The following is a 121,896-nucleotide window of genomic DNA, read 5'->3' on the forward strand; positions in this document are numbered from 1 at the left end:
TCACCTCTGGGCAGGGAATGATAGAGGGTGGGGTTGGGAAAATGAAAGAAAACATTAGCCTTGTGTATTTTGTTTGAATTTTTCATAATCGGAATTAACCCAGTATTTGAATAACTGAAATTTATTTGTAATATTTTCATTGAAAAGGTGTCTTTACCTTTGGGGAATACTCACTCTTTAAGCCTACTGCCCAATTGCTGAGTTTCTTTGTAATAACTTTTGTTTTAATTACCATAACAGTAGTGCTCACATCGGCAGCACATATACTAATTACTGTAACAGTAAAGTGCATTCAGAAAAGTGAAATATAGATAATACTTGGGGGGACCTTGCTATGCACGAGCTAAACCTTATGCATACACTATCTTGTCTGACTCTCACAACTACACTGCGAGGTAAGAACTATACCCATTTTGCAGATCAGTTCTCAACCAGGGGCAATTTTGCCCCTGAGGGACATGTGGCAAAGCCTGGAGGTGTTTCTGGTTTTCACATTGCAGGGAGGGGGGCAGTTGCTACTGGCATCTAACGGATAGAGGCCAGGGATGCTGTTGAACAACGCACAATGTACAAGATGGCCCCCACCACAAAGAATTATCCATCCCAAAATGTGAATAGTGCTAAAGTTAAGAAACCCTGTTATAGAAGAAACTGAGATTCAAGAAAATCACTTGCCCAAGGTCATGTAGCTGGTGTGGTAGGCAGAAGTATGCCACCCAGACCTGTGAATATGTTACCACTCATGGCAAGGAGGAATTCAAGCTGGAGTTGGAAATAAGGTTGCTGATCAGCTGATCTTAAAATAGGGAACATATCCTGGATTATCCAGGTGGGCCCAGTATAATCACAAGGGTTCTTAAAAGTGGAGTGGGGGGCAGGAGAGTCCGTGTCAGAGAGATACGATGTGATAAAGACTCGACCGGCCATTGCTGGCTTTGAAGATGGAAGCTCTATTTGACTCCAAAGCATAGCTCTTGACACTTTATTAGAAGGGTGGGGAAGGGCATCTTCCATAATCCCGCAGCCCAGGGAGAACCACTGTTAATATTCTAGAATTATACTATGGTTACAAATTTACATCATGGGCATTCTATGTCATTAATAATTAACAGAAGCTCAATTCATTGACTTTATAATAGTTTATCATATAAATGCACCATCATTTAACTGCTCCCTTTTATCTGGTCACTGACTTGTTTTTAATTCTGTACTGTTACAAACAACCCTGCAATAAACATTTCTGCTTGAATTTCTGACTGCCTCTTGGGTTATTTCCTTAGAACAGATTCCTAGAAGTCAAATCATCGATCCAATGGATATGAACACCTTGAGGCTCTTAACAGATACTGCCAAATGGCTCTCCAAAATGGTAAGTACAGGAAGGGATCCATCTCAAGTTCTTGAAAATCTGACGGATTTTTAAAAATCATTTGATAGGTAAAAATAGTCTCTTAATTTGCCTTTCCTTGGTTACTAGTGGAATTGAACTTTTTTCTCACATATTTACAAATTATTTTTATGTCATCTATGGATCATTTGTTCATATTCTTTTTTCCGATATTTCTATTGATGTGTTAATAATTTCCCAGTTCGTTTTATATACATATCAATATGAATATTAAAAATAGTGACCCAGTGTTCTCATATATATCCCAAATATATTTTGGAAAATATATATTGGAAAATATTTATCATACACATATGTTTGGGGGAAATATTTGCCATAAATATTTCTTTTGAGGAAACACTTGCCTTCTAGCATTTGTTGTTATTAGTGTTTTATACATTTTTTTCATGTTGTCAGATCTATTGCTTTTCCTTTGGGATCTCATCCTTCATCTAAATGCTGAGAAAAACCCTCCCAGTTCAGAGATGGGGTAAATGTTTATATGCATTTCCTTCTGTGTTGTAGTGCATGTAGTTTAATTTCTTAAATGTAACTCCTTAACTTATAACTTCATTATGACCATGAGATGCTGGCAATAACGGCAAAGTTCCCTGCAAGTTTTTAAAAGTCGTATACAGAATCAGAGGGAGGGTGTAGCTCAAGTGGTAGAGAGCACGCCTAGCATGCACAAGGTTCTGGGTTCAATTCCCAGTACCTCCGTTAGAAAAAAAAAATTAGGTAAATGAACCTAATTACCTCCCCCCAACCAAAAATAAAAAGTTGTACACAGAGTCAAATACAATCCCAGGAGATACTTCAAGTTTAGCCAAAAGCAAGCCTGAAGTGACACACACTGAATTATAAGCATCCTTGCCGTGGTCCAGCAGGGCCTCGAGAAGCGTCCCCTCTCCACGAACCCACCCACGTTCAATTCTTTTCCTCTCACTCTGAGGTTCCCCCGTGCTTGCCATCGAGGTAGATGCAGATGGTTTTCCCAGACTTCTTCATCCTTGCACACCACATCCACCCTCACGAAGAAACAAGAGTCCTAGCCTGGGATCCCTGTGCTCCACTACCCCATCCACGCCCTGTCCCCACCAGGAGGAAGGATGGGGAGTTACTCAGTTTTCCTCATATCTTCCATGTATACAAGAGGTGCACATGTCATTAAACTTCTGTTTTTCTGCCTCCCCCTACCCCTGCAGAAGAAGAAAAGGAAGGATGGGAACTCCTTGAACCCACCCTACGTGGTGGTTGGTGTCTGCCTGTGTGAAAATGTCCAATCATCAAAGAGGCGATGGATCAGAGTCTGGAGCAGTAATTCTCAACTGCGGTGTCTGGTTGGCTCTGAAGGGTGTCATCAGCAATGTTTACTAATAATAGTTAAAGGACCAGATGGTTAACATTTTGCAAAAAATTTTTTGTTCTTATTGTGTATTGAGTAGATTCAAAAGACTATCTCAAAACATGAAAACGAATGTATGTATGTATATGCATGACTGGGACATTGTGCAGTACGCCAGAGATTGACACACTGTAATTGACAATACTTCAATAAAAAAAGAAAGACTACCTCAAAAACAAAGATAAGATGTAAAGAATAACAGTAAGAATCAACTATGCATAAACTGCATACTTTGCCATCACCTTAGATTTCCCTCCCCAGTCCCATGCCATTCCCAGACCCCTCACAGAAAGACTGTCCCAAATTCTGTGGTCACTTCCTTGTTCTTTTTGATGGTTGGACCATATATGTTTGCACCTTTAAACAACATTTTGTTCAGTTTTGCCTGGCTTTCAGCTTTATCTAAATTGGAACAGTATATGTATTATTTTGCCACCATGTTTTTACTTTTCACATTATGTTCCTGATACCATGTTTTTTTCACGTAGCTATAATTGACTCATCAGTACTGCTCAGTGGGTTCCACTGAATGGACATACCACAATTTATCCATTCCACCATTAATGAACATTTGGATGTGTTTCCAGTTTGGGGCAATTAGGAATGCTTCACTGAACATTTTTTTAACAATTTTATTGGGGTATAATTTATATCACTATAAAATTTACCCACTTGTAGGTGGACTATAAATGTATACAGTTGTGCAACCATCATCACAATCCAGGTTTAGAACACTGCCACCACCTCAGAAGTTTCCTCCTGCCCATCTGCAGTCAGTCCCACCCACTCACCCCTGCATACCCCTAAGCAATCACTAATTTGCTTTCTCTCTATAGGGCTGCCTTTTCTAGAAGTTTCACACACATGGAATCATACATTATATATATAGTCTTTTGTGTGTTCTTTTGTTTAGCGTAATGTTTCTGAGGCTCATTCCTCCTGTTGTGTGTGTCAGTAGTTTGATCCTTTTACTGCTGAGTAATATTCCATTCTATGGACACACCCTACTTGTTTATCCATTTACCAGTTGGTGAATACTTGGACTATTTTCACATTTTGGCTAATATGAATAATGCTGCTAAGAGTACTTGTGTACAAGTCTTTGTGTGGACCTATGTTTTCATTTCTCTTGGGTAGATAACCTAAGAGTAGAATGGCTGGGTCATATGGCAAATGTATGTTTAACATTTTTTAAAAAACAAAGGAACTGTTTTCCAAAGTGGCTGTGTCATTTTGCATTCCTACCAGAGTATACAAGAGTTCCAGCTTCTCCACATCCAAGTAGCAAAACCACTTGGTTTTGTCAGTCTCTTCTATTACACCTACTTTAGTTTGGTAGGAAGTGTGTGAACATTCTTAATCATGCTTCCTGACGTACTTGTGCAAAATTTCTCAAGAGTCTCTATCTGACTGACTGCTCCATCATAGGTTGTGTGGCTTCAACCTTATTAGATATTACCAAATTATTTCCCAAATAGACTGTAGCAATTTCATCCCCTTTGGCAGTATATAAGAATTCCAGGGGGGTTGGGTATATAGCTCAGTGGTATAGAGCATGTTTAGTATACACAAGGTCCTGGGTCTAATCCCCAGTACCTCCACTAAAAAAAAAAAAGTACCACAAAAAAGAAAAAATTGAGTTGCAGTTCCACCACATTTTTGTCAGCATTTGATATTGACAGAATATTTGATTTTGCATGTCTGGTGATGTAAAATGGCATCTCATTTGGTTTTAACTTGCATTTATTTCCTTGATTATAATCTTGTTTATTCTCTTGTTTATTGGTCATTCAGATTTTCTCTGCTATTGGTAAATTTTCACATTTTTCACCAATTTTTCTATTGGATTGTATATCTTCTATCTAATGTTTAGTTCTCTTAGGTATTTTGGGTGCTAAGACCCTCATCTCACACATAGATTGCAAATAGCTCCTCTAGTTTGTGACTTGATTTTTTACTCACTCTGTGGTGTCTTCTGAGGAACAGAAGATCTTAATTTTAATTAACATATGTTAATGCTATTGTTAGTAGAGTTTTTTGTATGTGTGTGTCTTACTTAAGAAATCTTTTCCTGCCCTGAAGTCATAGAATATTTTCCTGTGGGGAAGGTATAGCTCAAGTGGTAGAGCACATGCTTAGCATACACAAGGTCCTGAGTTCAATCCCCAGTACCTCCTCCAAAAATAAATAAATTAGTAAACCTAATTACCTCCCCACCAAAAAAAAAAAAGTTTAAAAAAAAATCTGAAGTTGCAAACAAGGATATTTTCCTATATTGTCTATCAGCTAGAGTGTTGCCTTTCACATTTAGTCTTTAATTCAGCCAAAATTGGTTTTCATCTAAAATGTGATACAGGGGTCTATTTCTTTTTTTCCATATGGATTCTCAGTTATCCAAACACTTTATTGTAAGTCCATCATAGATCAAGTTTCCAACACAGATCAAGTTTCTTTATATGTGTGATTCTGGTTCCAGGTCACTCAATGTATGGCTGTCTCAATAGTACATCATCTGAATTACTGAAGTTTTGTAATAATTTTTATCTGTTGCCAGGCAAGTCCCCACCCCCACCCATCTAGTCCTTTTTCTTCAAGACCGTGTTGGCTTTCTTGAACTTTGTTTTCTCATATAAGTTTTAGAATCAGCTTGTTGAGTTTGATACACATATGCACACACAGACTTAGGATTTTTATTGGAATTACATTGAACCTATAGATGAATTTGGAAGAACTGACAACTTTATAATAGTGAGATTCCTAATACACAATCATAGCATATCTCTCCTATTTAGGTTTTCTTTATTATCTTTCAATAAAAGTTATAGTTGTCTCCATAAAGGTCATGCACATATTGTATTAGACTATTAGAGTTATTTTTTCCTCAAATAGGAGAATTTATCTGTAAAGTCATCTAGATCTGTTTTCTTCATGGGGAGATTTCTTAGTGCCAGTACAAATGATATTTTATCATTTATGTTGCTGGCAATATACCAACAACAAACATTTTCTATTTCTGTTGGTATACTGAAATGCAGTTAATTTTTGCATACTGATTTTGTATCCAGCAATCTTACCAAACTCTTATTTGTTCTAACACATAATTGTAGCTTCTCTTATATTTTCTACATAGAAAAATCATGTGATCTGTAAATAATGACAGTTTTGTTTGTTTCTTCCTGATCCTTATAATGTTAATTCTATTTTTCTTCCAATGCTGCACTGGCTAAGACCTCTGAGATGAGACCTCCAGTACAATACTGAGTAGAAGTGTTAGCTATAATATTTGCTATAGGATTTTGCAGACATGCTTTATCAGTTAGGGAAATGTCCTTTTTCTAGTTCTACAAAGTTTTCATCATAACTCTATGCTGAGTTTTATGAAATGATTTTTCTGCATCTATTGAGATGGACATATTTTTTCTTTCTTTTAATTTGTTAATGTGGTGAATTACATTAACTGACTTCCAATGTTAAACCAACATTCCACTCCAGAGATAAATCTATCTTAGGCCTGATAAATCATCTTTTTTTTCCCTTCATTTCTGAATTTGATTTGCTGATATTTTCAGATTTTTGCACATATGTTTACAACAGAGCTTAGCTTGTTATGTTTCATATCAGGTTACACTAGCCTTATAAAATTAATTAGAAAATGGTTCTTCTTTAGCTAAAGTCTAGAACAATTTGTACAGGATTGAAATTATTTGTTCCTTGAATAACAGAACTTATCTTTAAAGTCATCTGATTCTGATGTTTTCTTTGTGATAGTTTTCAATACTGATTCAATTTATATAATGTTACAGGACTACGAGATTTTTTAAATTCTTCTGGAGTGAGTTTTCATTTTCTAGCAATTTTTCCATTTCACATACATTTCACATTTATGAAGCATCTAGTCGCAGAATTGTTCATTTGTGCCATGTCTTTTATTAAGAAATAAATCCTGCCAAATAAGTTAACTTTATTAGTCTTTTATAAAAACCAGCTTTTGGCTTTGTTGATCATCTATCATATCTTTGTTCTCTATTTCATTAATTCCTTCACTTTTCTGTATATATCCTTTTCTAACTATCTTCTGTCATTGATTTCTAATGAAATGGAATTGTGCCCAGAAAATCTTATGTGACACCAACCCTATCAAATTTAATACTTGGTTGAAGGCAGAATCCAGTCAGCTTTTATAGATGCTCTACAAGTGCTAGAAAAGAAGGTAAATTCTGCCATTATTTAAAGCAGCATTTATACATAATTGTTAGTTGACTCAGATCTTCTATATCCTTATTGATACTCTGTCTGCTGTACCTACAAGAGAGTTGTTACATCTCCCATTGAGATGATGGATTTGCTTGTGTCTCCCTGAAGGTCTATCAGTATTTTACTCATATACTTTTAGGCTAAATTATTAGGTACATAGTAGTTGTTTAATTAATTTATTTTTTTGTGGGGGGGGTAATTAGGTCTACTTATTTTATTTATTTTTAGAGGAGGTACGGGGGGATTGAAACCAGGACCTCATGGATGCTAAGCATGCGCTCTACCACTTGAGCTATACCCCACCCCTAGTAGTTTAGAATGGTTCTATCTTTCTGGTAAGCTGAGCCTTTTACATTACATAGCCACTCTTCAATCTCTTGTAAAGCTTTTTCCATAAAGCCTGTTTTGTCTGCTGCTGGCAAAGCTATGTTAGCTTTCCTTTGTTAGTGTCAACTGGCACATCTTCATCCTTTTACCTTTAATTTTCTGCATCTTTGTGTTTTATATGGTTTTCTGTTTTTCTTATAGAGGATGCATAGCTGTTTTTTCAAAACAAGTCTGAAATTTTGTATTTTAACAGAACCATTTAGTCTATTTACATTTATTATAAGTAATTTTATGTTTGGGTTTATTTCAACCATCTTATTGTGTACTTCTAATTTCTTTTTAAAATTATAGTTATTTTACAATGTCATGTCAATTTCTGGTATACAGCATAATGTTTCAGTTATATATATATATATATATATATATAAATAAATACACACATTCATTTTCATATTCTTTTTCATTATAGGTTACTACAAGATATTGAATATAGTTCCCTGTGCTGTACAGTATGAACTTGTTGTTTATTTTATATATAGTAGTTAGTATCTGCAAATCTAGAACTCCCAGTTTATCCCTTCCCACGCCCTTTTCCCCTGGAAACCATAAGTTTTTCTATGGCTGTGAGTCTGTTTCTGTTCTGTAAATAAGTTCATTTGTGTCTTTTTTTTAGATTCCACATATGATATCAAATGGTATTTTTCTTTCCCTTTCTGGCTTACTTCACTTAGAATGATGATCTCCAGGTCCATCCATGTTGCTGCAAATGACATTATTTGACTCTTTTTTATTGCTGAGTAGTATTCCATTGTATATATACCACAACTTCTTTATTCAATCATCTGTCAATGAACATTTAGGTTGGCTCTTGTAAATAGTGCTGCTGTGAACATTGGGGTGCATGTCTCTCTAATTTCTTCTACTATTTTCATGATTTTTCCCTCCATCATGCTTTCTTCTATAATGATTATTTTTTCTTCATTCCACTTCTTTAGGTCTACTATATTGGAAGTTATACTCTCTATTTTCCTTTTTTTTTTTTAACAAGAGGTGCCCTACATCTTTTAACATACATACTTCACCTATCAAAGTCTAATTTTAATTAATATTCACGACTTCAAAATGATCCACAGTGTGGGAGATGGAGTGAAAAATAAGGTCTACTAGGGACAGATAAAGTAAGAGGCATCATGCATTAAGGGAAAAGTGGGTTAGGATTTTTTGCATTATGACTTTTACTTTAGTAATGCTTGAAATGTTCATTTAGTATCTTTACCCTCCTTCTGAACAACACAAGGATTTTAAAGCACTTTACTCCACTCACTCCCCTTTGATGTACACACTGTTGTTCCTGGTATTTTTGTTGTACTTGGTTGTTTGCTTGTTTTAAACAAAAACTAAATAACATCATCACCATCATTATTGTTTTGTTTTAGAAGAGCCCACACATATACTATTTCCTTTGTTAACCATTCTTCTTGCCACTCAGACCCTCGACCATCACTTTCCATCTGCCTGGGGGACACCCAAACACAATCACACACTGCACAGGGCTTCCTCACCCCACAGAGTCCCCTGTACTGTGTCAGGTCCTGACTAGCAAGGGGAACTAAATGCACCAGCCCAGCTGACTTCTAGATATGCTACGGTCTTAGGACCCATGACACATGGGTCCCCTATGCACTGGCTGGATTCTCCTTGCCAGGGGTCCCAGAATAATAGCCCCAAAAGATGCCCACATCCCCCAAAAAAGATGTTCACACTGTGATTCCCATTTCCTGAGACTATGTTACCTTCCTTGGCAAAGAGGAATTAAGGTTCCAGGTGGAATTAAGATTGCTCATTAAATGGCATTAAAATAGGGAGATTACCCTCCATTATCCAGGTGGGCCCAAGGGTCCTTAAAAGTGGAAGGGGAGGCAGGAGAAAAAAAAAAAACAGAGGGAAAGCAGCATGGGATGGATTTAATCTGTTGTTTCTTGCTTTGAAGAAGGGAGGGGGCACAGCCAAAGGAATGCAGGTGGCTTCTAGAGACTGCAAAAGGCAAGGAAACAGTCTCCCCTAGAGCCTCCGGAAAGGAATGCCGCCCTGCAGACGCACCGATGTGAGCCCCGGGAGGCCCATTTCAGACTTCTGACCGCCAAAACATTAGGAAAGTGAGGCTATGCGGTTCTTAACGTGGGTGGTGATTTGCTACAGCAGCAATGGGAAACCAACATGCTTTCCCGCAAAGCATCATCATCCGTCTGCTTGTCTCTCCTCCCAGAGTGTAAGCCCCACGAGCTCAGAAGCACGCCCATCACATTCACCACTCAGACCCCGGCCTCGGCGGCAAACAAACCAACCTGACAGCTGGAAAGGGCCAAGAAACCACTTAGGCCACCGAATTATTTTAAGTAAGAGAAAACTGAGGCCCAGAGAAGGGAAATGACTTGTTCAAGGCTACTCAATCTGTACCAGCCCAGGCCACCATCCTGCCTTCTGGTCACTAAGCCAGAGAAGCCCCAGGACAGACACAACTGCCAACTCACCAACATGGACAGGAGCACAAGAAATCCCTAGGGAACTCCAGACAGCTGGGGAAATGTTAAGTGTGAGTCAGGTAAGACTGAGAGAAGATGTCGAAAATGACTTAGACAGTCTTAACGGTGTTAATCCCAATGGAGCCTCTGGTCCACCAGTAACAACTAGGGCAGAACTGTGCCCAGCACCCACCTGATCAGTTGAGTTATGAAGACATATTCACCTGAAGCTTTAGAAAGGCCGATCAACACACAGTTAATGGCAAACTGAAGGCCTGCTTTCAAGATTCTTTGCATTTCACACTTCTGGCCAGAGTCAAAGCTTTGGGCAAATTAGAAAAAGCCCTTCCTCCGCAGGACATCTGTCAGAATATTGTGGTAACACACTGATTCCATTAGGAAAAGACACTTTACTCCCGATTTGCCAGAAAATTGTCATGGATTCACTCATATATGCATTACCATGTCTGTGTAGGACCAGCACTCCCTTAGACAGGAAGCCTTTGTGCAGTGCACAACCTGCAGAACCATACACAGCAGCCCTACCAGGCACTCTGGTCTCACCCCTTCATGATCTCATCTTCCCCCATCCCCACCCCAGTCCTTAGGCCCACTGGAGAACAACTTTGACCTCAAAGTTTACCATCTTATGTCTAACTCCTCCATTAAGGGCACGAACTTTTATTCCTCTCTTTTTATAGGCAGCCAGGGTTGAAGAGGAGCAAGAGAAGGCTGATCCCATCCAGAAAGAACATGAGGAGGTGAGGAGACAGGAAGCAGTGGGTTCTAACTGACTGAATGTCCAGGGGCCAGGAGATGGCTGAGGAGGTATGGCAGCTCCCAGCAAAGGCCTTGGAGACACCCCACCCACTACCTACTGGGGAGATGCTGGGTCTACTTTCTGAGGCTCCCAAAGCCTCACTTTCCTTTCTGTGCAGAGGGTATCATTGTAGGACTGCTGGGAGGATTTAAGAAATGATACAAGTTCAGGCTGGTGCCTCATAAGGGCTCTGGACCTGTGAGCTATTGTCAGTCCTATTATCAGCACCACCAGCCCAGGGGCACCTGCTCTTCATGCTGCCAGCTTCCAGGCATACCTTGCTTTAAACAAAACTGGTACAACCCAGATCTCTAAAAGCAAAGCACGTGACAGGAGGGAGGGAGGGAGGCTGTGTTACCAAGAGAAATGATAACTCACTGTACCAAAGTACCCATCACTGGAACAAACAGAAAAATCCACATCTCTTTTGAATGGAATTGGTTTTGTTTGGGAACAATCTCTGACACACTGGATGAGCCTAGTTTGGCCCCAGGAGGCTCCTTGCATTGTCTCATTTTACCCCTGTCACCTGTGCTCTTGGCCAGACGGCCTCCCCCAGGTGAGCCCCAGAAGCCCCATGGCCAGAGGAGGCCCAGGTGCATCCAAGTAAGCACATGCCCAGCTTTGGGGACGCTAAATCTCCAAATCTGAGCCCTGCTGTTTGCAAGCTCGGCAGCATGGGTAACACAAGGGCAATCACACTACTGGCCTCGTGCAGCAGCCGTTCTGAGACAAGGATATAAAGCACCTGGTCTGAGGGCCATGGGGTTATCGTTACTAATATCAGCTGGGAGACCTCTGTGCAAGGCAGGGTGGGTAAGAGAAGAGCCACCACAGAACCCCTGTTCTCACACACACACACACACACACACCCAATTCCCACATGGTTGTCACCTCCATCTATCTGGCCAGAACGTTGTAGCCTGCCTTTTTGACAGACTTGCCAAATGCATTTTTTTCATATTATCACATCTCAGAGTGAATTCAGCTGCAAGTAAAAGAATACCTGACGCGCAGCAGCTCAGACAATCAAGATGTTTAATTATCCTGTGTATCAACTCAAAAGACATCAACACAAATGTCACTGAGGCTTCATTTTTTTATATAACTTTTCCAGGCAGCCATCAGCAGCATGCCAGCTTTTCGTCCTTAAGACTTGCCATCTTAGGGCTGCCTCAGTTCCACAACCTGCTGGTGACCAGAAGAAGGTGAAGTTCCCAGTCTTTTTTTCCCTTTTAAAGAAGGGAGTGAACTCCCTCCCAGAGCGCCCCCAACAGACCTCCCCTTATATTTCAGGGACCGGACATGAGTCACCAGTCGTCTCCTAATCCAATCAGGAGAAATGGGCTGTTTTGTAGGCTTATCCCCATCATAGCTCATCCGCACCCATAGGTCGAAGGGGAGACTCTTCCAGGACAAACGTAAGAAAGCAAGAAGTAGAAGGTGGCTGTCACTTGACACGATGAGCGCCCTCGCTGATCAGAGGAAAGAGCTGGAGCCCAGAGTGGTAAAGTCCCTTATCCAAGGCCACATCCGACTTTCCAGAAGGACCAAGATAAAAAGCCAGCCACTGGCCCAGCAAGCTCCCACCACTTCACCACAGGGCTTCTCAACCCACTACGGCCGACTCTAAGCCCCAAAGGGCTGCAGCCCAGTCCCCAGGACACTGAGCTTGGCCAGAGGCACAACATGGACGAAGCCAATACCATTACATGAGTGAGCCCCTGACGTGCCCAAAGGCGCCCTGCCCGCCTCCACGCCCCACGGCTAGGGAAGCCAAAGGACTTCCTGCCCCTCGCAAGAGCTTGGCAGGCAGGTCAGCGGGAACCCAGAGCCTGACAAACAGCATCTCTGTGGCTGCCTGGATACCCGCCAAGCTGCCTCATTCCCTAGGGCTGACCTCATGTTTCTGAAGAGCCTCAAGACGCCTAAGGTCTGTGCATTGCCTCTCACGGCTCAGTTTTGCTGCCAGCAAAGGAAATGGCCCAAGCTCGGGGCTGGGGGCCACATGGAGAGGTGCGAGCGCAGAGCCCAAGCATTCCTCCCCACCACCCACCCCTGCCTGCCCAAGACCTCTGTCTGTGCCATGCACGCCCCGTTCCAGAAGATAATGAGCAACCCTCTAACCTCTGGGGTGAGGCCCATCCTGATCTGTCTTCCTGCTTCTATCAATCTGAACATATCCCTCAAAGAAACTTTCCCAATCTGGCTATTTCTGTCCATTTCATTCCAGACTTCTGGAAAGGGAACAAAAGGCAGTCAGACTTCATCGGAAGTCCTGAGAATATCTCAGAAGTCAGTTCCACTGCCTCAAAGAGAGCTGGAAAGCTCACTGCCAGGCTGAGGCCTCTGCTTGGTGATAAAAGTAACTGTTGGTTTAACCTAGAGCTGGACCAGGCACCCACTCCAGCCTTTCTGTGGTCACTGACTGCAAAGGCACCCAGAATACTGAGGGCCAGTAAGTGCCCCCCAACAAAAAAAAAACCCTTCATGCATTTGGCCTCCACTTCCAAAACATTCTTTTGGGGTAAAACACCTACCATGGGCAAGGCTGATGGCAAACAAGGTGAGCAGCCTGGGGAAACGGTGTGGAGCCAGGCCCCCAGGACACATGAGCAACCATCCACTTCTCTCCAGGGCATCTGTGTCACAATCACCGCTACCCACCCACCCTGGCTGCAGCTCCCCATGAAGGCATTTGCTCTCATCCATGTTCACTTAAAAGTGTTTATTCCCTTTGCAAAACCACAAGGGCTAAAAACCACGTGGGGAAGGAAAGCCGTTTGCCATCCTCTCTTTAGCCTGACCAAGGCAACTTGCACCCAGCAGCTGGCGGCTTTCACCTTCCCTCACAGAAGTTTTTCTCAGAATGGCAGCTCCCAGTCTTCAGAGCTTGAAAGGCCTGCATACCTTGAAAGTATGCAGGCTGCCGGGCTGCAAGAACAGAGTGGAATTTTCCATTTATAGAATAATACTCCTCATACCACTCTGGGGGCCGGCGTTCTCGTGGTAAGAGCTCAGAGTTCAGTGTCAGCTAACCCGCCACGCTTCTGTAGGAGCCCCACGCCATCCGGGCCCTTTTATTTATTTTTGGTGGGAGAGGGGAGGAAATAAAGGAATAGCTTTTTAACTTGAGTGCCAACATAAACTTGGAAAAGGAACTGGGTTGGCAAGTGCAGAATATCACTGCCTGGTTTGGGGACTGAAATCAACCGTTGGGAGTGGGAGGTGAGGAAGAGACCGAAAAACATATCTTCCACCCCGCATGCAGACAGGTGGCCAGAACAGGCATCGTGTTACTGCCTCTAGGCCTTCCCTACGCCTGCTGCCCGGGCCCTGGATTGCTCCTGAGAGCAGGGGCCCACGCCAAGTGCACCAGGCCCCACCTCATTTCTTTCTCTCCTGCCGGGTTCCCCTGTGTTCTGCACTTGATTTCTGCTGATGCATGCACAGACTCGAAGTCTGAAATACCTTTGAGATCCACGGTATAGTGGGAAGGCCACCAAGCCAGTCATGAAGAGGTCTGAGTCCTAGTTCTGGCTGTGACAAATTCACCATGTGACGTTAAAGAAGCCCTTCTCTTCTCTGGGTCTCATGTTCTTCATCTGTAAAGTAAGATCGGGTTGAATGACCCCAAAGATTCCTCCCACTGCTGACATTCTGATTCACTCCTTCATCCTAATGGTAACTGGTGCCAGCACTAGGTGCTGGGCATCCCCTGTTGGGCACAGCCAGACCCATAAGCATAGCCTCACGCCTAACGACGGCTGCAACACCATCCTCCCAGCCCTTGTTTCAATAGCCATAGCTCCTCCAGAGAGGGGAAGCAACCCTGCCTGCCAGCTCAGCCACCAGAGGAGACATTTTCCTCTCCCACAGAACCCTACAAGAACCCTCCCAGTAACTAAAATCTTTCCTACTTTCCATTAAAAAAAAAATGTGTTGCCTTTTCTGGAAAAGGCATGATCACCTCAAAGCCACCTAATCAAAAATCTTGATTTATTTTCCACTGTTTTCACAAAAATATTTTATTCATTTCATAGTATTTAGTTGTGACACAATATGCTTTGTTCTTCGAATTGCACATACACCTCAGATTTCAATATAGCCCCCCCAAGCCCCACCCCAAGGGTGTTGAGGAGCTACACACACACACACACACACACACACACACACCAATCGCTGTCCTAAGGCTGGAAGATTATATGGCCCAGCCCTCATCCCTACCTAAGTCACCAGCTAATGGCCACCTAGTCTCTGGACACATGTGGGGAGGTGCTGCGTGCTGTGGGAAAGTCATGCGGCCCTCTACTACTTACTCAAGAACCATAACAAATTCAGAGATTTGTGCGAGGATTTCACCCAGTTGAAAGCCCTCCAAAGCGCTGTGCAAACGGAAGTTACTTGATTGTTGGACGGCTCTGACTTGAAAATTGCATCCTTAGATCGCGCCAAGTCCTGCCTCCCCTCAGCTTTTCTTACTGATGCTGGTGAGGAGAGAGAAGAGGGGTTTCTCAGAAGGCCAGCCCAGGGCGCTAAATGCTGGGAGGTGCGTCTCACCACCAGGCCGAGGGAGATCCAGGCCTGGTCACCTGTTCCAAGCCCAGGGCACAGAGCTCAGGCGAAGGCAGCCGCCCCTCCCGTGCTCCTCTCCCCTACTTTTCCCTCCCCTCCCAGCTACGCGGGCAGGGCACGCCCCCTCCCCGGGATTCACCAATCAGCGTCCGGAGCGGCGCCTGTGGCGCAGGGGGCTCTGGTCGGCAGCCAATTAGCACTGGGGCCTCAGGCGGCGCCTCGCCCGCCCCCTCCCGGAGTGAAAGCCGCCCCGCAGCTGGCTAGGCCGGCGCAGCGCGTGGGGCGCGGGAGCCGCGCGGGCGGGTGGGGAGCGCGCGCACTGCCTGCCCGCCCCCCGCGCGCCCGCCTCTGCTCCGCCTCCGTCCGAGGCGCGGGCGAGGTGGCCGGGGCGGGGGAGCGCAGAGGGCAGGGCCGCGGCGGCGAGGCCCGGGGGCGGGGAGGAGCGGGACCCGATAAAAAGCGGCGAGGCGGCCGCACCCCGCGGCAGGCCGGCGGGCAGGCTCGGCGCGTCCCTTCCGTCCGGCCCGTGCCGGCGGCGGGGAGGCGGCGCGCGCGGCCCGCAGCCCGCCCATGGAGGCTTTCCCCTGGGCGCCCCGCTCGCCCCGCCGCGGCCGCGCCCCCCCCGCCCATGGCGCTCGTGCCCAGCGCCCGCTACGTGAGCGCCCAGGGCCCGGCGCACCCGCAGCCCTTCAGCTCGTGGAACGACTACCTGGGGCTCGCGACGCTCATCACCAAGGCGGTGGACGACGAGCAGCGCTTCGGCTGCGCCGGAGGCGAGGACCGCGGTGGCGGCGGCGGCTCCCCGCCCTCCTCTTCCTCCTCGTCGTGCTGCTCCCCCCATGCGGGGGCCGGGCCCGGGGCACTGGGGCCGGCGCTGGGTCCTCCCGACTACGACGAGGACGACGATGACGACGACAGCGACGATCCGGGGTCTAGGGGCCGCTACATGGGGGGCGCCCTGGAGCTGCGCGCGCTGGAACTGTGCGCGGGCCCCACCGAGGCCGGGCTGCTGGAGGAGCGCTTCGCGGAGCTGAGCCCGTTCGCCGGTCGCGCCGCCGCCGTGCTCCTGGGCTGCGCGCCCGCCGCAGCCGCCACCGCCGAGGTGGCGCAGCGCGAGGAGCCAACCCCAGTATGGGCGGCCGAGCCCCGGCTACACGCCGCCTCCGGGGCGGCCGCCGCCCGGCTGCTCAAGCCCGAGCTGCAGGTGTGCGTGTTTTGCCGGAACAACAAGGAGGCAGTGGCGCTCTACACCACCCACATCCTGAAGGGACCCGACGGGCGAGTGCTGTGCCCCGTGCTGCGCCGCTACACGTGTCCCCTGTGCGGCGCCAGCGGCGACAACGCGCACACCATCAAGTACTGCCCGCTCTCCAAAGTGCCGCCGCCGCCCGCCGCCCGTCCGCCGCCACGCAGCGCCAGGGACGGCCTGCCCGGCAAGAAGGTGCGCTGAGGGCCCGGGCTCGGGTCTGCTGCTGCCACTAGGGTCACCGCCTGCCCACTCTCGTTTTTGGTCTGCGCACCATCTCTCCCTTGCTGCTGGGGAGCGTGGAGCTCAGCAGTTGGCGCTACTTGGGAATGTCGTCTTGGTTTGTTTTCAAAGGAAGCCGGCGGTACGGAGTACTTTCTTGTAGAAGAGCGTTGAGACTAGATGCTAAAATCTTGATTTGTTTATCTCTAGTTTGTGCACATCCAGACGGTGACGGATGGGTATTCCAGTAACTGAAATATGGCAATTTAAAGGCGCGCTGTTTATTTACTCTGTACGTGGACCTATTTTAGACGCGCATCAGTGTGAAATGGTCTCAATCTGATCTTGGATGTTTAATTTTATGAATGGAGGCACTTTACTAGGTCTAGAATATTTTTTTAAAAGCCTCTTAACTGAACTTAAAACTGGCGATTTTATGGAATGTCGGCAAAATGACTATTTTATTGTTTGGAACAAGTAATGTTTCTGTTGTCCTTAACCAGTTATTCTAATCCCAGGTGAAACAAGCCCCTGCCTGGTAGCATCATTAAGTGAAGGCTTAGTAAACTTTTCAGTATTCGTTTGGGTGGGTGTTCCCTCCTTGTGGCTTGTTTCTGTCCTAACTGGAGGTGTAAACATGCACAATCTGTAGCAGGTAGAATACAGTTCCTTAGCCTTTTATGTACCAGATCTTTTATTACTGAATGACAACTAGCATTTTCCACCTTTAAAATTTTTGCCAAGTTATAATCATATTGTGTATACACTTGGAAATGGTGCTGTTTAAAAACCGTGTGTGTTTATACAGTAACAGTATATGAATTCATTAATCTCGCCTTTAACTCTGGTACTTTTGTCTATGTATTCCTCCCTCCCCTAATTTCTAGTTCTTCAAAAACATTTGTGATATAAGACCAAAAAGGAGCAGTATTAATTCACTCTGAATTGCTCAATTTCAGCATTCCTAAATAGTGGAAAGCTCATTCCAGCTGTTGCCTCTCCAATTAAATTTAAGATGGGGTACTTTTGAGCTCTGGAAGGTTAATGTAATGCTATGAAGGTTCCACTCTGGGCTATGTCGGCTTTAAACATCACAGGCAGCTCTCAAATCAGTATAAGCACTGATTAAAGGAACTAGTGGGAGTGGGGGTGTTGGGGTGGGGTGTGCAGAGACAAGCCACACAGCCTGTCTCATGTTCCCATTCTCACTGGAAGATGACCCTTTTTCTGGAACACCACCAGTTTTCCACAAATGAGATTATACCCATCCCCAGGATTAAGTTTAGCTCAGTGGTACACGAGGTCCTGGGTTCAATCCCCAGTACTTCTATTTAAATATACAAATAAACCTAATTAACTCCCCTACTAAAAAAAACAAACTGACTCCTACTTCAGCCTCCCACCCTCATTTTCAGACCCACTATGCATAGTGAATAATACCACACTGTGTATCTTACTATCAGGACAGATACGTAAGACAAAACTGGAAATGAGTTAAGATGAAGTCATCTGAAATGTACAAAATCACTATCTGAAAATACCAACAAGAGATTTAGTTTAAGTATATGGAGATGACAGTTCACCTAGGCTATTAAAAATCAGACTGCTTTCATATTAAACCACTTCCTCCACAACAAATGTGCTTGATTTGAACATTCCTCTCAAAATGTAAAAGGCTGCCATAAATAACACTGGGATAGCTATGAGCCTTTTTGGTCAAAGGAAGGTGCACCAGAACAAAGGAAAGGAAGGCAGACAAACCATTTCTCGGCCAGGAAAAAACAATCCACTCCTGCTACTAGCCCCAAAGCAGAGAACTTCAGAATTGCCAAGCCTGAACTCAAGAGATTTAATAAAACCGTGTAATTAACTTACTCTCTTCAGTTTTGCTAGAAACATACCAGTTTAAATTAGTTTTGCTTTTTGAGGTCAACATGAATTCCAGTACCTCTTTCCCACTGCTCTAGTCTACCTTCTCAAGTTACTACTGATGGGTGCATTCTCCTGACCAGCACTAGGCAGGCAGCTTGCTTTGTAGTTTTAAAAGAGCCAAGTGAGGGGGTGGGTGTAGCTCAGTGGTAGAGTGCATGCTTGGCATGCATGAGGTCCTAGGTTCAATCCCCAGTACCGCTGCTAAAAAGAAGTAAACCTACCTACCCCCTTGCAATAATGAAAGAGCCAAATTACAGGTTTCCAGGTCTCAGGCACATGGCTTTATTATTTTCACAAGAATCCCTTGGTGACCCAATGTGCCTAAGGCAAATCTGATACCACTATTTTATCAGAACTGGGACCGTGTTAAACTTAGGTCTGTAAGTCAGGAGAGTAGGGGAAAGGTATCTAGAATACTCTCACAACCAGCGAGGCAACCATTATGTCCATCTACATAAGCAGCACCCCGTACCAGCTCCCCTCCCCCCTCAAGTTTGCTAATTTCAAGAGTTAAAACATGAACAGAGTCTCCATAGTTTTCTAAAGCTTTCTTGTAAGAGGTACACTAACCACATTCTAATAAATGTAAAAGCAACGCTCAATCTGAAACGTATTTTAAATGCTTGCAAAGCTAAATTTAAGGTAAAAGAAACCCAACTTTTTGAAGTTTAAAAAATACACAAAATAGTGTGACAAAACTGTCTTATTTTCATAAGAACATACTACATGTCTGGGGCAAGGGGAGAGAAAAAAAGATGTGTAGAATCTTCAAAAGAGCTTTACCAACTGTGCAGGCAGACTGCCTGTCCTTTTGTTAGACACTTCCACAGGCTTTTCCATTTCCCTATGAAGTCCTTTGGAAAACTGCAAAATTATTTGATTACAACAACTTTTGGCATAGATATAAGCCAAAACCATGTATTTCAAAATTATATCACAAATACATGTGTATTTCAAAGGAAAGTTTCAGTGTTAGTCCTAATTTTCTAGTTTGTTCTTAGCTGCAACATGAACATTCCTTCTGTTAATGTCCTACAGATTTCAGTTAAACTTATGAAATTATAAGTCAGTCTACAGCCAAATCATCCTACATATAGAGATCCCAAGCTCCTCCTAGTAGCCACTATGAACAACTAATAGGATGTGGAGTCTTTTGGGGGCTGCTGTCTCCATCCTCAGATCCATCCATGTTGATAGCAATGACATCCCCATTTGAAACTGCAGAAGCCACTGGGAACATGGAAGACATCACTGAGTAGGTTGGTGGTTCTGATTTCCTTTGACACCTGTGAATAAACACTGGGGGCAGAGTAAGGTTGTGATGCCTTGAAAGTGGAAACCTAAGAGCAGGATCACAAAGTAGAATCAGACTCTTTTGTCCTTATCCTGTGCTCTGATTCCAACACCCAGGACAAAGAACTTGGAGAACAGCGTGTCTGGGAAAGGGGCTGGGCAGGAAGCGTGTTTGCGGACGAGCCTGGAAACCTAACCATCAGACATGCATTTGTAACTCATCCAAACAAATCAGTGAGGACGAATTGCCTGTTGGGGGCCTATCTGTGATGTCACAGGTACAGTCCTCCTCTAGTAACTTATGACTCAGAATGGGACAGCCCCCAAGTTCTTTCACTTGTTGTAAACGAAGTCCTCTTCTCAAAAAAAGATCTTTTAAGACTTTAGCTTGCAGTCCAGATATCAAGAAAAAAATGGTTTAAAAAGTGATTTCCATTATTGTTAACATTCAACAGGAAAGGCTGCATCTGATTATTTAAGTAAAACATCATCCATACTCCCTCTTCTGGCCTTACAGCTGTACCAACAGGAATTCTCACCACTACTCAGTATCAGAAAGAATATTAAGTGCCTACAGCCCCTATAAATTTACAACTAACATTCTCTGAAATTAGTTATGATTTATCTCACTTCAGAGCGAAACCCAAGATGTACACCACACACACGCCACTCACAGAGAGGACAGCAGTACAAGCAAACACCGGGGCTCCTCAACTAACAAAGGACATTTTAGTGGAAACATCCTAGCCACATTTGCTTTCTGTTATATTTAGGCTATTTTCTCTAAGACATTTAATAGCACTGGTAAAAACTCAAGTGAAGTTAACTTCAACTGAATATGCAAACTCAGTATTATAAACAAAACACTTTGACTAACCACAAATCAACACTAAAACAAATTCTGTAAGTATTTTATTTATCGTTGAAGAAAAAACACAGCAGCAAGTTCTGTGTTGGCTTCAATAAGACCGAATAGTTAATCTTTAACATGGCTACTACACTCCAAAATTGAAGTCAACACAGTCATTACTACAAATTACTTGTTGAAAGAACCTATCCTGAAGAGAAAGGAAATCAGGAAAAAGAATTTAAACAATTCTTCCAAACCACCACATTTATAAATATTGTCATATTTAAAATGCTTGAAGGCATGAATTCTCCATAAATGGAAAAGCAGTTTGCTATTGGCAAAAGAAAAACTCAGCAATAGTTTACTAAATGCTTTAAAATTTCAAAGCTGTATCTGTTTTAGATTCACACTTGAGCAGTATTCTTGTCATCACAACAATGACTGCACATTGCTTTCTACTCACCCTCTCGAGTAAAACCTGCAGAAAATCCCACTGTATCCAATGTGTGTAATGTTTACTGCACTTATAGTAAATCTAAAAACTTTCTAAATTTAGTAAATAGTAAATACCTCAAAATACCTAGAGGCATGTCTCAACTGCTAATGGTATGAAAATTGTTTCAGCTTCCTGCTTCAATCTTCAAATATCTTCAAATACATTTTCTATAACAGAACCATACTTCATTCCAAATTAATATCAGATATTTCAAAATCAAAAGAAAAAAGATCAGTTCCATACCAAGATACAGGTGTTACTCAATACCTGAAGAATTCACATTTTAAATTTATTTTTTACTTTTTCTTTTTTGTAAACAAATGATTGATGACATAATGCCAAAACCTTAAATTCCGAAACATTGCATGGTTTTCGAACCTTCCGTGGATACGGTGCATGATCGATCTATTATATAGGATTAATACAAGTTCATGCTTTTTGTGTTATGGTGAGACAACAGTAAAGAATCCAATTTAGATTGGTTGAAGCACAAGTATAATCCTTGAATGTGATCAAACCTATGTAAGACATGAGTTTGAATCCACTGTCTTGAGACTTAACGTCGTACTGTGGTCCACCCGTCTTCATCAGTCTCATTTTTAGTACGACGAAGAGATTCCCTGTCTTTCTCAGCTCTCCATGAGGGCTTCTCTTTTTCACCTTCTCTTTCTCGGTCTCGATCTCTTTCTCGATCTCTTGAAAGAGCTGGAGGAGGAACACGACGAGGGGCATCCCGCTCTTCTGTCCGGTCATCTTTCCTGTCATCAGCACGTCTCCAAGAACTTACTAAAAAGTTTAATTAAAACAAGAGAGAATAAACTTGTACCACATTTTATTAGTTCACACTAAATAGAGCTTAAGTAAAACAAATGCCTCAAATTACTTAAAAATCCTATACTGAAGATAATGATGGAGAATCTCCATTAAGAAATAAAAGCTAGGTGTTAAATAAATAAATAAATAAATAAATAAATAATAAATAATAAATAAATAAATAAATAAATAAATAAATAAATAAAAAGCTAAATACACTTTAATCATTTTGATACAATTTCTGAAAAAACCTTTAAAACATACATCCTTAGAAATGTAAGCTGGCAAGCAGGAAGAAACCACTGGCCTGGGAAATATCCTAATTGCTTAAAAAAATTTAGGCTAAAGTGACAAAATTCTGGCTGAATAAAAAATTTCTAAAGGGTTTTTGGCTCTTTTTGAAGAAAATTTAACAGCAAATAAGTAAAAGAATGTATTTCATTATGGCTATAAAAGAAGAAATACCCTTACAATCCAGTCGTACACATAAAATAGCAAAAGCTTGTGAGACAATGACTTACTTCAGTGCAATGGTCATTTAAAAAAAGTATTTCCTACTAAAGTTTCAAATGTTGCCATTTCAGAGAATGTTTTACACTTTGTGCTTATCCACGAGGACCTTACTTTTAAATAACTGATAAATTGTTTCCTTGTTTACATAAAATAAATGTTTTACCAATATAGATATAGCTTACCATCCAACGTAGTCTACCACTATACTTCGAATTTGAAGATCTAAACTTCACAGAGCAATCGTTAAGTTTGTGAGAACTATGAACTCTAAATGGAATAAACTGATCTACTGCCCATCTTATTTTTGGTGTTTATACAAATTGACAAGATAGTAAAACGTACAACCCCCCGTTATTCTGGCTCCCCAGGGATTTCTGGTCACACAGAAAGAACACCTCTACCTTCCTCACGCTCTGATCTGAGAGGAGGTCCCCTTCGATCTCGGTCATCTCGTCTTTCTCTTAGATCACGGCGATCGTCTCTCTCACGGCGGCGGTCATCCCGATCCCTGTCATCACGACGACTCGCGTCTCTCCAGCTTGAAGATTCCTCAGCTGGTCCTCGTCTCCAGCCACCTTCATCTCTGTAGCCATTCAAAATGACATGGTAGGTTCCGTCGTTAGACTCCATGGGTAATTATAAGTGAAAATATCCTATCCATCTTGGTGCGCAAAGAGTTTGCAAATAATAACAGGAATAAAATTTAAACACGTGACTTGACTGCAAACTGATGCCTCAGGCATGGAAGTCAAATGAGAATATCTGGATCTGCACCGTCCAACACAGTCGTCGTTAAATTAACTAAAATAAAACCCAGACATACCCTTAGCATCGCTAACTCATTCCAAATGCTCACTGGCCAGATGCTGGCTACCAAACTGGACACTACATATATATAGGACATGTTCATCCTTACAGAAAACTGTATTCAAGTGTGCTTGTCTAGATTAGCACAAAGCCACTTTGCTCAGAAGCGCAAGCTAGAACTCTTAACCAATAGAAGTAAAGGGGCTTTTCATAATTTAAAGGCAATAAGCTGGCCTCAACCACAGGGGAAAACCAACAGCCTGGTGAAGACAACTTGAACTGGTTCCAGTGCCAGAGTTACACAGTCTATTGACAGCCACACAGCTCAAGCCTCCATGTCTTCTTCACTTTGTAGAGGAAAATGGTTCAATTAGATGACATCTGAAATTTTTTTTTAATCTGCACTATGATTCTAACTGATAAACTGGGGGGAATGAGGAGCACCACTTTTCAAAAATAGTTGGGAATGCACAGGACAGCACTGAAAGAATCCTAACTGTAACGCGGATGTCAAACCTAGGCCGTCTGAAGCGGTCCTCTCGATCCGCGTCTCTCTCTCTGTCCCTCTCTCTGTCTCTCTCTCTCTCTGGGTCCCTGTCGTTCTCGTCACGATCTTGATGGTCTCGGTCTCTTTCTTTTTCCCTGTCCCATTCACGGTCTTCTGATGGTCTCGATTCTCGAGGTGGACCCCAACTCTCTTCTCTGGCTCTTTCTTTTTCTCTCCATCCACCTATTTTTTTAAAAAAAAAAGAAAAAGAACTTTCAACTTAATAACAGATTGGCAACCATGAACAGAGATCTTAAGGTTGACATTAATCCATCACCATTTTAAATGCTAATTAATAATGCCATACTCCAACCTCATTTTTTAAAAAGCCTAAATCCACTTACGTCATTTCACAGACTCCCCTGCTCCTATTTATGTCTACCTATTATTTATTGCTTTTCTAACATATAACATATAGGAACTTACATGGCCTGGGTTAAGCATTCCTTATGCAGAGATTCCAGGTATAAAAATCAGTTCTGATGGCAACTCATTTAAGCAGAAAACTTAAAAGGGTGAAGGGTAGGATCTAGATCTTCGAGAGACAGAGCCCCAGTTATGAGTTCATTTATTTTCTGCAACATTTTCAAAACCTTTAGAAGCAAAAAGACTCTTTCCTGTTATATCGCTGCCCACCACCATTTACCACCTATGAAATAAGAATAAATCCTTTGGCCTTGCCCAATATCTCACACAGCCATGGGATGTCCAAATTTAGGAACATTATACACACGCGCACGTGCACACGCGCCAAAAAAGGGCAGAGATTTCAATGAAAACGTATTATAGCTGCAAAGCTATAATTATCATTGTCACTAACATTTATATTACTATGTGCCACAGCACTAGTCTAAACCCTCTGCAGGTATTAGCTCATTCATTCAAACCAGTTCTCAGCTGAGGACGAGCAAGGCAATGCTGCCTTCTCGCTGCAGCTCTCCTACTTAAACCTTTTGGTGGTCTTATTTAGTGCCACGTTTTCAGTCTTGTGCTTTTTGTTGGTGATTTCAGTTTTTCAAATGTGCCCCCAGCCCCACCTCCAGCATTGTGCTAAAGTGCTGTCCAGTGTTCCCAAACACAAGAAGGGAATAATAGATATGCCTTAGGGAGAAAATACACGTTGCTAGATAAGCTTCATTCAGGAATGAGTTACACTGCTTTTGGCCATGAGTTCAAAGTTAATGAATCAATAATATTTATTAAATAAGTTATCTCTAAACAGAAAAATAAAACAAGGTTATGTATTGATTGACAAAATCTGTGACCAGAAGGCTTACAGGAACCTAACCTGTAATTTCCCTTAGGAGCAATGGTTTAGTATTCAGTGACTTTATAAAAATTACTATCTTGACTTAATGCAAATGTACGATCATTCCCATTTTGCACAAGGCACAGAAAAGTTAGGTGCCTTGCCCAAAGTCACAGAGCTTCACAGTGGAATGAAGTGAGACTAGAACAAACAGAACCCACTAAGTGTTTTTAAAGGCGAGGAAGCTGCTAAAATTTGCATTTAGAACAAATTACTATGGTTACTGAAGATTCACAAAGAGGATGAACAAGCAGAGGAAACAAGCAGAGCAAAGGAGAGCTCCCAGATTTCTGGCTTATACAATCAGAGGGACAGATGTGCGCCTGAAGAGAAGCAGAGAAGCAGGTGTGTGTGTGTGTGTGTGTGTACAATCCCATGGTTGGCAAGAGTACAGACATGTTCAGTAAGCATATTTTGTTTGTCATTATTTATACAGGAAGGCTCGTCCAGGACGTCACTACTTAAGGGCTGGCGCAGGAAGAAGAGCCCTGAAAGAAGCAGTCAACAAGGCAGAAGGAAAACTAAGTGCACTAAAGCAGAAAAGGGAGTGAAGTTATTTGGTGTGAGCGATCTCACAGGCCAGCTTTTGACATAAAAGTCACTATGGAAAGATAAAAGGTGAGGTAATAAAGGAAAGATAAAAGACCAGTTTATCTAAAACTAAATAATACAGCCCAATCTGTTATACATCCATTAGAATTTCACTTTAATCACCTGAAAAATAACACCATTTACTTAAACAATCAAAATGTAATTAGTCATTTGAGATTTGAGTTCCTCTTCTGAAATAACCTGCTATCCTCTACAGAACAGTGGAGATTAGCTGGTGTAAGATTTCACTCCGTACTTGCAAACCCATCAAGCACTCTAAAGCATCCATCTGCTTTTCTGAAGACCAGAGTTTTACCTGGCTTGACAAACGGTCTCCAGGGACCAGGTCTCGAGTCATCACTTCGTCTGGGAATCCGATCGTCATCAGCCCGTCTCGAGATCCGGTCGTCGTCCACGTTTCTCCAAGGCCCCCTGTCGTCATCTGCACTGCGCCTGGAAATCCTATCATCATCGGTACTCCTCCAAGGTCCTCGATCATCATCCAACCCGCGCCTGGGACCCCGGTCGTCATCCATGCCCCGCCTAGGGCGATCGTCATCAGCGTTCCGCCAGGATGACCGCTCATCGTCCGCACCTCCTCTCCGCGGCCCCCGGTCCTCATCCACCCCTCGTCTGGGTCCTCTGTCCTCATCGGCTGTTCGCCAGCTTCCTCTGTCCTCATCCAGGCCTCGTCTAGGTGGTCTGTCATCATCCGCGTGACGCCAGCTTCCCCTGTCTTCATCGCCAATTCGTCTGAGAGGCCTGTCGTCATCAGCATTACGCCAGGAAGGCCGGTCATCGTCTGCCCCCCGGCGAGAGAACCTATCTTCATCTGGACCACGTCTAGGGCCTCTGTCGTCATCCATGCTGCGCCGGGGACCCCGATCGTCGTCTGGTCTAAGTGAAGATTCTCTCTCTTCGTCATCCCCCAAACGCCTTGGTCGATCTTCATCTCTTCTATGCAGCCTCTCTTCAACCCTACCTTCTCCGCGTCTCCACTCCCTACAGAGCAACAAGCCAAAAATCTTTTAAGATGATCCTTTTGGGAAATATCTCACTCACTCTTAAAAGTCACTTCAGTCTAAACTCATTAACCTAACAGAGTATGTTCCAATTAAAAAAAAAAAAAATCGCACAAAATTCAAACCTTGTATCAACATAAACCAATAAGGAAACAACTGCCTTAAAAAGGTATCTCTGGTCTACAACAAGTACCTTATTTAGCAATTTCCAAATCCATTACTACAAGCTTTCAAAACTTAATTTCTGCATAAGGGGTTATGACCAGCACTCTTACCTAGCACTAGCAGTCCTTTTAAAAGACGGTTTGATCTAACTTAATTCAAAGGACAAGAAAAATACATTATGAAATTGTTCATTTTTACTCTGAACTCAACACTATTAGTTTAATTAAAAAAAAAAAAACTGAAGCCCATTTCTCAAGATGTTTGTAAGTCAGTAATTACAGTAGCACTGAAGTGAACTATGAAAAACATACCAGTAATACACATGCATAAATTCACAGCTCTTTTCCCTACCCCAAAAATAAACTGTTAGAAAAACAGTAAGATATTAACAATATCTCTGATTATTTGGTACTATTTTCCTTAACGCTACTTACTTCTCTGGTGGGCCTCTTCTCCATTCAGAATCTGCTTCAGGTCCTTTTCTCCATGTGCCTTCTGAATCTCTATCTCCCCAACGAGAGTCCTACATTCACAGAAGTTAATAAGAGGCACTACATTGGCAACACTTACTACAACTACCAGTATTACCATTCAAGTGCTTTTGTACTTTACAGTAAACAATCTCAAGTTCTTAAATACAAACAAGCTTTAAAATTCTGTTTCAGAACTTCTAGATCAGACTGATAGTACTGTGAAACTGGTATTCTCATGTATTGCTGATGGCTTTATAAACTGATAAAACACCACTGGAAAGCAATTTGGCAGCATGCCCCTGGACCCATTCAAATTCTACAGATTTCCTTTGACCTAGAAATTCCCTTTCGCAAAAAAAAAGTCCAGTGCCCCAAAATGTACATCACAGTGGCAACTCAACAGAGGTGGAGCCAATGGACTGTCCAGCTGGGGACAATTACATTATTTCCCTCTTCAAAATATTACATTGCCTTTGCAAATTATGGAAAGGTGTGAAGAGATACACACTCACCCTTAAGGTAAAAATGTAACTGGTACCACTTTTGTAATGGACAATGCACACAATCTTAATACAAACACCTTTGACACAGTGCGACTGATCCTACAAATGTAACCTGTGGCCACAATGGGACAAGTAAGAATACTCATGAAGACACAAATAATATCTAGGGGTAGAGTGGGAGAACTAAAATAAAAATCTAATGAAGTTTAGAATAAGTATGACCCCAAGTAGGTGAATAAAAGGATCTTTATTTAAATTTTAAAGCGTCTTGAAAACAAAATCCTCCAGCAGCAGCTGGTGAGAAGCAGGAGAGAAAAACAAGAATGGCCAGATCGTGAGTCATCAGCCATCAGCAGCTGCTGACTCTGAGCTGTCTCTTAAGATGGGAGTTGTTCTAAGAGACTTTCTCAAGTGGACCTTGTGGGAGAAGATATGAACTCAACTGTCAATGGTAACTTATGGTTACTACAATGGAGGGGACATCCACACCTAGAAGACGACAGTTCTCCCATCCTCCACACTCACTCTATAAATTAAACTCCACAAAGAATTCAAGTTAATCAGGTTTCACGGACAAATATTTGAACTTTGAAAAAGATTTTAGGGATGGCTATGACAGACATTAAACAAAAAAGAATTCTAAAAAACTAACATTATCACCAAAATTTTTAAGATAGTTGATAGATCTAACAGCAGAAAAGGCCCTGCTGATGTATAAACAGAACAGGAATCTCAGAGAACCAGTCACAAAAGGACAAAGAGATGAAGACAGTAAGTGAAACATTAAGAGATAAAGAATAGGACATTTTTGAAAGGCCCAAATAAAGAAAAGGAGGGGAAAAAAAATTCCTGAGTTAAGGAAATTCTATCTGCTCTAAGCTAAGGAAATAGAAACCTGACAGGGCACACATGTCAAAAAGGATGAGTAATAAAGACCGTAAGCTTAGGCACCTAAACATGATTTGGTGAAATTTTTAAACCCTTTACCCTAATGACAGAGGAAAATTCTAAAAGCTTTCATGGAATAAAGCAGACCATCTAAAGAAGTAACAAGACCAAGACTATTATCCTCCTGCCCATATGTGACAGTGAGGGTAAGTCTCTAAACTTCTGAAGGAGGACGATTTTGAACTGACTGGACCAATGCACCATTCATTGTTCAACTGTGAGAAACAAAACCTCTTTTGAGACATATCCAAGAATATTTGATAAAATATACAAAACAAAACAAAAATTATCTGTAAGGAGGAAAAGATGATCTACGATGGAAACATTTTAAACTAAATTATGTTTGCCAATACGGTTGTAAAACTTAATTAATTCTAAAGAGAGAGATAACATTGTTTTAATGGACTGGAGGCAATAAAACTTAAAGGCACGCTCAAAATTTTGTTTTGTTCTCAAGAGAGGAAAGAGTTCTCAAAATTTAGACTGTGAAAGTTTAGACTTTGAAAAAAAATAGATGGCAATCACTAAGAGAATACAGAAAAACATGAACAGAGAAAAATTCTTAAGCTTGGCTTAAAGAAATGAAGGGGTGGCAAGGATATGGAAGCAAATAAAAAGCTCCAAACCAAAGGTTAGGAATAAAACCAAATGTAGTATGTTACACCATGTTAAAAGTGAACAGATAAAACTAAAGACTTTCAAACTGAAAGAGAAGAGGGGGTCCACAAAACAGTTAAACAAAAGGTCGAAAACAAACAAAAGGATGAACACAGATTTGCAAAAACTAAAAGAAAAAAATCTGTAACCCAAAACCATGCAGTGATTTACCCCATTGTCTTCAGAAGATGAAGTAAATTAACAGGATGCAGCAAATTAAACACAATAGCTCTGAATTCATACATACACACAGGACAACAGAAAAAGAATACTTATCCTACAGAAATTAGCAACAGTTAACAAAACCAAAAATCTACCCAGACATTATAAAACAGAAACTGAAGACCATACAGATAACTAACAACAGGTCCTCCAACAAAGAGAAGCATCTGATACAGGTGTGGGACAAATAAAGAAGCAGAGCAGGCAAGAAATCGTTACCTCTTACCTTAAAAAATTAGCATTATTTTATTTAAAGGGCAGCACGGGCACATCTCAGGAGAAAACGAAGAGCATGCAGGCAGATGTCACAAACACACGATAAAGTGTTAACAGTAGCTCAGAACAGCTAGAGTACAGGTGACTGAGAAGAAAATGGTGACAGAAGAAGCTGATGAAAAAAGCAGCAAACCTAAAAGGCCTTGAATGCTAAGGCATGTTTTCTGCCTTTGGCTCTAAGCAATGAGCACCAACCACAGGAAGGTCTGAAACTGCAGAGCAGGTGTAACAATCAAATATGCATTATGAGAAACCAAGCAGGCCACAACACAGAGGAATGCCTGAAGCTGGGGGAAGATAACGATCAGGGAAAACAGTAAGACCAGTAAGTAATACAAGCAAAATTAAAATGTGAATTAAGGCAGGAACACAGGGACAGAAAGGAGGGAAGGTGGATTCAAAACAATGTGATTAAGTGGTTAATAATGCCACCACCAACTAGGGAATTAGAGACAAAAGACAAAGGGGGTAACATGGGTCAGTTCTGGACATGAGTGCCTATTAAAAATAAAAATTTGGAGCAGCATTTGAATCACCTGGTAATCTTGTTAAAATGCAGGTTCTGATTCAGAAGGTTTGGCACTGGGCCTGATACTCTGCATTTCCAATAAGCTCCCATGGGATGTTGAATACTGCTGGTCCCCCAGATTAATCGGAGTATCCTCAGATCATCTTCCTAATTCATACCAACTCCTTTCAAGGAACCAAAACAGACCCCCTTCCATACCACTGTTATCTTTTGTCAAATACTTAAGTGTTTCACAGGATTAGTTCCTACCTGACAAATATTCCAAACTGAAGTCCGTAAAATCCCAGCTTTGCTAATAAGACAAGTTTAATTCCACCCCACCCCCTTAGGAACCTCTGTCTTTGGGAAGATGAAACAATACTAGACTCTAGAAGAACAGACACAGACACGCACGAACAGGTGGGTCATGCAAGAGATCTGGCTGATAAACATGCATCACATAAAAACAGCAATGTCTCTGCTTACCTTCCTAGAAAGTGCATCATCACCAAGTCTTCTCTCTTCCTCCCTACGACGTTCCCTTTCTTCTATTTCCAACTCCCTCTGGCGTTTTTTCCTTTCTACTTCTTCCAATTTCTTGACTCGCTCCTGATATTCTCGAAGTTCTTCCTCACGCTTTGCCCGTTCAGCACGCTCTCTCTCTTCTCGCTCTATATAACGTAATAGGTTACGAAGTGTGCCTCGTACCACACCCTTCCCCTAGTGCTAGACCTACTTTTCTGGTATCAAACAGACAGCATAATGTAGAAGGAAATTCCCTTTAAGAATTTTAAAATAATTTACTATCAGCTAAACTTGAATATCAGGAGACATTCAAGAAAACAAGTTTACGCCACTCAACACAACTAAAGTGATAGTAGAATCCCTCCCTGGTTCCTGAGCATCTGGGATGCCAGATAAAGGATCATTGGAGACTTCATCTGGTATGTCTTCCTCAATAAATGTTAATATTATACAGAATACAGGGATAAAAATTAAAAAGCAGTATTAATTTTTCAAAGAACAACAAAACATGGAAATAAGCTGGCAGACAACGTAACATCCTCAGATATCAAACTGCAGAAAACTAAGAGTCAGGTTCTCAGAACCTGAAAACTAGCTAGCTGCAGTTAAGCCAATGATCTTGGTCCCATGTTCCTCTAGCTTCTAAGTAAGACTGTATAAACTGGACCTGACACCATCCTTGCCTTACCCTTCTACCTCGGTCCACACAGCTACCTTTTAGCATCTGTTCTTCTGCCCTCCTCTGCTCCTCCTCCTCTTTCTCCCTGTAGTAGGTTATTCTGCGTTCTTCTTTACGTTGCCTTTTACGTTCTTCCAAGCGATTATGTCTTTCTTCCGCTAACCGCTCTTCAAACTGTTTAAGTTTTTCCTATAATTGAATGGTTACCAAAAAAGAAAGAAAATCAAATTTTTAAGAGCTGCAAACTGGCAGTAGATTTTATGTTTATAAAAGCATTGCAAGTTCTGTGGAACGATGGAAAGCAACCTTCCAGTATAAAAACCAGAATTTCCAAATGACCGAAGTTTTTCTCTCATGTCAAATTTTTGAAAATTTGAGGGGACACTATCTATACCCAGTGGATTTTTATACAGAATAAATCCAATGATTAAATTAGAATCTAAAAGCAGGACACTTTGATCTAATTTTTTCCCTTCTGAATCAGAGTAAACAAACGTTTGTATCAAAAGCAAATTTTATGCAGTCCACTTTCACCTTCGGAAAAATTTGTTCATAGTGATGATTACTTAGCCTATGGAATATTTTCAAGATATCCCTATGAAAATATTATTTGAATGACCATTATGAATGTTATTAGCTCAAGACAGAATGTACCACCATGTTAAAGAATTCTTAAGGCAAAACTAAGAAGCTCATGAATAAACAAACGTTTCCCTCAAACCAGTAAGTTTACCTCATAAACAGATTGTCGTGCTGCCTTGAGTCGCATTACAAATAAATCTCTGTCTTCAAGCATTCGTGACATTCGGTTCTTATGTTCAAGAGCCTTTTCCCGTTCCAGCTGCATCGTAGTAATCTGCAAATAAATGATACGAAGTTAAATTTCAAAGCATTCATTATGTGATTACTAATTTATCCCAAATTCCAAGCTCTTTTGCCCTTTTCAATTTTGAAATGTAAGTATCATGTGAGCCAACATGTCATGTCCCAAGGAAGACAATCAGGGACCGGAGATGGATAAAGATGGCTTAGGGCATCTCTAAGGAAGTAAGAGGAAAAACCAAAATATATATGACAAAACAAAATAATAAATATCTCATGGTATATAATAAGCACTGTTGTTTAATTATTAAAGGCATTTTCTTCCTTGAAAACTGGAGGTGTTTTTAACTGGAGGTTAAGGCAGAATGAAGCAGGATGAACTACTGATGTAAGTAAGAAAGCTTTTCGGGGAGTGGAGGGGAACAGAGTGCATACTAAGCACGCATGAGGTCCTGGGTTCAATCTCCAGACCTCCGTTCAAAATAAAATAAAATAAATCCTAATTACCTCTCCCCTCCAAACTAAACCAAACCAAACAAGGAAAGAGAGAGAAAGCTTTTCCTTTTGGCTCCCAGGGAAACAAAGGCTTCAGGGCACAATGCAGCAGATCTCCAGTATTTTAGCTGGTCTCTAACACTGGTTTCTAATTTTATGTATTAAAAGAATTATCACACAAATACCAACTTCTAAAAAAAAAAAATTGGAAAAACTGGCAACACTAGGCCCAGAAAGACAACAATCCATTGGAGCCATGAAGAGGCTGCATTCTCCACACTGCAACCACCACAGGTATGTGTTATCTCTTGCCTGTGGTTATTTTTTTAACCAGAATGAGGTCACCTGTTTTTACTACAAATCTGTAAGCATTTGCAAACCTTACATTTGTATCATTAGATGAATACATATAATATAGACTAATAAAACTAAGGAAGGAGCTATTTAGTCACAAAAGACCACAGATTGTGTGATTCCATCTGTAAGAAATATTCAAAATAGGATATTTAGAGACAGAAAGGAGATTACTGGTTGCCGTGGCCAAGGGGATGGAGAGAAAATGGAGAATGACTGCTAGTAGGTCCAAAGTTTCTTTTGAGGTATGTTCTAAAATTAGACCATTGCACAGTTCTGTAAATATACTAAAACCACCAACTGCACACTTTATTGGTGAATTATGTGGCATGTGAACTGTATCTCCACAAAACTGTTTTTTAAAAAATGAACTTTTCAACTGTCCTTTTTATTTTACAGGTTTCATTTTTTTAATCTCTATTCTTAAAATATCTATCCACCAATCTGTCAGTATGTAGCCACTGAAGCACCATTTCTGACAAAATACAAAAATCAAATCTGAAACCTTGGTTCCATTACTGGCAGAGGACTTAATTACAGCTTACAGTCTAAAATACTACAATTAAATGTAAAACTTACTCTTTCTTCTTCTTGCTGTTCCCAAAGATCCATGTCTTTAATTCTCTGTTCTTCATAAGCACTCTTAATCAAAGGGATTTCTTCTAAACGTTTAGCTCTTTCAAAATAGTCAATCTGAGTATCATGAAAACAAATGGTGTTAAAAAAACCTTTTAACTTGGCATGTGAAGTTTACCAGCCCTTTCATTTACCTTTTTTTCTTGATTCTTCAGGCGTTCCTGAAGTTCCTTCTTTTCTTTTTCCAGTTGTTCAACCTGCTTGGCCATGATGAAATCTGGATCCAATTCTTCAAGGTCCTGAAAAGTAATATAAATGCACCATAATTAATAACATTAAAGTGCAAACAGTCAATATGGAGCACCATTTCTTTCTAGAAACAAATCCTAAATTGCTTCTTTTTTAACAATGAGCAAATGCTTGCAATGGGTAAACTTACGCAATATAAAAATGTTTCACAATAGCCTTATTTCCACTCGATTGTGGAGAAAAATTATGTAATCTTAATGCCTATTTCTTACTCCTCCATTCTACATATATCCAAAATCCAATTCAACAGTGGTTAAAAACTGTAGTCACTGAAAACAAATGCTTAACTTCAGATTAAAGAACTAGCTGTATCAAAATGAGTGAAGTAACCGAATAACCAAAAATAAACCAATAAATGGTAAAGGGCTTTGCTTCTAAGAGACCTGAATAAAACTTAAACGTTTTTAATGCATAATATACTACATACTTCAATATCAATATCTTTGAATGCTTTGGCACCCAGTTCTGTTTTCTTGATCTGCTCCAAACGCTCACGAACAGTTTTCTTTTTGATTTGTTCATGTTCCTGTAAGATACGCTCCTTCTCTCTCTCCTTTGCTTCCTGTCGCAGCCTCTCTTCTTCAGCCTTCCGTACTTTCTGAAGTTCAGCTTCCCTCTGCTCCAGTTCCTCTTTCTCACGTTGAATATTCAGACTCTCAAGACGCTCTTTCCTTTCCTCAATTGTCTGACGGCGAGCCAAGATTCGCTGATGCTCTTTCCGTGAATTTTTAAGGTACGCAGTAACAGCCAACTGATGCTGTTCTTCTTTCTCTTGCTTCAAAAATAAATGCATCAAAAAAATTTTTAAGTGACACCCCATGGTATCAGACATCAAAACTATTAGTATATAATCCTGATGTATTACCGTTACATGTATTTGCATTTAGTAACAGAATGACATTATTCAAGCTACTGGTTCCCAGTATCAAATACTATGGCACTACTTCTATTCAGAGTCTTTAAGAGCAGTGACATAACTGAAGCACTTTTATCTGTCAGGCTCTTTTCTTTGAACCAAATTTACTTTAAAGTACTCAAGCCAAGGAGGAATACTAACAGATAACAGAGCTCACAAACTATAAACAACTTAAGCGGAGAGGAAAAGCCCAACCCCAGTGCTATCCGGAGAGTCGTCGTACGTGGGGCCTGCTGTTGTCTGTGACAGTGCTCCTGTTCCCACACTACCTGTGCCGTGTATCTTCTACCCCATGGAAGGCAGTGCAATGATCTGTGTATCTCATGAAGGCATTTGATAAAATACCCAAACTATCAAACACAACTGAAAAGGAAATATGTAATCAACCCCTTCTCTCAGACATCATCTCGAACCTTTTTGTGAAAGACATAAGGAACCTCAAAAATTCTGCAGTCCGTTTCTTCCAAAGATGCATACCAGTATATGAGCTGGCTTAATGACTTCAAGTGCTTTTGCAAGTACTGAGGACATGGCTGTCAGCTGATTTCTTATCTGTTCTGAAGGCATGCTTTGCAGATGAGGACCAATTGGAGCATCTTCTCGAGTAGCGTAATTCAAATCAGATCCAAAACTAAGGGTCCGAGAGGTGTGGTCAATACGAACCTTTGAAAATTAAATGGTATTATCAATAGTTAAATCCATAAGTAAATATAGTCATTTGACAAAGGAATAACTTATGATTAAAATTTCAAATGAATGAGAAAAAAATTAAAGAATGTTAAATATCAAAGCTAGAAGATTCTTTCAGTAAAGCCTCAAAATAGTGCCACTGTACCAAAAGATGAGAAACAAAGAACGTGTGTTGTTAGCCCTCAAAGGCCTCCAACCTCCGAGTCCTCCTGAAGCACCTACCTGCAGGTCACAGTGCCTGGCAGCATCTACTATGGCCCGTTCCAGTTGGAAAGCATCAACAAAAGGAACCAGAGAAGTCAAACGAGAAAACTCAATGCTCTGATAAATTTGTGCCACCTGTATAAGAAACACAAGGTTAGTAATAATAGCTATCATGTATTCAGCATTTTTTACGTGGAGTCTCGTGACAACCATGGAAAGCAGAAATTATGCCCATTTTTCAAAGAAGAGAAACTGAAGCTCAGAGTATCTATATTAACAACACATTGCTGGAGCTGGAATTACAACCCAAGGCTGTCAACCCCAAATCCTATGTTTTGAACCATCACATAATCCTTTCAAATCCTAGTTTCATAAAACAAAAAAGCCCTAAATGGTCATGTATTTGTAGACAGAGACCTGCTACTTACCAAATTCATCTGAACATTTAATAAAATTGTCCGAAGGAGACTGGCAGCATTACTATTTAGTTATACTGCTAATTAACCTCCAACTATTTATATCGCACATAAGAAATAACACTGCTCACATACACAAGAGAAAGCAGGTCAATGAAATGTGCACAGATACTTAAGTGAACATGTAACACACACCCCCTCCGCCAAATAAAACAAAGAGATGACAAAACAGGACCATTTAAGCTGTATTATAAACCATAATACTCAAATTTAAGTACGAGGTTGGACTAAAATATGTTAAAAGATTGACATTACTTAGGGAAAAAAGGCTATCTTGTTCACTACTGGTGAAAGTCTATAAATTGAATCTTTGAGGATCTGGTAAAGCTTTAAGTGTGCAGACTATGACTAATTCCACTTCTTAGCTATAGAAAGTCACACAAGTATGCTCACTGCTGCAACTTTTCCTATTAGCAAAAAGACTAAGATTTCCATCAACAAAGTTTGAATAAACCACAGTCCCTTTAGACAATGAAAAACTATGTAGGCATTAAAAGAAACGAGGTAAACATACATGGCTAACAAGGAAAAATATACAAAGATAGTGGTCATCAAAAAAGGAGACAAAAACAGTTATGAATTATGTAAAATAATTGTTTCAAATCAGACTAACAAAACTAATTTTTTGGGGGTGTGGATAGAATTTGAAGAGGCCTTCACTTTCTAAACCATTCCTAAATTTTTAGTTTAGTAATTTTAACAATCAAGGGAGAAATTCCAGTTCTCACATAAAACATTTTTTTTTCTTTACCTGCTGCAGAAGCCGGAGTATGGTGTTGTTTTGCAGCTGTGGGACGTACTGCTGTAATTCTGGTTCCTTTTCAGGTTGTTCTCTAACCCAATTTAGAACCTATGAAATCCATTAAATTGAGAGAGATTATATTTTCTATATAACAGATACTGAAACATTTGCGAAACTTTTCAATTTTCTTAACACAGAAAACCATCACATAAAGAAAAAAAACACAAAATGTAATAATATGAAGCTACTGATTCTTGTCTGAAGGTGACTGACAGCAATGGCTAAATCAGCCATGCTGCTAATTTACCTCCAAAGGTTTATTTAGCACATCAGAAATATCTTTTCTCTTGACATAGAGAAAAAAGACAATGAAATGTGCACTGAATTCAAACACATAGGAAAACACTTCTCTCTTAACAAATAAAGTATAACCTAACTACAACAGGGCTGGCTACATGGTAATATAATCAAAGCTTACCTTTGTGACTCTCTCACAGAGTTTTAGTGGGTTAAATTCAACTTCCAGCCAATTGTAAAGGTCTTTTACTTCTGGGACAACATATTGTAGCACGTTGAATCTAACCTACAGTAAACAGAAGGTTTAACTGCTGAAGGTATTTTTCAACTGGGATTCTGAACTGATCATAGTTAAAGAAAAATACAAGACTGGAAATCTGGGCAATGACTGAAAGATTATCAAGCCTCAACCTCCTTTAAATTTACCAAAGAGGCATCTAGGACCTTTATGTTGAGTCTCTTGCCCCAAATTATGTAGCTCCCTATAGTGAAACCCCACAAGAATTTAAAAAGAAAATAAAAACTCATCAACACAATCAATAAAATATTTACAAAAACAAGTTGTGTGGCCAATACAGACTAACTTATTATTAGTAACAAATAAACTACCAGAGGTAACAAGTAACTGTATCACACACAAGTTATCACAGCACTACTTATAATCGCCCAAACTCAAAACAACTTTGGACACACAGGGATAGGTTTACATAATTATATAGAAATGGTCAGAAAAAGAACAGCTACATTCAACACATGAATAAATTTCACAAACGGTGAGGAAAAGAATTTCACGTATTATTCCATTTATATGAAATCCAAATTTCACATAAATTATACAAGCAGGCAAAATTAATCTGGTGTTATTAAGTCAGGACAGTGGCTATTCTTGGGGGAAATGGGAAAGTGGTGACTGGAAAGGCCTTCGGAGAATTTACCCAATTACATTCTATGATTTTTACTTTTTAAAGAAAGTCATAGTTTGATAACATTTTAAGTTCTTATTTGAATAGACTAAACTTCCTTTCACAATAAAGATGCCGCTTGCATAACCTGCCTCACAAAGGAGACAAGAAAGTGGCATAATTTTATAAACTCCGAAACTGCTCATAAGCAAATCCTCTCTTACCTACAGCTCTAACTGTATGTAACGCATGTGACCTTTATCCTTCACTTGTTGGGATCTGCTAACCCAAAGAGAAAAACTGCAGCGACATATCAAGACTCCAAAGCACAGGGTATGTACCCGCTACAGACCAGGTTCCAAACTAAGGCAACTGCTGGCAGCCTCCATCTCCGAGAGGATGTCCAGACACTTGAGCACCTTAGTCTAACTCCAATCCAAAATGGGTACATGACTGATGCCCTACAACATATGAATACTTTCCTTGTCAGTGCCCTTACATCTTTTTCAAAATAAGATGTGATATAAGCATTCAAATAAAATTCCCCTAGCCCTAATTTCATTCCTATCTAGAAATTATTCTAGATTTTCCACTTAGCCCCCTTTCCAAATAAAGAATATGCTGATAGGCTACCATAATTTATTGAAGCATATTTCTCTCTAAAATTAATAATAAACTGGCTTTCTAATCTAATAATCTTTTATGAACTTGATTAATTTGAGTCTGTTCCTTAGATACTGAAATCATTCTTTTGGTGATTATGAATTCAGTTATATGCATCCAAAGCTCAGGTCTCAACCTTGAACATATGGTGAACTCATTAAAATTTATAAAATGCCTCTTGGCAGTCAACTTATTTATTCACCTGGTACCAACCAGTATCCTCCTTATAAACTTAAACACTTATCTATGGGCACAATGAGGATTCTAATCAGGATGTCCCAGCTACCGACCTTGATTCCACCAGCACTGAGCCCTGAATCAGTATCACAACAGATCAACTTTAACATGAGTGGCATGTACAGACATGGGCTCAAGAGATATGAATTACACTTCCAATTTGTTTTCAGTATTAAAAAAAAAATTAAGACATATTTACTAGGAAGATCTCTTCCTAAACACAATGCTGTTTTTATTACATTTAATCCTATTTCAGTCCCATAAAAACCTGTCTAAACACAAAGTTGATTTTTGCAAGTGGCAGCAGAATAAAACGAGGCATACAAAGAGAGAGAAATACTACTTCAGAGATTAAATCTTTGCAAAAGTTGACCACAGAAGGAATCTGTCTTGCTACTATAACAGAGAACTATGCAACAGGAGAAAACAGTTGCCATTTAGAAAAGTATTCATTTTTACCTAAATTGATTGATTCTGTGAGAAAAGTAAGGCCTATCTGTTATCTCTAGTAACTGTCCCTCTGTTTCTCTTGTCCTAAAGTAATTTGCTGAAAGTGTATCACAACAGCCAGTAAGTCAGACTATCGCGAATCAGAATCCCTAACATCTAAGCTCCTCTAGAGTGCAAATGCCATGTATCACTTGCCCAGCACGAAGAGACTCACATGACAAATTTCCACTGAATTAAAGATTCCAATGCAAAACACTGAAGATACATAAACCTTAGGTTCCATATTTTGAAAATTAGTATATACAGTGGGTAAAACATAGAAAAGTGCATTTTAAAAAGCACTTCACACACAATTTCAGTGCACAGCCCTGATTAAAAACCAATGCCTTAGCAACAGACAATGAAAGTTTAAAAGAGAAAAAAGTTGGAAGTATTCAGCTGTCCAGAATTGGGCTTAATCTACTTTACATTCCTCCCTAGCCGTATCCGAGTAATACCTGTCAGCTTGGTGTTTTCCTACAGCCCCTGAAACAAGCCATGAACCTTCCTGCCCATCGTTACTTCCACTCTCACTACTCCTCTGACCTAGTCCAAGTCTCATCATCAAATTTAACTCCAGCTGAGATGAATCACCTCAACTGAATACGATGCTGACTTACACCAGTGGTTCTCAAACTTGCCCGTGCATCAGAAAGCCCTGGCAGTGCAACGGAATTTCCAGCATGTCATCATAAATTATAAAACCTAACCAGACAGCTTTCTGTTTAAAGCCATCAGAATACTAAACTTATACCAACCATGTCATTAATAAGGCCAATCCGCGTTGGTGGAGCCTGCAGGCCTAGCAGTGTTGCCAGGCGACGCTGTTTTTCAACTATAATGCCGTCCATATCCAAAAGTCGAGCAATGTCAGTACGTTCAGGGGTGATAGGGATGGAAAGAGTGGCCAGAAGAACTCTAGTAGACATTCTGGAGAATAAAGTTACAATCTGTTAAATCTATAAATGTTACTCGATAAGCAGAAAGACATTTCTCTTTAATCACCTAGTAAAATATGCCAATGACAGAACACGCACACCACCACGGGGACCTGGACTCATAAATATTATTCGTCAAAGCACAGGATTAATGAAAAGATTACTTTAATTTCTTTAATTAAATTGTATTCCTTTACTTAATTTAATTTCTGTCTTTCTTTAGAGCTATGCTAAAAGGAATACTTCATCTACCCACTTAGTGTGGTCAATGTTGTCTAGCTACAGAAAAAGACTAGAGGTTAAAAAGGCAGAAGACACATCTGTATACCCTACACTTCCTTACAGAAACAATTAAGGTAGCTTTTAAAACTAAGGAAAATGACAATAAGAAAGGGGGAAAATTACAAAGAACATAAGTGAACACAATTATGGGAGACGCGGGCCAAAAGCTAAATTTTATCTTCCGTAAAACAAAAGAGAAGTCAGGTTGAACTTAGAGCACCAGAGGACACTAAGGATTGTGGGCTCTGGAGCCGAAGAGCCAAGGGAAAGAATCTGAGCTTCACCATTTCCAAGGCTGGGACCTTAGAGGCAAGATACTTAATTTTCTGAGTCACGAGATTGTTGTAAAGATTAAGGAAAACAACACACACAGAGCAATAACGATTATGACGGTACTCTCACAGTAGTAATGGGAGAGCATAAAAACACTTTGAAGAAAATCAAGTTTTTCATATCCTAAACAGACATGGATTACGTAAGAGGTAGTGAATGACCTAATGAGCACTGTCCTCAAGAGTTTCAAAAAATAACTCAGCCATAAAAAATAATGAAATAGTGCCATCTGTAGCAACATGGATGGAGTTGGAGATTGTCATTCTAAGTAAAGTAAGCCAGAAAAAGAAAGAAAAATACCATATGATATCACTTATGTGGAATCTAAAAAAAAAAAAGACAAATGAACTTACTTTACGAAACAGAAACAGATTCACAGACAAAGAAAACAAGCTTATGGTTACGGGGTGGGGGGTGAGAAGGGATAAATCAGGAATCGAGATTTGCAGATACTAATATATATAAAATAGATCGATAGCAAATTCATACTGTATAACACAGGGAACTATATTCAGTATCTTGTGGTAACCTGTGAAGAAGAATGTGAAAACAAATATATGTATGTTCACGTATGACTGAAGCATTATGCTGTATACGAGAGATTCACACAACATTGTGAACTGACTACACTTCAATAAATACATATATATATATACACAAAGTTTCAAAAAATATATACCAGAAAAATTCATTTAGTTGGTTCCATGCATTGCTGTAAAGCTACAATTTGGTGTACATAATTCTACTAGAGGCCAAAATAACATGGTCTACCAATAAGAGATGGTATGTGAGTTACCTAAGTCCAACTGAAATGTGTAATAAAAACCAAACATAACTGAAAGAAAAGTATGCAATGTTAAAAAATAAAATGGTCTTTAGATTATTAGGTTGTAGACTACATGTATATAAAAAATGCACACACCAAATACTCTATAGTTAGGGAAAAGTTACTTGATAGAAGTATTCATTTTTTCGTCTAATTAGCTCTTAGATTCTAAATACCTGTATGTGGATAGAAAGCTCATACCTTAACACTGTCTTTAATATTCCATTTTCTCAACTGGAGAGTTGGTTATCAGATAAAAGACAGCTACTGAAGACGAAGACTACTGCCCAAGAACAATGCCTGGAGACACTTTTGGTAGTTACAACTAGAGAGATTGCTAATGGTATCCAGTGGGTAAACCAGGGATGCTGCTCAAGACCCTAAATGTACAATCCCCCACAACAAAGATTTAACTAGCCCCAAACATCAGTAGTGCAGAGATTGAAAAACCCCAACCTAGAAAACACTACCATGCCACTTATAAGATATTCCTTTCATAATTTCAATACTATTCACCGGTAACATTCTTACCTTTGCATCTCTTCTTGTGTAAGATTCTTTCTCATTTCTCTAGATAGATGGTAAAGACGATGGAGCGTAGATGCATGAAAAAGAGCATTTCCAGATTTCCAAAACACAGTTGAGACTTTGTTATAGTAATTTGCCATCAACTGAGGTTTGGGTGGTTTTTTAGACAAGGAGAATAGCCCATGAATATCTTCCACAGCTTTGAATGCTTCCTAAAATTAGTGGTATAAATTATAGTCAGTGCATACTAAACAACAACAAAAAATATCTAACTCAAATCTCTTTATGAAACTTAAAACACAGAACACTTAAGAACAAACGAGGCAAATAAAATGCCTTCATGTGTGATTATTTTTATTCATCTTTTAATTTATTATCTGATATAGTTCAGAAAAACGTCACAACTACAAAAAAACTAAATCCTGGGTGGGGGGGCGCCCTCAGTGGTAGAGTGCATGCTTAGCATGCACAAGTTCCTGGATTCAATCCCCAGTACCTTCATCAAAAAATAAATGGACCTAATTAGCCCCCCAAACACATCCAAACAAACCAAAACAAGAAAAACAAAACAAAACAAAAAAATCCTTAAACTTCTTAAACTGCACAAACCTAAAACAAGGTGTGTATTATCAGATCACTTGAGGGAATATATTATAAAAATCTGGAACAACATAAAACACAATATAGAGGTTATTTCTGAGTGATAAGATAATGAAGGATTATTTTCTTCCTTTTATTCATCCATTTTTTCCCTATACTAAATGTTTACTTGTCTTCTACAGAACTTTTTTCCTCTTTAGTTAATCAAGTACTATTTTAAGGGTGTCCCTACAGAAAAGGAAAATATTAGGAGGAGAGAGCAGGAAATCACATTTTCACTTGGCTGAAAAAACTACCCATTTTTGGTTTCTTACTTTGCAATTTCAATTAGATTTGGGGAGGGTGGTGTCAAATATATAAAAACAAGTTATGACTACAAGATCATGCGAAAGAAAATGTCTTTGCAGAATTCTTAGAGTAAGAAGGCCACGTTGAGGACAAGATTCCCAACACTATTGAGCTCTCCAATGTAGGATACTCGCCGTGCACGCTGACTAAGCCAAGGCAGCACTGAGAAACCCAGAACCTAGTGCAGCACTTCTCCAACTATCTGCAGTAAGGGGCAAATCTGTCTTTGTAATTTCTAACCTGTCATCACCAATACTTTTATAAAATACAATAAAATTACTACAAAAATAAATCGGACAGACAAACTCAGATTTTTAAAATATGAGTAAACCGACACAAAACTACCATGAAATTGTCACTTCAAAAATTTCATACATGCATAGTCTATACTTATTTCATCACCAGGCACTAAGGCCACACTTTCAGCACCAAAAATGAACCAAGTCCGAACAAGATTACATGACTTGGCTCAGAACTGACACCAGGCATTTAGAACCAAAATACCTGAGATTTCCCATCCAGAACTCTTCCTACTCTATCAGACAACCTTAAATTCATCACCCATCTATTGAAATTAACCAACAGATACCCAGATGCAAATACTTATTAAGAAGGAAAAAAAACAGTAAAATGAGCTGTTACTACTACAAATAAAAGCTAATAGTTCACAACATACCTGCCACAATTCCATGCTGATAGCACTGTCCAACTGAACAAGCCTGGTCTCCAAATGCATGGACTGGCTCTCTGGATTATTAAGATTGATTGCTGTACTTTGGTTATGGTGGCGTTGAATCTGAGACAAGTGCATTCTCAAATTGTCACACAGCTTACGGAATTCAGCCTTACGGGTATATTGGAGGCAGAATTTGAAAGCTGTAAGCATAATTGTAAAATAATTAGGTAATTTAATTTCCACCATCAAATTAAGTATTTGAATAAGTTTTATTTCAACAAGATTTACCAAACTCACCATCAGTCTTTAGAAGTGACCTGTGTCATAACTCACTTCATGTGCCCTACCACCTTTTTAGACATTTTCATCAGTCCTGATCTAGGACTAAAATATGGTTCTGGGAGAGTTTATAAATGGGAAGATATTCAAGTTTAGGTCTAAGAGGGAATCACTTTTCAAACACTTACCACTTCAAATCCTAAAAGAACAAAAAAATTCTGGTCTGAAGTACGATGAACTTTGTTACCTAATTTACATAGAAAGCAAAAAGTTTCTGCACTAATTAAAACTGAATAACACAAATCTGGGATTTATGGTAAACTAATTTCAACTGTGTACACAGATATAAGTGTAAATGAACTACTTGTTCCATCATTAAAATACAAAGTAATTTTCTACTGTCATATATGCAATACTAGAGTAACATTTCTGGATATCCTTTGTCCTTCCCTTAAGAAAGAGTATTTCTACTTCAAAAGGTCTAAAACAAAGGGATGAAGTTTAACTTCAAGTTATGCTTTATCTCAACTGTTACCAAAACCTCCTAGTTTACTTGTGTTAAACGCAAATTCACATATGCTAGCCACGTGAGCAAAACAAAACACAGATCCTAAGACTCCAAGTAAAATATTGTTAGTCACAAAGTCACTTAAAATTTGAATAAGTGAATGCCAATTATCCCCATATTAAAAAGAATGGCAACACAAGTGTGTTCCTAAGGCCAAAATAAGAAAAACCAAGAGCCACTCTCAAGTCACATATAGTTAAAAGGCTGAGGGGAAAAAAGGCTGCATTGACAGCAAGATAAGTGACAGTAAGGGAAAGAGACGAGATTAGGAACAGACTTAACACAGTTCTTCAGATTAAAAGTGCACGCAGTGTTAACTACTAAGTACTTTTTATGATGATCCTGAGTCATCAAGGTTTAGTTCTATATACAGTAATACTATTTAAGAAAGAAAAATGTATTTTTCATAGAATTACGTAAGTTTTCAGGAGCTTAAAAAGACCTTAGAAATTCAGTGTATGGTTAAGAATCTTGCCTAAGAATATGCAGTGGAGTCAAAAGTAGAACTCAAGTTTACCAGAAAGCGATCAAAAAGTTCAAAAAGTTAAGTTTATCCTTTCAGTCACTTGGAAAATTCCAAAATGACTTTAAGTCACTTGGAAAGTTCCAAAATGACTTTAAATGGTCTTTCAGACATCAGGGGAATACAGTCCATATAGAACTAATAAAACAAATTTCTTACAATCAGTTATTTAATATTCAAATGAATGCTAATCATGTTCCAATAAGAATAAAAACTATGTAAAATAAGTACAATGGAGAAAATGTTACCTTTAACAGTTAATCTTTTGCAAAATCTATCCTTTAAGTCAACGTTTCAAGTCAGTTCTTGTTTTACCTTGTTGGGCAATATCATGGTAGAGACGCTCCACTCTAGAATTGTTTCGAAGAAGGTCCAAACACTGTCTGTATGATTCCCACAGGAACTTAACCCATGGAGTTAAAAGTAATCTGTCAGTACGATCCTGAGTGTCTTCACCACTTACAGCACTTAGGAGAACACTACAAAAATATTTTAAAACATTGAAAACAATTTTAGACATGGTTTCCTACTTTGCCACTTGATTATAAAACAAAAACCAACAATGATCATTACAAAATAGTTCAAATTTTTCCTACAACTTTGGACACAACTTTGGACTAAAGCTATCACTTAGTGTCGAAGTATTTGAATTTCCAATCTGTATAAGTTAGCATACACCCTCCTATCTAATAGCTGTAATTTTCCACTTCTATGAATTATGAACAGTGCATGACTTTTGGGGGTTATCATACATTTAAAATTTCAAAGATAAGCACTCTTTCTAATAAACAGCTACTTCAAATGGGGATGATGGAGACATATGTAAAGAAAAACACTGAGAAAAATGTATTTAGCAATTTAACCCACATACCTCTCAGGGGTTTGAATATTATCCAGATCCTCTATATCTAAGACCATCTGCTGGGATTCTTCTTTAGCAGCTTCAGTTTTCTCCTCTGCCAATTTCAAATATGCCCTAACAACATCCTCTAGAGATTTGATGTTCACCTAACCAAAAAAATAAGTAAAATAAAAATAAAACACTTTTCCTAACAAATCATAAAGTATTGTAAAAGCAAATTTTATGACATAAAATACTAACTTTGAGAGGAAAGCTCCTCTGTAAATTAGAAGCACTTATTAATAGACACACATTATAACACGTTTTATATATAAATAATACTATGCATTAACATAATGTAAAGAAAATAGAAAATGCACCCAACAATGATGGATTATATATGATTTTAGTTTTTTGCACCCTTATATGTTTCCCGATTTTCTATAATGATACTATTTCCATAATTTAAAAAGCGAGTTTGAAAAAGAAACTCAACTGTCCATACCTGTTGACAGATGTTCTTATACTGGTATAATCCTTCTTTAGCCAAGTGGCTCTTGCGAAGATCCACACAAAGTTCCAAGTATTTCAACATAATTGGCTCGTGTATCTTCTGCCATGTTCTGTGTTTCTTACTTTTCATAACATCATAAAGAACATCCAAAGCAGGCTGCTTTTTGCCAACCTCAAGAAATTCTGGAAAAGTAATTCAGGAGAATTAAGATCAGTTATTTAGACTATACAAAAGTCTAAATCTTGCTTTCTAATTTGGCGGTTTTAATTTTTGAACCCACCACCATCTCTTTTGAGGTCACATTTATTTTTTACTTCTAAAGCTACTCCAAAATGATCCAATAAAACAATGAAAAACTGTACTATCTTAAATACGGTCTACAGGTAAAACTAGATTTCACTCAATTCCTCTGTACCAATCATATTTAAGTGATTTTAAAGTTCTAGAAATTGAAATCATGAGGGGAAAAAAATCTTGCAAATGCAGAAAAGTATAATTTCAATCACAGTGATATGGTTGATTTTGTTATTTGTTAGTTTATGTTAAGACTTGAAGCAGAAAAAACACTAGATTGAACTTCTTCCTTTAAGATCAGTTGACTATGTGGGTCTATTTCCGGACTCTCTTTTGATCGTTCTTTACTGATCTATGTGTCTAGTTTTTTGCCAAAACCTGTTTTTTTTAATTATTGAAATAAAGTCAGTTTTCAGTGTTGCATCAATTTCTGATGTACAGCATAATGCTTCAGTCATACATGTATATATACATACATTCGTTTTCATATTGTTTTTCATTACAGGTTACTACAAGATAACTGAATATAGGTCCCTGTGCTAACACCTCACTGTCTTGATTACTGTAGCTTTATAGTGAAGTCTTGATATCAGGTAGTGTGAGTGCTCCAACTTTGTTCTTCAGTATTGTGTTGGCTACACAACATCTTTTGCCTTCCCACGTAAACTTTCAAATTAGTTTGTAGATATCTCCAAACAGCTCACTGGGATTTTCATTCGGATTTTATTGAACTTACCTTTCAAGTTTGGAAGAACTGACAATAATATTTAGTCTTCCAATCCACGAGCCAGCCTGTAATATCTCTCCACTTATTTATCCTAGTCTAACCATGAGAAAGACATTAAGATGAATCCCAGTTGAGACATTCTACAAAACACCTAACCAGTAATCCTCAAGACCATCAAGACCATGAACAAGAACCTGTCACAACCAAGAGAAGCCTAAGGAGGCATGACAAGTAAATGTAATGTGGTATTCTGAATGGGATCCTGGTATGCAGAAGGAACATTAGGGAAAGCTGACGAAATATGAACAAAGCATGGACTTCCCTGAAAAAAACAGTGTATCGGTACTGGTTCATTAATTGTGACAAATGTACCAACAGATATAAGATATTCATTAACAGGAGAATCTGCATGTGGTGTACAGGGGACCCTCTGCACTAGCTTTACAGTAACTGTGTAAATCTTAAACTTCTAAAATTAAAAGGTTATATTTCTAATTGGGAAAAAAAATTTAGAATGAAGAGCAAAGAAATGTACACTCTTGAATTCTCTGCCTAAACTTGAAGGCATTCTGTGTGTGGCAACATTTCAAAATCAGTTCCAATCTTAAGAGTTTATATATGTTGCTCCTTTCGAATTCAATCAAAAGTAAAGGCTCCTCTATCACATTATTTCTGACCAAGGTTAAAATTTATCTTGTTTTTTTTCATCTTTTATTTTCTTTTGTACAAACACTTAATAGACCGCGGAGGAGGTGGGTATTTTTCTGGTTATGTTCAATTTAAAATTCAGTAATCACAAAATTACACACACACACACACACACACACACACAAATCTTTCCACTGAACATCTGAAAAATAATTTAACAAAACTAAACTCCAGTTTACACTATAAAAAGTCATAAAACACTTCATCTCCATTTTTAAATCATTGTTTATTTTCCTCCTATGAAATCTTCGACAAAAACATTATCAAACTGCTAGGCAAATAGGCAAAGCTGCCTCAAAGTTAGATAATTTACTAGATCTACAGATTTAGTGCCATTTCTGCTATTTCTTCTTCCAATTATCACATCTTTCAGGAACACTGATTCTGAACATTCCCTCCTCCAGGAAAACTAGAATAGTCCAACTCTAGTATATTAAAAAGCTTGCAACAGGCTACATCACAAAACACAATGAAATATGTATCTTTAACACAATATCCTACATCATTCCATACTGTATCAAATCATATTCCTCACATGCAAATGAATATAAACGCCTTTCCAATATTGTAAGAGTCTCAATATCAATCCTGCCAAATACGAGAAAGGCCATTTTCAGTTGAGTCAATTTTATTACCAAAAAAAAAAAAAACTCTACAAAATGAAACAAAAGTGTAATACAACCAGATACTTTGTTAGAATAAGACTTCACTGTTTTAACAAGAGGACCTACCCATCTTCTTCCCAGAGCATGCATACAGGTCGTTTTAAAATCCAACAGTACTTTTAAATGTTTTCACAACTATTTAACAAAACCAGTCTCTATCAGCCAAAAATTTGGAAGAGAATGTTTTTAAATGTATCCTTTACATTAAGAATATCACAGCAGTACCACCAAAATGATCCTATAATATCCAATTCCCAACCTTCCGTTGAGGATTCACGTCTCACACTACTGTATGTACTACTGGAGGTAAGCACTGTCAACGTGCTTGTAACATGGATTAGGCACATGGAGAGTTAAAGGTGACAACTGGCCCCAGCATGATGTGATGACAAAATACTAAAGTGTCTAAAAATAATTCACTTTCCCAATCTCGTATTTTTAAATGAGTGTGTTATCTTAATGTCATTCTAAAAACTAGTAAGTCTTGTTTAGTGATAGAACTGGAAGTACTTTTCATTTCCTAAACAGCCAATCAAAATTTATGATCACAAATTCCATACTTTAAAACTCTGAAACAGTTTCTAACAAACCAAAGCAAATGGATTAAAAATATTTTTTTAAATAGGACAGACACCCCCATCACCAAGAAAAAAAAAAAGAAAGAAAACATGGATACCAGACAACGATGTTTTTAAAAGGAAAAAAAAAACGTGAATAGGAACAAGTATATGATAATCCATGATGGTGAGTTCCTGTCTTTATCCTAACATATCTAAGGATTTAGTTCCTCTGAATTATCTAATTAGGGAGAAAAAAGTTTGAGGCTAGAAAAAATTATCACACACTAAAAGCTCTATTACAGTGTTTGAAGAAAACTTCATTTCCAGATTGATAGTCGTGATATAAAAATTAAAATTACAAACTACTTCTAGGCATTCTGAGCTTACCTTGAAGACATAATGAAACTATGTATCAGCCTATAAAGAAAAAATTTAGGTCAGCCCTTCAATTTTACTAGCTTATCTGTGCAAAAGACCAAGTAGATGAACTATAATGTTACACAATTTTTGAGTTTAATAACAGCTTTATTTTTAAGGCATTGGTTGTGGAGCGTAAATTAAGAGGCTGTTATACAGTCAGCAGCAACTAATCTGGCAACATTAACAACATAATCTGGAAAAGGGAGCTTTTTCCAAATGATTCCAGGGTATGAATTTCTGGCCTGTAACTCCTAGGCCAAGTTCTCACCTTCTTGGATGATTACTACAATTGTTTCCAAAAATACTGCTCTGATATACAGACTCGGTGACTCTGAAAGACTATTCCATACTGAAATTTATTCATATTTTATTAGGACAATGTAATGGATGAGGTCTAAAGGTGATTAAGATTAAAATAAGTTATAGATAAAACAATATTGCTTCCATTAAATAAAATGTGCTTTGATCATCCTGTTTAAAGTTTTGAAAGCAGTGCCATGTGCCATCCATTATGTTCACTTTGATACTAAGAAGGGATTAAAGGTACAGAAATTACTGCTTAAAGATAAGGCATCTCTACCATAGACGCACCCTTCCTACAGCTTAACAGGGCTGCAGCAAGGAGTCAGTACAGCCTTGTTCAAAAACTGCACCAACAAAATTCAAGTCTCCACCCTCACTCAAGTAACCCTTTCTCATCTTGCCTACTTTAATTTTAGACGTTTTCCCCAAATTGCCTTTGATGAATCAAATCTACTTCAACTTACAAATTGTGAGAAAAGATTTAACATCTGTTACGCATCATACAACCCTTCTAATTTTAAAAAGTTACTGGAAAAGTTCATATAAAGATTCAGGAGAAGTGAAAGAAACAAAGCCTGAACACATCGAATGTGTAATAATTAGGGCATCGAGATTACAGTGCTTCAACCTATTAAAATGAGAAAAAAAAATGCCTGTTGGTAAAGCATTCAAATGACTGTAAAACAGATCTGCAGTAGCGATTAGAACAGTAATTTCACCCAAGTCGCTTGTTACACAATGTAATTCTAAGTTTCAAAACATCAAAAAAAAATTTTCTAACTTTGCTAGTTTATTTTGGAGGGATAAATTTCCATTTCAATCTAGTTTCTTTCCTATAAATTAATCAACATCCTTCAACTTCTTGCCTGTTCTAACCATTAAAGGGTTAGACTGAGTGGTGGTAATTAGATCAAAGTTGTAGTTTGTAGTTGTAGATTGTTTTTTTAAAAGACTTACTCTATTGCACAGAATGTGGTACTATCCGATTCCAGAGACTGCTACTTCTCCCTGAAACTGTTACTTTTAGTTAAAATAACAAGCATATGACAAACGTCTATGGCCCGGACAGAGTATCAGTAGTATCAATTTTATGTACTGACTGAAACTGACCTTTTCGTAAGAGAATTTTCAAACAAGCTAACAAAATAAGTTCCGCAAGCATAAAACTAAAATACATGGCATATCCATCTACAACATGGATAAACATGTTTCAGGTGGAAGGATGAAAATAAGAGCAATGGAAGGACGCCCTAACACATGAACCCTAAATAAGAAAGTTTTTAAAGACCAGAGACAAGTATGACACACTGGCAACCCCATAATGCCAACGTAATAAATGCCTTTTCAACAGACCGGGACACACACAAGTTTTCCCAAAAGCGCCCGTGGCTTAAGTACACATATGGAAATAAAAATTGCAAGCAGCGGCGCTGTGATGAAAAAAAAAAAACGACTGATCTGGAAGTTAACAGACCTTGGCTTTAGTTTCCTAGCTCAACGGCTAACTCCCAGAGTGACCTTGGGCAAACCAGTCTCTCTAGGCCTCACTTTCGGTATGTTTGAGAACTTCAAGTCCCTCTTATAGTATCAACTCTGTCCCAACTTCCTGTGAGTCGGAACAGGCTTTTGAGCAGCCAATAGTCAATGCCAGAAAAAATTAGTAAACATGTTAAATGGATCCGAGTCCCCGAAACGGAGACAGTGGCTGGAGGGGAAGGGTAAGTGGACCCTGACCCCGCGAAGCGCGGCGCTGGATCTGGGGGGCGAAGGTGTCCGCGGGACGGCTGGAGGTAGGACTGTCGAGCTCCCGGCCCCGGCGGGAGGTGGAGTCGAGGTTCTCGCGTGCATTGTCCCCCGGAGGGAGCCATGTTTCCTCCTCCCCGGCACTCCCAGATGGCGGCCGGGGGCGCGGGGCGTAAGCAGAAAGCCCCGTGGTCTGGAGGGCCAAGCGGAGGTGGACGGAGGGGAGGAGCTCGGGCCCGGGTTGGCCTGCCTCCGGAGCTGCGGCCCCCGAGAGGCACCAGGAGGCAGCGGAGGAAGGAAGGGTGCCCAGAGCGACGGTTCCCGGCTCCGCGCCTCCCACTCCCCGGTCGGTTGGAGAGAGAAGGGAAACCATGCCCAACCAGGGACTGGGTAGGCGGAAGGCAGGCCGCATCGGCCTCCTATCTGGCCGCAGTCGGGCGGAGGAGCAACGAGAAGCAGGCCGGGCCCCTCGACCTCCGAGGCCTCCGGCCGCCCCAGCCCCGCGCGCCCTGATCCCCTACTCACCGTTGGCGCGTTTGAGGGCATTTTCCGGCCTCTGAAAATAGGCCGGCATCTTGGCGGCAGGCTCGGCTCACCCGGCGTCAGCGAACTCCTTAGCGGCCCGGGCCGGGACAGGAGACGAAAGGGAAGCAGCGCGAGGCTCCACGCGCCTCGGCAGCAGTCGCCCGCGCCCAGCCGGCCAGAGACGGAAAGGAAGAGGCCACGTGACCCCCGCGCGGCGGCGCCGCCGCCGCCCAGGCCCCGGATGTAGAGGCGGGCCTCCGCACGCGCACCGCCCCTCCCCGCGCGCAGGCGCGTTGGCGTCACGCGTGCCTGCTGATGTGGCTGCGGTGGGCCCCCTGCTCGAGTTCCGGTACCTTCTTGGGACTCCGCGGGGAAACGTTAGGGAGCCGGTTCTCAGGCCCCTCGCACCTGGAGCGAGACTCCGGGTGGAAAAGGTGAGATTTGGGTCAGAGCTTCTGTCTGGCCAGCAAGCAGGCGCCTGCACGGATAAATCTTGAACATGATTTGTGCGGAGTTATGCAAAGTTACAGTCTGGTCCCATCGCCTAGGGAATGGCCTGTCTTCGTTGAGTGAAAATGCCGAATTTATACATTCAGCAGGTATCATTAGGCCAGCGATAGTCATCACTGGGAGATAGTGGTGACCTGTCACATGACGGACTGGCATGGGGAGGGGGGATGCAATAAATAACCAAATAGGCAAGCATATTTCTTATCTAGGCAAAATTTTTAAGTTGGTGACAGATTGCCTGCCCTCAGAGAAGGCGAGTTTTGAGCTGAGACTTGAAGGATGGGGACAGACTGGGGACAACAGTTTGGCTGGGGGAGGGTGGTGCCTGCAGCAGAACAGACCCTAAAAATGTTTGAAAATACATAGGAATGTTGTCGCCTTTATATTCAACACACATCACAAACAAACATAAGGAAAATGAGTGTTAGGAAAAAAATCAATTTATAACAAGCCCTTTGCTACACTCTTTTATTATTGATTAACAATTTTAATGTTCAAACATTAACTATTATATCTAGAACTTGAAAGCCATTTAAACTGAATCTGAGTACTCAAGCCCTTGTATGAAATTAAGATGTGTTCAGAAGAAAAATTCAGAAAGCAGCAGAGGAATAAATTGTTGCACATTTATTACACATTTTGTAATAATGGGTGTGGTATGTGAATTAATGAGAGTACTACATTAATGAATGAGGAAACTACAGTACATACACACAAAAAGCATTTCCCCTTCATTCCTTCTGGCTCAGCAAAGAGGTTTTTCTGTTTTTAAGTTTATCACTTTAAAGAAAGAAAATTTGAAGAATGCAGACATAGACCAAAAAAATCACAAATTCTAAAACAGGTTATTTTAAAATTAATTTCAGAGAGTTCTTCCTCCAAAATGCTTAGGCCACTGTAAATGTCTGAGTTTACTCCTCAAAAAAATACGAGTCAGGCAGGATTGAGCAATAAGTACTAAGAAGCTGCAGGAAATGTTTTATGGGGCAAGATCAAGAGACTTCTTTGTGTATATAATAATTAAGTCAAAATTAAAGAGCTAAACATAAGAGCAAATAGAGCTTTTAGATGCTATAGATAGAAAATTATTGAGTAGGCCATAGAGAGATGTAACAGAATAAAATAAAAGGAAACCTGGCCTAAATACCAGGAAAGCTTTCCAACATTCTCACCTTTCCATTGTCATATGGCAAAGAAAAATGGTAAAATGATTATTGATTATTATTCATTATTTGGTAGACTTAAAAACAATAAAAATACTAGAAAATTGGGAGGTAAAGTCAAATCCAATATTTCTGTATCTTCATCCTTTTCTCTTTGAAGTTATTTAGGAAGTATAGTCAACCCTCCACACCCGTGGTGTTCTGCATCCTCAGATTCAACCAAATGTGGATCAAAATATTCAGGAAAAAAATTCCAGAAAGCAAAACTTGAATTTGTCGTTGGCAACTATTTATGTAGATTTATGTTGCATTAAGTATTATAAGTAATCTAGAGATGATTTAAAGTATACAGGAACCTGTAGTAGAAAAAAAACAGTGTGTGTGTGTGTGTGTGTGTGTGTGTGTATAAAACTGAATCATGCTGTACACTAGAAACTAATACTTCAATTTAAAAAGGAGAAAAAAATAAACTATACAGGAAACAACAGGGTCCTTCTGTATAGCACAAGGAACTATATTCAGTACCTTGTAATAGCCTATAATGAAAAAGAACATGAAAATATACATGTATAACTGAATCTTTATGCTGTACACGAGAAATTAACACAACATTGTAAACAGCTATACTTCAATTTAAAAAATATTTTTTTTTAATTTTTAAAGTATACAGGAGAATATGGTAGGTTACATGCAAATACTATGCCATTTTATATGAGACTTGAGCATCACAGACTTGGTACGTGGTGGGGGCTGGAACCAATCCCCTGCAGATACCAAGGGAAGACTATGAAGCATTTGGTGATATAATAGCCAGTGATCATTTAAGTGCATTGAATAAAATTATTTACAGTTTATTACCATGTTTTTAAGTTAGTAAAGGTATACTGTCAATTTCCAGGATAAATTTATCTATTAAGTCCAACTATCAGGTATTCAGTTCTAGCAAGCAGCCATAAAGTTAGATGCTGGAGATAAAAAGATGCAAGATGCCTACTTTCAAGGAGATGATGATTCTCTGGTGAAGATACATGAGTACACATTGAGGGACAAGATAGGATCTATTCTGGGCCTGGAGAAAAGCATAATTACTTGCTGTTGAGTAGCGTTCAGTTAGTAGAAAACAAGCAACCTGAATATGCTAAAAGCCACTTGAGGAAGTGGCAAAAGGAAGTAATCAGGCTGATGAAGTTTTTTTCCCCTCAAGCCACTTTTGTACTATATATGACTGGATAAGTTATCTAATGCAGTAATTTGGAGGGTTTTTCCAACTTGAGTGAAATAAATAAGATTCTCAAACAGTTATTAAGGGCACAATTGAAGGTACTACATTATACATATTTGCAACATAATATCTTACAGGTTTAAAACAAGTATCTTGTTTTACAGTTTACAAAACACTTTCACATTCATTATTTTGTTTATAAGAATGCTGTAATGAAGGTGAACTGGTGAACATAAATTTTGGAGGTAGACCAACGTTCACAGGTACACGTTCATTCAACAATTTTCAACAAGCCAATACCATGGGCCAGGCTCAGGAGGTAGTACACAGCAGTGAACAAGACAGACTTGGTTCCTGCCTTCTTGGACGTTGCAGTGTAGAGAGCGGAAGGCTTGGAACACTCACCAGAAGCTCAGTGGAGATAGAGATGCCAGTCTAGGCCCTCATCATCTCTTCTAGGTCCATCTCTCACAACACTCAATGTCTTTCAGTGCCTTAAATAGCCCTCTCCCACCTCCAACCCAATGCATGCCATCCGGTCACTTGAAAATTCTTCACCACCACCCATTCCTTGTTCTGGCAACAGCAACCTATTTCTCCTTCAGGTTAAACGTCACTTCCGTCAGAATTCTTCCCTGGCCCCCAGATGAGTTTAGAGGCCAAGGCATTGAGCACCAATAACATCGTCTTAGCACTGACCATACTTCAATGTAACTGCCTGCAGACTATAAGCTCAGAGAGGGAAAGGACCATATTTGTGTTGTTCACCACTGTATGGCCAGTGCCTGAGCATTGGGCAGACAGGATGCTCTCAAAAACTGATGGAGCGAGATATGAACAAATCCTTATGTAAACATTTATATAAAACAATTTCCCACTATCCCCATGGGGAAGTAACAAGTTCAAAGCCCAATGTGTGTCTTGTTTCCTTCATAGAGCTCAGAGTGCTCAGTATACCTAAGCCCCAGCATGCAAATATTAAAGAGGAAACAATCATGTTCCTCACCTAAAGCTCCTAATTGCACCAATTCTAAATCTTTGGCTGTGCTGAAGTTCATTCATGATTTTCTGAGCTCAGTGTTCAAAGATATCATGCTTTCCTACACATATATATCCCTTCCCTCCCCCTTCCCCTCCCCCAACATTACCTGACTTAACTCCTGCTAATACTTCAAGCCTCAGCTCAGAGACGTCCTCTACAAAGCCCTTCCTGCCAGCCAGGCCCGACTTAACGTCCCCAGTGCCTGTGCTTTTTGCTCAGGCCACCTTTAACTCCACCACCCCAGTCAATCCTGAGCACTGCTGCCCCTGCAACCCTGACCCAGGGTGGCTGTGTTCCTCCCTCCAACCACTGGTGCCTGGAGGTGGATCAGTGACTGACTAGCTACTTCCCATTAGCTACTTCCAGTGCTTGCTCGCTCTCTGTCTCTGTCTCTCTCCCCTCCTTAAGATCTGAGTTTTGATGCTTACATCAGTCTAGGCCACATGTGATTCCTCCACATCACAGTCCTCTCTCTACAGGCATCTTCACATCCCGGGTCGCACCCCCTCATTTCTTGACTCAGATCTGGCTCCCTATCACTCTGTCCAACACTACCATCATAATGATCCGTGGCCTCTGTACCCATGTAAATGATCCTGCCAGTATTCTGGCCACCTGCTTCCCGATTGTGTTGTCTACCTGACCTCAGCCACTGACACACATGGTGACACCCTAGAGTCTAGACCAGGACTCAGCACACTTATAAAAGATCATAGAGTAATTATTTTAGGCTTTGCATGCCTCAGTCTGTCTACTCCTCATCTCTCTTAACTCTAAGGTTAAAAACTCCCAGGGGTCATCTCCTGGACCTCTTCCCTCCTCTAACTACATCTCTTGGTTCTAGCTCATGGTTCCAGGTACTTCTGCTGTAAGCATCTTTGCTGTGGGCATGTTTGTTGCAAGCATTTTACCCCAAATATTTTTGCAACATAACTAATTGGCCATAGGCAATTTTGCCATAAAAGGTAAAATAATGAAAAGTAGAAGAGGGTCATTATCTGTCAGCTTGATAAAGCCATCAACGACATCACTAACTGGAAGAAATGCTAATGCATTTGAACCAGTTGAAAGCAAACTTGTCAAACCAAAAACTGTCAACCAGTTATTGTATCCTTCACGGCAAAATTGCTTTATGGCCAATTTATTATGCAACGATGTCTGCAGTAAAGGCGGAAGTACCCAGCACGCTAGCTCATAGCTTTAGAAATCCCATCTGTGCTTATGTTTCACAGTTGTATCACCAACACTTCATCTCTCTCCTGAAAGCCAGCCTCACATCTGGATGTCTAGCTGACACATCTGTAAATGTTCAACACCCAGCGTATGCACAGCCTGCCCCAAACCAGACTCCTGGTCTCTTCTGGCTCCAACCTGCTCGTCCTGTCATCTTCCCCCAGTGAATAATGGCAACCCCATTCTTCTAGTTGCTTATGCCACAAAAATATTGCAGACATCCTTTTCTCCACCTTTTCTGTCATATCCTCACATCCAACCAACCCATCACCAAATCCCACAGCTGCCACCTCCACAGCTACCACTCTGGTCCCGGTCACCATCATGTCTCACCTGGAGTGTATAAAACAATTTCCCACTATACCCGTGGGGAAGTAACAAGTTATCTCACCTGCTAGCTTGTCTGTTTTCACCTAGCTCCCTTCTCTTTTTCCCCCACGTAGCAAGGAAGGGGGTGCTTTTAAAACAAAAGCAAGGCAATCATGTCAGTCCCCTATTCAAGACCCTCTTGTAGCCCCCAGATCATTCTGCAAAAGTCAGTCCTCATAATGGCCTGCAAGGCCCTACTACCCACTCCCTCCCCTTGTCCCTCCCCTGCCACACCAATGTTACCTTTCCAGTGATGTCCTCCCTCACCTCTTTAAAGTAATAATAACGTCCCGTCTTCCCATATTTTCTAGAACCCTCCTCTGTTTTCCTCCATAGCATTTATTTATTTATCACTGTCTGATCTCTGATACGTTTTATGAATTTATTTCTCAATTGTCTATCCTTCTAGAATATAAGTTTGTTGAGGGCAGGGATTTATGTCTGTTTTGTTCAACTGCTACATCTCTAGCACTAATAACAGTGCCTCGTACAGAGTAAGCACTCGATAAACATTTGTTGAATATATGACAACTGGTTAAAGAAAGCCTCCTGATCTGCATTTTAGTCTCCTCTATGACCCTGGAAGTCCCTTGAAGGTAGTGGCTGGGACTGTTCATCTTTGTGTCTGGACAGTGCCTGGCACATGGTCACACCCAGAAAGTGTTTGCTCGGTGTCTGTTTCAGAGCACCTTGGTGGTTCCAGCTGCATGATAACAAACAGGGTCTAAAACCTCATGGCCTTGCATTCTTAACCATGAAAGCATCCGGCTGGGGTTGGAAATCTTTTAAACCAAGGGCAGATGTCAGTGCACTGTGCCTGTGCCAGACAGTTCTCACTGAGTCTTTGGTTTCTGCGAATGTAAAGCAGGAACATTGGAATGCAGATTCAGACAAATTTATTCTCTGGGGGAGAGTGTAGCTCAAATGGTAGAGCACATGCCTAGCATGCATGAGGTCCTGGGTTCAATCCCCAGTACCTCCATTTTAAAAATATATAATAATAATAAATAACTAAATAGACCTAGTGACCTCCCCCCACAAAAAATATTTAAAAAAAAAAAAAGATGAGTTTATTTTCAGCAGAAACACGTCCTGGCAATATTTGTTATTTATTGGGAAAAATGCATCATATACTCAGGAGTCTTCAGTTAATACTCTGCTGGATTCTAGAAGGCTGAGGGGAGAAGGAGGGGCTGGTTTGTGGGAATTGGCACACGTGCTCACACATGCGGTTGTTAGCATGCCAGGAAGCCCAGCTCCTGTTGGGAAGTGGGGAGATTATGCCCAAAGCTACACAAGCCAACTACAGCCAAGGAAGCAGAAAGAGTAAGACTGCACAGTGGTTTTGGGTGTGGTTCGAAAAGAGGCTTCTTCGTGAAATGAGGTTAAACATGATTAGAAGGAACCCTGGAACAGGTCGGCTTTCATCTCGGGTTGGTGAATGTTAGACAATTTTCCCATGGATTTTGTCATTGTGTTACCATCTCAGGGAGCGGCTAAAGCAGTCCCTCCTCGGAGAACCATTTTCTGACCACTCAATCTAATCTGAAGACCAGCCTGGTTTAATTCTCAGCAGAGCATTCAGCACTAACTGGGAATTTTCTTTGTTTCCTTGGTTACCATCCCTCTTCCTGCACTAGACAGCAAGCTTTAAGAGACCAAGTTGTCTTGTCCACCATTGCATCTCCAACTCCTGGAACTACGCCCAGCACAGGGCAAGCATTCCAGAAATATGTGATGTGTGAATAAATAAAGGAATGGAGACCGTGGTGGACAGAATTCTAAGATGTCTTCCAAGACTCCCTCTCCCTGGTATACACATCCTGTTTAATACCTGGGACTGTAAATGTGGTGGTGTGTTACTCCTGCAATTAAGTCATGTTATACATCACAGCTGACTTTAAAAAGGGGAGGTTATCTGGGTGGGTCTAACCAATGACATGAACCCTTTAAATCGGGGTCTAGAGATCAGAGGCAGAGGAGGCAAGAGATTCAAAGCATGAGAAGCTTTATGGAGAAAGCCACATGGCAAAAATCCAGAGGCAAGTGCATGCTTAGCATGCACAAGTTCCTGAATTCAATCCCCAGTACCTCCTCCAAAAAATAAATAAACTTAATTACCTTCCTTCAAAAGAAAAAAAATTTTTTTAACCAAAAAAAAAAAAAAAATTCCAGAGGCAGCCTCCAGGAGCTGAGAACAGCCTCTCCACTCATCCCCACCCCCAGCTAACAGCCAGCCAGTGAACAGAGGCCTCAGTCCTACAACTGCAAGGACCTGAATTCTATCAGCAACTGGATGTGCTTAGAAGCACATTCTTCCCCGAGTCCCCGGAAAGGAATGCAGCCTGGCCATCACCTGGTCTTCAGCCCAGCAAGACCCTGAACAGAGACCCAGTCACACTGATCTACAGAACAGGGAGCTAATAAATGGGTCTTGTTTTAAGCTGTTGTTTGTGGTAACCTGTTACAGAGCAAGAGAAAATGAATACAGAGACCTTAACAGATATCTCCATATTAACTCATAGAGGAGAAAGAATGAAACACTACGGAGTCTTTTCTTGCCTTGCAGGAAGTGAACACTGAGGTACACCTCCATGGAGGAAAGGGCAAGACTGTGTAAGGTCTAAATATACAAATTCAGATGATTTGAGCAAAAGCCTCATGAGAGTTGAGACTCTGAGATTATGAACATGTTATTGTAATCCACATTGGTGTTTTTAGAACTGGGAGTATGTTTTATTTCCTAGGGAACTAGGATTATAAATACATCTCAGTTCTTCCTATAAGCATGCCAGATTGGAGTCAGATGCAGCTTCAGACCCCAGCTTTGCCATTTTACTTGACATTGGGTAAATAATCTCTCTAAGCCTCAGTTTTATCACCTATGGAATGAGCATGATGAGGTTGTTAGGTTTAGATGAGATACTACATATGTGTTCTTAGCACAGTCCCTGACGCAAGCTCTCTAGAAATCATTGCCACACATATGTACAAAAGATGGATAAAATAATCAGTGCTTGAAATATTCACAGTCCCCTTCTGCTCCCTCAAATGCTAAACTATACTGATGTTGACTAATGAGCATTGCCCCTTTGCTCTCCTCCTGTTTTCTGCTTATTCTTTATTCAGTACATGAAGTAGTCAATCAAGAGAACAGCTGGAGAAGTTGGGTAGGAGATTCAAGTAGGCAAGGGCTGAAATGAGAGAGAGGTGACTAGAGGAGTGGGTAGAAGGCTAATGGGTGAGGGTGGGGAGAAGGAAAGAGGAGAGAAGATGAAGGTAACAGGAAGGGTTACTTGTAAGGAGAGTGGAGAGAGATGAAGAACCTGGACCAGATGAATAAGAAAGTTTACAAAAATACGAGGGAGTCCACACTGACATAAATACATGATTGAATAAAAAAGAAATGCAAGTGAATAGGCAAATTCCCCATGGAGAAGAATTCCAAATAATTTGTGTAGATACTTTGCCCTCAAGGAAGTGGAACATAACCCTTCATTCTTTAGGTATGGGCCATGCATAGTGACTTCTGCCCAAAGAGGACAGTGTAGGAGGAGGGTATAGCTCAGTGGTAGAGTGCATGCCTAGCATGCACAAGGTCCTGGGTTCAATCCCCAGTACCTCCATTAAAGGTAAATAAATAAACACCTAATTACCTCTCCACCGGGGTGAGGGTGGGGAAACGAAACACAAAACAGGACAGTAAGGGAGGGAAGAGTCAGAAGGGAAGAAGGGAGTGACTTTACAGAAGAGAAACCCAGCAAGCACTACCGCAGCCAGGTGATCGAGGTTTCATACGATGTGATGAGAACAGCACTTGACCTCTGTGGTCTTCCTCCCCCAACCCATAATCCAATCTAACCATGAGGAAAAACATCAGACAACTCCTTATTGAAGGACAATTTGTAAAATACCTGGCCATCTGCTCCTTAAAACGATCAAGGTCATCAGAAACGAGGAAGGTCTGAGAAACTGTCACAGCCAAGAGGACCCTAAGGAGGCATGCTGACTAAATATAATAGGTTGTCCTAAATAGAATCCTGAAACAGAAAAAGACATTAGGTAAAAATTAAGGAAATCTGCATAAGATATGGACATTAGTTACTAATGTATCAACATCGGTTCACTAGTTGTGACAAACATACTAAACTGACAAAGGTAAGATGTTAATAATAGAAGAAACTGGGTGAGGGGTATATGGTAACCCTCAGTATTACCACTGCAACTTTCCTGAAATTCTAAAACAAAACGTTTATCCCAGGTTTCAGCACCAAGATTTTTTTTTTAATTAAAACATTTAAAAATAATAAACTGAAATATTTTTAAAATATGAAGAGAAAGGTATTTTAAGACATCACTGCAGGTAAGATGATGGATCATCTTTAATTTTCTTTGAAAAGTGCAAATAAGGGTCAGAATTCATTTTAATTGCATTTTTCTTACTGAGATCTTTCTTTCAATGCAACACAGCTCCAAAGATGGGCTGTTTGGGGCCTAGGATCTACTGTTTCCAAAATTAGCGTCCTCAAACTTTGAAGAACACAAGGAGGCTGACTTCCTTTTGGGAATGTTCTGGAAGCCGCGATTAGGCTGGAAGCCAGTTAACCATCAGGACAGAGTGTCAGGGCAATTGACTGAATCCCCTTCCAGAGGTGACTCTCCAGTCCCCAGGCAGGCCTGGAATCCCTTAAAAGAGGTGCCACCCGAAAGAAGGTCTTGGCTGCACAGGCCTAATCTGAGTAAATCCAATTATGGAAACAGATGAAAAGAAGAGCCACGTTTGGCTCACAGAGACCTGGGCATTGGACCATCTGTGGAAAATGTCAGGGTCCCTTATCCACATGCCCAGACTGTTTGGGCATTTTCCAAATCCACATCAGTGCCAACAACTTCTTTTTTCCTGGGGAGCAGGGAGCAAGCAGGCTGTGCAAACGAGATGGAGCAGGCCAGCCGGAGACTGCCACCCTTAGAAAAGCCTGCTGGGAACGTAGGCCCTTGGCTGGTGTCTAAGAACTTGCATTTTGGGAGAGCTCCCACTGTTCCCAGAACCGATACCAGTGATCGACTGTACCTAAACCATTCATATACATAGTGGGGCTTGTGCCGAACACCTGTTTCCTTCTGAGAGTCTGGAATTTTAGTATGTGCGGGGCAGAAGGTGCCTATGTGACTGGCCCTCGATAAAAAACCTTGAGTCTCTAATGAGCTTTGCTGGTCAACAATATTTCATTTGTGCTGTCACAACTTGTCGCTGGAGGAATTAAGTGGATCCTGTGTGACTCCACTAGGAGAGGGCTCTAGGAAGCTTGGACCTACTTTCCTCTTGACATCACCCCCTTTGCTATTTGGCTTTGAATCCTCTGCCTTTATTAACTCAAAGCCATGAGTACAGCTATATGCTGAATCCTGTGAGTCCCTCTAACAAATCATCGAATCTGGGGGTTGTCTTAGGGACCCCCTACACAAGGCTATTCTTTTTGGGAAGAGACAGCATTCGTTTATTATAAAAGAGAGACATGGATATTATTTACATGGTGAAAGATTTCAGAACATTAGAGGAACAGGCAGCTTCACGTGATGCTATCTCAATAGTGACTTATTTCAGTCTACATACTTTCCAAGAATGTCACCATGTCTAAATAAGAAATAATCCTTGTCATGTAGAACAACTTTGGGGCCTCCATACTGTGGGAGAAGAACTTTCATCTGCAACTTCCACGCTGTTGAATCACTCCACCCCTTCCTCTAGAGCCCGATCCAACAGCCACTACCTTTGCTTGCAATACTTTTCCTTGAGGTTTCTCTGGAAGCATGATGCCTCTTTTGGTTACAGTTTCAGCTGTGCTCCTTTCAGCTAATACTCGCCCAAAGAGGGGAAGAAACTTCCTAGATGCCTGGCCAAGGCAGCTCAGTTGTACTCTCCACAAGGCTATTCTTAACTGCAACAGTAGCATGCAGATTTTTCTTGATCCAACTCATTAGGGCAGGCACAGAGGAAAATAAGATTAGCTCCATTTGATCACCGAGAAAAGAAGCGCAGAGAAGACAGGCACCCTCCCTGAGGTTTCACAGCTGGGAGGGCCTGAACTGGGATTAGAACTCAAGTTTGTCTGTTTCCACACCCAGCTCCTTCCGCCGGTAACAGTGCAGCAATCTTACCGCCAAAGGTTGGGATGCCTGCCCTCTCTCCACCTACTGCTTCTCCCCTTAACTCTGGAGAACCTGTCTGGCAGGTACGAAAGCAGGCGGTTATGAAAGGGCTGGGAGGGAGGCTTCAATTCCAGTTATCCTTCCCCCACCTTCCCAAAGATAGCCTCTTCACCCCCGCCCTGCGTCCCACTCCCTGCGGGCCTAGCCACAACCTTCTGTATCCTTTCCTCCCTGCATCCACCATCATCTCCCTCAACTCCTTTCTTTTAGTATCTACATCCTCGTTTATTTTCTGAATGTCTCCAGAATTTGCCAGAGACTAAGGGAGTACGCATGGGCCTGAGCCACAAAGGGCCGTCCCTAACTCATTCTTGAAAGGAAGTACTTTAGAGTGCCTACCCTGGCTCCCCGTCCACAGCGTGAGCGGCCCGCCCAGGAGCGAGGAGGGGCAATGAACTCCGCACGCTCTCGGCCGGTCCACCTCTGGGACTTCTTGCCTTTTTCTCTTTCCGCACGTTTGGATCTCTAGCTCTGAAATCCTAGAAGCAGTAGATCTGGTCTTGCCTTCCCTCTTCCCTTTTCTGTTTACCCACCGGCTGCAAGGTGGTCACAGGCAAGCACTCTGTTGTGGTTAAGTCTGTACCGCCAGCCTTTAGCCTGTGTCACAGTGTGTTTTGCAAATGTTAGCACACTGAGCAAGGGAAATCGAGTTTTACTGATTGTAGAGTCTTGCTGATTTAATGGAAAATGATTACCCAAGCCCAAATGCCACAGAAAATTATTACACATTTTGGGCTAAATGTGTCTCTTTAAGATTCAGCAAGTGACCTTGAAGTGGAAAAGGCAGGATATTTGGGGTCTATGGATTTAACATATTTTCTTGTTTTTTCTGTTTACCATGTTTCATCAAATCTAGAAATGCCATCAATGATTTAGCATGTCATTTTATGTACCATTAAGGGAGTAAAAAACTCTCAATTATAATTGTAGGATGCATCCCAATTTCAGATTTGAAAATTTGAACTCTTGGATGCAATGAAATACAGTACTTTTTAAATTGTGAAATAAAATAATAGGAGGAGGAAAAAATTGTTGAAGTCTTACTCACCTAAAGAAAACCACGGTTGCTAACATTTGAATATTTTTCTATACTTTTACAGCTATGGACCATATATAGTACATTCAATGTATCTATGTACTAAATATTTACATTTATAAATATATACCTTTGTATACTATACTTTTAAATATTTATATTTGTATTTTTATTATACAATTCATAGTGTTCTGGGGGCCCAGAAGGCAGCTGTGCAAGCCAAGGAGAGAGGCCTCGGAAAAACCTAGCATGCGGACACCTTTTTCTTGAACTTCTAAACTCCAAAACTGTGAAAAAATACATTTCTGTTGGTGTGTTTGTTTTGGTTTTTTTGGGGGGGAGTAGTTAGGTTTATTTTTTTATTAATTTTAATGGAGCTACTATCTGCACAGTGGCTGCACCAATTTACATTCCCACCAACAGTGTAAGGAGGTTCCCTTTTCTCCACATCCTTGCCAGAATTTGTTATTTGTTTTCTTTTTTGATGATAGCCTTTCTGACAGGTGTGAAGTGATATCTCATGGTGGTTTTGATTTGCATTTTCCTGATCATTAATGATGTTAAGCATTCTTTCATGTGCTTGTTGGCCATCTGCATTTCTTCTTTAGAAAAATGTCTATTCAGTTCCTCTGCCTATTTATTTTACATTTTTTTATTGAGTTATAGTCATTTTACTATGTTGTATCAAATTCCATTGTAGAGCACAATTTTTCAGTTATACATGAACATACATATATTCATTGGCACATTTTTTTCACTGTGAGCTACCACAAGATCTTGTATATATTTCCCTGTGTTATACAGTAAATTCTTGTTTATCTATTCTGCATGTTATCTCTATGCCTGTCAGTATCTACAAATTTTGAAATCCCAGTCTGTCCCTTCCCACCTCCTGCCCCGTTAGCAACCACAAGTTTGTATTCTATGTCTATGAGTCTGTTTCTGTTTTGTATTTATGGTTTTTTTTTATTAGATTCCACATACGAGTGATCTCATATGGTATTTTTCTTTCTCTTTCTGGCTTACTTCACTTAGAATGACATTCTCCAGGAGTATCCATGTTGCTGCAAATGGCATTATGTTGTTGGTTTTTATGGCTGAGTAGTATTCCATTGTGTAAATATACCACATCTTCTTTATCTAGTCATCTGTTGATGGACATTTAGGGTGCTTCCATGTCTTGGCTATTGTAAATAGTGCTGCTCTGAACATTGGGGTACAGGTGTCATCTTGAAGTAGGGTTCCTTCTGGATATATGCCCAGGAGTGGGATTCCTGGATCATATGGTAAGTCTATTCCTAGTCTTTTGAGGAATCTCCATGCTATTTTCCACAGTGGCTGCACCAAACTGCATTCCCACCAGCAGTGTAGGAGGGTTCCCTTTTCTCCACAGCCTCTCCAGCATTTGTCACTTCTGGACTTTTGAATGATGGCCATTCTGACTGGTGTGAGGTGATACCTCATCATAATTTTGATTTGCATTTCTCTGATAATTAGTGATATTGAGCATTTTTTCATGTGCCTATTGATCATTTGTATTTCTTCCTTGGAGAATTGCTTGTTTAGGTCTTCTGCCCACCCTCTGCCAATTTTTTAATCAGGTTGTTTGTTTCTTGATGTTGAGTTGTATGAGCCACTTATATATGTTGGATATTAATCTCTTATTGATCATATCATTTACAAATATTTTCTCTCATTCAGTAGGTTGTCTTTTTGTTCTGTCAATGGTTCCTTTGCTAGGAAAAAGCTTTTAAGTTTAATTAGGTTGTATTTGTTTATTTTTGCTTTTATTTCCTTTACTTTAGGAGATGGCTCCAAAAAAATATTGCTGCAATTTATGTCAAAGAATGTTTTGCCTATGTTTTCTTCTAGTAGTTTTATAGTACCTGGTCTTACATTTAGGTCGTTAATCCATTTGGAGTTTATTTTTATTTTCCACTCCTGAGTATATATCCAAAAAAAAACCCCCACTAATTTGAAAAGATACATGTACCCCAATGTTCATATAAGCACTATTTGCCCATCACCAAGATATGGAAACAAACTAAGTGTCCATCAACAGAAGAATGGATAAAGAAAATACGGTATACACACACACGCGCGCGCACACACACACACACACACACACACACACACACAATGGAATACTACTCAGCCATAAAAAAGTATGAAATGTTGCCTTTTGCATTAACATGGATGGACTTGGAAGGCATTATGCTAAGTGAAATAAGTCAGATAGGAAAAGACAAGTACTGTATGATATCACTTACATGTGGAATATAAAAAATACAGCAAACTAGTGAACATAACAAAAGAGAAGCAGACTCACAGACACAGAGAACAAACTAGTGGCTACCAATGATAAGGAGGGACAAAATAGGGGTGGGGAGTGGGAAGTACAAACTGTTGGGTGTGAGATAGTTACCGGGATGTATTACACAACATGGGGAACAGAGCTAATGTTTTATAGTAACTGTAAATTGAGTGTAACTTTTACATATTGTATTAAAAATTTATATATATATATATGTTTTTATTGACGTATAGTAAGTTTACAATGTTGTGTCAGTTTCTGGTATATAGCACAATACTTCAGTCAAATATGAACATACATATATTCGTTTTCATATTCTTTTTCACCATAAGTTACTATAAGATATTGAATATTGTTCCCTGCGCTATACAGCATAGATGGATTTTGTGAGAATCCTCCTATATTTCAAAGCGAGAGACACTACCAGTGTTCAGTAGGTGTTCTGTGCAATTCAGTGGGTTTGTAGATGTAGTTCTTGGTGTATTTGTGGGAGTGGATGAGCTATGAGTCTCTCTACTCCGCCATCTTGGCTCCTCTTCTTGCATTAGAATTTGTTTCTAATAAAATTTAAAAAACAATTAAAAGAAAAGAGAATCCACAAGAAGATGTTTTCCTTGTAAATATTTTATCTGTAGAACCCCACTAGAGATTGAAAAGGCCAATGAAACATAAGTGCAAATGTCTGTTTGGCTTTTAAACTGATTCTGAACCTACGTTCCCCTCCTTAACCCCTAATACCTGCGTATCTTCTGTGGGAACTAGAAACATTAACAACTATTTACTACAATAGTAAGCACAAAGAATCCAAAAGTGCACAGTTCAGAGTGCTGCCCTCCAGGAGTTCAGTCTAATGGAAGAAATAGAAGAGCCATATACACACCTAAATATACTCCAATCCTAGCTCTATGGCCAAATGCTATTTGACCTGGGAAGAGAGAGAATGTAGTTTCGCCTGGGTTTAGGGAAGAAATCGTATTTGAGACTTGATGGTATAGAATTTCCCAAGGTAAAGAGCAGGTAGAATAAGGAGACTTGTTCAAAACAGCAGCAATGTAGTGATGTAGTAAAAAACAACAAGCAAACTTAATGTCCATTAACAGACAATGGAAATAATATTTTCATATACAAAATATCTCTCAACAGTTAAAATTACTGAATGAGAGCTATAAATATTAACTTGTATAAATCTTTAAAAAAAACCATAAAGCTGAACAAAAGGGAAAAAAAAGCAATTTACAAAGGAATACAAACAGCAAGCCACAAAATGGGAGGCTGTGTATCACAGAGACTGGTGTGTGTCTGGAAGCCCACGGCTTGGTTCCACATCCTGGCACTGCTACTTGCACGCTGTGTAATCTTGAGTAAATTGCATCACCTTTCAGTTTTCTCCCTTGTAAATTGAGGATCATAATAGGACTTACAGGCAGGAGTACTGTGAGGACTTAAGGAAGTAATACAAGGAAAACAAGTTGAACAGTACCTGCCACTCAATACATGTTAACTACTGTTGCAATGGTATAAAGTTTTATGAGGAGTACAATTTTTTTTGTGTGATACACACACATATACCAAAGTTTACAAACATATAGGAAAATGATAATTATCAAGTTTAGAATAGTGGGTACCCCTGTGGGTTAGGGAAGGTCAGGAGATTAGGGAAGAGAAGGAAGTGCTTCACCTGCATTTGTAATACATTTATTTGTTAGGGTGGTAACCGTACGTTTTTCTTAGATTGGTATGTATATATGAAATATTTCATTTTAAATACTTAAAAAAAAAGATCAATCGAGGTGGGGGTGGGATTGTATTCCTATAGGCACCAGGGATTTTCCCTGATTAGTTTTATGTGATTTGGGTTTGGAGGCACAGAGAATCCTGAAGGAGGGATCTTGGAGCCACCCAAATGGTCTGGCTTTTTCCCATCATTCAGATTGGTTCAAATATCCCTTCCTGAAAGAAGCCTTCCTTGACACTTTAGATCAGCACACTTCCAACCGCTAACAAACGGCAGGCACTGTTTTATTGCAATAGGCTTATCACTCTGGGCTGTTATTTTACTCGGTAACTCCCTTACTGGAATGCTCTGTCTTGGTCAACACTATATTCCCAAAGCTATTTTAAATTCTCATTTTTTTTTGTTCTGTGGATGGCTGGATGAATGAAAGAATGAGTAAATGGAGACCCTTCCTCCATCTTTGGGTCGCCTCTTTTGAGCCAGATTGGAGGGCAGAGGTAGAATGAGGAAGGCCTGAGAAGAGCATAGATTACAGTGACATGAGGAGGAGGCAGATGAAAAATTGAGGGAGGTCTCAAGAGGGTGAGAAACCAAGGGGTGAAGATGAGTGGAGAGGCAGGAAGTCCGGGAGAGAGGGGGCCGGGGTGGAGTCTCCAGGGCGGGGGCGGGGCCCGGTGGAGGAAGGCGGGTCGGGAGCCTGCGGGGCGGGGCCTGAAGAAAGGTGGGGCCAGCTGGCGGGGCGGGGTCTGGAGGAGGGACTGGGCCTGCGAGCTGGGAGCGTGGAGCCGGGAGCAGCGCGCTGCGGGGGCGGCAGTGGAAGATGGCTGCGGCTGAGGCTGCAGACACTCAGCTGATGCTTGGAGTCGGGCTGATCGGTGAGGACGCAGGTGCTCTGCCCTGCAGGCCCACACCTAGTTCTGCCTCCGCCTGGGCCCGGGGTGGCCCCTGCCCCCGCGGCCCCGGGCGCCGCCAGCGTAGAAGGCGCGGCTCCCTCCACAGGCCTGGGATAGGTGCTACGGGGCCCGGCCTTCTCGGCGCAGGGCCCCGGCCTGCCGCCCTGGGCCCGTGCGCCCGCAGCCTTGTGTGGGGCCTGTTTGGTCCAGGCGGCGGGGCAGGGGGACCTCGGAGGCTTCCTCGGTCTGGGAGGGAGCTCCTCCGGGAAGCCCCGGGCTGCAGACGAGCCCAGACATGGAGGGTGAGCGAGCTGCGCAAACGGGCCCCGGGCCAGGCCCAGAGCATCTCGCAGGCCGTTCCTGTGAGGCGGCGGGGCAAGGGTCCCTCGAAGCGAGGAGGGGGCCACGCGAGACTGCCAGCCCGGCGCTTGGCTGGCCCCAATCATGTGATCGAGCGATTTGAGACGCGGTGGCCAACTGTGCCGGCCAGGGGTGCCGTGTGTTGTGCATGGATTATCTCTCGTTTAACTCACCTCGGCTCCAGGGGGTCTGGGTTATGTTTGATGCCCATTTTACGGAGCAGGTGGAGGCCCAGGGTGTCATTTGTGCACGGACGCACGCTGCAAAGTGAGGGACCCAGGGTTGAGATACTTGCAGTCTAGCTTCGGAGCCCCAACTTGTACCACTGGGGAACTAATGCATCATGTGATAGAGGTTGTGCACGGGTGACTACATAATCACATTGGGTGGAATCCCAGTTAGTTTTGAGGAGTTAATGGATATGGAAGTGCGTTGGGATCTTTGGGCAGACCGGAATGTGTGTCAAAGCCGTGTGCAGTGGTTCGGGGTGAATATTTGAAGCAACCATTCATCTGACAGCGACATTGAGTACTGGGTTGCTTGAATGAACGTCTGTCGGTTCCCAGCGTGCCATTGTCCTTTGAGTAAGTATTCTCCTGAGATTTTTACATACCAAACCCCAGGGTACAAGAACATTGCTTGGATTTAGAAAAGCCGGCGGAAATGTAGTGAAATGTTGCTGATTATTTTTCAGTGTCTCAAAGGAGTGCTTATTTCTGGGAACGGCTTCCTGTATTTCTAATGTGATTTTGAAACCGTTTCAAAGGAAAGCCTATGTACCTCAGACATCTTAGTCCTTCTTGAAGGTACTTCTCAATTAAGGCTGAGTTAAACTCTGACTTTATCTGGTAACAGCGAAGAAAAGGATGACATATTTTCAATTCAGTTTTTTTATTTTTCATATTGACATGAATTTAAAAGGGATTTGCTTAAAAATAATGGGGGGAGGGGCGCTCCTCCCCTTTATGAACCAATGAGGGCCAGGTGTTGGTAATTGCTGAAGCTAAGTGATGGAGATGAGGGAATACATTTTATCATTTTCTCTACTTTTTAATATACTTGTTATTTCCCATAATAAAAGGTTTTGGGTTTTTTTTTTTAAGTCTGTAGATTAAAACAGGATTTTTACTGCTATATGTTCAGTAACTATTTCTCTAAAGTTTAGGCTATTTTTGCCTGGAGTTATTATTAGCAAATTGTTCCTATTTTGTTATGGAGCTGCTGACTTTGATAATGAAAGTACATATATGACTATTTAACCATTATTATTAAAAACTTTAAATCTAGAATTCATACAATCAGTACATACCTTGATTTGAAAGAGATTTCACCATTTTCTTAATCTCCAGTTTTGTTTTCAACACACCCTTCCTATGTATGTATTAAAGATCCTTCCAACTGGATCAAAATGTAAAGTGATTATAAGTTTATGAGAATTTGTGCGGGAGGAGTTAGGGAAGACCCCTACCAAACCTCTAAGGCTACATTTTCATTCATGACTTGTAAGAAAAGCTTCTTACCCAGGTGGCCTACAACTGAAGATCAGGAGAGCTAGGTAACTTGACCAGGAGAGGTAGGTGGGAATCTGGGGTCTCATATGCTCAGGGTTGCTTTGTAAAATGGAATGTTAAAACTGATTCCACGAAGTGCTTCTGAGTAACCAATCAATTCACTTCCTTGCTGCTGTTTGACATTCTCACAGTGACCATCTTTCCACCGTAGAAAAGGACACAAATGGAGAAGTTCTGTGGGTGTGGTGTTATCCTTCCACGACAGCTACTTTAAGGAACCTGCTGCTGAGAAAGTGCTGCCTTACAGATGAAAATAAACTTCTCCACCCCTTTGTCTTTGGTCAGTACAGAAGAACGTGGTTTTATATCACAACAGTTGAAGTTCCAGATTCTTCCGTTTTGAAAAAGGTATGACTGTATAAAGGTCAAAAAACCCAAAAATATTTTTAAGTGATGTAAGATTATTCCAATAAACCCTTTAGACTTCATCATTCACAAAATACTTCGTAAAGATATTAAATATATGATATTCATTGGGAATGTTCTCTTTCACATTTCATTCATTCATTCTATTAATATTTATTGGTATATATTATATGACTAACCTGTGGTTGGTGTGGAGGAGCCTTTCCCAGGTTATACTTGGAGTAGAAATGTAGAAGTAGTTTCAAAGCCTTGACTATGATTAAAAATGGGAAGAAGTATTTTTCCATAATTAAAAACTATTTTAAAGGGTATAATTATTCTAGTTAAGAAAACTTTTTCATTTGTTGATGATAAGGATATGTTAAGAATAGAAAGGGTAACTAAGGAAATTCATGTGTTCAGTAGACTTTGTGTGTCATTTGATATGAACACTATCAAGATGACTTGCTGAAAACAAGTAAGCATGTGGTCATTGTGGACTTCCCTAATCCCAAACAACCAGCCCTTTTTCCAGAGAAAAAAAATCTTGGAAAGAAATGTCTGAGCTCCTGGCTGTGAGCTTCTAGGTGGGGACTCCTTTTACCTTTTCAGGGCTAATTTTATAGCCAGCCACAGACAGTTTGAAGGATGTCCAAGATACTGGTTTAAATTTAAGGAATTACATTTAAAACAACAGGAAGGCAACAATTTAGTAACTCTAAGACGTTTAAGACAAAACAGAGATAAATAATTAGAAAATGTAAATTGCAGAAAGACGTTCATTAATGGGAATAATAAGTGTATGATTATCAGAAATTTATATGTATAATAATAGAGGCATATAAATAAGTGAAGCTTCTTATAACAATGCCCTTTAGCTTCTACAGCATCCTACAGAGAATTGACTATTTTGGGAACTATGATTTTTACTGTATGAATTTTACTGAAATGTATTTTTGTGTTTTCCATCCTATTTCATTTGTGAAAAATGATCACTAAGTCATAGGTCTGATAGAGAATTGCTAGTTATCTTTTTTTTTTTGAATTATGGATTTACTTTATTCTGTAATTTATATCTTATAGGTTTTTTTTAGAACAATTTTTTTTTCTTTTTTGGGGGGGGTCATTACATTAATTTTTTATTTTTTTTAATGGAGGTACTGGGGATTGAACCCAGGACCTCATGCATTCTAAGCATGCACTCTACTGCTGAGCTGTACCCTCATCCCCTCATTTCTGGTTCTGCTTTGATGAAGGTAGGGGGCTTTAAATAAAAACTCACATTTAAAAAAAATTTTTTGGTGAGGGGGGAGGTAATTAGGTTTATTTGTTTATTTATTTTTAACAGAGGTACTGGGGATTGAACCCGGGATACTATGTCCTCTACCACTGAGCTGTATCCTCCCCACCAAAAACTCACATCTTTGATATTTGAAATATTTTATGCTTTTGAGGAAAGAAACTCTAACTCTAAACGCATTACATTCTTATGTAGGAAATTAAATATATGTATATATAAATATAATTTTTTTTATGTGTGTTTATACCCATAAAAGTATAAAGAAGCAAGCGAGGACTTGTTACATTTTGGTCTTTTCCTTTTAATGCTGGTAGATCTTGTACAAAAGGTTTGTTAGAATATAGTGATAAAGATTAATTCTATTAAAGTGCCTTTAAAGAGTGTACTTTTTTTTGTTTTGGACAGGTGACTCATTTTTCTATTGTTCTGACCGCCAAAGATTTTAATCCAGAGAAATATGCCGCCTTCACTAGGATATTGTGTAGGTCTGTATGAAAACTGTGTTAAATACTAATATACAAACATGAAGATCTTACTCAATAGTTACATACCAGACTTCTACACCGAGAAAGCGTATTTTAGCCCTCTGTTTCCCCCACTTAATCATTACCGGCCCTTCAGACACTGTTTTATAAAGAGGAACTTTGTCTTCTGCTTCCATGATACTGCTCCTCTTAGTAGGGAAGGTGGTAGAGGGGAGAAGAAAAAGCAGTTTGCACTGCTGTTGTAATTTCTGGGCATTCTGAGTCACTTGCCACTTTTGGTTTGTTATTTCTACTCACTTCCAGTCTGGAGCTTTCCTTAGGATGGAACTGGTGAGCTGGGGCCTGTGTGTCAGGGTCTGTGTGTGGGAGTCATTTGGGGGAAGGTTAATGGGCAGTTTGAATTATGCTAAAGCACAGGAAAATATTTCTTAGTTGGAATGCGGAGGAGTGGAGAAACTCTGATGAATTGGTTAATTGTGATTCAAGTGGACTCCTCCCATTTCATCTCAGCTGTTGAAAAAATTTATCTAAATTCTACCAATTTACTTTCTTGCCTTGATAAGTATATCTAGTGGAGTTAATGAAACCTGTCTTATATGTTAGAGATACTGGCTTTTTGTTTAATCAGGGCTTTATAGGGTTTTGGGTTTTTCCTAATATCATTGGGTAGAATTATAATTCTGGGTGTTACGTATAACACTCAGTCCTCAAGTTCATGCCCAGTAAGTGTTTTTTTGAGGGGAGGGTAAAGGGAATTCTTTTTGTTTTTTCTCACTATAAGCCCGATAAATGATTGCCTTTTGCCATTTTTATGTACACACACACACACACACACACACACACACACACACACGAAGAATATCATCTCATGACCTAAGAGTTTCAGTTAGGTTGTATTTCGACAAAAACAAATTTTACTGTTTTAGCAGTCAGCTCTGATAAGAAAGACTTCTTGCTCTCATGCGATAAATTGCAGATATATGGCTCACCTGAACTATAAACAGTTGTCTGCAAATATGGCACTGACACAAAGGGGAGATTATTATCGTTAGAAGAGGCACTATCCAGAAGCCATGAACCAAAACTACTGCAAAGGTGTTTTTGAACAAACATTAGACTCCTGTTTCATTTAATTGAGTCAGAGTTAGGTTACGCAACTGAATTCACAGGGAAATATTCTGGGGCCCAGAAGGCAAGGTTGCTTTAGACCCCACTTCCTGCTCAGGAGGAAGCCCTAGGGTTTCTCAGCTTGTTCCGTGCCACAGCACTGTCACACTCCCCTGTTACAGTGCAAGAGAAATGAGGGTTCAAAGCCATCGCCAACCGCTTCCTCTTCCCCCAGCCCCCTACCACACTTGGTGCTTGCCCAGGCACCTGTCCATGCCCACGTGCTTGTGTGCACATACTCATTCTCTCCACGAACGCATATGCCTGTTCACACACACGTAAACAAACACTTCTTGAAGGCCGTGAGGTGCTCCCTTCCATCTCTGGGGAGAGCTGCCTCCCCCAGCATGCTGCCCACTGTGGCCACGGGAGCCCACAAGGAGGGGTTCATTTCCCCTCTGGGACCCGGGTCCACTGCCGTGACCCCTTTTTATAATATTAAACTAAAATTTTTTTAATTAAATTTCATTTTATTTTAAAAATTTAATAATTTTAATGGTGTTTTTGTTTGTTTTGGTTTGGTTGTGATAATGTAGGCACAGAGTTAAAAAAAAAATACAAAGGGTATACAGTGAAAACTAAATCCCTCCCTTCCCCTATTCCTAGTCTCCAATTCTGCCTCCCGACCCCCAACCCTAACGCAGCTCCTGGGCTTGTTTTCTTTATTTTGTATCGGAGATGTTTTCTCCATAGATAAGCGTGTACAAGTTCATGGGGATGATTATTATTATATATATATATACACACATACATATATATATTATGATAGTTTACCATATTCATTGTTCTCTACCTTTTCCCCCCAATTTGTGCATTGAAATAATAATTAAAAAAAACACTGATGACTGACAAAATTTATTAGGCAGTTAAAACACTTGCTTTTTTTTTCACTTAATCTGCAATACATATAGTTTTCAAGTGATCTGTCTTAAACAATGATTTTATTTTCATCCCAATTTTCTGTCCCTACTGAAATGCCCAAGTAGATCCAGTCCTACTTCTCCAGCAGAATTCAGATTTAGTTTCTCACAGGAAAAGTTTTCAGGGGAAGGGACTGATGTCACATGTTAGGTATAAATGTAGCCAGCTTCCTGTCTGCATTTTCTGGAAGTTTTAACTTGATAAATGTATCTAGTGTGCATTTATCACCAGAAACTTAGAGGAGTTTGATTTCTTAATTATTTAAATATAGCTACCTCTGAGAACTCTGATAATAAATGTAAGTTCTACGTCTAATTACTGCTTTCTCTGTGAACAATGCGTAAGACTCCTTTCTTGTCAAAGGAAATCCCAGCAATAAAAGAGTCATGACGAACAACACCAGTTATGAAAGTAAGACAAAAAAAGAGATAAGGATACAATATTCTTGAGAACAGCAGGGCCTCAGAAAGTCCACAGCTCATTCTCCTGCCTGTGTGGACCATAGCAGGCCTCCCCAGATATAACAAGAGATCCTACTTCAAAGAATTATTGAACATTTCTCAAGGGGTGGTTTTAGTTTTTTTACCAGTACGTTTTCAAATTATAGAAGTAACCGTGGTCATGAAAAGATTCAGGCATTCAGAAGTGTGTCAGCAAGTCGGCTTGGATTCTTTAGAAAGTACCCATGCCTGTCCTCAGCGTACTTCTCTGGGTGGTTCATGCTAAATCAGGTATGACTGCTTTTCGTCCTTTCTCACAGAATGTACCTGAAACACGGGAGCCCTGTTAAGATGATGGAGAGTTACATCGCGGTTCTCACGAAGGGTATATGCCAGAGTGAAGAAAATGGCTCTTTTCTCAGCAAGGACTTTGATGCCCGAAAGGCATACCTTGCAGGCTCCATCAAAGGTAAAAAAGAAAAGAAAAAAAACAAACCCATCCCAGATTAGTCCATCCCAACAAAAACAAAATCCCTAAGCCAAGGACAATCTCCCTTTAAACTGTGATTTCATCTTTTCATATACTTCATCTGTACAGTATTTATTTCTTACATGGGAGTGTAGTTCAACTTCTCCATTTCCTTATGTGGTTAGAAGTCTGTCAGGAGAGGAGACATTTGTGGTGTTCCTTTCTGAATGATTCCAACTGTTAATGTAGAAATGTTCTTTCACCAGTAACCTGAAGTTCTTGGCTTGAGATCTCCCCTGACTTCCATCGTTTTCTTTTCTTAGATCTTAGCAGTGACTTCCTCCATCCGGGGAGCTCAAGCCCCTGCCCAAGAGTTCCCAGTCTAATTCCCTGCTTCTGTCTCCTCCCTGGAAAGTCCAGCCTAGGGCTAAGCCAAGACCTTGGGGTCCTTAAAAGGGAGGAGGCGGGAGCTCCAGGTGATGCTGGCCTCCATTCTCATCCTCCCACAGCGCCTGCCTGTCTTTGTTCCTGATCCTGCTGTTTTATATGGTTTCTAAGCATCCCTGATGAGGTGTTAGGTGTTTTTCCAGCTGTCTCACAAGGACTTATTTAGTGATTTATGTGTGGGTTGGGAGCAGTCTGTGAACATTTTTTTTAAACTTGAGCTTTCATGGCACCAAAGTTGCTGGTTCCCTTCATATAATTCCACTTTCTTGTGAGTCAGGCTTCTTCTGTGCATCCAGCATACAGTCCCTTGGAGGGTGCAGGGGTGGCTACTGTAACACCCATCCCGGGAGCAGACATACAGATTGATTTGCCCACCCACCAAATAAGGTGCTTCTGTATTTACAACATTTACCTACATTTATTGTCTGTATTGACAAGAAATATTTCTGATAAAAACTTAATTTTTTAACATAATATCTAATGCAGTAACATTATCATTTCTTTTGTTTTAAGACATCGTATCTCAGTTTGGAATGGAAACCGTTATCTTACACACAGCACTGATGCTAAAGAAAAGAATTGTTGTCTATCACCCCAAAATAGAAGCTGTCCAGGAGTTTACCAGGTATGGTCTCCTGTCATTAACAAGTGCAGACTTTGTTGGCAGCCAGTTCGGGGCCCTCCGTGTTACTGTGTACTCTGTTCCTTTGCACATTGGTAGAAATAGCATGTGTTAGGCTGGGGGTAAAATATCATTTTGATTTAATGTTTTGGTTTAGATTTAGTAGTTCAAGGTCACTGAATTTCAGCAGATTCTTCTTGAAATTTTGAAACCTGAATATTTTGGAGCAGGGAGTTGCAGACTTCTTGCCAGAGAGTAACTATTTTAGGCTTGTAGGCCATACAGTCTCTGTCCCAACTACTCAACTGCCACTGGTGCATAAGAACAGCCAGACAGTACATACGTAAATGAATGAGCACGGCTGGGTTCCAGTAAGACCTTGTGTGCAAATCAGGCAGCCGACCCACCGGCCACAGGGCCTGACCTCTGTTTTAGATAAGTTGTTTCTTCCATTCAGTTTTACCACCGATTCTCTTATTTATATAATAAATGTAGATTGTTCTGTTTTCTTTGCCAAATCTAAGTTGTTCTTAGATTCTTTTTTAAAAGCAGGCACACTAGCATTTATGCTGTTTACTGTATGCTAGGCATTGTATAAGGCACCTTAAGTTACTAAATGTACTCATGATGACGGGAGTGGCATGGCCTGTTTGTGGATGAGAAGACCAAGGCGCGGAGAGGTTAAGCGGTTAGATAATGGAAGAAGGCAGGCTTGCGAATCAGAAAGACCTGGGTTAAAGTCCTGTGAGGGCCACGTATCAGCCCCGTGACCACAGAAAGGATACGTAATGTTTCTACGCCTCAGTTTCTTTATCTGTAAAGTGAAGATGATAATACCTACCTCATAAGCTTGTTTTTCGGATGGGAAATAATTTGGGTAAAGTGCTCGCCACGTGGCTTCAGAGTGTGCACTCTCGAAGTCACCGTTGTTATGACTGATTGCCTCCCATCCTCGGTGAGAGGGCCAGAATATTTACCCTCTTCTAACTCCAAAACCCTGTGTTTTTCCCACCCAATTACCCTTTCCCTCTACATTTATGCTTTTGAAACTAGGGTGTCCACAGCTTCTGAAATACGTAGCAGGCCACCAGGGGGTTCACAGAATTTGGCACACAAAGTAATTTGTAAATTTAGCTGGAATTTTAAATCTGAAATGAGAGACTTCAGAAAATTTCTTGCTTGCTTAAAATCCACTTTGGATTTTGGCTTCAGACCCCCTCTGTGGCAGTCTGCAGAGTGAGGCATTTGAAGGAAAACTTTGGAAGCCTCGCTCCCTGTCACCATGGAGATCTTTCAAAACTTTACCTTGAACTCTTTGTAACCAATCGGACCCCAAAAGCAGTGTTAAAACATTGCATTACTGTACTTTGAAGCCTGGAAGTGTTGGCACGATAAGGGCTCACTGTCCGCTCTGCCTCTGGTAGCCAGTTTCCTCCCCAAGAGTGAGAGGGAAGAGGGCGGGCTGAGGCTCAGGTGTGGGCCAGCAGACATCTGCGTTCTCGCCTTGCTCCCCAGGACTCTGCCTGCCCTGGTGTGGCATCGACAGGACTGGACCATACTTCACTCCTACGTGCACCTTGATGCTGATGAGCTGGAGGCCCTCCAGATGTGCCCAGGTAGGCAGCAGGCTCCCAGGTGAGGAGAGGAGAGGCTTTAACCGGGGTTGCTGTTTGTTTTTTGGGATTTTAAAAAAGAATTTTTTTTTTTTGGTAAATGCATCTAATTTTTTCCCCTTAAACATTTTTTTTAATTTAAAAAATATTGTGGTAAAAGACACATCACATAAAATTTACCATCTTAATCATTTTAAAGTATATGTCCACATTGTTCTACAACCATTAGCAAAATCATCTTATTTTTAACTTGTAAAGCTCTCATCTTTAGAGTTTCCCTGTTGGTGGTCTGATTTAGAGTTTATTTTGAGCCTTTCCATATTTTTTCTCAAAGGAAAAAATGAAGTTATTTTAAAATGGTGTTATTATGTAATACAATATAATAATTATTAATAAGATTCTGGGAATAGCTTAATAATACAGTATTACTTAGGTCTACAGGAATCCTAACTTTGCAGTTGACACGGTGTTTTGTTTTTATTTCTTCAAATTTAAGTATATATGACCTTTATATTTTTAGGATCTTAAATGTCTTTTCATAAAATGACGATGATGATAATGGTGATGTCAGATGGTAGGAGCTTTTATTGTTGTTTTTTCAATTATGAAATGTATTTCATAAATAATATGTAATATTTATGCAAGTTATAAAAAACACAAGGAACACCCGGGACTCACCAGAGTTGGGAGTAAGGCTGCTGTCAGTTGTCTGAAGCACCTGTGCCTTCAGTCTCCTTCCACCTTCTTCCTCACCGCCTTCCTCTCGCCATGTCCCCGTGAACACACATCCCTAAACTACGCATTGTTCACTTTTCCTAAACCAGCTTCATGTATGTGGACTCATGTGGCATGATGGGTGAATTCTTCTGAGGCCTGTTTGGTTTTTTCCTTAATGTTTAACAGTTTTGCAGAATTCATTCATGTTCAGGTGTCTGTAAGCCCACTCATTTTCACTGCTGTATGGGATTCCATTAAGTAATATACCATAGTTTATTCATTTGGACATTTCTCATCATTCAGTTTTATTTCTACTTTTGTTGGGGAGGGCAGGAGGATTAGATTTATTTATTTTTATTTTTTTATTTTTAATTTTTTTTATGGAGGTACTGGGGATTGGAACTCAAAACCTCGTGCATGCTTAGCATGCGCTCTACCACTGAGCTGCTATACCCCCCGCCTCGTCATTCACTTTTAAAACAGTGCTGCTGTGAGCATTCTTACTGTGGGTTTCCTGGTGCACGTGTGCAAGGCCTTCTCTGAGTTACACATTGCAGAGTAGAACTTCTGGGTGAGAAGGTATGCGAATCCTCAGGCTGCTGGATAATGCCACGTGTTTTCCTCAGAGGTTGTACCGATCCACCCTCCCACTAGCAGTGTAGGAGACGTCCTATTTCTTGTCCTCACCAGTACTTGGTTATGGTCAAACTTTAAATGTTTGCCAACTTGGTGGGTTTACAGTGATTATTTTGTTGTGGTTTTAATTTGCATTTTCTGTATTCCTAACAAGGTTAAGCATATTTCTGTTTTTGCCATTTTTGTCTTCTCTTCTGCAAAATAACTTTTACTCACTTTTCCATTGGGGTGTTTTTCTTCTATATTTTCTTATAAACATTGAAAAAGTTTTTTCTGTGTGGGGGAGGGTATAGCTCAAGTGATAGAGAGCATGCTTAGCATGCATGAGGTCCTGAGTTCAATCCCCAGTACCTCCATTAAAAAAAACTAATAAATAAATCTAATTACCTCCCCCAACTAAATCAGTAAATAAATTTTTTTAAAGGTTTTTTTTTTCCTCACTGAAGTCTTTTGGACTTGGAATTATTATTTTTGTGGGAATCTGCCTAGAATGACTATTTTTGTAGGGTGTGAGTCTGAGATCTGATTTTTTTTTTCCATTTGGATAGCAGCTCAGCTCAGGAATATGTAGTGAATAGTGTCCTCTCTGAGGAATCTGCAGCATCGTCTCTGTCACCTGTCACATTTTCTCATACAAGAGGGAGATGTATGGGTGTTCTGTTGTGAGTTTTTGGTTTTGTTGCTGCTGTTGTTTTTATAAGTGTCCTCACTTGGTAAAGCAAAATTGGTCCTCAAAAAAAATTTTTTTTTAATTGTACTGCACTGTGAAATCCAAAAAGTCTGGGAACCATTGTCTTAACGCCAACTGCAAAGGTCTGCTAATTCTTTAGTGGCCCGGATTCCTTTAGCATTTGTTGTATCAGATCTGACATTGGTGAAGGTGACAGTTTCCATCTCAGGGGTGATTCGATCCCTGAGAAAACTGAGTGTTCGGCTATGACTTCTTGGCGACAAAGACTCAGGGGGGACAGTAGTCCAGAGAATCCTTGCTACCTGCCGCCTCGTCTGCCATGCTCGACTCACATAGCGATGACTGAAAAGCAGATGCTTTGCTTCAGCCTTCTTCTTTGACACTGAAATCTAGTTTTGGAACATCATGAGTTGTGTGAGTTTCTTCAGGCAATTGACAATAATGTCATCTTAATACATGTCACAGGGTGCAGCTAAAATGCCCTGGATAAATAAAGCAGAGAGGAAGACCAGCTGATGAGCTTTTAGATTCGGTTCTCTTTGGTATGTTCACAGCATGATTTCTTCCTACTCCAGTAACGTTGGTCCTCTTTGTGATGCAGGTTATGTCGCTGGATTCGTAGACTTGGAGGTGAGCAACAGAGCAGACCTGTATGATGTGTTTGTGAACCTGGCAGATAGCGAGATTACCATTGCTCCACCTGCAAAAGGTTAGTTCTTTGTTCTGTTCTGTTCTTTTCTGTTGTTGACACAAGATGTGAGCTGAGCAGTTGTATATTTTCAGTCTGATTCTCTAAAACCAGTATTGGAGGGCCCGCTTCACCTTCTGTGCTGAAGCTGGAGGGATTTTTCTGCATCTTGAACACAGCATTCATTCTTACAGACCTAGCCCAGTTAGCGATACCTCTGGGTGCTTACGCCGCATTACGCATTAATATGATGAATGGTCTATTCGTCTTGCTTCTCCACTTTTCTGTTTAAACAAGGTCTATTCGTTAGCCATTGCTGCATAACAAATTACTTCTAAAACTTAGGAATTTAAAACAACAAATACTTATCTCAGTTTTGGTGGGCAGGAGTTTAGGAAGAATTAGCTAGGAGGTTCTGGCTCAGGGATTCTTAAGAGGTTTCAATCAAGATATTGCCAGGGCTGCGGTCAAGTAAAGGCTTGACTGGGGCTAGAGGACCCGCTTCCAGGCTAACTCACATGGCTGTTGACAAAGGCGTCACCACATGAGCCTCTCCTTAGGGCAGCTTGAGCGTTCTCACCACATGACTGCTGGCCTCCCCAGCAGGGGGTAAGTAAGTCAAGGGTGGGGGGACCACAGTGCTTTCTGTGACCTAGTCTCAGAAGTCATACACCACCACCTCCTCCATCATCTATTCGTTAAAGCAAGTCGTTAACAAAGAAGAATTAGACTCCACCTCATGAAGGAGGGAGTATCAGAGTGTGTAGACATTTGTCATTGAACATGACTCCCGTGTGGAAAATCTTTTTGAAGGCTATCTCAGCAAGCACTGGGGAATGAGAGTACTCTTGGGTCTAATGATCGAGAGCGGGTGTTCTAGTGTCCTAGGGTTGTCGCTGGGAACTGTACATTGTTCTAAATTACAGCTGCATAAAGTAGAAAAGAAGGGGTTAAATGTGTTTTGAGCCCAGGGCACTCTGAGGTATTGGTTTTAGATGGGAATTACTGACAACAGCTTTTGTGTCCTCATTCATCTTTCTCCTAAAAGTGGGAGCAGCTGAATGCTGGCCAATTAAGGATTTTGTTAGCTAGATTCTGATCATGTGAGGTTTTATCTAGCAACCTCAAATTAACAGAACCAGAACAAGTTTCCTTTTCATTTGCTTTGAAATCACAAACCTAATACATATTCATGGTGAAAAATTTCAAAATATAGAATCAGGTCTTTAGGAGATACTGCCTTTTGTAAAGCCAGTGATAGACAACTAGCTATGGCCAGGCCACTGAGACTGCCGGAGGGTTAGGACCAGAAAGGGGGGCCACTCCCTGCAGCTCTCTGCTGCTCCAGGTCTATCAAATGGGCTCCTGCCAGTGGAGTCTCTCCCTCAGTGTCAAACAGAAATTTCTGTTAACCTCCTTGCTGCAGAAAATAGCAGTGGGTATAATTAATGTAATTAGGTTGTTGCCTTGGCTCATTTCTGAAGGCCTTTACGCAGTGACTGTTGAGCTGCTTCTGCTGGAATGACAGGAAGTGCTGCTTTCACAACATCCCTGCCGGAAAGATCAACCTGAATTCTCGACCGTAAAGACTCAGACGGGAGAGGGGTGGAATAGCTCAGTGGTAGAGCACGTGCTTAGCATGCATGGGGTCCTGGGTTCAATCCCCAGGACCTCCCTAAGAAAAAAAAAAAATCAAGACTTGGACAGAAAAGTTGAGCTCTTAGCTTAAAATCACAACTTATTTGTAGTCGGAAGTTTTCATTAGGTTTTGTCTAGAAAAAAATAAAAATTTTTATCAGAACTTTGGTTTGATATTGGCATGTTTTATATGGAACATGAAGTAGATAAATCATGACCGTGCCTTACCTCCTATTGTGTCACCATATTTGGGTGCAGTAATAAGATGGAAATGGGGGGGAGGAGGGGTGTCAGTTGCTTTTTGAAAATTCCGTCTATGTGATCGTTCCAGTTTTCAGATAGGATGGAATGGTTCCTTTTTATTACATTAACTTCTAAATATTCACACAACATATTTTTCTTCTCGCCAGAGGCCATGACAATGGGAAAACTGCATAAAGAAATTGGTCAGTTAATTGTCCAGTCAGCAGAAGATCCAGAGAAATCAGACAGCCAAGTTATACAGGTAACGCCTGACTGTGCCCACTGACCGAGTCCTGAAAACGCATCACTAGGCAGCAGCGTCATCTGCTGTTCACGTGAACAGAGTGAAGCGACTGGAGAGGCCGGTGGGCAGCTGCTCAGATGAGCAGAGGGTCTGCAGGATGGCCCTGGTGAAGATGAGCAGCCGCGGCCACTCCCTTACCGGACTCCACGGGCAGATGGATACAGGGGCTGGTGCTGAAGCCAGGCATTCACAGTGAAAAATGCACTGAGTCCTCAGCCACCCAAAGGGAATGTCAGTCAGTGAAGAGGAATAAAGCCCGTGTAGCAGGTGCTGGGTCACTCATCCCAGGCAGGAGAGGACTCAGGGAAGAGATTTGTTCTGAAAGCAACAGCAGGTTCCTCAAAAAGTTAAACGTAGAATTAACGTAGATCTGGTAATTCTACTTCTTGGTGTATGTATGTATATATGTATGTGTGTGTGTGTATGTGTGTGTATATCTATCTATCAGAAAGAGCTGGAAGCAGGAACTCAGCTAGGCATTTGTGCACTGCTGTCCAGAGCAGCATTATTCACAGTAGCCAAAAGGTGAAAACAACCCTGATGTCCAAATGGATAGAGAAAAAAGTGTAGTCCATACATATGGTGGAATGTTACTCAGCCTTAAAAAGAGTGAAGTTCTGACGTGTGCCATAACATGTGTGAACCTTGACAAGAACCTTGAAGCATAAATACTGTGATTCCACTTACATGAAGCACCTAGAATCAGCAAATTCATAGAGGCAGAAAGTACAATGGTGACTGCCAGGGCCTGGAGGAGACGGGAGTGGGGAGTTATTGTCTAATGGGTACAGAGTTTCAGTTTGGGATGATGGAAAGAAGAGTTCTGGAAATGGATAGTGGTGATGGTTGAACCACACTGTAAATGTACTTAAAATGCCCCTGAATTGTACGCTTTATGCCCACCCGCCCCCACCACCCCAAATTACTCATGACATTTATCTTTTGTTATTTTAAATTTTTTAAAAAGTTATTTATAAAATTAGTCTGATAAACCTAAAAAAACAGCAGGAAGAATTCTGGAGAACTATTCAAATTTTTTGATACTAACATATTATATATTTTCCTGTTCTTTTAAAGGATATTTCCCTAAAAACAAAAGAAATCTTCACCAACCTGGCTCCGTTTTCAGAAGTTTCGGGTGATGGAGAAAAGCGAGTGCTCAATTATGAGGCACTAAAGCAGAGACGACTTCCGCCAGCAACAGAAAACTTCCTCTACCATCTAGCAGCAGCGGAACAAATGCTGAAAATCTGACCACGGGGCAGAATGTGTCACTGATGACAGATCTAAAGCCCTGGCACCGTGACTATCCATCACCTATGTAAAATACTGGAAATAGCAAAGAAAACGTTCTATTTTTAATGATTTATTTGAAAGCATTGAAGTTTGACCTGAAAAAGCACTGAAACACATATGAAAACACTTCTGAATTCCTCCTATCTGATTAATTTCACGCCTCCTCTCAATGTTTACAAAGTGCTGTAACCACCATATGTAACATCATACAACTGCCCGATGTCCTGGAGTAAGAGCGAAACAGCTCTGTCGAGTTCTCATGCAAATGACAGCAACTCCGAAGGCCTTCGTTACTCTACGTTCCAGTTTGTCTCACTGTGTAGCCACCAACGAATAGTTTATTTTCAGAAAGCCGCCTGAAATTTTGCTTTGTATTCTTCTAGGAAGAACTTTAATTCCTCGTGAGGAACTCTACTTTCTGAGCCAAACTACTAAGTTTTCTGCAGAACCGTCTAGAAGATCATTCAAAAGACCCTGCAGTTGCACTTTCCTATAAAAGAAAATTCTTTTCTTAGCCTTTGAACATGTTGCCTATATTATAAGGGTTTTGCATAGATTTTATACCTGGGTAGACAACTTTAATAATCCATATTTATACTGTCGCAGAGGTAAGCAGTTGGCAACTTCGGCCATTAGTTCTCTTTAATTAACCCTGTTGCTAGCTATATTGTTTTGAAAAAGATGCCAGCCGTTATGTGATAGAATAAAATAAGAAGCCCATTTTGAACGTAAATGTCTGCAGTGAAGCAGCAACTTTATATAATTGGTGAGGGAGTGTGAGAATTCACTTCTTGTGAGGGCCAAAACCAGAGAATGTTTTCAAACAACTTTAGTAAAAATAATTTGGCCACATATAAAGGCAATTGTTCTTGTTCAGTTAGGTACCTTTTTCATAATTAGAGACCTAAAAATTGCAAAATAAGCATGGGGGTCTAAATTGTTTTTGTTATTATATACGTTCATATTAATTATGAAAGGTGATTTTTCACTCTTTTTTACTCAGTACTGCTGTCCTTAGAAATCTTACCCAGAAAAAATGTCTGCAAAAATACTTGCCTTTCTTGGATCTTTCATTTATTCTTGGTGTCAGACATTTGTTAAGGAAAAAATTTTTAACATACTCCCCTTGGGTGGGGGCAGGGGAAGATTTGAAATGAGATGATGTTTACTGAGACAAACAATTGAAAATTAAATCTGCACTTTATGAAAATTAATACTAACATCTTTTTCTCCCTCATTTTTTTGTATTACTTTATTAGCTAATGATCAAAGTTGTTAAAATTAGAAATTTATGATACAAAAATAAAATGGAAATATTTTGATACTCAACAGAGTTTTAGGCAGATGAAGAATTATGCCCTCTTTCTCTAATTCTCCCCACTCCAAACGAAAAAAGAAAAAAACCCTTTTTGTCAACTGCAGAACCACTGGGGAGTTACCCCAAGACCTATTTGAAGGTTAAGCATTCCAGCGCCTTCCATTGGCTCGGCGTCTCTTCCATCCCGACTTCTGGAGCTGACTTTAATGGTGAAGCGTCTTCTTTGAAAAGATGCTCTTAGATTACTCCTCTGTCATCTGTTAGTGGCTAAACCTCCACCTGGAGCCTTTGCACATTTTGTTCTTTTTGTTTAGTATAAGCCTGTGGCTACATGGAGCCGACTGGTAGCTCATTTTCACAGATTTTTATCCTTTTAGGCTGCTGTGAAACATCTACCAAATTTGGAGATAACTGTCATTGTGGCCTAGGGAAAACTGAAAGACACAGGTTATTTCTCAGATGACCTGGGGCAGGATGTGATGGAGACCGTCCTCCGGTGCGCAAATGTTTGGGTACCTACTCTATGCCGTGCACTATGTCTTCTGGGGCTTCCTTGATGCACAGGATGCTGCTTCCTGCTCTCAAAGTGCACAGACGGGGGCGGGGGGGGCATAAGGTCAGCAAATAGGCCAACGCACTGCAGTGTGGCAAGTGCCAGGCACGGTATGAGTGCTGCAGGAGAGGGCGCCTAATTCTGTATGGTGACTCCTGGAAGGCTTCCTGGAGAAGAGAGATTGACATCCAAGTCAGACCTGAAGCATAGGCAGGCGTTAGCCCAGAGCAGAGGGGAAGGCTTGTGGGAAGGCCCAAGGAAGAGAGACCACAGCACATCTGAGGAACTGGATGTTGGTCCAGAGTGAAGAGAGGGAGTGGCAAGCGATGAATAAGGTAAAGGCTCCTGCGTGCCACAGCAAGAAATCTGGACTTGATCCTGATGCATTGGGAGGCCACTGAAGGCTTTTGAGCAGGTGTGCTTCAGAAGAACAGGCTGGAGGTAGACTGGAGGCAGCCAGACAGCGGGTAAGATGAGTGATACCAGTGGGGGATGCTGCTGGACCGAGCTGGGGTGGGAGCAGTGGATGCAGAGGGGTGAGGTCTAGAGACTTAAATTAACACTGTTGGGCTGAGTCTGTTGAATGGGATGGGGGAGGGCAGGGTAAGGGTGATGCTAGTGGTCCTGAGTGATGAAACTGGGGAAGTGGTGGTACCAGCTCCTGAGAGTGGGAGGGAAAGGTGGTCTCAAGTGGACATCCAAATGGCAGAGTGCAAGGGGCAACTGGACGTGGGCCTGTTGCTCCAGGGAGAGCAAGGCCCATGACAGGCCTGCGCAGCCGGCAGAGTGGACGTATGAAGAGGATTTGCGGTGGGGAGGGGCGGGCATGGATGGCAGCAGTTCTTAGTGGAAGGTGGGATGGAAACAGGATAGAAACCTCTGAAAATGTTTGGCTACAGAGGCGGGGGGGTTGCTTTTTTCATGAGGCAGGTGACTCAAGCAGTTTAAAGGCTACTGGGAAGGAGCAGAGAATTGAGGCTGGAGCCAGAGGGACAGTGGCAGCTGCAGAGAAGGTCCAAAAGAAACAGGGGGGTCGGGCACAGCCGACCTCAGAGAAAGGTCAGCAGGTTTGCTGCCAGGAGGGTGACACCCTTGGTTTTCACTGTGCAGAGAAGACAGGGTCATTGGCCACTGAAGAGGAAGAAGGAGCTGGCAAAGATCTTCAGCTGTTTCCAGGACAGGAAGAAGCTGAGGCAGGAAACGGGATTGTTTTGGGGGCTGAAGGCCTTCACCGGCTCACTACACGTGCACCCTGAGGTGGGGCATCAGCTTAGTCCCTGTGCCACGTGGGCGTGGTGGACCTTTGTCTTTCGTTTTCAACTACTCAACCACAGACAAGTTTATTAGCAATTTCGCAGTATCCCTTCACAGGATGAGGAACAAACAGAACACTTGATCTTACATCACACATCCCCTCAGCAGCCCCACGGGGTGGGTCAGACAGGACAGACCCCCATTTTTCTTCTTCCATCCAGGCTTGTTTAACACTGGGCACAACCAGCCTCAAAATCGTCTCGGCAGGTGTAATCGTAAGCTTTCCTGTCGCCGCGGACACCTCTGGGATTCCCAGTTCACCTCTGGCAGAGTTCCTGAAACTGAAACCTTGGGAGGAAGGTTTTCACTGCAGGAACCAAACAGATTCACCTAAAACTCACCCCTACACCCCTCTGTTATAGAAGAGTTCTGTTTCTTCTGTTGCAGATTGAATTTCCTTTTCCAGCTCGCTGCACTGTATCTGAAAAACAAAGTTAAATTCTTAACATTCATATTAAGAAAGTTTTCTTGCCTTAGAAGCCAAGTTAAAAAAAATTTTTTTTTCAGAAAGCATCTATTTCACATTCTAGCTTTTTCAGTGATGTCTAATCTATAGCAAAAAACATTAACTTCTTAAAAACTTTTTCATGGAAAATTTCAAATGTTAACAAATGCCAAAAACATATAGTGAATCCTCATATACTCATCACTCAGCTTTAACTATTAACAGTCTGCCGATCTTATTTCATCAAGCATCTCCCATACCGAGTTGTGGGGTGTTTTCTGGAGTATTTTAAGGCAATTCTCAGATGTATCAGTATTTCACGTACAAATACTTCAGTATGAAATTCCAAATGATAAAGCCTCTGTCACACAACTACATGCTATTATCACACCTGACAAAATTAACAACAGTCCGAAATACCATGCCACATTTCTAGGCTAGCAGGGTGGCAGAAGTACCAGCTGACACTGGCAAGCAGAGGTGGCTAACGGAAAAGGAGCTTTGGGAAGGACAAGTTTCCTCGTTGAGGTCCTTGAGGTTCCAGACCTGAAATTCACTGCACCCCATGCAATGTCTAAGGAGGTGCCCTGGGGCAGAGAATCACTCCCAGCCTGGGGCTCTCTCTGCAAGCCACCCCAGGCAGGACAGGCAAGTGGGGCTCCGCTTAGCCCAGGCCCACCATTCAGCCGCTTCCATGCCCACCTTGGAGTAACAAGGTATTTTAAAAGCCCAGCAAATGCCAGGACTTGCTTGGCGGGGGCTGGAGGTATCTCAAGGGTAGATGGACTCCATTTCCTGCCTCCACTCTGGCCTCTAAGAGCCCTGCACCCGTTAAGACTTGCACAAACCACCTACTGCCTTTGGAGTAGGGTCTGCTTCCTTGGCCTAGCAGTGCAGGCCCCGCCACCTGCCCCAAGCATCCTGTCAGTCACGTTCAGCCACACGTGTCCAGGTACACTGGACTCCTCAGCCCTCCTGCTCTCTGCACTGGGAATGCCCCTTCCTTCCCCATCTCTGCCTGTTCAAATCCATCCATATCCAAAGCCTACCTCTTCCATGCAGCCTTCCTGGATCAGTTAGAAATTCTCTTCCTTCCCTAATCTCCCCATAGCCTTTCAGTCATGTTTACTTTCTGTCATGTAAGAGTCATTTCCATACCATGTTACCCTTCCTGCTAAAGCCTCTGGCAGAAACTGCCACCCGCCCCCGACATCTGCTCTTTGCTTCCACAGCAGCAGAACTTTAAATAGGTCCAAAAGAAAGACTTTATTTCCTAGCTTCCCCTGCACATGACTCAGTTCTGTCACGGTGATGAAAGCAGACAAGCCAGGTGACTGTGGAGAATGAGAATGTCATCTTGCTCCCTAAGGATGAGGGCCAACCCCGGGGTGGGCGGCGTGCTGAGCTGGAAGCAGCCCAGGTTCCTGAGGACTTCATGACACACAGGTGTCTTACCTGGCCTGGCCACCCCTCACTTTATGTGAATGAGACATAAACATCCCCCTTGTTCGAGGCACTGTTCTGGATCTCAGTTACAACCAGATGCAGTCCTAGTTCTTGGTCCCGGCTCTTGGCGTCGTACCTGAGCCAGAAATCTGGGTGCCCCTAGGTCCCCTTCTCTGCAACACTTTCACCCCCAATCTGCTCAGAAGTTCTGACTTACCCAACTCAAGTATTTCTCTCCAACCTACTACCACGGGTCTGCTCTGAGCCCCCTTCACCCTGCTGTGGGGATAATTTTACAGCCTCCCAACTATCTCCACCTACAGTGTGGGGTCCAGAGTAACATTCCTAAAGTACACCCTGCTAAGCCACTCGCCCCGCTGCCTCCAGGATAAAAGTTCCATCACCTTGTGGGGGTGGTGAGGCCTTTCATCATCTGGCCAGAACCGGCACACCTGCCCTGCCTACCATAGCTGAATAACCTATCAGGGAATTTCACATTTCCCCTGAGCCTCAGGCGCTCCATCTGCAAAATGGGAATACAAACTACCTTGAAGGGTACTTCTGAGGACAACTGCCCAGGACACAGAAGGGACTGGATAACACAGGGGCCTCACTTGTTGTAAGTGGGAATACCCTGAAGCTTCCTCTCCTACACACTCCAGCCACCTGCAACCCCTCAGAGTGTCCCGGGTGGGCCACGCAAGAGACCTCCGTGCCTGTGTCCCAGCTGTTCCCTCTGCCCACGCTGCCCCTTCCCAGTGCACCCAGCCCCGCCTGGGCTCCACTGCAATCCCACTTTGGCTACAGTTCCCTCACTGGCCCAAGGACCCGAGCATGCCCATTCAGCCATGTAACTTAAGTTAGCAGCTGTCTGACTCCAGAAGGCCAGGGAGTGGCATCCGGCTGTGGGGCACAGAATGGCAGTGGTGAAGGCTGACTGCTGACACGCTGTCCCGGGCCCAGCTTCTTGAGGGTGACCATGTACCCACAAGGGCCCCAGCCATAGAAAGAGGCCACTGGCCGAGGAGCAAAACCAAGTTACTCCTGACCCCAGAAAAATGAATCCCATTACACATCGTAACTTTAATCCATACAAAGCAAGTGGAAGGAGAGCCTGGTTATCCAACAACAAACTCGCCAATTCTGGATTCTGACACCCCAACGCCAGTGAAGGGAACGCCCAAAGATTCCTTTCCTTGGATCCCCTGAAGCCCCCTGCTCCACTCTCAGCCTGGTCAGGGTTCCTGGGCTCTGTGTACCCCTTACGCCCACCTCTCCAACCTTTACCGACCTCATAATGAGTATAGGAACCATCTGAAATAATTTAAAACTTCTATGTTATGTGCTGTTAAGGTTGCCAGTATTAATGACTCTATAAACCTAAACTTACAACTTGGGTTTCGAACAAGATCATTCCATAAATACAAATGCTTTTGAGGACATGAGTGATTTTTTAACTTCAGTGACAGCAACAAGCATTTGAAATTTTTAGCCAAGAAATGCCAGAAATCGATATTATCTTACACTGAAAACGTCCTTGATACCAGCAACAAGGTTTTGCCGAGGTACTGTGATCTTCATCTGTCTTTCATAGAAACTGAGCATCAGAGAGTTTAAGCAAACTGACTATGGTCGTGGAGGGACTGGGAACTTGAGTCCAGGCAGTCAGACTCATCATAGATCATCATCTATCCTGGTCTACAGAACTGCGCTGTCTGGAACAGTAGCCACTAGCTGCATGTGAGCACGTAAGTTAAAATAAAATTAAACTAGCGGGGAAGGCATAGCTCAGTGGTAGAGCGTGTGCTTAGCGTGCATGGGGTCCTGGGTTCACTTCCCAGTACCTCCATTAAAATAAATAAGCCTAAATTATCTCCCCCCCAAACAAAACAAAATTAAACCAGATTAAAAATCCAGTTCCTCAGTCACACTAGCCACGTTTCAACAGCCACACGTCATGAGCAGCTACCATATTGGACAGCACAGATACAGAACACTGCACAAAGTCCCACTGGGTGGGGCGTCGCTACAGATTATAAAATATCTCAAAGTTGTTTTTTTTTTCTCTAACGTCCCAGAAAAATGCTTCTGATATACCATTAAGAAAAACAGAATCCAAAGCTGGATAAGTCTTTTGGGGAATGGGATTATGTGCAAATGTCTTATACTTTTGTAAACTTCACAAATTTTTTCAGAGAATAATTTATTTCACTCTGATAACAAGGGGAAGAAATAGTTTTTTGGGTTTTTTTTTTTTTTTTTGAGAGGAAGTCCAAGGGGTCACTTACCCGTCCAATCTGTGGGAATATGCTGAAAGAAACTGGCACCATCAGTCCCATTACAAGGACAGTACAAGAAAACTTCAAGGACCACAATGACCACGGATACCGCAGGAAAAACTGGCTCCTGGAAGAGGCAAAGTTACAGGGGTTACAGGGCTATTTTAGAGGCTGGCCCTCTGCTCGAATGGTGGCCAATTGTCTTGTGAGCCGCTGCAGGCCCTGCCTCAGTTCCCACTGGCCCCACAAACAGGCAAAATGAGTGGCTGCATGGACGGAACACCCACTACGCATCAGGCTGAGGGTTAAGCACTTCACATTCATTTGCTCATTTGACCCCCAAAGACCCTGTGAGGCCTGTGTTATCATCACTCCTTCACAGGAACAGGAGAATGAAGCCACTGGCCGGGTGAGTCACTTACCTAAAATCTGCCAACTCTCAAATGTGAGAGGTCAGGTTCTAGAGCCTGTGCTCTCCCCCGGGTCACGTGGACATGGATGTGACATTCTGACCCTGACCTTTGACAGTGTGGGAAGGTGCAAAGAACCTCAGCCTCCGAGTCAGAGACCTGGGGTCCTGGGGTCTGGTTAGGGCTCAGCCACTGACAGACTGTGTGCTCTTGGGAAAGTCACTTTCCCCTTCGTAGCCTTGAGTTTTTTTCAGATACAAAATGAAAGAGTTGAGTTAGAAGAGCCACTGAGGTCTTCCTAGCCTGGATACGTTTCATGGCTGTGAGCTCGCACGAGGTCCTTGCAGGCACCCCGAGGCCCACTGGGATAGGAAGACCATCTCTTCCCATCAGGCAGCTACTGCCAATGGATAGGCCTCAGGGGACAAACTGGAAGGCTCCAGCTCTCCCAGAAGCCCCCACTCTAAGGACAGCCAGAGAACTTCAGGAAGACCCTGACACAGCAGAAGTCCTCACACCCATCCAGCTGGATCGACCATGGGAAGTAACTGTTGGTTTTGTCCAGGACACTGCTACGTCCTGAAATGCACTCCTTATGTGGTCCCAGTGGAAGCTTGCTAGCTCGGCACCCTGGACAGAGCCGGCTGGTTCAGCACCAAGCAGGTGACCCCACTTGGGCCAAAAGAATCCTTCCCCAGGAGTTTATGAACTCAGTGGAAGACATTCTCTGTCTCCCCAACCCCTGGCGTTTGCTGTTTTCCTTTCTCATCAGGACACTGTGAGAATATGAGCTGGGAGATGGCAGCAGTCATGTCCCTCATCAACACAAAGGAGCCAATGTGTGGCAGGAGAGATGGAAGACAACTCCCACGAAAGAGAAAACTGTCCTGCACTAGAGTCTCTGGTCAGTTGCCATAGGCTACGCTTCTGCCTATTCCCAGGATCTAAATCAATGCATCTCCCTTCTGCTCTAAGCTACTAACTGCAGTGGGGCGTCTCATACTGGCTGATCCTCAGGCTCTCCTTCTAATAGGTCATTCCTCACTTCTCAAAAGGGATGGCAGTCTACTGATTCTGGACCAACTGAGCTAATTTAACACATATTTGGAAGGCAGAAAAGAGGCTTGAGCAATATTCTCAGCATATCAAAGGTGGGAGAGCCTACAAATCATCCAAACTCATCATTGTAGAAGTGAGGAGACAAGCCTCAGCAGGTGCCGGGACACGCCCCAGGAGCAGAAGTCACTGAGGACAGGGCCTGGGCGAGATTCCAGGGTCATTGGAATATGCAAATCAGCATTTCCATAGCTGCCCTAAATCAATCCTACTGTCTTACCTGTGATGAAGAGCAGTTGGAAGATTCTTGAAGCAACTTCTTCCCACCCTTCCCACCAGATTCAGGATTTGACAAGTTTTATATGGACTTTGACTATCAAAATGTTTATTCCTACTCAGGCAGATGAGCGTACCTCTTACCTTTTAAAGAAGTATGAGAAGATTTCGGGGATAAAAGCTGAGGTCCCAAACAGCACAACTCTGGATGTTGCTGTATCTTTAACAGCCTGGTGGAAATGAAAAGAGAGCAGCTTAGCACATGGAGTGAGAGGACTTCCAGGGATCTTGCAACTCATGACAGAGACCAGTAAACCACTTCTCTCCCTTCCCGCTTAGAAAAATAATCAAGTGCAAAGAGGTGGAGCCAGCACCTGACACAGATGCCCGGGGTTGGTGCCCGGAGTAACCAGAGACGAAATTTACCTCCTCTGACTCTACAAGGTCTCCATCATTCCCACCAGCCACCCCAAACGAGATACTCACTAAGTACAAGCACAGGCAGCTTGCAGACAAATCCTTACTCAGAACCAAATGGCAGCGCCTTTGGTGGAAATACTGGATTTGCCACCGAGGACCACTCCATGTTTTCCTTTCAGTCCAGGACTCTGCCACTGGCCTTCCTCTCCTGAGCAACTCCCCAGTTATTCCCACCCCTTCTAGTGAAGGAATCCTCCAAACGTCCAGCTCCGAGTGCACTGGCGAGGCAACACACTCACTCGTAACTTGCACGAGTCTACCTGTATGTGCCCATCTTTTCCTTGTGTAGTTAAAAGTACGCTATAAAATTTTCTTTTGCACAAACATGCATGTATAGTTTATAACATTTTGTCACTTTTAAATAATATACATTACTCTCTATACTGAACGTTTAAAGATGTAATTTACAGTATATGGGTCATATGCACAAAGTCATGTGTACTCAAGGGCAACGTAAGAGACATTCAAGGGAAATTCTGACTACAGATGACACTCACATGCCAACTTCAGAGCTCAACCCCCGATAAGACACAACTGACTGCACACCTGGCACCACCTAGTGTGAGATGAATAGGCAGTCACTCCACCATTCCCTCCCCTGAGCTCTGTTCCTCACGCTTCCGGCCTCCCATGACTCCATGGCTACAGCCTGCTTCCCGGCTCCTCTGCTGTGCCCGGTACCCTATTCTCTGCTTAGGACACTAACACTCAGCTCCCGCGATCCTCTGTGGGATTGCCTTTTCCTCAGGAGGACAGAGGGCATCAAGGAGGGTGGCTTTCAAAATAAACTTTCAGGAATGAAAAATAAAGTCACTTGACTCCAGGAAGAGGAAAGTGGCTGCAGGGAGTGGGAGGGTGTAGCTCGGTGGTAGAGTGAGTGCGTAGCATGCATCAAGGTCCTGAGCCTAATCCCCAGTTCCTCTATCAAAATAATAAATAAATAAGTAAATAGCCTAATTACCTCCCCCTACCTCCCAAAAAAATAAAAAATAAAAAGAAGTGAGCTGAGAAGCTTTCACTTCTTTAAAAACAAAAAAGTGGCTGCAGAGTGTAGCGTGTTTCGACGTCAGTGGGCGAGGCCAGACTCTCTCCATTTGTCTCGTGTGGAAAGAGAAAACATTCCAGACTGGACACCGATCATGAGGAGGCCCGGGGAGACGCAACACACTCACTGCAACTGACGGGCTGACAAGACCAGTCAAAGGAAAACGACGTGCTCGAGGCTCCTGAAATCTGATCAAAGGTGCCCTATTACAATCAGATATCGCTGGTTACGTAGTTTCTGAAATTTTAGCCAAAAAAAAGAAACCTTCCGGCAACAGGGAAATGATAAAAGAATGCTAATGCTTATGCATGGTCGCAGTCACTTTATTCTTAAGAGAAAGATAAATTTTTTTTTTAAGCAGATCATCAAACCTTTCTTTTACCCTAAATTGGCCTTCATGCAAAAAACGGCACTCCTCTGGACAAGATGGGATAGAGAACTGGAGAGCCAGCGGGGCCGAGGCCACCTCCCCGCAGCTCCTGGGGAGAAGGGATTCTGACTGGTGAGGGCTTGGGTCACCAGAGCCCAGCACAGCGCCTGGCGGGCAGGAGGTGCTGCGGAACAACTTGTGGAGTAAACATTCGCTCTCACTGTTCTCTTTGGCATATTTATGCCCTGCAGTTAAAATTGAGTTAAAGAGAAATGCAAACATTCCTCCACACACAAAGTCGCCCATGAGCGTTCAGAGCAGCATGACGCATAACAACCGAAAACTGGACACAGTCCAAATGTCCATCGCCAGGGGAGTAAACAAGCAAAATGTGGTCCATCCATACAACGGAACACTGCTCAGCGACTCTAAGCCACACAGCACACTACTGACACATTAAAAGATGGATGAACCTCAAAAGTTGAAGAAGCCAGACACAAAAATATTGTATGATATACCTGTAGGAAATTTCTAGAAAAGGCAAACCTATGAAGACATAAAGCAGACCAGCGTTTCCCTGAGGCTGGGGGTGGGAAGGGGTGTGACTGTAAATGGGCACAGGGGAAACTTTCACGGCGATGAAGTGTTCTAAAATTGGACTGTGGTGATGTTTGTACAACTGTTTAAATTTACTGAAATCCATCAAACTATAGTCTTCCAATTAATTTTATAGCATGTAAATTCCTCCTCAATAAAAGTGTTAGAAAATGTCTCTTTAGGGCAGATTCTTAGGCACAGGACCTTCATTTCAAAAACGAGGTATTTCATTTCTGGCAGTAATTTCTCTCATTGTGACTTGCAATTTTCATGTCCTTACTGTAATTCACTGAGGTGGCCACTATTTCCAGACATGCTATTAGATGCACTAGTGGAAATACTTGTAGCATGCATCTGATGGTTTATAATTCAACTTTGTAAATCAGTGATAGGATTTACAGCAACATATTTCATGAGCCCAATAACGACAGATTTATGGACTGAATGAGAAGCCATCTTTTCTGACCCCCTTTTCCACCGACAGGCTGGGCAGGAGGCCCAGCGGGCTCAGAGAGGCCCCCAGACCGAGGACACAGTGAGAGGCCCAACTACTCTCTATACTTTGCAAACAATTGCCTATGTTACAATTCTTTGGCTAAAATCACTTCACAGAGACCAAAAAAGATCCCACTTGCTTAAAAGGTATTTTTGCCCCTTAACAGAGGCACTGGGGGGTCGAACCCAGGACCTCGTGCACGCCAAGCACGCACTCTTCCACTGAGCTATATAGCCCCCACCCCCGAAAAGGTATTTTTTAAGTTTATACTCAAAACGAACCACAGGTTAGTGCAAGTTCTCTGAGCTGAATGCAGACAGAAGCTTTTATATTGAATGGAGCAAAAGAACAAACTATTTAACAGTAAAAATTCTCAAAATGGGAGGCCTTTTAGAAGAGTCGTAGGTCAGAGTGTTGGATTTCCTCAGGCCATCCTTGACAGCAAATTGGTCCTTCAAGACGAAGACTCTAAGAAAATCTGCCGGGAGGTGGGGAGGGAGGCTTCTCTTAAACCCAGAGAGGGTGTCCACTGACTTCCACGAGTACAGAGCAGGCTGGGAGGGCGGGTGCTGAGCTTGAAGGACAAGACCTCACACTCAAAGAAGGGCTAGTGTTTGGCGGATGCCCATCTGTGATGGTCAGTCTTACGGGTCCACCTGTAATTCCCAGTTATTTAATCAAACACGAATCGAGGTGTTGTGGTGGGGGTGTGCTGTGGATGTGATTAACAGCTACAATCCGTAGAATTCAAGTAAAGGAGATTGATTACTCTCCACAGTGTGGATGGACCTCATCCAATTGGGTTGGAAAGTGTTCAGAGCAAAATCTGAAGTTTCCCAAAGAAGAAATTCTCAGCCCCTGAGTTTCCAGCTTGCAGGCCTACCCTACATATTCCTGGTGCTACAACTGTGTGAGCCAATTATTGGAAATGTATGTAGGTGACAGACAAATAGGCAGATAGCCTGTTTGTTCTTTTATTTTTTTCTGTATATATATTTTCATTGAAGTGTAGTCAGTTTAACATGTGTCAGTTTCTGGTGTACAGCATAATGCTTCAGTCATACACGAACACACACATATTCGTCTTCATGTTCTTTTTTCTTTTTTACCATAAGTTACTACAAGATATTTGAATATAGGTCCCTGTGCTGTACAATATGAACTTGTTTATCTCTGTCGATTCTTTTTTTCTTGGGAACCCAGACTAACACATCACCTTTTAAACATCAGGGCACAAAATGTAGAATCTCTCTCTCAGCATAATGAGGGAAGACAGATGAAAGAATGAAGGGAGACATGAATTTGTGACCAGCTCTCAAACAGAAAATGCAGTTCTTTGCTCAAAAGGCAAACAGCTCACGGCTCCGTTGTGTCCCCCTACCTTGGTCCCAGCTTTTCTGGAATAGCCTATGACATTGCCTTCCTTGTCCATGACCTCAATCCCTCGCATGGGCTCCAGACTTCGGGAGGCAATCACGTTCATTCCACTGAGTTGGGCTGTGGGTGGAAAGACGACACAGAGGGACAAGCGTTGGTCTAATGGAGGAACATCTTTCCAAGTGTCGTGCCTCTTTCTTTGACAGCTGTGCCTCCTGGTCGCCAGGTGCTCACCTGACAGGTACTGGGCCACCCGAGCTCTCCCGTGGGCTGAGGAGTAGGGTCAGAGCTTCTGGCCTCTCAGTCTTTTTTTTTTTTTAATTTTTATTGATTGACTGATTGATTGATGGGGGAGGTAATCAGGTTTATTTATTTATTTATTCATTTTTAATGGAGATACTGGGATTGAACCCAGGACATCAGGGGTTCTAGCACTAGCAGAGCCTAGCACTGAGCTATACCCTCCCCACTGGCCTCTCAGTCTTGAGTCCTGACTACCACCCAGCACCAGGTTCCAACACCCCTGGCAGGATTCCCAGAGAAACCAAGGTCCTTGAAATATGCCTGCCTTCTTGGCTTAAGCTGGTTAGACGAGGTTTTTGTAACATAATTTCCCAGTGTTACCACTGACGTAATTCTGCCAACCCTTCAGGCTGCTCTGATTCCCAAACCCAAATGTGGAGTGTGAACGAGTGAACTTGCAGGCTGGCAAACTTAAAAGGGTTGGTTAATACCTCTGTCACTCCCTTGGAGTCAGACCACTGGGTTGGAGTCCCTTATACCACCCCTTCCTCCCTGCCTCACCCTAGGAAAGTTCCTTAACCTCCCCCGGCCTCAGTCTCCTCATCTGTAAATGGGAATAATAATATTATCCACCCATGAGTTGTCAGGATCAAGTGAATTAAGACATGAAGAAGGCTTGTACAGAGAGTCTTTAAAATGTAATGTGTGTTTCCGGGTTTGTGTTCATCCACAAAGGCGGCAGGCTCCCTGCTTACCGAGCATGACGACAGGAAAGACATTTCTGCTCAAAATGCTACTCAGTGAAAACTTTACTTGCAGCAAACGAGGTAATAACTAGAAAATAAGAGACAAAAATCACTGTTGCACAGGACCAAAAACTCAGCTGAACACATGTGACAGCAGGGAGCTAGCGTCAACTTAGTTCCCATTACAGGTCAGACCCCAGCAAGTGCCCTCCGTGTATTTTTCATTTTCATTCTCGTTCTTCCTGATCATCAGAGAAATACACGGAGGCTCGGGCTGCAGAACTTTTCCAGAGCCACTAAGTCGTTAAGGATTTGAGCCAAGATGTGAACCCAGGCTTATCAGACTCTAAAGTCTACATTTTCAACCATAACAGCGTCCTGACATCTAAAGCAATATACAATGTGTATAACATGTTCATACAGCATGAATTAATTTTTTAAAAAGATAACAGTACTGAGCATATGCCTAGAAACTTGGAAAAATCAGATGATAATTTGGGAGTGATAGGATTCCAGATGACATATTTCCTTCTTTATGTCGTAATCATGCTTTCTAAATTGAGGTAGCACATAAAATTATGATTCTGAGAAATACAAAAATTCGACATATTTTTAAAATACATACTCCAAAAAAGGTAGAGGAAGTGATTACTCCTGCCCCAAGTAATATACTCTCGTAGGGGCGACGATTCTAGGGAAAAACAAAAGTTCATATTTAGCAAATACCATAGTTTTACCCAGAAAAGATAATTAAAACAAATGCACGCACACACACACACACACACACACAAACTCCAAAAGAAATAATACAAAATTGCAGCCCCCTGGGCCTCGTGATACTCACGTAACTTGCATTTCCATTGACGATGCTGAAGACTGTACTGTAGGTGTAGAAGGAAACCTGCAGGAAGACAGAGGCTAATACATCACATTTTGGTTTTAAGCACAATAAAATTCAGTGATCATGAAATGGGAGGAAGTGCTACCTGCGGTAAAATCATGGACTTTAGATTTTTTACTGGCAGCACTGACAAAAACACCTGTAAAGGAAAGAAAGCAAAGCTGTGAGTGTTTGGGGGGAGGGAGAGCCTGTAGAGCAAAGAACTTCCCTAGGGAGATGCAGAACTGAGCCCTCAGGAGCTGGGGCAAGGAGGGGAAGGAGCAGATGCGGGGGGCTAGTGGTCGGTGGACATGTGATGTTGGATGGGCACCCACAGGCACTGAGAGCACCCGGCCGCCTGACAGTGGTCCCCGTGCCATGGAGCAGGGGGTGAGAAGCAGCACTTGCAAGAGTGGAGGCTGTTCTCACTTGGTGAAAACACCTCGTGAAAGCCAAGGTCAGATGGCCTTGCTGGGAGCAATTCCGGGTTCCAGGAGAGGGCCTGCACGATGGGGGAGGCTTGGGGAGAGAAGGTGATGGACAATCACAGGGGCCTATGCCAGGGAGCACATCTTAACTCATCCATCTTCTCCGTAGTGACTTGCACACATTAGGTATTCAAAGAAACCCTCAAGAGGCCCAGGTGCCCGGCTGGATAAGTGGGGGTGGGGTGGGGAGTAGACGAGGGTCAGAGGTTGGGGATCCATAACCATGTATCAGGGGTCCAGAGCTGGAAGACACCAGCCACCAAGCTTGGGAGATGGGTGGACATCTTCCTAAAGCCCCGGCTTCTAAACGGTGAGCAGTAGCTTACTCACCATGGGCGCCGTGAAAGGCAGGAGAGCTGGCAAAAAAAAAAAAGAGGGTCAGTGACCGCAGAGAGGGCAGAAAGGGGCACCGCCCATCCCAAAACCTCTTTTCTGGCCAACTGAAGGCACGGACATCAAAGAGTATTTTTCACTCATTCTTTTTTTTTTCCTAATAAAAATAATAACCATATGCATATGGTAAAACTCTAAATCAACACCGTAGAGAAAGACCTGACCAGGCTCCCTCTCACGGAAGGTAAACCATCACTTGTTCCAAGTCCTGGTTCATCCTTCCGCGTGAATTCAATGCATCTGATGCTGTGACTTAATAATAAGACATGCATATTGGCTTTTTGTCCCTGTTCTGGCACAGAGAGCCTAAAAACCTTGGAATTTCCTAAGTGAGAAGAGTAATAAGGTGAAAAGAGCATCTTTTATTCTTCATAACAAGCCCCTTTCAGCCACATTTGAGATAGTGTCAATGAGATGACTTTTGGAAAGCACCTAAGGAAGGGGGCTGGTTGCCAGGGGAACCAACCATGTGACTAGAGGGAGGCAAAGGTTTGAAACAGTTACAAACCACTTGTGAAAATTAGAGTCAACTCACCTGCCGGTCGAAAAGGACCGGGGATCAGCTTGCTATTGTCAGGATGTACTGTCGACTTCAGAAGGGTAAACAGGAAGGTTAGTCTGATGTTTGATTTTTGTTATTTTAGGCTAAAAATTAGGACAGGGCTGAAACTTACAAGACTTCTCTTCCAGGCTTCTTGTATCTAAAGAGAAAAAAAACAAGCGATAGCCTTTTTAAAGGTGCCCTGGCAGCCAAAGCATCTCCTCTCATTTCTGGTGCCACCTTTGTGAAGCAGCGAACTGTTTTCTACCAAGTGGACCAAACAAATCAAAACAAATGAATTAAATGAATGAACAAATGAACTAATCAGAAGCAAAGAGATGATCCACATGAAAATGATCAGAACACTATAAAAAGCCCCTAGTCTCTGACCCTGGAGAGGACTCAAGGCCAACACCTGACTTGTCACTCAGGTGAGGACCTGAATGCAGCCAGCCTCCCCCGGCTCAGAGCAGAGCGGGCTGTGGCAAACCACGCCATTAGCCAAGTCACTTGCTAAAGAGCCAGGCTGTGAGCCCAGAGGCCCCAGCAAGTTCTTAGAAAAACCAAGTTAAATATGTGAGCTTTCCGCAGGCTGTCTCATGGGACTGATGATTGTGGGCCCTGGAAAGCCCCAGACACTGCAAGGTAGATAACAAATGCTTGGTGTGAGTCCTTAGGCAGGACTGTAACCCCGCCCCGGAACATGGCCTCTAACAGGAAGTCAGTTCTGACTTGGGAGGCCTGCCTGAATGCTGGAATTTGCCATGGGCCTCTAGGAATCTGCTACAGGGAATGACCACTAGTGTCTGCTGCACAGGAGGAACCCTATGCTTTTTCTCCTTCATACAATTCCTACTAATTTTAATCTGGTTTATCAGAAGGAATTCTAACTATACTTAAAAAGCTAACCCTACTGACAAAATCCCACCTGATTTGAGACCATGCAAGCAGAATCACCTGAAGGCAACCACACCCAGCCTTGAGCCAGGCACACCTGCGCACAGGAGACATACCCTTTTGTCCTCCAAGTCACCCCTGGATGCATCTTCATTTGTTAACAATAGTTGCCTCGATTTTTCTATTTTTTCCTGGAATCAGATATTAAGAAATCAAGCGATGATCTCAACGTTGTTCAGATTTATCCACAGATTCCATTAGACAGTCCTGTATGCCATTCAGACTCAGACCACCCAAATTCTTAGACATTTCCAGCAGCTTACCCCACTGGTGCTGCCATTTCCTGCCCCACACTGTTCTTCTCCGATGTCCACTATTTCAGTGAATGAGTGATACCACCATCCACCTGGTTACACAAGTTAGAAACCTGGAAGTCCCTTCTCTCTCACTCACCCCCACATCTAATCAGTTCAGTCTTATCTCTTCTCTTCTTTAAAAAAAAATTAAATACAGGAGATACAAAGAATGATTATATACTCATAATCCCCTCACCCAGAATTAACAACCATGAATATTCAGTTATATTTGCCGCTGATTTTTTTCCCAAAAAGGTCCATTACCTCCAGTCTCAATTCCCTCCCCATTCTATGGGAGGTAATCACTATTATGAATTCAGGGTACAAACTTCCAGATCATTGTTTATATCTATACATACATGAATACATGTTTCCATAAACAAATATGTAATTTTGGTTTTTTATGTTGTAATTTGCATAAATGTTGCACTATATGCATCTTGTTTTCTTTTTTTTAAAATTTTATTAAATTTTAAAATTTTTGTTTTTGGGGGGGTAATTAGGGTATTATTATTATTATTATTATTATTATTATTATTATCATTATCATTACTTTAATGGAGGTACTGGGGATCGAACCTCACTGCCTCACCCTGCAGGTGAGGTATGAACCCCCCTTCTCTAAGTGACATTCAAGGACCTTCAAGAACTGCCTGGTTCCCCTGAATTAAAAGCCCCAGGGACCAGGCGACATGTTCTCCCCCACTGGGCTTTGCTTACAGTCCACTCTCCCTGCCCCTCCCTCCCAGCCTTCCCTCAACAACCTCCCCCAGTTCCCTGCTACACTTTACCCTAGAGCCCGAGGTCCCATCCTCCATGACTAAGGAGGCTTGTTTTGATCACTTTTAAACCACCAGCACTGGGCCAAGTCTTGGACTGCCTGTTAAATGGATGTCCACTTTTACATACCACCTTTCCAATCCAACAGGCTCATTTGGAAGGAACAAAAACATGACAATATATACAGTTTCTGTCATTTCACCTGCTTTCAAAAGGAACACAGTTTTCATGTTTCAGTATTCAATGTGAAATGCACTATCTCTGAAAACAAGAAAATACTTACAATTGAAACAACCAAATTTGTAGGATCCAACAATTCTGTCCACAGAAGAACTCTTTGAATAAAAGACTTCAGGGGTAAGAGCACCAGAGAGGTTAATGGCAGCAGAAAAACAAAGATATGTGGTAATAATAACAGTTACCATTATTTTTGAGAACCTAATAGGGCCTTCTATTTGCAGCACCTCCTGGAATCCTCACAAAATCCCCATCTGACGGGTGAGGAAACTGAGGCTTAGAAGGGCTCATGAATGTACTCAACGAAACCCAACCAGGAAATGACCCAATGGCCTGTGCTCTTGACCACTCCAATATCAATTTGCCCTTGAGGGTTAAAGTCCAAACTTTGGGGACAAATGAGCCTATGCTCACATCTCACATATGACCTTGAAGCAACTACCGAGAAAGTTCTCAGCATCTGTTTCTTCCCGCTCTTAGCATGGTTATAAGGCTTAACTCCAGTGGGAAAGAACCAGTCACCCCAGTGAGGCTCAATAAAGGCAGTTTGGCTCACATGTGGAGAAATGAGGAAACGTTTGCTCCAAAAAGCCCCCAAACTTTGCAGTGGTTCCAGTTTTGAGGCCTGGCTCTGCCCGGACAACTTGAGTTCTGTGTCCTTTCTCAACTTTCCACGTAAAAAAACCGGGTGAGGCTCTACTTTAGGTAAGCGCTCAAAGAGAAAGCTCTAGAATTGTGCTGTCCAATTAGCCACATGTGGCCAGGCCAAATCAGATGTGCTGTATGTGTGAAACACACACCGGATTTTGAAGACTTCCTGCAGAAGAGGATGTAAAATATCTCATTCATAATTTTTTATATAGATTACATGTGGAATGTTAATATTTTTTATCTATTGGGCTAAATGCAATATATTGGTAAAATTCAAAATTTTAAAAGCCACGTTTCTAATGTGGCTACTAGAATTTTAATTACCTACGTGGCTCCCACGCTCTTTCTATAGGACAGCGCTGCTCCAGCTACAGGCTGGAGGCGGGGCCGTGTTACTTTTCGATGGCGGCTTGTCTCACTGGTGGCTGGGCCCACAGACTCTGGGAGGCGAGGGGCTCCTGGGAGGACCTTTCCCTCTCCAACCTGCTGCTCAGCAACAGCTTAGGCAGCAGAAGGCAGACGACTGAGTGGTGGGGAGTGACTCGGTGCCGTTGCAGGGTGACACTGTGCGACCCTCCCCTAGCCAGGCCTGAGGCAGAGGCGACGCACGGTAACCGCCATGGCCGTCGGCTTCGGGCAAGCTTGGGCTTCCCTCTGTCCCCTCCCGAGGTCTGAGATAGGAAGGCGGGTGGCCTGCCCAAGGTCACCGCGGCCAGCGCCGACTCCACGCCGCGCGGCCCATGCCCTCCCCGTCCCCAGTCGCGCCGGGCCCGGGCCGTACTTGGCGTTCGGTGATCCAGAAGCGCACGTTGGGCTCCATGCGGGCGGCGGCGCCACTGCGCCCTTGGAGCCGCCCGGCCCCGCGCTTCCTCCTCCGTCTCCGGCTCTTCTTCCCAGGACCTACGCGCAGCCAGCAGAGGCCGCGGCCGCCGGGCCAGGCGCAGAGGCGGAGCCCGTGGCAAGCCCCGCCCCGGGCGCGCACGTCCCGTCCCCGCTCCCGTGGCCCGCGCGCCCGCAGCTCCCGCTCCTGGCTCCCCGCACGCACGCTGCTCTCTTCTCCCTGCGTGGTGTCCCTGCGCCACCGCCCCGGGCCCCGCGCGCCCGCTGTTGCCGGGAGCCCCCGTGTCCCACAGGCCAAGTGCTCTCAACCTTGTTCCGCCCTTTCCGGTAGCCCCGTCGCCTCCAGGCCCGGAAGGGTCACCTATCAGAAGCCCCAGATCATGGTACTTACCGCGAGGACTCGCTCAGGTGGCGCGTGTTGCCTTCACAGCCCTGCTCTCCGGCGGCGTCTAACTCCGGCCCAGGAGCACCCAGGCTTTTGGACATACCCTAGAAAATCCCTTCAGTTGCACCCAAAGTCCAACGTACACAGGATCCCGGACAGTCAGGACCCACTACATAATTTGTGTGGCCCAGTGAAAAATGAAAATGTGGCGAATTTTACTTTAAAGATTGAAAGTTTTCAAAAGTCGACATCAGCGCATTAAACCAAGCCTGGGGCACTTTTAAGTGAGGAGCCCCGCCGTCAGCCCGTCAGCCCGGGAAGCGCAATGTCTCAAACGCAAGAATTTTTCCCCAGCTCTGGGGCAAATATACGGTTCCTTCTTCTGGATACCGGATCAAGTAAGGACCATTTGTACAGGAAAAAAGTACCTGCCTTCCTTCTCTAGCTCCCTTCCCCGGCACTGGGGTGGGAGGGGGTTCTGTGTTTGTGGAAGCCAGTGTGGATGTTTAGGGTGTTCAGGGGGGTCCTCAGGGGTCCTGGGTTGGGGCCCCAGCAACATCCATTACTTTGTGTGACCCTGGTCAAATCGAAGTCTACTTTCTCATCTGTAAAATGAGGCCAATAATTGTACACATTTTGCATTTGTTGTGGATCAAGTGAGATAAAACATATAAAAGCCCTAACAGTGCTGGGTCCATAGTTAGTGCTCTGCCTGGGCCACTAACACCAGCCAGCCTATTCCCTCCCTTGCCTGGCCTTCCCTCCAGGAACAGGAAACCAGCTCATGGTTTTCTTGAGGCCCATGTGGCTTCTTGGCTCCCACTTTTGCTCACCTCACTTAGCTCACTTTTCCACAGCCTTCAAGACTCCATCTCCTCTTCCAGGACTTCCTTGATGCCCACAGCTGGGTAAGGCGCCCCCTCCTCACTCTGGCCCAATGTTCTCACTGCCCCAGGCAGGAATGCATCTACTGTACTACAGTATTTAGCACACCTATATTATCCTGTTGGCTCTACCCACAAGTATGTCACAAATCCAGCACAGCTGACCTCTCTGCTTCCCTCTCCGGACTCTTACAGTCTAAACAAAGGAGCCAGCGTGATCCTCTTAGAACAAATTGATGTAACTCTTCTCAAAACCTTGCTGTTTCCCATCACAGAATAGAATACAAAATCCTTACCTTGCCCATAAAGCACTCTGGGCTCCCCAGTACCATTCTCCTCCTTCATGGCTCCCATCTCATGGCTCTTCTTCACTCACCCCAAGTCTGGTCTTGCCTCAGGGCCTTTGCACCTGCCATGACCTTTGCCTAGAACCTTATCCCCCTAACTCCCTTTCTACATATTTTATCTCTTTTAAGCCTGTCAAGACCTGAGATAGGTAAAATAGTCCTCATTTTACAGATGAGAAAATAGACCTGGAGAGGTTGACTCCCTGACAATACTGTAAGTTAGAACCTGCAATTCTCTGCCCTAGCCCTTTGCTCCACTTTACTGTCCTTCCAAACATTCTATGAATTTTTATTGTTTACTCCCTCTAGAACATAAGTGCATGAAAGAAAGGATGTTCTCGTTTTTGTTCACTCTTGTGCCTCCAAAACAGCACCTAGCATATGGTAGGCACACCAGGATTTATTAAAATAATGAATAAATGCTCCTGTATTTCTCTTGTCCCCTAAACTGAGTTCCTTGTATGTGGAGCCAGCATCTCATTCATGTTTGTAGTCACTGAGTTAAATGCTTAGTAAGTTTGTTGATATAATCAGACAAGGAAAACTAGAGCCCCACAACATAAACTGAGCCAAGAATTAATGGTGTTCAAAATGCAATCTGCAATGCATATTTTAAAATCTGTTCTTTATTATATTTTTTTACATTGGGCACTTCAGGAAAGAAAATAATTACAATGATTCAAATGCATGAAGGATTCAAATTCAAAATGCAATTCCTAGATTCAATAAATAGCCTTTATAATTACACCCAAATCAATATTAGAAATGCAGGTAGACAGTAGGTCAGCTAACAAAATAGGTAAAGTAACTATATAAACGATAAATCTCTAGGATGGGGAACATGCATGATCAGTTAAGTCACTTTGCCACCGTAAGTTTTTTTTAAAAAACATGATTCACAGTTGCTTCCATCAAATAAACTCTAAGAGTTAAATTAGACCACTGATGCTAATAACTCAAAACTATGATCTCTGTTACCTTAAAAGAAAATTCGATTTAATACAGAGATTCAAGAAGAAAATTTCAGGACCCTTGATCAGAAGCTTTCAGTGCTCGTTGTACTACTCTGGTGTACACCAAGGTTCAAGTAAGGCTAAGCAAGAAGAGTTGTTTCCTTTTCCCACTGAAGACATGATCCAAGAAACAGGTGAACCACACATCCTATAGAAACTAGCCAGCCATCCATACACTGGCAATGAAGGACTCTGTGTTAGCAGCAAACCACATTTTAAAAGCCTTGGCCAATGTTACAAAAACAAAACGTTTAGAGTAATATTTACGAATATAAGCATGATTTTTTTTTTTTTTTTTGCCTTCTAGAAATAATCATCTTTGAAATGCTAAAAGTGAGTTCCAACTGTGGTTCTTTTCTGGCATGGGAAGCCGCAGGTGCACATGGGATGATCTACTGATTTACTTTCTCAAAGTATTCTTTGGAAGCAGTCGGATGTGGCTTGATCTGAAAATACAAAAAGATTTCACTGGGTAAGTGACTTTATGATAACAGTCTCAAAAATGAGTTGAAAGCCGTCAATTTTTAACCTAAAGATCTTTAACTTTTCTTTTCTTTTTTTTGGGGGGGGGTAATTAGGTTTACTTATTTTTTCTTTTAGTGGAAGTACTGGGGATTGAACCCAGGACCTCATGCATGCTAGGCATGCACTCTACCACTGAGCTATACCCTCCCCCTAAAGTTCTTCAACTTTTTAAAGATTGGTCTCTTTTAAAATACACAGATGAAAGTTACATCAAATGCCAGCTTGGTGTCTGGTACCTGGTCCCACAACACCCCCACCCTTAGCAGCTTCACCCATCTGCACCCTTGGTCCAAGAGAGGGCTTCTTCTGTGGATATTCTAGGCCAGCAGCCCGTGAGGCAACGAGGACCTGGGACCCTCCGCTGAGGCCCTGATGCTTTTGGAAAAGAAACCTACTGTAGGAGAATCCGGTGTCCAGTTGGCTGGGCAGACTTCTCCATGGGTTTCCACAAACTGGAATGCCTTCACCAAGCGGAGGGTCTCTTCCACGCTTCGGCCCACTGGGAGATCATTGACACTCAAATGCTTGATGACTCCATTGGGGTCAATTATGAAGAGACCTCTGCATCAAATTTATCCTCATTAGTATCTCAACATTACCAGAGCTAGAAAGACTCTAACTTCTACCCCTTTCTGTCTTTAATTCTCCCTGATAGAGCATTAAACTCTATCATATGCTTAAAAATGGGGCTTTCCTTGTACAAAAAGATGGACCTGCACTAGGAAAACAGGCAGTATGGTCACATTTACAAATGTGACCTGAATGTCACACAGTATCTGTAAGTCACTGAACTACAGAGAGCAAGGACTCCTTCTTAGTGATTTAGCAAGCATTCTTTGGGCTGTTGTATCAAATCTTGGCAAGAAACCATAGGCAAATGGGAAGGGACAGAGATGTATTCTATCTATATTCAGTAAATATTTACAAAATTAGCAAATTCTTAGGTAGGGAGGGGAAACCCCCATGGTAAAAATCTTTGCAGAAGGAACATACTGGCCTTAAGTCTACACAAAGGAGAAACCCAAAGGAAAAACCGAGCCCACCATTCTTTTTGTTACCCCGAAGTACAGTTTATACAGGAAAGACAGTACTATTTCATTATTTAAAGTTTTCCAAATAACTGGTTCCCTGGAATTCTTCAAATCATTGATTTAAATATATCTGATGTGTTTCAGTCACTTATAGTTATTATTCTGATGCTCAGATTGTCCAAGGCCAACACCCTTTATCACTTGGCAGCAGTGCAATGAGGTGACCCATCCAGGGATCTGTGTTCATCTTCTATACGAGTGTTGGTGTGACTATGACATATGCAGATATGCCATAAAACCTCAGTTGTAACAGTCCATCTTACAAAGGTGTGGCATTCCAAGCGTTAATCACTCAGAGGAAAAGGCAACTTAGAGAAAACTCACTATATAAAATGGTAGCGCCCTCTCCCTGGGCCTGGCCCTTGGGAGTCTAGGTTCTGGGGCTAAGGGGTCCTGGTGCATGCTCCTGCCGGATGGAGATACAGACACAGAGCTGGGATGGAGCAGGGCCCACACACTCCAGAAAGCAAGCCTCATCTTACAAGCCAGACTTGGCTCCTATCCCTTTGTCAGTCCTAATAGTGAAACTAGGATGGAGGTTAACTGCAAAATTCGCAAGACTCTACAGGGAAGGGGATCCTGGGAGGAAAATGCCACACACTTTTTCTCCTTCCCTTACCAACTCTCTCAAAGCGAAGCTTAATTTATTAAAGGAAGACAGTAATCTCCTTGGAGTCAAAAGGACCCAAGCTCCAGGGTGGCCCCCAGAGTAAATTCCAGGGATAATCCAAGCAGGCCAGAGGTCAGCTACAGCAGAGGGCAGGTGAGCAGGTTCAAGCCAGCTTCCAGAAGGCCTGTGAGGCCCATCAAAGTGGGGCCCCTGCCTGCTTCTTGGAGGGAAAGTTCCATCCAATCCTTCCTTCACTCAGCAGCCATCAAGATGCCAGTTCAAAGGCCAAGTTCCATCCCTCCCAGGAAGGCAGCAGTCTGGGAAAGAGGTCACAATAGCTACCAGGACCTGTGCTGAAAACCTTGGCTGCCTCACCTTATTTAATCCTCAAAACCAACCTGGGAGGTACATTTTCATTTTAGCTACGGGAAGAATGGGACTCAAAGAGGTTAAGTATCCTGCCCAAAATCATACAGTTAAGTAGCTGAGTTTAAAGGGGGGGGGGGCGTGGAATCAAACTCCAGTCTGATTCCAATGCTTGGACAAGATTCCAGGATATTGATTCCTACCCCTCTTGGTTACCCCTGTCTCCAAACAGTCTGATGGCTTCACTGCCAGGAATGTGCCCACAGAGAGTGGCTCCAAGATGGTCAAGGAGAGCGGAGCAGTGTGACCATTAAGAAGTGGTATCCTTCTTCAGAAACAGACCCGGGGGCAAACGTCTCAGCCATTTCTGAAAGACTGACAACCCCTGCAGGAGGCATCTATCGGTGCTTATTAAAAGACAAAGTGAGGATTTGGGGTTTTAAAAATGCTTTACCAAGGTCTCTATAAATCCCCTCAGACAAAGGATTGATGCTAAACATGAAAAACAATTTTAAGTTCATAAGAAACAGAATCTTACCTTAGGGCCAGACCAGCACCCTCCAACAGCACACCGTAGTCTCGGGAAATCTGTTTAGTCAAATCTGACAACAGTGCGATGTTCATGTGGCCCAAACCGCCATTCTAATAAAAACGCAAACAGGGCTGGTGGTTATATGGTGCGCTCTCACAACACCCTCGGCCAGGAGGCACAGTGTTTGAGACCCACAGTGATGGTAATAGGTAGCAGTAACTGAGCACCAACAATGGGCTGAGCGCTGCTCTAAGCTTTCTATGGACTCTCTTCCGTCTCCAACCGTCCTGGAGCAGAGACCATCCTCATCGCCACTTTATAGACGAGCAGACTAAGGCACACAAAAGTTAAGTACCTTGCTCCAGGTCACAGCTAGAAAGGAGCAGAGGCAGGATTTGAACCCAGGTGATACTACACACTTTTCTTCCTCTAATTTTTAAAGTATCCCTTTGGTTGAAGATTAACTTCTGAAGCATAAAAATGAAAATTAAAAAAAATCCAAACTTTAACTAATTTGATATTGATAGTCCAGCAGCATAGCTAGAAATTCTGATTCTTCCAAGCAAGTTTCTAGGCAAGAATACTGATCATGCAGAATAGTGAGATCAGAGAACTTAACCACCAAACCACGTGCCCTGCAGGGTACAAGGGATCTACAGGGTCCAGATGAGAGGGGAAGCAACGGTCCCCAGCTGTTCCCAAGCCCTGCTGAGTCTGCTCTCTATTACTGTTTGTATCTTGGAAAATACACGTGTCGTGGGGAGTGAATACAAGCAACGTTACAGGAGATATCGATAGAGCTTTAACAGCATGTGCCAGCAGGTTAGGATGTACAAATAGCCCATTTCTGACTAGTCCTGCTTTAACAACTTCTAGGTTGGTCTTTAAGGGGATTTCAGATTTTAAGATCACAAGTGCAGAGGCCAGGTGAATGATGTGTGTACCTTCCTTGGTGTGTTTATCCAGGCGAGATGGCTGAAGTGGGAGTCCACTGACACTGCAATGACTTCACAGTTCACATCATGAAATTCATTGGCTTTGTCACTGAAAGCTATAATTTCTGTAGGACACACAAAGGTGCTAGGGAAAAAGGGCAGAAATTCTCATCAGTATATTTAAAAACAAGGATTTAAAATATGAACAACAGGTGTCTAAAAACTAGTTCAATTTGCTTAAAAGTGAAAAAAAGTAAAATGGTTAACCATCCTCACTGGACTCCTGATCCCTATGATACTCCAGTAAAGTTTGAAAAACAACTTTATCACCTTTCTATTTAAGAATCATATGCAAAAATGGGCATGGGGGAGGCATATTCTAAAAATAAAGAAATATTTTTGTTTAAATAAGGTAGCTTTATGAGAAAATTCATTTTATAATCCTTACTTTTCTCATCTTCCCCTAGACCAGTGAAAACTTCCTCAAAGACTGGCTTATAGGAACCACTGCACTGGGGTACATACAATAGAACCATATGAAAACCCTGTCCCATTAAAAGGAATGCCACTCCACCCCCTAAATTTATCACTTGTAAATTAGCTACAGATGCAAGCTAATCAGTGATAACGGTTACCCCTCCTACAAGAGTAACTAGAGACAGGCAATGTCAGTGGGGAAGCGGGGATCTTTGCTTGCTCTCAGAATGACATTAAAGCATCATGGAAAATACACTTACAAATCCAAAGGATAGAAGAAAAGCACCAAATATTTCCCCTTAAAGTCTTCAAGGCTTAGTTCTTTGAACTCTCCATTGACAACGGCCGTACCCTTAAAATAGGGCGCATGCTGGGTGACAGCAGGGAAATGGTATGAGGAACCTGAAATAAACACACACATACGTTTTACTTGTTAAATCAAGCACCTATGTGATTTTATTTAAACCTCTCACAATAGTTAATTAGTAGCATAAATTAAAGGTTCAACTGTACATCTTAGGTAATTTTTTTCCATAGTACATAGTTTCATAGATTGTACATCAATACAAAGTGTCATGTAAACTAAAAAGAAGACAAAAGATGAGGAATGGAATGAACAAAGAATTCAGGACAGCATGGGGGAGGGTACAGCTCAGTGGTAGAGCATATGCTTAGCACACATGAGGTCCTGGGTTCAATCCCCAGTACCTCCAGTAAAAAAAAAAAAAAAAAAAAAAATTTGAGGACAGCATGAGCCTGGAGGTGGATTCTAAACATGGTTTGGATTTTGCCAAGACCAGGGCAAATGGAACAGAGGAACAGGGCTGGTATGGGGAGTAGCCCATGGCAGAATCTGATTAGAACATAGAGAACAGGTATATGGGGAAGGAAGACGGTAGGAGACAAAGCTGGTGGAACGTCACGCTGGGAGGGCCCTTAAGTATCAGGCTGATGAGTCTGTTCTTAAAAGAAGAAACTAATCACTGGAGGTTTTCATGTAGGAGGTGGAAGATGAGTCAGCTATTCTCAGGAAGATTAGCTGGGCAGCAGAGGGTAAGAGGAGCAGGGAGAGGGGAGCCTGACGTTAGGAGGTGATTTGTTATCTAAGTGAGAGGTATGGAGGGAGGGGTGTGGTAGAAGGAACAGCAAGAAGGTGGGGGAGAGTAAATAAGTAAACCGAATTACCTCCCCCCACTGAAAAAAAAAAGGAAGAAAGGAAAGGATGGGAGAGCTGTCATAACTAGAGAGGACATGCTTCTAACTGGGAAGGCATGTTAGACATGCTTCTAACAAAGGAGACCAAGTGTCAAAATGCCTAGGCTTCAGAAACAGGAGGAGCTGTTGGGAGCAAGGGTTTGGGACAAGTGACAAGGAAAATTTTAAACTTGTGGTATCAAAGTACTACTACAAATTTTTTTAAAGTTCTGGGGTAAACTTTTTAGAATATTTCATACACAAAGGTTTTACTAAAGTGTATAACCCAAACCATTATATTTAATGTATGTTACATTTAATGCTTCTTAAAAGGTGGGACAAATTCTGGGGGAATGTAACAGCTCAGTGGCAGAGCACATGTTTAGCATGCACGAGGTCCTAGGTTCAATCCCCAGTACCACTATTAAAAAAAAAAAAAGATGGGACAAATCTAAAGGAGGCATTTTTCAAATACCATTCATTATCTGAGGCTGACCTTAGCAAAGCCCATATTCTAGAGAATGGAGTGTAAGTCTCAAGAAATAGCTGCACTTCATTCAGATCAATCAGGTCATGGAGGGCCCACTAGATGGGTCTAATGTGGCAAGTGGAGCCAGCCCACAGGTTTGAATGCAGAAACCTTCTAGGAGCGGCACTCTGAGTCCCCAGCTCTCTCCCATCCCTTTGCACACAGCAGGCCCAGAAGGCCTCTGAGGGTCCTGGCTCCCTTCCATGTTCCTTGACACAGGCGATTAAAACCTCTGGAACCAACAAGGAAATGTGGCACAAGGGCAGTTTGCCTCCGTGATTCTCAACACCAGCTGCACATTGGAATCACTTGGTGAGCTTTTAAAAAGTATTGATGTTCTGGTCTCACCCCAGAGACTGACTGAATTTGTTTGGAGTGGGACTGGAACAGTGTTATGTTTGTAAAAGCTCCCCCAGGTGAGTCTAATATACAGCCAGGGTTCAGAGACCCTGTCCAGAGATGATAAATGTTTCCATTATCTGGTTCAAGCCAACGCATTACAGCACTTACTGGTGCTAAAGGTGAATTTTGCTTGACTGGAACTGGACCACAATGCACTTGTCAACCACATTCTTCGAGAGGCATAAGGCCTAAGGGCTGCAGAGGCAGAAATGCCCCAAGGAATGGCATTCCTGTGTCGGACAATCTAAAAAGAAAAACACCTTACATTAGGAAGTATTCCCAGAACGGTGGCTGAAACCCTGCTGAAAGGGCATCAGGCTAGTAGTGGCCTCGGCTGTCCTTGTTCCTGCGAACAAAATACAAAACTTTGAACTCTAAGAGTATGGACTGAGTCTCCACGTTCTTAAAGTTCCTTTCTGCTTCCTTATCCTTTAAGACTGTAAGGAGGTGTGGAGGGGAGGGAGGATGGGGAGATGTTGGCCAAAGTGTACAAAGTTGCAGTCTTGTAGGATGAATAAGTCTAGAGATCTAAGGACCAAGCATACTATATAACCATACTTCGTAATACTGTATTGAACACTGCAAATAGGCTGAGATTTCAGGTGAACTCATCGCACACAAGGCTATGTGAAAAGATACACTAATTAGCTTGTTGTAATCATTCCATTACGTCTATGTATATCAAATCACGATGTATCCCTCAAACATACATAACTTTTATCTTAAAATACATACAAACAAATGAAGGAGGGGGTACTGCAAGGCAGAAGAGAATTATCAGAATATAAAACATCCTTTTAACAACAACCAAGGAGACTTGGACAGGCCCTGTGTATTAAGCCCTTTACCAGAAGATCCACTAAACACGTTCTACTATGTCGAAGTTTTCCTTAGAAAAGGCAAGGCCCTTACAGCACCACAGACAAGCAAATAAGTAGAGCAAAGTTCAGTTTCTGGGAAAGTTTGGACAGGGCTCAAGGGAAACGTCCGCTCAACTTCAGCGTCCAGCATGACTCAGGAAGAAGAAAGAGCCTGCGATGACCCCCACAGTGAGAAACGGGAGGGAGGATAGCTAGAGGGTAACAGGCTTTGCAGGGAGAAAAGAGCAGGGATGGCCTCGGGGGCGGGGGGAGGAGGAAAAAAGTGCCTTTTGCACTTAGGCACTTCCGTTACTTTAGCATTTTGGTTTTCATCCAGCATTTAAGTGGATGCTCACGGCAACCCATGAGGTAGGCATTATTCTGTTAAAAAGTTCGGAAAGGCGAAGTCACTTCTCCAAGGTCACAGAGTCGGCTACAGAACCGGGACCAGGGGCCAGGTGCTTAGGTGGAGAGGGGACGGGGACCCACGACTCGGACCGAAGGGGGATATGGGGAGGGGACCGCGAGGAGTGAGGGGGGAGGGAGGTCCTGCGCAGGCGCAGGGAGCCTTCCGCAGAGGAGGCCTCTGGTCCGCTACCTGCTGACATCCTCTAAGAAGGGAGAAAGGCCCCCAGGATGCAGGGGAGCAGGCTTCTATCTGGGAGACACACTGTTGGACCACCGCAGGGTCTCCGCGCCTCTGCCCCGCCGGCAGCCACTCACCGAAGCCCGGAGCAACCTTCCCGCCGCGGCCGCCATCTTCAGTGCACAAGGGAGCCACACAGCCGACCGAGAAGCAGAGGGGGCGGGATTTACGGAGGGGCCTGTAGGGGCGGGACCTCGGCGAACGGGGCGGGGCCTGGGCTGGAGCCGGAGCCAGGACAGGGAAGAACTTCCCCCTCCCCCCCTTTTTGGGAACCTCCGGGTGTAAAGGTCCCTGTCGTCGGGTCCCTAGGCCCGGATTCGGAAGGAGTAATTCCTCTCCAACTTCTAAGTAGCAGGATGCTTGGGAAAGCGATACTTTGTCTCTATTTGTCACCCCAACTTAAAAAGGACTAATCCATGTGGGAAGCTAAGTATTTATTTGTATACTTGCTGCTGACTTTTTTGTTAACCTGGATGGATTACTTTCTGTAAAAGGATTCCTTTCCTCTTTCAGCCAGAGGTAGAGCCATGTGGCTTCAGGATGAAATGGAATGAATTATTAATGCAATTTTAGTCCATTAATAAGCTAAATGGGTCAGACACATCAAGGTTTTGTTGTCCTAAAAACCTTTGGGATGATGTGTGGCCTTCCATTTTGGCTTCTCTTGCCAAAACTGGGAGAATTGGGAGAAATTCAGAATTTGTTTTTGGTTGATTAGTAAAGCCAAGAGCTCAGTGGTGAGCATGGTACTTTGAAGCAAGTTCATCAAACATGATTAAAAATCATACAGTAGCCTTACAGTAAGTGTGACAAGATGTGGATTCTAAGTGGGTATTTTCCAAACACCAGTCCTGTTACCTGAAAAACTGAGTTCACTTCTTGGTGAGTGTGGAGCCAAAAGACACAACCCAGGCAAAGATCCAGAGAAGGAAGGATTTATTACTTGCAGCAAATAAGGATCTTTCCAAAAGCAGTGTCTCCTGGACAGCAAAACTGAGGAAGTTTATGCATATTCATGAAGGAGCTGGGGTGTGACTGAGTCCAAACTTTAGTTGACTGAAGTCATGACAGTCAGAAAAGGTCAGTATCCTCCCTTAGGTTCCAGTTGATCTGGTGGTTGAGCACTTCCAGCCAATCTTTACCACTGAAACAGAGCTGGGAGTCTTTACAGCTGATACATTATCTTTGCTATAGTTACTTCTCTTGCCAGATAACAGTCATTTGTTCCTGCATTCTTTTGTTCCCTTAAAATAATTAATTACTGAGTCCTGTTGAAGGGCAAGCACTGTGGCCAGGCTTAGATCACAAAATGGTTGAGGCCAAAAAATGGCTTCTTTTATGTCAAGAAAGGCATGCCTGATTCTCTTTCCCCAGGGACCACCCCCTACCTTATCTGTTTACAGGACCAACACAGCAGCCAAATTCCCAGATCTTCTGGCCCTTGGAGAGGAAGTTTCACTGCTTATCACTCCTTTTCCAAACAGAAAGCTGAAGCAATTGCTTGTGGTTAAACAGCTTTCCTTAAGTCACACAGGGATTCATTGGCTGGGGGACAATTTAAAATAGAGAACTCCTCACTGGAGAAGCCCAGTTTCCTGGTCTGCTGATCTCTGTCTAAAGCTTATCTCCCTTGTCCTAAAAGGAATGAAATACCCTAGAGTCTCAGGCCCAGAGTCCAGAAGGAATTTCATGCTAGAGCCTTTCAATGGCCTGTTCAGAATTGCGGAGTGAGTAGCCTGCAGCTAATCTCAGTCTACAGCCAGAGACTTCCCCTGGGAGGATAAACAGAGTCCTCCATTTGTTCATTCCAAGAAAAGATAACCTTGATTGGTATTTGAGCACTGTTCTGCCAAGCCTTCCTGCCCACCTCTCCATGGGTTAGAGAAACTTCCCAGGTACCTAAGAAAGCTTTGTGCACACATTTTTCTCATTCTCATCACTCTTGTCACATCACTTTGGGGTTTTCTATGGCCTTGTCTTAAGTCTTAAGCATACTGTCAGCTTCATGAGGGTCGAGCTCATGTCTTACTCATCTCTGTCGTCCCCATGGTTAGGCTAGTGCCTGGCTCAGGGCAGCTACTCAGAAAAAGTTTGTCGAATGAATAAGCAGAGACTGGCATGCTGGCCAAAACATTCTTTCCACATTCATTCTGGAAAAAAAAACATCTCTTTATTCAGTTTTCTCTAGCTGTCACAACAAGGACACAGATTGTTCCCCCAAAAGAAAAAGACAAACTGAACTTGTCCTCATAACCAAAAAAGTAGAAAATAACTGAAATTCTCCCTTTTGAGTCTGGGAGAAGAAGAATTTTTGGACCTAGTTAGGGAAAGGCAAATGAAAAGATATATGCTACTTTTTATGATGATTAGGAAAATACCTCCCTGCAACCACAAGTTAACATTCTGGTAGCTGGGGCTACAATTAGAGATGGCAAACAGGACTGTGGGTTTTGCCGCCTTCTTTCCACGGCAAAAAGCACTTTTTTTTTCTTTTCCCATTGATGAGGGCCCCGAATTCAACTCTCTCCTGGGCTCAGGGAAGATGCGGCCTCAACCCTGAGCCCTGTCTTCTAGCAAAGGCCTCGCTTGAAAACCTCATCCCCCACCCCGCCAATTCCTGCTGCATGGCCTTGCACTACTCCAGGTCGAGCTCTGCAAAGGCAGACATCGGAGTCATGGGTGGAGGCGTCTTGTCCTGGGCTCAAACCCCCGTGGATTTTTTCACCTTTCTGAGCTTGAGGGTCTCCATCCAAGAACACTCACCTCACAGGCTTTTTGTAAAGCTGGATTGGGAGTGCCTGCCCCCCTCCCCCCAGGCCCTTGGTCGTGCAGTGTTCGCTCACTGGGCACTTCTGCCCACACCCAGCACACCTTGGCTTTCTTCTGAGCCTTCCCCCTCCTGTCTTTATCTCCTGTCCCCAGCCTATTCCCCACATCTACCCTTTTTTGAAGCAGCCCTGATTTTTTGGAGCAGTTTTAGGTTCACAGCAAAACTGAGTGAAAGTACAGAGAGTTCTGCTCACTCCCTGACCCCACGGCCTCCCCCGCCATCTACATCCCACACCAGGGTGGTGTATGTATTGCCATCCATGAACGGACACTGATAACGTCATTATCACCCAACGCCCTTTGTTTACATTAGAGTTCACTCTGGTGGTGTACCTTCTGTGGTCTGGACAAATGTGTGACATGTATCCACTACTATAGCATCATATAGAATAGTCCCCTGCCCTAGAAATCCTCTGTGTTCCCCTGTTCATCCCTTCCTCCCCCCAACCCTTGGCCACCTATCCCCTTTTTAGAGTTGTCTCCAGTGCAGCCTGCCAACATCTCCACTCGGATTTCTCTTACGCACTCCAAACTTGATAAACCCAAGCCAAACTCTTGCTTTCTCTCCCCAGACTTACTCCTGACAGCTCCACTCGCACCCCCACCCACCAACCGGCACCCAAAGGATGCATGGTCTTCTCTCCACCTCCACCACCGCCACCACCTCAGTCCAGGTCATCATCTTTCTCCCCTGGGATTTTCACAGCGTCTTAGGGCTTCTTGGCGGTCAAAAAGTCTTAGGTCAGTTCCATGATGTGAGGTCTTTTTTAAAAGGGAAAGAAAATACAACACAGTCTAGGTGATTCTGTCACATGTC

General features: G+C 42.2%; 5 protein-coding genes, 2 non-coding genes and 1 pseudogene across 19 annotated transcripts; 2 read left to right on the forward strand and 6 right to left on the reverse strand.

Moving 5' to 3' along the window:
- The first annotated feature begins 15,499 nt into the window (after positions 1 to 15,499).
- On the forward strand, positions 15,500 to 17,584 carry NANOS1 (nanos C2HC-type zinc finger 1). Its single transcript, XM_072971985.1, is given in 2 exon segments — positions 15,500 to 15,908; positions 15,910 to 17,584. Coding segments are annotated over 2 exon segments (879 nt in total). The 5' UTR covers positions 15,500 to 15,860; the 3' UTR covers positions 16,741 to 17,584.
- A 3,282-nt stretch (positions 17,585 to 20,866) lies between these two features.
- Positions 20,867 to 53,399, reverse strand: EIF3A (eukaryotic translation initiation factor 3 subunit A). Its single transcript, XM_072971971.1, has 22 exons — positions 53,261 to 53,399; positions 47,307 to 47,497; positions 46,832 to 46,968; positions 46,276 to 46,439; positions 44,591 to 44,790; positions 42,970 to 43,178; positions 40,818 to 40,989; positions 37,950 to 38,054; positions 37,481 to 37,579; positions 36,272 to 36,388; positions 35,837 to 36,022; positions 34,871 to 35,218; positions 34,329 to 34,433; positions 34,138 to 34,251; positions 32,621 to 32,743; positions 31,923 to 32,076; positions 31,170 to 31,354; positions 27,531 to 27,619; positions 26,226 to 26,911; positions 23,979 to 24,192; positions 23,057 to 23,238; positions 20,867 to 22,115 (listed from the first exon to the last, which is right to left on the reverse strand). Exons 1-22 carry the CDS (start codon positions 53,307 to 53,309, stop codon positions 21,886 to 21,888), a joined length of 4,059 nt encoding a protein of 1,352 aa, XP_072828072.1. The 5' UTR covers positions 53,310 to 53,399; the 3' UTR covers positions 20,867 to 21,885.
- On the reverse strand, positions 36,706 to 36,835 carry LOC116282538 (small nucleolar RNA SNORA19). Its single transcript, XR_004192076.1, has one exon. It is a non-coding gene; the product is annotated as a small nucleolar RNA SNORA19 (small nucleolar RNA).
- LOC116282539 (small nucleolar RNA SNORA19) lies at positions 37,724 to 37,852 on the reverse strand. The gene has a single exon (XR_004192077.1). It is a non-coding gene; the product is annotated as a small nucleolar RNA SNORA19 (small nucleolar RNA).
- On the forward strand, positions 49,829 to 88,154 carry DENND10 (DENN domain containing 10). Of its 11 annotated transcripts, none has more exons than XM_072971979.1 (10): positions 70,843 to 70,969; positions 72,042 to 72,153; positions 73,050 to 73,266; positions 74,969 to 75,048; positions 77,897 to 78,045; positions 79,006 to 79,117; positions 80,630 to 80,730; positions 83,373 to 83,480; positions 85,508 to 85,602; positions 86,722 to 88,154. In XM_072971979.1, exons 5-10 carry the CDS (start codon positions 77,898 to 77,900, stop codon positions 86,896 to 86,898), a joined length of 741 nt encoding a protein of 246 aa, XP_072828080.1. In that variant the 5' UTR covers positions 70,843 to 70,969; positions 72,042 to 72,153; positions 73,050 to 73,266; positions 74,969 to 75,048; position 77,897; the 3' UTR covers positions 86,899 to 88,154. The 11 variants fall into 11 exon arrangements, with proteins under 11 accessions (XP_072828081.1, XP_072828073.1, XP_006200226.1 ...); XM_072971978.1 differs by lacking the exon at positions 72,042 to 72,153 and adding an exon at positions 71,867 to 71,931 and having other exon boundaries at positions 70,927 to 70,969; XM_072971980.1 differs by lacking the exons at positions 70,843 to 70,969; positions 72,042 to 72,153 and adding an exon at positions 49,829 to 52,545.
- On the reverse strand, positions 64,401 to 64,753 carry LOC102533635 (10 kDa heat shock protein, mitochondrial pseudogene; annotated as a pseudogene).
- On the reverse strand, positions 86,995 to 107,763 carry SFXN4 (sideroflexin 4). Of its 3 annotated transcripts, XM_072971983.1 has the most exons (15): positions 107,396 to 107,762; positions 106,010 to 106,075; positions 104,707 to 104,781; positions 103,827 to 103,853; positions 103,688 to 103,742; positions 103,090 to 103,115; positions 102,378 to 102,431; positions 102,236 to 102,292; positions 102,017 to 102,082; positions 101,401 to 101,479; positions 100,407 to 100,522; positions 96,182 to 96,267; positions 94,305 to 94,422; positions 90,467 to 90,546; positions 86,995 to 87,430 (listed from the first exon to the last, which is right to left on the reverse strand). In XM_072971983.1, exons 1-14 carry the CDS (start codon positions 107,432 to 107,434, stop codon positions 90,469 to 90,471), a joined length of 942 nt encoding a protein of 313 aa, XP_072828084.1. In that variant the 5' UTR covers positions 107,435 to 107,762; the 3' UTR covers positions 86,995 to 87,430; positions 90,467 to 90,468. The 3 variants fall into 3 exon arrangements, with proteins under 3 accessions (XP_072828084.1, XP_072828083.1, XP_072828085.1); XM_072971982.1 differs by lacking the exon at positions 86,995 to 87,430 and having other exon boundaries at positions 90,136 to 90,546; XM_072971984.1 differs by lacking the exons at positions 86,995 to 87,430; positions 106,010 to 106,075 and having other exon boundaries at positions 90,136 to 90,546; positions 107,396 to 107,763.
- A 1,915-nt stretch (positions 107,764 to 109,678) lies between these two features.
- On the reverse strand, positions 109,679 to 118,409 carry PRDX3 (peroxiredoxin 3). The gene is made up of 7 exons (XM_006200162.4): positions 118,328 to 118,409; positions 116,853 to 116,988; positions 114,880 to 115,021; positions 114,152 to 114,287; positions 113,214 to 113,317; positions 111,004 to 111,169; positions 109,679 to 110,529 (listed from the first exon to the last, which is right to left on the reverse strand). The coding sequence occupies exons 1-7, from the start codon at positions 118,361 to 118,363 to the stop codon at positions 110,476 to 110,478; spliced, it is 774 nt and encodes a 257-aa protein (XP_006200224.2). The 5' UTR covers positions 118,364 to 118,409; the 3' UTR covers positions 109,679 to 110,475.
- Positions 118,410 to 121,896: the final 3,487 nt, after the last annotated feature.

Source organism: Vicugna pacos, chromosome 11 (assembly GCF_048564905.1).
Source record: "Vicugna pacos chromosome 11, VicPac4, whole genome shotgun sequence".
Classification (NCBI taxonomy): Eukaryota; Metazoa; Chordata; class Mammalia; order Artiodactyla; family Camelidae; genus Vicugna; species Vicugna pacos.

Coding starts and splice junctions, on each gene's coding strand:
- EIF3A (XM_072971971.1), bottom strand. CDS start 53,309: ATGCCGGCCTATTTTCAGAGGCCGGAAAATGCCCTCAAACGCGCCAAC. Junction 43,179..44,590: donor TCAGCATGGAATTGTGGCAG/GTATGTTGTGAA, acceptor CACTAATTTTAG/GAAGCATTCAAAGCTGTGGA. Junction 34,252..34,328: donor TGAAGAATCAAGAAAAAAAG/GTAAATGAAAGG, acceptor CATGATACTCAG/ATTGACTATTTTGAAAGAGC.
- SFXN4 (XM_072971983.1), bottom strand. CDS start 107,434: ATGGAGCCCAACGTGCGCTTCTGGATCACCGAACGCCAA. Junction 102,293..102,377: donor AGTCCATGATTTTACCGCAG/GTAGCACTTCCT, acceptor GTCTTCCTGCAG/GTTTCCTTCTACACCTACAG. Junction 96,268..100,406: donor CCAGAAAAGCTGGGACCAAG/GTAGGGGGACAC, acceptor CATTTCCACCAG/GCTGTTAAAGATACAGCAAC.
- DENND10 (XM_072971972.1), top strand. CDS start 53,576: ATGTGGCTGCGGTGGGCCCCCTGCTCGAGTTCCGGTACCTTCTTGGGA. Junction 53,695..73,049: donor CGAGACTCCGGGTGGAAAAG/GTGAGATTTGGG, acceptor ACATTCTCACAG/TGACCATCTTTCCACCGTAG. Junction 79,118..80,629: donor GCTGTCCAGGAGTTTACCAG/GTATGGTCTCCT, acceptor CTTGCTCCCCAG/GACTCTGCCTGCCCTGGTGT.
- PRDX3 (XM_006200162.4), bottom strand. CDS start 118,363: ATGGCGGCCGCGGCGGGAAGGTTGCTCCGGGCTTCG. Junction 113,318..114,151: donor GGATAAACACACCAAGGAAG/GTACACACATCA, acceptor CGTTTTTATTAG/AATGGCGGTTTGGGCCACAT. Junction 110,530..111,003: donor GGACACCGGATTCTCCTACA/GTAGGTTTCTTT, acceptor TTGTATTTTCAG/ATCAAGCCACATCCGACTGC.